Here is a 100,976-nt window from a genome sequence, read left to right on the forward strand (position 1 = left end):
AGTGGACTCCAATACCAGGTGTTCCCTTCTATAAATTTATATCTGTTTTGTTGTTGCTTTGTCTCTCATACCTTTTATGGGGTGAACTGTGTCCCTGAAAAAGATAGGTTGAAGTCGGAAGCCCCATATTTATGAATGTGGCCTTATTTGGAAATAGGGCCTTTACAGATACAAATAAGCCAAGATGAGGTCATCAGGGTGGACTCGAACTTATAAGATAAAGGAAATGCCATATGATGACTCAGGCACACGAGGAGAAGGCCATGTGGAGACGGTGGCAGACACTGGAGAGATGCAGCTACAAGGCCAGGAGTACCAGGCATGGCCGGCCACCCCCAGAAGCTGGGAGGGGCAAGGAGGGGTCCTCCCCTACAGGTTTCCCAGGGAGCATGGCCCTGCCAACACCTTCATTTTGCACTTCTAGCCCCCAGATGGTACATTTCTGTCGTTTTTCTTTTTGTTTTGTTTTGTTTTGTTTTGCGGTACGCGGGCCTCTCACTATCGCGGCCTCTCCCGTTGCGGAGCACAGGCTCCGGACGCGCAGGCTCAGCGGCCACGGCTCACGGGCCCAGCCGCTCCGCGGCACGTGGGATCCTCCCGGACCGGGGCACGAACCCGCGTCCCCTGCATCGGCAGGCAGACTCTCAACCACTGCACCACCGGGGAAGCCCTAATGGAAACATTTTAAACAACAGATAATATGTATATCTTCAGTGGCCTGAAGATATCAAAAAGACAGCCAAATTACAGCTTTAAAGGAAAGTTACTTACGGCATGCGGCGTGTGCTTTTTGTCGTGTCAGGCGCTCTCACATTGTGGGATGCGACAGAAGCATGGGACATGAGGGCCCAGGATGTTGAAGCCAGTGGAAGCAAAAGGGTGATTGTGGGGCAGGATTCTTACTGCTCCACAGGCTGCAGCCTGTGGGTGGGGGGATCCCTGGGCCCTGTCCTTGGCACCTCTTTAAAGGTTTTTCATGAGAATTAGTGTCTCCCACGAAAACGTCATTTGCTGGCTGAGGTAGGGTGAAGCTGGGCTATACTTACCCTAAGTAGCCTCTGCAATACCATCAGACTTTTCCCAATTTCATATCCACTGTTCAAAGCTTGGGGTTCTCCAAGGTAGGGTTTTTCAACCCCCGAACTCTTAACATTTGGGACTAGGTAACTCTTTGCTGTGGCATCCGGTTCAATAATGAGCCGTTGAACAGCAACCCTGGCCTCCACCCACCAGATGCCAAGAGTACCCCCTCCCCATCCAGCTGTGAAACCAAAAATGTTCCCAGGCACTGCCCAGTGTCTACTGAGGTGGGTAGTGCTGGGGACCAGGTCAGGCCACCCCAAAATAGGACTCAATGGCGTGTTAATTATTTTGAATTAAAGTTGCTTAAGAAATGGCCAATGTAAGAGGGACACTCTGAACTTCCTCTTCGACCCTATGAAGCAGGAAACACACCTCCCCTGTGAAAGGTGGCCTCCTTCCATCTGGAGATAGAAGGACCTCCTCATCCCCAGAGATGGGGAACTGGGGCTGAGAAGCCTGTATCAACAAACCTTGTGACTTTATTAATTGAACACGCCAAGCCCAAACTCTGCTTAGATTCTTCGTTAATGAGGCATCCGGTCTAAGTTTGCCTTTGTCGGTTCCTCACCAGTTTCTTGTTTCTTTGTCTAAGTAGTGTAAAAGCTGCCTGCTGTGGCCACTTCTTAAGTCTCATTTCTCTGAGAGCTCCGGGAACACGAATTAAAATGTGTTTCTTTTTCTCCTGTTCATCTGTCTTGTGTCAATTTTATTCCTGGTCCAACCACAGGACCTCAAAAGGGGGAGAGGGGGAAACTTCCCAGTTTCTCTCCCCCAGTTGAGGGACCTCTGCTCCAGAGAAGATGGAACCCAGGAATGGGGTGAAACAAGAAGACCAAGGACATTTCTTCAATTTCTCGCACGTTAACTGAAATTCAAGAAATGTTAAAAATTCAGACCTTGGGCAAGATGATGTGTGTATTCGTTTTCCAGGGCTGCTGTAGCACGGTGCTATAAACTGGGTGACTTCAGCACAGAAATGTATTCTCTTGAAGGTCTGGAATCCAGAAGTCCTAAATCAAGGCATCTGCAGGGTTGGTTCTTTCTGGAGGCCCTGAGGGAGAATCTGTTCCATGCCTCTCTCCCAGCTTCTGGTGGTTTCCTGGTGATCTCTGACGACCCTCGCCTTGTAGACGCATCACCCCAATCTCTGCCTCAGTCTTCATATGGCTGTCTCCTGTACACGTGTCTCTGTGTCCAAATGTCCCCTTTATAGGAGGACGCGAGTCCTATTGGATTAGCGTCCACCATAGTAACCTCATTTTACCCTGATTAAGTCTGCAAAGACCGTACTTTCAAATGCAGTCCCATTCTGAGGTACTAGTCCTTGAGACGTCAACGAATGAATTTGGGGGAGACAAAATTCAACCCATAAAAAGGGGTTACCCTTAAAGCATATTGGGAATTATGCCAAATGATGGAATTATATATATATATATATATATATATATATATCTCACAATATTCCATTTCTAGCTAGGCAGTGATTTCTTTCTGTGTGAGTTAGCCTCCAGTGAATATGAGGAATCTGGTATTTCCACCTCTGGCTGGGGAAGGAGCTCCAGGCCAGCTCTGTGATCTCATAGGACAGCTTTCAACACGTATCAACGTATGAGAGCTGGCAGTTCTGGCAACGTTTCTCTCGGGGCAGCCATGAGACTTTGCATACTCCAGCCTTCTCGTGCAAAGGGCGTTCGTGAGAAGAAGATCAGAGAGACAGAATGACGAGGCTCATTCAGAAACGAAGATTGGGACTTTCTAGAAATGGATTTTTTTGGAAAGAAATAATAATCTCCAACAGAATGACAATTCTAAGCTAAACTTTCTATAGACACGGCTCTTTGTTTAAAGAAAACATTCTATTCAAAGAGAGAAAGAAAATGAATCTAGAGTCTTCAACCAAGTTCAGTCCTACTCAGCGATTTAGAGGAGAACGTCCCGCCTCAGTCTGGCTAAGGAGACTGAACCACAAGCAGCGGGGTGGGATTGTCGGGGGGGTAAGAAGCATCTGCGTGGAGGGATGTCAGGAGAGGTCCAGACGGGCCCCTGGCCCTTTGCCGTTCCACCTTCACAGCCGTCCAAGGCAATCACATTTCCGAGATTCGAGGCAAAGCACACCTGTAAGCACGGCGCGTTGATTCAGGGGCCTCTCCAGGGCTATTAGTGAGAATGCGTTTGCGACCGTGCTTTGACCTTTGATCAGGCGCCAGCAGAAACAGACCAATGGGACACGTACGCATTGACCTGAGGAAGAAAGGGAAACATTTCCAGAACACGCAAGACTGTGTAGGCAGCCCAGGCAGACGGAGCATCTCAGGTGGGCAAGGGGTGCCAGAAGCTTCTCTTTTGGGGGAGCGCAGAATGACTGCAGGGGAAGGAACTGCAGGAGCCCCCGGACGAGCTCAGTTCGCTCTCTGCTCGGCAGTTTTGCCAAGAGCGTGCTTGCCAGGAAACCTTGAGCCTGTTAGCCGGTAAAGCATTCTTGGATGAGAGGGTGAAATGGAAAGTCCCACATTGCAAACCCCTGTTGTAATAAAACCTGGAATAAGACTATCACCACCCACCATCTCAGTCGTGGACTATTTCTCCCGGACTGAGGTGACCGCAGTGATCAGGGCTCATCATCTTGGTCGTGGACTGTTTTTCCTGAACACAGATGATCATCACCCATTATCTCTGTGACAGATTATTTTCCCTGGGATCGTAAGATCACCCCCTCATTATCTAGGTCACGGCTTTCGTCCCAATGATTAATGTTAAGATCTTCCCTGATTTTAGAGGTACAGCTGTAAGAAAATGACCTCGTAAGTACACAACATCATTTTTGTGTAGGGAAGTCGTCCACAAACCTTCAAGTATGTGGCTGTCATCATTTAGAATCAGACTGAGAATTCGTGAGTTTTCCTGAAGATGGCTCTGCGGGCAGAGGATACACGTATACTTGGCAATAAAGGATTGCAAGAAGGAAAATATCAGAACAGAAAGAGATAGAGATCTTCGCCTTAAGGAGACAGAGTGACTCATACAGCAGAACCAAACTTGAATGTAAGTATTAACATATCCAGAAAGAGACAGTGTGTCATCCAAGGAGAGTGGTGAAAGAAAACCAAGGAAAAATAAATCCACAGAGACCACGTTGATAGATCACGCGTTACCCTGCCTGCAGGAGACAACACTGCCCATCTGAGGTCAAGTCCACACTTCCAAGGAGGTGCACCCCTTTTAAAAATAGAGATGGGGCTTCCCTGGTGGCGCGGTGGCTGGGAATCCGCCTGCCAATGCAGGGGACACGGGTTCGAGCCCTGGTCCGGGAAGATCCCACGTGCTGCGGAGCAACTAAGCCCGTGCGCCACAGCTTCTGAGCCTGCGCTCTAGAGCCCACAAGCCACGACTACTGAGCCTACGTGCCACAACTGCTGAAGCCCGCGCGCCTAGAGCCCGTGCCCCGCAGCAAGAGAAACCACGGTGATGAGAAGCCCACGTCCCATGTCCATCTCCCAGTTGGAGAAAATGGGCAGATCAGGCTGATACCTGACGGTGACCATGAACACGTGTACTGATTGATTTCACAAATTAACTGTAATACATGTAGACAGAAGCCCTCTGCTTGTTGCCTGCACGTGTGAATGGCTTCAGCAGGAGACAATGGCATATGGACTCCAGCACACGCTCTAACCACATGACGTTTCTGGACGAGGTTTACCCACCCATAACTAATCACAGCACCGCTCCACATCTTTGTCCAGCACTGGCCAGAAGCCCTGTCTCAAACTCCTGAATCCACTGATCAAGCCAGTGTGGATCGGTGACCTAGTAGAGCCTGCCCGGTTCAGCAGCATTTGCGTGTGCTACAACTCAGCTCAAGCCATTGAGAAGGTGTGGACCACTTAAAAGTATACCTGCTCCAAGAGTCTTGTGATAATCCTTTGGTTGACTTCTTTTTTTTTTTTTTTACGTTGTTTTGGCCGTGTGCTGGGTCTTAGTTGCGGCACGTGGGATCGAGCTCCCCGACCAGGGGTGCGACCCAGGCCCTCTGCAGTGGAAGCACGGAGTCTTAGAACCCACTGGACCACCAGGGAAGTCCCCTTGGATCAACATTCTGTATAAAACGCACCGTGGTTAGGAACAGAGCCCAATTTTAACTCCATGAAAAATTATTCCCTAAGATGAGGATAGATAGATTAAAAAAGAAAGGAAAATCAGAACAATAACAGAATCCTTGGCAGGCATAGGAAATAATCATATTTATAGTTTCACATCTTCTCCCTGTCATTACTTTGGAATGGAGCAACGCACGCTGTCACATTTCAAGGAAATCAGTAAGTCAGGCTACAGGGTAACTGAGGCCAAGATAAAGTCAGAAGAGCAAAACAAAACAAAAACCAATTCCTAAACTACGCAACGCATTACCACGTTTCTCATTCTTTTTATTCTTTACTCATAGAGATCAGTACAGGCACAGGTCAAACCCACGACCGAGCCGTAATTCTGCCTTATTTATTTATTTATTGCCAGAAGGCTCCATGCTGGGGCTGAGAACTCAGTAAGCAACAAGCCTTTAAAATTCCTAGCACTTAACACATCAATCATTACTGATCATTTACAATGTAGCATTTTGCCCTTCTGTCTGTGTTTCGGAAGAGTCCCTTGACTTCCCAGACTGGATTTCATCCTTCTCTTAGCGGGATCCGCTTTGTTGGATACACAATTAGCAATCAAGGTCACTTCTTTTTCCTCTCTTTTTAAATTTAAGCCTGTTTCTATCAATACCTGGATGTTCTTTTTTTTAAATGTATTTTATTGAAGTATAGTTAATTTACTACATTGTGTTAAATTCTGCTGTACAACAAGGTGATTCAGTTATACATATGTATGCATTCTTTTTCATATTCTTTTCCATTCTGGTTTATTACAGATACTGAATATAGCGCCCTGTGCTCTACAGTAGGACCTTATTGTTTATCCATTTTATATATAGTAGTGAGTATCTGCTAATCCCAATCTCCCGTTCCATTCCTGCCCTGCCCCACCCCTTGGCAACCACAAGTCTGTTCTCTTTGCCTGTAAGTCGGTTTCTGTTTTGTAAGTTCATTTGTGTCCTATTTTAGATTCCACATAGAAGTGATATCATATGGTATTTGTTTTTCTCTGTCTGACTTACTTCACTCAATATGACCATCTCTAGGTCCATCCATGTTGCTGCAAATGGCATGATTTCGTTCTCTTTTATGGCTGAGAAATATTCCATTGTATATATGTACCACATCTTCTTTATCCATTCATCTGTCGATGTACACTTATCTACCTGGATATTCTTATTACATGATGTTTACATTTTTTACTAAAGAGTTGTATGTAGCAGGTAATCAAAAGCTGGGTGAAGACACACTATACTTCTTACTCCATCCTAAAATCTGGTGGCAAATGAGTCATTCAACATTTCTCTGCAGTGAATCATCCTTTCTGATCTTTGAGGGGGAAGTCACCTTGAATAACCCATAAAAGTCCAGTATCTCATTCCCCAAATTTTATTGGAAACAAAGCATAGAAAGGAGGGAACTCATTCTACATTACAAAAAAAAAAAAAAGAGTGATTTGGGGAAATTATCTTGCTCTTTGTCTTGTAGGACTCAGAGAATTTCATAAGGAACAGTTAAGATTATACAGGTGCACCTTTTTGTTATGGAGCTAAGGAAGCTGAACTCCAAAGAATCGAGTGATCCATCCCGCATCACACAACAAAGGATGTACACCAGAAAGTAGATAATTACGTTAAAGCTCAGTCTACCCTCCACCCTATCTCTCTGTAGCTGGAGTCTGACGCCATCGATCCGTAAGAAGACAGAGACTGCATAGGGCTTAATCAGTTACATCCTATTCTTTAATTCCTTCACGGATAACTTTCAAAGTCCCCCCCCATGTGAACTCATTGGTTTTAGTTACCCCTCCCTCCCCATCTTTCTTCTCCAATTTCCTTGGAGCAGAATAATGCAATCACCAGCAGGGAGGCAAGTGAGGGGATGCGGCCCCCCTGACTTTAATGGTGTCATTATGGTTAGGGCTCTACTACTACAATATATATGGTAGGCTATGTTCAGGGTCCAATCTTCCAGGTGAACTGGAGTCTACCATATATATAATAGTATATGCCCAAGCTCCTGTCCTGCAGGTGGAGTGGACTCTACCGTATATGTAATAGTATATGTCCAGCTCCTGTCCTACAAGTGACGTGGAGTCTACCATATACATAATTGTATATCCCTTCATTGTTTTCCTCTATGTTTCAGCAATCTTATTAAAAGGGGCATAGTCTTCACCTCTACATGTAAAATAAGGTGGCCTTTGGTAATTATTTAGTCAGGTTGATGGGTTAACATCCCCAAAGTGAAGATGCAGCCCATGGAGTGTTCCTTCTTACTGTTTCTGTATTTGATATCACCCTTGAGATTTTTAACAGTTAAATTATGAGAGCATTTCTTTCTAATAGAATAAGAACATTTTGCAATCTTTGTTGAATATGGCGTTTTCCCCAAATCTTAATTTTATTTTCTTAAGTCATTTATCTTCTTAATTTATTTACTTTAAATTTATTTATTTACTTCTGGCTGCGTTGGGTCTTCGTTTCTGCGCGAGGGCTTTCTCTAGTTGTGGCGAGCGGGGGCCACTCTTCATCGAGGTGCGCGGACCTCTCACTGTCGCGGAGCACAGGCTCCAGACACGCAGGCTCAGGAGTTGTGGCTCGCGGGCCTAGCTGCTCTGCGGCATATGGGATCTTCCCAGACCAGGGCTCGAACCCGTGTCCCCTGCTTTGGCAGGCAGATTCTTAACCACTGGATCACCAGGGAAGCCCCCTTCTTAGTTCATTTTTGAAGAACCAGTATTTCCCTCCCCACCTACCGTGATACAACATAAGTGAATGTTTAGAGCGCCAAGTGTTTTCAACTTTGAAGTTGGCACTGAAGTGTCTTTCATAAATTCCTTTGACCATATTTTTCCCCATTTATCCAAAACACACTTCGGAGAAAACCAAACATTACATCATTACGTGTTGGAGTTCCTTATTCAAACATGTTGAACAGTCACGGTTTGCCTGACCTCACGATGTCTGGGCTTTATCGGGTGCTGACAACAGGTAGATGGGTTTCAAACTCATCAGAACTGATTACATTAGTTGCAGCCCTTAAGCCTTCACGATGGTACAGAAAACATGAAGTCATAATTTGCGCCGTCTACTCAAGACCACTTCGCCCTACTTATTCCTTTTCAAGGGCCTCGATGTTTCGTGCTCGCAAATCCTATATATGGTGTTAAGAAAATCCACCAAAGGTGCAGAAAGAAAATATTAAAATATTAAAAATGACTTGTATCTGCACAGTAGTCTCTGGCTTTCTTCTCATTTAATTCCTTATGAGGAAGGTATAGTTACTATGGAAACGTGATTGACACTCAGGACCCCGGGAGGGCGTGGCCCACCCCTGGGGCTCTATTTTTATTCTTCCTCCTTATTCTGAAATATCTCTACTATTTTTTTGGTCTCAGGAAAGCATTTGACTGACAAGCCTAAAGATAAGCCAGTAAGTGATAAGTCTCTTTCTTCAAACCTAATTGTAATTTGAACTGACATTCTCTTTAATGACCAGTAAAGTTTTGAACATCAATCACACACACACGTACACACGTACACACACGCACCCCCCCCCCCCGCTAAATTCCACTGCAGCCCCTAATTCATCACTGTCAGTTTTTCATTTTATTCTCCCGTGAGCTCATTCACGTTTTCTTCTCCCCCATTTTCTGGGTCCGATCTCCGGCAGCATCGGCCGTATAATCTGCATACATTGGCCAGCTGTAAACACATGTACAAACTGGGTGCATTTCTCTTTAATTCTCTCACCTCTGCTCCTGTTTCTCCTCACTTTATTCCTTAAAATCCACCCCAGATCCTCCGGTTCCCTTTCCCATCAGGTCTGAACCCTGGTCTTGGTGGTCGTAAGAGGAGGAATAGTAGTACTGAAGCTGTGCTCATGGTGTCTGCTTATATAGCATATGGGCTAGTTTCAAACAACGTTGAATTCTCTTGGAACTCGTTGCCTCCTCCCCTGTAAAATGGGATAATGTTAGGCTTAAAGGGAGGCTGTATGTGAAACTGGGCAGTTGGTATAGTGATTACTGACTAATATTTCTTTATTTGGGGGGGATTTATCCATAGCTTTCTTGCCTCCTGATCGAGTGTTCTTTTTTTCCCCTCCTAAGATCTCTTACCAGTAAAGCTGTCTTGTGATTGTGGATCTGCAGAGTTGGGAGAGAAACACTGCAGGAAGAGGCAAATGAAGAGACAAGGGGCTCTTTTAGGTGGAAACACCTTTTTTTTCGTTCTGGTGCTGGTACCTGGCATACCAGTGACCAATAAAAGATTCCTGGATGTTAAAAAAAAAAAAAAAAATCCACCCCAGCCTCTCCCAAGTTCACACTGCAGGTCTTTGTTCTGAGAGTAACCTGACACTGCTGTTCACAAAAACACCCCGCCTTTGGAGCCTATAGAAGAAGAAAAACACACACCATCCTGACCCACGGTTTTCACCAAAAGCACTGAAATAATTCGAACGAGGTCAGCATTTTAAAATTCAATTAGTGCACTGCCTCTTGGTGAAAAACCAAAGAATCGTCTATTTTGAAGCAAACTGAGGCCATGCTTTCTCTTTTTCTGTTTTCTTTTCTAGTTGACGAGATGGTTTGCATTAACAATGATACTTGCTGAGAAAATTCCGGTCTTTGGGGAGGTTCCCCCAAATGACAGTGCAATCTTCGGGAAGGAGTAAGGAGTCAGTCCACAGGGCACGGCACCAGGATCATTTTTTTAGTTTCCTCTCCCGCATCTCAGAGACAACATGTCTGAAGGTGCCCAAGAGACACAACCACCGTGTCCCCCCCAGAGAGATTCGGACAACCCCCCGGGGACCCGCTCGCTAGCGAACTTGAAGACGGAGCCAGGACAATCATCACCGTCCCAGCTGAGTTTTCTCTAGCACAGAAGATGGAAGGGATGTCAGACAATGATTCAACACGTAACAGGAGGCTTTTCCTCAAAATCCCCTGAGCTCAAACACGGGGGTGCCCGTCATTCGCAACAAATGATTCCCAGATCGTGACCGCTGAGGCACTGAATAGACAAATGGACCAAGGCCTGACCATCTACGAAAACAGAGCTCTGACGCCCAACCAGCAGCCACCTGCCCCGAACACCCAGCAAGCTGTGTAGCAATGAGCCCCAAAGGGCCGGGGCTCGGCCAGTAACTGCCACTGCCCCTAATCTGTGCCCTGATGGCCAGCTTAGGAGCAACCAGCGCAAGCGTATAGGCACACCCCTCGCCAGTCACATAGGACGACGCCCCACTTCTAGTAGGCTGCTTGCCAACAGCTCCACCCTCCTTCAGGGCACACGGGATCCTGCAGCCACTAATCTTTCCCGCTCCTCTGCCTGCCTTCGAGTCTCCGCTGAACGCAGGTGATGGTGGCCAGCCCCCTTGCTGCAGCAAGCTCTCAGTAAACACACGTGGCTCGGGCTTCCCTGGTGGCGCCGTGGTCGAGAGTCTGCCCGCCGATGCAGGGGACGCGGGTTCGAGCCCAGGTCCGGGAGGATCCCACGTGCCGCGGAGCGGCTGGGCCCGTGAGCCACAACTACTGAGCCTGCGCGTCCGGAGCCCGTGTTCTGCAACAAGAGAGGCCGCGACGGTGAGAGGCCCGTGCACCGCGATGAAAAGTGGCCCCCGCTCGCCGCAACTGGAGAAAGCCCTCGCGCAGAAACGAAGACCCAACACAGCCAAAATAAATAAATGAATGAATAAACTCCTACCCCCAACATCTTCTTTTTTAAAAAAAAAAACAAACAGACAAATGTGGCTTGTTCTACTGTGGGTGGTGTTCATTTCTTCCATCACCATCATCTCTGCATCCCTCATTACCTGCCCTCTGAGGCCTGCCTTTAGCTCCCCACGATGTCCGTTCTCTCCTGGCTCTGAGCCGTGGCACCTGACACTCACCCCTTGCACCCTCCAGGTAGCCCTCATCCCCAGGGATCCCCCCCAGGGGCTGAGGCACCAGGAAGCCTCCTCTGATCCCTGTATCCCCACACCTGGGCCGTGTCCCGGTCACCTGTGCTAAGGTAATCTGTACCAGCGGCCATCAGCCCTGTTCATATGTCTGTCGGCCCACCCCCAGAGAGAAGCCCAGGAAGGTCAAGGAATCCACCCTGGTCCCCTCTGTACCAAGCGCACCATCTGGCGCATCTCGGCCACCCAAGAAAGCGTTTGTTGATGAACTAAGGTGCCCATCCTGAAGTCTCCTCTCTGGCCACCCAAACGATTGTGATGCCATCAACATGTCCACCGTGGAGTCTGCACAAACTTGGAGAGGCTACGTATTCTCCACAGCCCTTCTGTTTACCCGGCCAGGTAAAGAGGGCTGCTGTGCAGATGAGAGTTGAATCTTGTTTCCCCGCCGAAAAGCTCGCAGCCTGGCGTACGGGATGGGAGGGTGGGGGCCAGCTTGCCCATATGCCTCTAAGTCAGGGGGGCATATGCTCACTTAGCTGGAAGTGGAGCTGAGTGATTTGTTTTCTTACATCCGAAAGAGGAATTTCATAGCTATATATCATGTAGGGGTGTAAGATTTGCGGCCCCAAAATGCACCTCTTTGGCTGGATAAGGAGGATTAATGGTGGTTGACAACTGCTAAGAAACAGAAGGCTCACGAAGTCTTTCTTTTACCTGCAGCCCCAACTTAACTCCCTAGAAAATTTAGATAAACGTCTGTTCCCAGAACAGAGCATCGCCAGATGTTTCTGCAAAGAATACGGACCAGGCATGTAGCGGGATGGAAACTCAGCAGGGCCCAGAGATCAGAGTCCTCTCTGTGTCCCCCTGTCTTTGCAGGCCCAGCAAACACTTGTTTACACACACTTGCTTCTCCGTCTCCAGGGGAACGGCCTTCCTCCCCTCTGGGGTCCCAGATCACTACCCCAACAGGCTCTTTTGTCTTTCGCTCAGGATGGTATTTAAGGGGAAGGGTTCAGTCACTTTGGTGAGTGACTCAGTTTTCCCGGGTCTCTCCCATGTGTACATGTGATTAAACGTGTGATTTTCTCCTGGTCATCTGTCTCATGTTAATTTAATTTAGACCAGCCAGAAGAGCCTGGAAGGGTACAGGAAAGTTTCTTCCTCCCTGGCAGTTGCAAGCTGATGTATCACACATACAAAAGCACACATAATCATTTCATCATTTTTAGAAAGGTCTCACAATAGATTCCTGCCTGTTTTCGTGAGACTTATTCGAACACCAAGGCGCTCTTAGGGCATATTCATAAAATAGCAGCACACAGCATAGAAGAGAAAGAGGCTTTTTCCAAATATTACATCTCCATTTTCTCTCTTTTCTCCCTCCATTTTAGATAAACAGGTTAAAAATGCTTATGGCAAAAAGCAAAACATAGTTAAATACACGTGTATGTAGAAAGATTAAAAACAAGGGAAGGCCTCCTCTCCTCTTTCCCATCCCTAGAACCTCAGTTATCATTTAACATATAATTTTACACTTGTAAGGATTTAGTAAATTAATTGAAATCTTTTTTTTAGCATAAAGTGCATTCCATGACAGGTACTCTTTGCAACTTGCTTTTCACAGTATTTTCAATTTATCATGTAAACGCATGCCCGGTCCTTTTCACTGGCTGTATAATATTCTACTGAATATATTTATTGTCATTGATTTGTCACATCTCCCACTGATAAATATTTACATTGCTTCCCTTTATTACAATGCTATACACAACATCACAGTAAACATGATTGCACCTACAATTTAAAATATCTCCTTACATTGCATTCCTAGAGTGTGATTTGCTTTGTCCAAGAGTCTGTACAATTCACGAAGTTGCTTTTACTTTGTCTACCAGGTGATACCAATTTATACCACGGTGAGTTCCTGAAACGGCCTTCTTTTTCATGGGCATGGGTGAAACAAGGATGAGAAGAACATCTGCAGAATTCTCAGAAGACGTGGTTCTCAGCCTTGAGTGAGTCACTAAAATTGCTGTGAATCTCTGCTTTTCCAGCTTCCGCAGGTATGTTGTAAACATACAGATAAATCTCTACAAATTCATTGAACCATATATTTTACAACCTGGAGTCTTTGAGTCTCATCAAAGGTTGACCTTCCTAGGACTTTGGGTTTGATTTGGAGCTTGGTAACTCAAGGTTGCCCTTAAAGTTCTCTCAAAGCTGTAAAAACCTGTTCTAGGAACCAGAAATCCAGTATTTTACGAGCAGGTATCAGTTACTTCCTCAAACGTGAAAAAGAAAAGATCGTTGGCTGTGACTGTGCATTTCCACAGGAGATGCACATTTATGGCTTTCCACGGATTTCTGGCCAAAGGTAAACAGAGACCCGGAAGAACTGCCCCATATACATGACTTAACCGCCTCTTTCTTTACTAAAGGGCTTCTCCTGGTTCGGGAGGACGCCCACACCCTTTCTCTCCGGGTGTGCGTCTCTGCCCTGCTTCTGTCTTAACTAAGCACGCAAACCGTTTCTGTGTGTGCTCTTCCACGTGTTGTGCTATGTCCCTAATCATAAACTTTGTACCTGTCTTTACAGTTTTACCTCCGTGAGAAATGCATTTTTCACTGGGGGCAAGAGCCAGGGGGTGCGGTGTCTAGCATTCCTGGTTTTCATCCAGGCTTCCCAGGTTCAGCTCCTGGGCGGGGAATTCAGATCTCAATCTCACTCCACGCCACCGCTCCCTGCTGCCTCTCCGGGATCACTGCTGTGGTCTTTCTGGGGGAAAGGGGTCGCTCATGATGCTTGGGGTTTGGGGTCAGGGGCCTTTGTCTTCCATCCCTGACAGCTGGCCTCAGTCTAACAGAGATGCTTGGGAAGCCTTGAACTTCTGGATGCCATCCCTCCTGGGAAACCCTGGGCTCCTTGTATAAATGCATCCACACCCTCCACTGGGCTTCCATGGGGTGGAGGGAGATTTGGGTCAGCTCCACCATGTGCATGGCCCCAAATGGGAAGTATACTAGATTTACAAGGTTGTGTTACTTTCAGGTGTACAGCAAAATGATTCAGTTACATGTATACGTATATACACATCCTGTTTCAAATTCTTTTCCCTTACAGGTTATCACAAAATACTGAGTAGACTTCCCTGCGCTATGTGTACAGTAGGTATAGCACAGGGAACTCTACTCAGTATTTTATCATGGAAAAGAATCTGAAGAAGAATATATATGTTTATCTATTTTATTTAGAGTAATGTGTATCTGCTAATCCCAGACTCCCAAATGTATCCCTCCTACCTTCTTTTCCCTTTGGTAACCATAAGTTTGTTATTATGTCTGGGAGTCTGCTTCTGTTTTGTAAATAAGTTCATTTCTTTAGATTCCACATATTAGTGAAATCATATGATATTTATCTTTCTCGGTCTGACTCACTTCACTTAGTATGATCATCTCTAGGTCCATCGTCTTTTTCATGGCCGAGTAATATTCCATCGTGTACCTGTACCACACCTTCTTTATCCAGTCATCTGTCGACGGACACTTAGGTTGCTTCCATGTCTTGGTTATTGTAAATAGTGCTGTTATGAACCCTGGGGTGCATGTATTTTTTCGAATTAGACTTTTTGTCTTTTCCAGATATACGCCCAGGAGTGGGATTGCTGGATCATATGGTAGCTCTATTTTTAGTTTTTGGAGAAAGCTCTATACTGTTTCCCACAGTGGCTGCGGAAATTTACATTCCATACACTCTCTAATTTTAATTTTGATACTTGTATACATTCTGAGTCTACAAGGAGTCCTTTCTGAATGCCTTCCACCCTCTTCCCTCTCCTCAACGGTCCTCAGAGCTCTGGTTCTCAAGAGGGGTGGCATGAGGTCCCCCTGAGGAAGATCTGGAAATCTGGGGGAGCCTCTTGCTGTTTTCAGAATGATTTAGTACCTGACTGTCATCTGCGGGGAGTGTCCTTCAGACAAGGTACAGCAGGATGAGGAACCACCCACCGCTTACCGCACGACGGCTAGGTGTTGCATCAGATGCTTCTGTAGAAAACCCTTTCAGAACGATCGGAGAGTAGGACCCCACTCGGGTTTACACGTGAAGCAAATTCTCATACAAATAGAGGAGGATTTACTGAGAACATATGTGAGGTTCATGAGTAATAAAAGAGTCAAAGAGGAAAGGTCACGTTAAAAATTGTTGACAGGAGGGACAGAGGGTTGCCAATATTTAAAACTCTTGAAGTTACTTAAAGGCGATAAAATATTTTTGCCCCCCGTAATCATCCGGGCAACAGATGGACCGTTAGCCAGCTTTCAGAAACTTCTGCTGGGCATGTGAGCAGCCGATGGCCCGATTCAAATGGACTGGACACGACGGCCCAAAAATCTTAGGAAAAGACTACAAATGAAGGAGTGTGCTTATCACCGTTAGTGATGAAGTTAAGAGAGTTCTGATGGAGGAGAGATTCTTCTACACCACGGAACAAGAAAGCAATTTCATTTAGAGAAATTTCATTTAGAGAAAATGAAATTGTTTTCAGACATTTTGTTCGCTATTTGGCATGTGTGTATAAATCTTGATTCAGTTAAATAGTGTTAATGTTACGGGGATTATCATAGCGTTTATCATCATACTTACATTATTTATAAATAATCTTTCTGGATACTTCTGTCTTTACAAGAGTTAGATGCAGATAGGCTCAAAAAAAAAAGAAAAAACTTGACAGAAGTAAATTTCTCTCTTTTGGATGTTTAAAAACGTGTTGGATGTCAGTCTTCATGGATTATTTGACAACATCATGTTGATTGCACTCAAAGATCAATTAGATCCGACCACCGTACTGGGTAATGAATCCACCTGCAGTCAATACAAAACATTAGCCGTATTTACTTTAGGATGAGCTAACAGCCTTAACAATAACTTTGAAGGGCTTCCCTGGTGGTGCAGTGGTTGAGTCCGCCTGCCGATGCAGGGGACGCGGGTTCGTGCCCCGGTCCGGGAGGATCCCACGTGCCGCGGAGCGGCTGGGCCTGTGAGCCGTGGCCGCTGGGCCTGCGCGTCCGGAGCCTGTGCTCCGCAACGGGAGAGGCCACAGCAGTGAGAGGCCCGGGTACCGCAAAAAACAAACGAACAAACAAACAAAACCTTGGAAACCAAAGCACAATCGAATCCATCTAATCAGAAAGGTTCTGAGACAAGTTGAGACTTCTTTCCCCGCTTTGGAGAGGCGCTGCCCCGTTTGCATAGCTCAGCATTTGGCAGTGCGCCAGTGATGGAATCTGAGAGCCCAAGAGCAGACTTCTTTTGTTTTGGGGAAAAACCAGGGCGGACATCACGGATGCACGTTGACACGTTTATTTTCCGCAAACCCCCGGGCGCAAGAGTGTGGGGCTGCAAGGCGGGGGGAGGGGGCGGCTGGTTCCTGCTGATCTTGGCATCCCTGCTTTCACGATCAAGACACGGGAACCCACCTGGATTCTACACGTAGAACCATGACCACTTCCGGGGTGAAAACAGCCTCTGCTTTATTTTACATCTCTTCACCATCTGTGCTTTTTCTTGGCCGCCTGTGGCTATTTCTGTCTGATGTTCCTTTCGACTATCCTACACAAATATTTGTCATCTGTATTTATTTTCCTTGATTATATGTGTGTGTCCACCCTCCAGCTGTTTGTTTCATGTGTGCACCATCTTATATAAATGGCTTTTCCCCTTGCGATGTCTCTGAAACTCAGATATATTCAGTGGGAGCTAACCCAAGCACGTGGTTACTTTAACATAAGCTTGGTGAAATCGCACGCCCAAGCATTTACACGGAGGGACGTACAAATGATAACAGAGCTCATTCACCTTTAATTCTCCTTTATTGTATGTAGACATTGCATTTCCTTCTTTATTTGCATGCAATGACGTTATAGGGACTTCATCTGAAGGGCCGGAAGGGACTTGCAAGCTACTAATTACGAGAAGGGGCCCCAGAGAACTGAAGGGAAGGGCATGTGAAGAAAGAGGAAACTCTGGGATTCCCATACAAATTCACACGCTCAGGACAGACCCAATGAGTGTCCCCCAGAGCCGCTCAGAAATTTCTGAATCGCTCTCTTGTTTACTTTAGGCAGGATATGACAAGACCCATAACCTTTTTGTGTTTTATTTGACTGCCCAAAACTGTACGGTAGGGTAAAATCCACATACAATGTCCAAGAGAGAGGAAAGACTTCTTTCCAATTATGCTACCAAATGAAAATTTAAGACTTCTCCCGTGTGTGCACAGAACCAGGCAGAACGTTTTGCTTATTAAATTAGGCCCTGCCTCCTTTGATTTTTCTAATAGCTCTGTCTGCACAAGGCATTTGTGCAAAATTCTTTTGGTCTTCCCCACTTGTACGTAGGAAATGCAATCAAGCAGAAGAGCGGAGGTAATAAAACATGAATTGTATACTCAGGTAGCCTTGTTCTTATTTCCTAAATAAGACCCCTCACCTTAGGACATTTAACTTCTATGAAATCTCAGCTCCGAGGAGATTTTAAGGTGTCTCAGAACACACGATTGGCTAGGGATAGAGTGGGTGTAAGGTCACGGACCCTAAAAGTCAACAGCAGACTCTGGGGTCTCCTTAAGCAGCGATGGAGTGAATGACAAAGCAGTTGCAATTCGGGGCCCTCCCTCCCTCATATCCTGCCTGAACTTGGAATCTCTGAGCTACGCTGATGTTTAGACCCAATTCACGAGGATGTTGGAATAATTAAATGAGGTAATGTCAATAAAATGTCCGGCACATGGCGGCGGTTCAAGCATTGCCTTGATCAAAGAAAGAAACGTTTCCTTTCCAAGAAAAGAATTTGGTACATTACTTCAAAAATTGACTATCAGCCATGTAGTGCAGGATTCCAACTCTGTGACATTCTGGAAAAGGCAAAGCTATGCATACAGTAAAATTATCGGTGGTTGCCAGAGGTTAAGAAGGGAAGAGGGCTGGATAGGTGGACCACAGGGGACTTTTAGGGCAGTGAAAATACTCTGATACTGTAATGTCATTACACATCTGTCCAAACCCATAGAATGTACCACACCAAGAGTGAAGCTTAAGGTAAACTACGGCCTCTGGGTGATGGTGCCGTGTCCATGGAGGTTCATCACTCATAAAGAATGTAGCGTCTGGTGGGGATGTTGATAGTGGGGGAGATCGTGCGTGGGTGCTGGGGCGTAAGGGATGTAGGGGGAATCCCTGTATCTTCTACTCAATTTTTAAAAAATTTTTGGTCACACTGCACGCGGCATGTGGGATCTTACTTCCCCGACCAGGGCTCGAACCCGTGCCCCCCTGCATTGGAAGACGGAGTCTTAACCACTGGACCTCCAGGGAAGGGCCTTTTCTGCTCAATTTTTCTGTGGACATAAAACCTCTCTAAGAAGTAAAGTCTACTCGCAATAATAATAATACAGTTTATTATCTGTGAAAACTTTGACGTATATTGGAAAACGTGCTGTACCCGATGCCAAGCAAGGGGCAGGACTCACACCACTCATTTTGCACATTTGTCGATTCATTTGACAAACTCGACCTAGGTGCTTATTATGGGATACGAGCTCTGCGTGCAAGGCATACAAGACAGAAAGCCCGAAGGACCTACCCTATAACACAGGGAACTCTGCTCAGTGCTAAGTCACAACCTAAAGGGGAAAGGAATTTGAAACAGCATCTAGATGCATGTATCTGTATAACGGAATCACTTTGCTGTACCCCTGAAACTAACACAGCTTTGTAAATCAACTACACTCCAGTATAAAATAGAAGGTTAAGAAAGTCCTCCGTGTTTTCCTACGTCTATGTGTCGAACAAACTCTAAATACAATCACATATAGTTTTAAAAACGGCCTAACTGTTTGCCTGTATGCCGTTTTTTTCCCCTCACCGTAACTGGTTCGATGACGCAATTCTGCTTCACCAGAAGCGCTTTCTGTGTTCAACGGGCTTAGTATATCCAAATGTGTTCACTTCAACCTGATTGACTTGCGAATGAATTATGCTGCTAAATACTGTGTCCGTTACTTATGGGATCTCCTGTGCATTTCCCTGTGGGTCCCTGTGAGGCATACAGAACAGGGGCCCATGCAGAGCTGAGCCAGGGGGACCGCCTGGCCGAGGGCTGAGGTCGCGCAGGGCAGAGGTGCAGCCAGGACAGTTGCTGCGGTAGCTGAAACCCAATCCTATTGTCCTCGGGTCCACCGTAAGGCAGCTTCTGCACTTACTTTTCTGGTCCCATCGTAACTGCTGTTATTCCCGGTGTAAATATGCAGCTCACTGCGGAGAACGGCCAGGTGTGAGGGCTCTGGGTGTGAAAAGTCGGAGGCTACCCCTTGTGCCAGCAAGATGCAGCGGTATGTGGAAAGTTTAGGTTCAGTATACTTATTCTGTCCTTTATCTTGTTGGCCAGACGTTTTGTGTTATCTATTTCTATCTATCTATCCATCATCTAGTATCATTATTTGTCATTTGTCATCTACCTATTATCCGTGTTCTAGCTACCTATCATCCATCTATCTACCTACCTACCTGTCATCTCTCTGTCTCCTATTTATCTACTCACCCATCCATTCTATGTCTATCCCTATCTCTATCTATCGCCCTCTATCTATCTCTCATCTAACTATTTATCTGTAGAAATTCATCACATTTCCAAGTGACCACATGGACATAAACATGAAAAATCGAACAGCCACTGCGTTTCCAAGAGAATGTGCTGTGTAGGCTGCTTCTGCAAAGAGTTCACATTCTTTTCCCTTCAGGAAATGATCAGAGCCCTTCAGCAGGGAAACCAGCTAAGCTGTAATTCCATTTGGACTCAGTAAACAATTCCATGTAACTCTGCAAAAACAGCAAGTGAGTCTAGATTTCATGCACACTGTCACAAGATCTGGGATATGCATTAACTAGAGGCAATGATTAACTTAACATTCGTCTGATATAAATAAAATCTGCCATAGACCTTTTAACAAAATCTAGCTGTAGTTTCATCATCACATTTTAAAATGACTCTCACCTGCTTTTGGTAAAGGTCATGGACATCTTATGGTTTACGGTATATCCATCTGTTCAGAGTTTTTCCAACATTTTAGCAATTTCCGTTAATATTTCTACTCTACAGCTGATGATTAGAGAACTAAACAGTTTAGTCTCTGAGTTGATCCCGCTGCTTCAAAAGCACCAGTTGGGCTTATACTGTTTGAAATGGAAGAATTTTTTTTTTCATGGGAGTGGAATTTCCGCTTGCTTTTTGAAAATCTGCTCTGATCCATGATGTGAGAGATAATATACATCCTCTAGAACTGGAGGTGGGTGTATACCAAGCATTGGCAAAGCCAGAAAGACATGAAGACCAAGGATGTTTATTTAACTTTACCAATAACCTGTATTGATAGACACATTTCTTTATTCACAGAATCCCACACGGATGTGTAAACCATGGGTCCCTATGGGTTTCCTGTGCTCTGATATTGCGTAGATCAATCAGAGTAACGTAGGATACAAGAGGAGTTTCAAAGAACCATTGCAGAGTCACCTTGAACTGAGATGGCACTTTTATATTTCCAGCCATCCTTTTCCTGCCAATATCAAGCAGTTTACTCCAAATCTTAGAATTCTTTCCTTTACCAAAAAAAAAAAAAAAAAAAAAAAATGCGCTTCACTTTCCTTTATCTCTGAACCAGGAAGCTTTGTTTTTAATGAAAGGAAATCTTGAAAATTACTCTCTGTTCGTTTTCCTAGCCGCGTCTACCCAGCTATGTTTTCCATTGACGTAGATGTCTACGTGGAATTCTGCTTGCTCTCACTCTTGGAAATTATATTTCTTTTGCTGTTTCTGAAGCACGAAAGGTGTCTGGTGAGCCATCAGGAGATAGTGAGATTTTTAATGACTTTTAAGATTTCCCTTTACTGCATCCAAGACTCAAATCAAACATGGAACAGTCGATTGCTTGCTGTTTATTGTAAAGATTCATTAAGCAAATCTAGGGAAATTTTATGGTGCTAAAATACCAGGTGGTATGTCAGGAATAACATTATTTTTACTGCTGCCTCTTCAACCTTTAAAAACACACAGAAACCCACCTTAATCCACTGGCCGCCAGGCAAATGCCTAATATGGAAACTGTAGTGGTTTGAATGGTGACTCCTAAAAAAAATATGTCCAGGTTCTAAGCCCAGAACTTTTGAAAGCGACTTTATTTGGAAAAAAGATTTTTGCAGATGGAATAAAGTGAAGGATTTTGAAATGAGGTCATCTGGATGAGGGTGGCTCTAACTCCCATGACAGGGTCCTTCTAAGACACAGGAGAGGAGAGACCCAGACACAGAGGAGAAGCCCCAGGAAGACAGAGGCAGAGACGGGAGGGAGGCGGCCACGAGCCCAGGGACGCCTGGAGCCCCCAGAAGCTGGCAGAGGCGGGAAGGACCCTCCCCTGGAGCCTCTGGAGGGAGCGCGGCCCTGGAACACCTTGACCTCAGACGTCCGGTCTCCAGGACGGGGGAGGATGGATGCCTGTGGTTTTAAGCCCCCAGTTTTGGTCATTTTTGTTACAGCTGCCCCGGGAAACTCATACAAACACTTTCTTGGAACTCCTGCCTTTTAAGTTTTTAGCTACACCCGTCTCCTTGGTCCCTTGATGCAGAAACCTCTCCTGGAAAAGAGGAAGGCTGTGTGGCTGTTTTGAAGTGATGCTGTGTATGTCTGGGCTTCACTGGCACTTTCAGACGCTACAGCCTCTCAAAGGAGGTGTGTGGGGACTGCCGGCTGAGTCTTGCTTTCCTGACATAATAAAAATTGTCCCCCATATGCTCTCCTCTCTGCTACATCTACCACTCTTAGAATTGCACACAGAAAAGAATGGAGACGATGCATCTGTCTACCAACTTCCAACTGTCGGAGATGCTTCCTGTAGGAAAGTAACCAGGCAGGGTAGGGTGCCTTCCCTTTAACAGAAAGTAGGAAACGCAGATGCACATGGGAAAACAAGTATAATGTGTTTAGTGTGTGAGCTTTTCCCAGCGGATTGTGGTTTTTGGAAATTTATAGATCCATATAGTTGTCATCCTAATAATGAGAAGGTGTGCCTTCAATCGGGAGCAGGTCTGATTTTGAAATCATTGCAGTGACACTGGTGCTGTCAATATTTTTTGGATCCATCTCCTAAAGTAAAGGAAATAAAAGCAAAAGAAAACAAATGGGACCTAATCAAACATAAAAGCTAGGGGCTTCCCTGGTGGCGCCGTGGTTGAGACTCTGCCTGCCGATGCAGGGGACACGGGTTCGTGCCCCGGTCCGGGAAGATCCCACGTGCAGCGGAGCGGCTGGGCCCGTGAGCCGTGGCCGCTGCGCCTGCGCGTCCGGAGCCTGTGCTCTGCAACGGGAGAGGCCACAACGGTGAGAGGCCCGCGTACCGCAAAAAAAACAAAACAAAACGTAAATGCTTTTGCACAGCAAAGGAAACCATGGACAAAATGAAAAGACAACACGGAATGGGAGAAAATATTTGCAGGTGAGGTGACCAATAAGGATTTAACATCCAACATATATGAACAGCTCATACAACGTGACATCAAAAAGACCAACAGCCTGATTGAAAAACGCGCAAAAGAACTGAATAGACACTCTTCCAAAGAGGGCATGCAGATGGCCGACAGGCACACAAAAAGCTGCTCAACATCGCTAATCATCAGGGAAATGCAAATCAAAACTACAGTGAAGTATCACCTCACACCAGTTAGAATGAGCATCATCAGAAAATCTATAAACAACAAATGCTGGAGAGGGTGTGGAGAAAAGGGAACCCTCTTGCACTGTTGGTGGGAATGTAACTTGGTGCAGCCACTATGGAGAACAGTAAGGAGGTTCCTCAAAAAAACTAAAGATAGAGCTACCATATGATCCAGCAATCCCACTCCTGGGTGTATATCTGAAAAAACACTGGCACTCTCTCTTCTATTCTTGTGTCCCCTGGCTCCTGCAGGATAACACAAGCATTCTGGAAATTCTTCTTCAGCTTTGAGAAGGGCCCCCAAGTGGTGTCTCCTGGGCTCACGTACAAAGCAGACAAACGTACACCACGTGGATTCAGAATACGCCCCCCCCTCTTTGTTGTTTGCTCTGTGACGGAACCAACAAAGCCAAGTCCAAACCCGATGTCTGGCAGACGGTGTAATGAGATGGCTCTTTCCTCTCTCTTTAGACCTTCTTACCATTCCCCATAAAGACTAGAGGTATAGATCAAAACCTATAGTAACAATATGAGCCCATTCACCAAACGTCTTTACATCGTAGCTCTGGGGGTGTTCAAATGACTTTACGACATAGCTCTGGGGGTGTTCAAATGAGTAACGTGATAATATGTTATCAGTTGGAGGTATAACAATCAACATGCAACTCTTATAGACTCCTCAGGCTTGAGTAGACTTTTATTCATTTTTTGGTCAAGTGTGGATGCCTATCTTCAAGAAAATGTTGGAAACAGAAAAGGTAAAGAGATGGGGAATGTGACTGGGGAGAAAGAATGCTGAGGGGTGAATGTAGCTGGAGAGAGTGAAGTCAAGACATGACCCAGCAACTCCTCTCCTGGGTATATATCCCCCCAAAATGAAAACACGAATTTGAAAAGATACACGCACCCCAGTGTTCATAACAGCACTGTTTACGATGGCCAAGATATGGAAGCCACCTAAATGTCCATCAACAGATGAGTGGATAAGGAAGATGTGGTACATGTACACAGTGGAATATTACTCAGCCACGAAAAAGAATGAAATGTTGCCATTTGGAACAATGTGGATGGAACTGGAGGGCATTATGCTTCGTGACCTAAGTCAGACAAAGAAAGACAAATACTATATGATGTCACTTATGTGTGGAATCTAAAAAATACAACAAACTAGTGAGTATAACACAAAAGAAGCAGACTTACAGATACAGGGAACAAACTAGTGGTTACCAGTGCAGAAAGGGAAGGGAGGAGGGGAGAGATGGGGGAGGGGAGTAAGAGGTACAAACTATTATGTACAAAATAAATAAGCTACAGGGATATATTGTGCAGCACAGGGAATAGAGCCAATATTTTATAATAACTATAAATGGAGTAAAATCTATAAAAAGATTGAATCACTGTGCTGTACACCTGAAACTAATAAAATATTGTAAATCAACTGTACTTCAATGTTTTAAAAGGTACAAACTTCCAGTTCCTGGATAAATAAGTACTAAGGATGTAAGGTACAACATGGTAAATATAGTGAACAGTGCCGCATGTTATATATGAAAGTTTGTTAAGACAGTAAATTCTAAGAGTTCTCACCACAAGGAAAAAATATATTTTTTCCACTTAATTTTATGTCTATGAGATGACTGGTGTTCACTAAGCTTATTGTGATAATCATTTCATAATGTATGTAAATCATTACACTAAACGTATACAGTGCTGTATATAAATTATATCTCAATAGAGCTGGAAGGGGAAAAAAAAGCAATAAGCAGTGAGATCTGTAGAAACGTTCCCACCGACCACTTTCGTGAACTTGCCTCAAACCATAACATCAGTGAGAGACAGAGCCAGGAGTGGAGTTCACAATGCCCCAGAATCCAGTTAGCCATGCTTTACAGGAAGCCATGGCAGTTCTTGACTCAATTTTTGGCAAAGAAATATGGTCCAGATTATACTTACTAGCTGTCCAAGCCAGAAGTTTTGTCCATATCACTCTACGGAAATGCCCTGTGAAAGGACATCCCCCAGATCTGGAAGTTATTTCTCTGCAGTTTGGTGGGTGACCACAGGCTTCATCTGTTCAGGCTACTTCCCCCTGCAACGGCCCCATATAATTCCCCCAGATACCGAGGTGGGGTTTAGCTCCTTACTCAGCCTTGAGGTGGTTCCATTCTGGCCCTTTATTAATGGACCAAAAGCTCAAAGAAGAAGACCCTTCATGAGAGTACAGCTTCTTTCTCAAAGATGGTTCAGAACCAGGAAGAAAGGAAAATATTGAAGTAGATTCATCTGAGGGTGTGGCTCTAATCTACTCTCTCTGTCTTGTTGCTTTAACCTAAATATCTCCTGATTGCGACGCCTTTCTCATTGGCATCTCCACTCTTGTTTAGTCCAAAACCCACTTGACAGCCAGGAGGGTGTAACTACATATCCGTCCATCTTGCATCCTAAGAAACTCACTTCTCTCAGCATTCATTAGGTAGGAACTGTTCAAGTCCTTAGCACACTCTCCTAAGTGTTTGTTGAATGAATATATAAAACAGGTGAAAAATCGGCTTCAAAGCTGCCTTGAATTCATGAGCTAAAAGAATGACATCAAAACAGGTGTGGTCGTAAGTTGTGTAAATAAGAATTCTTTCATCATCTTGAGCACCGGAATCAAGCATAAGAAATGGTTCTCTGCATCTGGTTACTTTCTACTCCCCTGGAATCTCAATTCCATGCAATGAAGTTGGGTTTGGAGGTCGTTGTCTGTTTTGAATTGTATTTACTTGCCTCTTTCACGAGGGTTTTTTTCTGGTTGCACTAACAGGACCTCTTTATCCTGAATATCATGGAGAGTTCTTTGAAGTACCTGAAAAAGAAAAAAAGAAAAAGAATGTCATATTGCCAATCGGAAAAAAAAAAAAAAAAAAAGAGGTGTGGTCATGTTCTAAGAGTTGAAATGTAGAAGCAGCTTCTGATTTTTTTCTCCTAAAATGCCACCAGGAGCCACCACTTGACTACCCTCCTAGAAAAGTATTTTATCTAAATCACCGTAATGCTCAGTTCCATGTCACAATGCCATTTCATGATCTAGCTACAGACAGCTCTGCTAATGTAACAAAAATTGCTCTACAGAAACACTTTTATGAGATTTTGTCCATAGCTCAGTAACAGTAAGGAAGGAGTCCTTTGGGCCGCATAGCTGCGTACCATGGCTGTATTTGTTTATCCAAAATATAAAATATTCTTAATTAAATTGGCAACGATTTTCTGGGGGAAAAATAAAAGAGAGACGGTCAGTTCCCGATTTTACCTGGTCACGCATCCGTCCCTTGTAGGTAATAACTTTATCGGCACAGACGGCAAATGATGTTGAACTTACTCCGTTCTTTAAAGGAGCATCGGTTGGCATTCTTGGGGCCTCAGGGGAGAAATAAAGAGTGAACTTGTTGAATTCATGTCCTCAGAAGGCAAGAGCCAAAGACCAGCACAGAGTTGCTGGAAGCCACACCGCTTTGGCCATAAACCCTAGTTCCACGTCTCGCCCTCCACTCCCGGCTCTTCGCATTGCTGGCTCCGTCCCGTCTTTTGGTGCTCAGCCAAAATAAAGCTTTTACCTTAAACGTGAGAAGTCTAGGAACAGGTCTGTGCTTGTCCAGCCCCACCTAAAACTTCAGAGACGCTTTTGACAAGGACTGAAGCTTGTCCAAGAAGGCCACTTCAGATTCTAGGAGAGATTCAGAGAGCTGACACCCACCAGCAGGGCAGGCTTTGTGATGTGTGCGCTTAAGTGTCCTACACGGTCCCCCTCTTAGAAGGGCCTCCTTGCACTTGGCTTAATACTCTGCTATCACCGTCTCAACATGATTAAGCCTTCTTAAAGAAGGAGCCTGGCGTTTCCATTCTATGCTGGACCCTGCAAATTATACAGCCAGTCCTGACCGCAAATCAGGGCAGACAAAGATTGAACTTGCCCGAGGCATAATCATTCGGACTCGGAACCAGCCTGGGTTTAAAGATAATGAAACAATGCCCTCAAACGTGTGTGTTGCTTGTGTCTAGATTTTTGGAAACGTTCCTTCAACAGGGACCTAAGTTTTGCTCTCCGGGTGAAAGTTAGGAAGTTTGAATCACTGATTAAAATTCTGCCAAAAAGCAGGGATTTTCTTTGCGGCTTACAGAAAGGATACGGGCGCCGGAGACGCAGGGGCAGGGGGGTGTTTTGCATTTCCTGAGTGGAAGTTTGCCTGCCTGTTGTCTAAAGGCAAATGGACAATTGAGTAGGACATTTTGGGGGCAGCAACAAGAAGCCTTCTGAATCCGAAATCTGTATATCTTCCATTCTGCCACAACCTGCTGGCCACCCTGGAAAACGCGGCTGGAAGATGTCCATCGCACCAGCCAGAGGTGGCTGGACCGCTGCCCCCTCGGCCAAGAACCTTCACCTCAAGGAATCCAGGCAACCCAGGCGGACTGCACTTTTCGGAGATGCGGGCTCTTCTGTATCTCCCCCTGTTTTCTGGAACAGTGTTAAGGAAGCTCCTTCTGGCCAGAGGCTGGACTTTCCAAAGCCGTTTGCTCCGAGTTGATCACATAGGCCCAGGCCTGGGCGTCTTCACCATCTGGAAGTCCATCCTGGAGTCAGAATTTTCTCCTGAAACCCAGGAGCATCCAAAGTCACGTTTCAGGGCTTCCCTGGTGGCGCAGTGGTTGAGAGTCCGCCTGCCGATGCGGGGGACACGGGTTCGTGCCCCGGTCCGGGAGGATCCCACGTGCCGCGGAGCGGCTGGGCCCGTGAGCCGTGGCCGCTGAGCCTGCGCATCCAGAGCCTGTGCTCCGCAACGGGAGAGGCCACAACAGTGAGAGGCCCGCATAATGCAAAAAAAAAAAAAAAAAAAAAAAAAAAAACAAAGTCACGTTTCATCAAGGGGGCCTAATGGGTGCATTCACTCATCAGTAACACACCCACGAATGCCTTGAGTGAGAAGGCAAGCTCCACTCGTGTAGAGACCCCACAATAAACACAAATACTGGGTCTGTGACAGTTTGAATGGATAAAGAAATGGTTCGGGAGAATAAGGAATGGGGACCACGTTTGGACCAGGGGAGGCAAGGCACAAGAGTTAAAAAGAAGCGAGAACTCAGAATCAGACATGAGCGTGGGAACGTAAATGGTCAGGAACTCACAGAGATATTGGGGGCGATACTGGACTTCCCACTGGACGTGGGATGGGAGAGAAAGTTTTTCCTTCAAGTTTCAAATGTTAGAATGACTTCGTCTAACATTGAGAGTTTTCTTTCTCTCCTTATATATAATTTTACCAAAAACGTGTAATGTTCATCATCCTATGCCGTAACTATTGGAACATGCTCGTTTCACTTAGAAGTAAATACGGATTTACATTTAAAAAAGTCAAGTTTCATGAAAAAAAAAAAAAAAACATTTTGGATTTTCGAATGCCATTCCAGGAAGAGGCACTGTTTCCTTAGATAATTTGTATCCAAGACCAGAAGGGGTACTTATGGCAGCAAAGCATATTGGAATTACTTGTGTGCAAACCTCACCTCCCATTTTTGTTTCTTTTGTTTTGTTTTTTCATTCCTGGAGCAAGAGGGTCTCCAGACAGAAGAAAGGGTGCATCTTTGTTCTGTACCTGGCTCAGTGCCCGGATTCATCTAAGTGCTCGATTAAGGCTCTCCAGTGACGGGATGAATGAGTCAAATACATTGTAATCAATATATTATTACTCAGAAAAATCCGGATATTGAATCACGCACTTTGATTATGCCCTCTGTCTGTTTTTCTGTAACGTTTGCTTTCTGCTAATCCTATATCAGAACATTTACATCACACATCCTATCCCACCAAAGTTATTACCGGTTTGAGGGGCGTCTATAAATTATATTCTTTAAGATGCACAAGGCAGGTGGGGGTGAACTTCTTGATCCAATGGAAGGTGAAGAGTTGAAAAGTGTGTCTGTCCCTTGCAAATTCCTTTTTTAGGAATGAAGTTTAAACTGACTTGTCATGGTCAGCTGCGTGACCCCAGCAAGCCTCGGTAGTCCCAGAATCCATGTCAAGATCCATAAAAAAAACAACAACAACAACAAAAAACTTATGTTACCTTTATAGAAATGAAAGAAATGTATACATTTTAAAAAGTTGTTTCAGGATTTTGAGTCTGACAAGTTCGTGGCTATATGAGTGTGCCCCCTAGTGGTTAAATAATCTAATGATTAAAAACACCTATTGCCCAGTAAGTCTTTTGATTATTGGCTATTGGGGACGGGAGAAAATAATTTTTTTATATGTATATAAATACTTTTTCAAGAGAAGTTTTAGGCTCACAGCAATATTGAGAGGAAGATCCAGAAAATAAGGAGGAAGATACAGAAGAAATTTTTAAGTAACTATATTTGCAGCCAGAATTTTATAATTTATACCTTCATTTTGGGACAATGGTTAATTAGTGATCCATTTTAGAGTGTTTTGACGAATGGCAAAGGTTTGTATCATTTTGATATGTGATATACCTTCCATTTAAATTTTTAAAAATTTTTACTGGAGTGTAGTTGATTTACAATGTTGTGTTAGTTTCAGGTGTACAGCAAAATGAATCAGTTATACATATATCCACACTTTTTTTAGATTCTTTTCCCATAGAGGTCATTACAGAGTATTGAGTAGAGTTCCCTGTGCTATACGGTAGGTCCTTATTAGTTATCTATTTTATATATCGTAGTGTGTATATATGTCAGTCCCAATCTCCCAATTTATCCCTCCCCGTCCTTTCCCTCTTGGTAGCCTTGTTTGTTTTCTACATGTGAGTCTATTGCATTTTATGAATGCAGTTGAAGCAGAAATTTGCCCCACGTCACTTGGCTGACAAGAAGCACAGCTTCTATTGTATCCAGCCTGTCAAATGTTTTAGACCTTTTTTCCCCCACATCTCTATAGATACCACTCTGCAGAAAAGAGAACGTTTCCTATCTCAAGAAGGCTTGTTTTTCTTTTGTTGTATGATTTCATTTATTAAAGAATAAAAGTAGAATTTCCTTCCAGTATATTCTGTCCAACTATGAAATTCATTTACATTCTTTTAGAAAGACCACTTCCAACTTAAAAACAAACTGCTGGGCAGCTGACATACTCTGGTTCTCAGATTTTTTTAAAAAAACGAGGCAAGATTATATAGTGAGAGTAGGGAAAGCATGAGGAAGTGAAATCACTCATGACAATCTGTCATATTAGCAAGGGCTTCCCTGGTGGCGCAGTGGTTGCGAGTCCACCTGCCGATGCAGGGGACACGGGTTCGTGCCCCGGTCCGGGAGGATCCCACGTGCCGCGGAGCGGCTGGGCCCGTGAGCCGTGGCCGCTGCGCCTGCGCGTCCGGAGCCTGTGCTCCGCAACGGGAGGGGCCACAGCAGTGAGAGGCCTGCGTGCCGAAAAAAAAAAAAAAAAAAAAAAACCACAAACCTAAGAAAGGACTCCAGCCAGAAGTTCAAAGGAGGGAAGAGAGGACAGATGTATAACAAGGTGAATTTCAGCATCTTCCGGTGCCACCGCACGCATCTTATGGACATAAATACATCCCTGTAAGCCTCTGCGGAGAGTGAGTGCCATGGGCTGCATTTATAGGTGGAGGTTTCTTGGTACCCAGACATCCTTCCTGCAAGACGGAGGCAGTGATACATTCCTCTTAAAACGCTTCTATCCCCGCACCTGTTCTCAGGGAATTCCAGCCTTTCTTGAAGACTTATTACGTGTGTGATAACCAGGGGCGGACGGAAAGAAGAGGCGCCCGTAATGAGAATGGTCGAGAAAAAGCCAGCCAGGCAATCAACCAGCAAATAGACAATGTAAGCCCCAAACTCTGTGATTTCTGGAGATCCAAGGAAGGTGACTTCATGAAAGCAGGTCGTAGTGCAAGGGTGTCCCAACCCTTGGTTGCTCCAAGCCCTTTCCCTGAACTGCACCCTCAGCAGACAGACATTTGTACCTGGAGAGCACGCTTTGCTTTTGAAGCAATGCTGCTGTCCTGGCGCGACGCCTGTGCTGTTGTTGAAACTTGTAAAACCCAACTTCATGCCACCGTGACGTACAAAAGCAAATGCCGTGGAAGCCGGGGGGCGGGTTGGGTAGACAAACAGAGTTCAAATCAGTGCTTCTCCTGGACAAAAAAATTTATGCAAGTGATGGAGACACACACCTACTCGTCATCTTAGAGCCCCCAGATGACTCAAAACCAAAAAACACAACGATCTGTTTTTGGTGCAAAAGAAAAATACATCTCTTGGGAGGCACTAAATCCAGAGCCTACCCCTTGAAAGACAGAGAGAAGTTGGCTCCTGTGATTTCTCAGCTGCAAAGAGTAACCAGCAGCCCTCAGGTGTTCCCGTGTGTGTCAACCCGGCTCTGTTCTAAGCCCTTTATGTGTAATCCCCTCATGACCCCCCCAGTGGGCCTACATGTACCATTCCGCCAATGAGAAATTCAGGAAACAGAGAGGTTGTGCAACGTCCTTAAAGCCACACAGCTGGAAAGTGCCTTTGCCCGGCACCCGTTCCCAGCTCTGCTGTGATCACCCCGCCACACAGCCTGTGTGCAAAATGGCTTTACGGATGGGTGTCTTTACACAATTCAGCCCCCAGAAGTGGGCAGAAGGTTCCTCTTATTTGAAAAAGTCTTTGAGAATAAGACGTCGACTGAAATATATGTTCTGAGAACATATAGAAAAATGTTTACATTAGCAAATAGACAAGAAAAAAAAATTGGCATGCAGCCAAAAAGGAGTTGCCGCAGAGTCATGTTACCAGGTAATTAAACATCATTCGAATCTAGGGGTAATTACAGCTTAGTCAGAGCTATTGTCTGTCTTTTTATTGTGCAGGCGGATGCCAGAGGGGGCAGAAACGCATTTCAGGACTGTTCCAGAGAGATTTTCAAGGTAACTGCTTTCCTGCTTTGAGACGCGGCCAGCAAACGCCCCGTGTGGATTGACCAAAGGCCAGGCGGGTTTCAACCTTCTTGTGAACGAAAGACTCCCCGTTTGCAGCCAGAGGTGTCAGAGATCCCTCTGCAAGTGTTACAGTTTGTAAATGAGAACAGAAGGTCTTCTGTAGAAACCCGAAAAGCACGGACAGCAGACGCCAGGGACTTCCCGGCCCCGTCTCCGGACAACCTAACTTGGTGTCAGTACAACCCTTGTTGCTTTGAAGAGCGAATCAGCCGGCGCATGCGTGGACCGGCAGTGAATCAGCCGGCGCATGCGTGGACCGGAGAGAGGGCCTTGACTCAGCGCTGAGATGGCGTCTCCTGGCAAGAGGACCCGGAAGCCTGGTCCCGCGGAGAAGCAGCCGTTCGCTTACTTGCAGCTGGCCTGGCCCGGGGACAGCCCTTCAGGTAAGCGGCTTTTCTTGAGATGCTGGCGAGGCATCTCCAGCCCAGCCAGCCACCCTTGGCAGCCTCCCTAAGTACATGTGGCTGCAGGGCACGCTGCAGCCTCTGGCCGTATTTTACAGGCAACTTTCTGAAAAACGGAAAGCAAAGATATCCATGTCAGACTTTTTTAGCCTTGGGTGGTTTCTACAAGGGATGCAGAATTAAGTTCAGAAAGAGAGCGAATGTAACTACACGAGGTGCTAAGAGATTTTGGAGCGTGTGGGCTGGACGTTGAAGAGATGCTATGATTAGAAACTGAACCGGGTTTGGGAACAGGGCCCAAGTGTAGTGGAGAAATGAGACATGCTGCCTGGGGTCTGGAGGACAGCGGGGAACCAGGCGTTGTAATTCTTTCTCCCCTGGAACAGCATCAAAGGCTACGTTATGGGTAATACTTCAATTGCAGGGCTTTCTTTCTCTCTTTCTGTATCTTTTTTTTTTTTTTTTTTAATGGTCAAAGTACTTGACTTTTTTGGGGGGGTAAGTATTCCTTTTTTTTTTTTTTTTTTCAAATCTTTATCGGAGTATAATTGCTTTACATTGCCGTGTTAGTTTCTGCTGTATAACAGAGTGAATCAGCTGTACGTATACATACGTATGTCCCCATATCTCCTCCCTCTTGCATCTCCCTCCCACCCTCCCTACCCCACCCCTCCAGGTGGTCACAAAACCTGGAGTTGATCTCCTTGTGCTTATTGAGGTATAATTAGCAGATAACATGGTGAGAGTTTGCTCTGTACAAAGGGTCAGTTTGATACATTTCTGTGTTGCAATAAGAGTGCAACAATAGCTTAGCTAACACTGCTATCACCTCCAGTAGCTGCCATTGCTGTTTTGTGTTGAAAATAATTGAGATCTAGTCTCTTAGCAACATTGACAGTTAACATTACAGCAGTCTTGAGTGTAATCACCGTGGGGTGGGTTAGCTTTCCAGAATGTATCCACCTACATGGTACAAGTTTGCATCCTTCAACATTCTCCCACCCCCTGTGAACCACCACCCTACCCTCTGCTCTTTCTTTGTCTCTTGCTTATGGAAAGTTTTCTCTGCTAGCCAGGAGCCAGCATGAAGAAAGCATGCAGTGTTCTAAGGGATAAGATGCTGTGTTCATAGGAACAGAAGAATATGCTCCTTCCGTGTAGCTAAATATAGAGAGCCTATCGCTTGAGAGGTAAACCAAAGATTTGATAAAACTAAACCTCGTATGACATTTCCACCATGCTCAAGCGGCGTATATACACTCAACTCTAACCCACCAGTAGAACAAATATAACCAGTCACATTCCCCAGAAAAATCAGAAGAAGCCCATAATATGCTTTTTCTGGGGGAAAAAAAAAGATTAAAATACTTTATACTATATTATATTTTTTAATATTTTTATATATGATTATTGGGTATTATATATTTTATGTATACATGTATCTATACATACATATACATAAATGTATATTATTTCAGATATAAATACATATAAATAAAAATGTTCATCTAGACCTCCTGAGAGGTAAAGATTTGTAGCCAAAAATTGCAAAATGGAACACACGAAAGGGTAGGGCGAATGCCGATGGTATGACAAGAAAGCATTTCCAGCTTCCATCCTCTGCTGAATTTGAGCTATGCCATCGAAACTGTCTACATGTTAAAACAGGTCCAGTAGGCAAAGGCTCCAGTGTTCTGTCCTTCCAGCAGAGCGTGGAGTAGTTTCACCCACAACATACATATTGTATGAGTCCAACTCCATGACATTCTGGAAGAGGTCGAGTTATGGAGGCAGTAAAAGGATCAGTGGTTGCCAGGGGTTAAGATGGGAGGGAGGGACAAATAGGCAAAGCACAGAAGATTTTTAGGGCAGTGAAACTACTCTGTATGATACTCTAATGGAGCGGGGGAGGCACATGGCATCGTACCTTGTCCACCCATGGGATGGATAACACCAAGAACGAACCCTAAAGCTAACTCGGCTTTGGATGATACAGAAAGCAAACAGACCCAATCACCATGCAACAGGTCACCCACCTGTACAGCAGCTACCGGAAGCGAAAAAGAGGCACCAAGCCAGGTAGCTCACACCTCACTAAAATCCTTCTTCGAAAAGTATAAGGTAAATCAACAGCCTGTGCCTTGCATGGTACGGTCACGGTAGGTCTCACCAGGAGTGATGGGAACCGTCAGGCTTTATCCCAACTGGAAACTTCCCCGCTACAGAGACGGCGCACAGAGAGCCATCCAAAGAAACCCGTCTGTGGGTTTCTTGCTGCCCAAGCCCTGTCCCAGTTGCATGCAGTGGTCGTCTGGCTGACCACAGGTGCACTGCCCTGTCCTTGTGCTGAGGAGGATGCAGCTTGGGGAGGTGTGAGAAAGCACCTGAATTGCAAGGGAGCTTGGAAGGAACCACCTCTGTCTTGTGGGCAAGGGCTAGTGTCCAGAGAACATGAAGAACCAGGAAACATCAGGCTAGCTCAGAAGGAGAAGGGTGGAAGCACACTGGGGCATTTCTCCTTGGAGAAGGCCCTGCATACAGTGGTCCACGCCACTGCACACACAGCCAGCCAGCAGCTAGTCTGCACCTTCCCAGGGGACAGCTTAGATGGAGAGGGTGTAACTCCGAAAGGCTGGATGCCCCCAGCTCGGAAGCTCACCCACCACGCGAGCCAACTTCTCTTCAAATAACTCATGAGCAGGGCTTCTGGGTCGCTGCAAAAGCGACCAGAAGGGCCACTGACCCCTAGGAGCCCCAAGTTGGCTTCCCTCATGTCTTCACGGTTCCTCATGGCCCCAAAGAGGCTGCCAGGGACCAGCATTTTTACTACACATAAGGTTGCCCAGTCACCCATTGACAGTCTACCTTTATTGGGTTTCCAGGGAAACAGAGCTAGAAAGTTAGCCCAAGGTCTGATTCTCATGCCTCAAGGGACAGGATTGCCAGTTACCTGCAGAAAGCAGCTGTTGTCACCAGATGGCTTTGTAGACAAGCAAATATACGTGTTCTTCCGCTTTCCTATTATTGTTTTGTAGGGACAGCAGCATACCACGCACTCTCTCTTGTCTCTTTTTTTATTTTTATTTATTTATTTATTTATTTATTTTTTTTTTTTTTTGCGGTATGCGGGCCTCTCACTGTTGTGGCCTCTCCCGTTGCGGAGCACAGGCTCTGGACGCACAGGCTCAGCGGCCATGGCTCACGGGCTTAGTTGCTCCACGGCATGTGGGATCTTCCCGGACCAGGGCACGAACCCGTGTCTCCTGCATCGGCAGGCGGATTCTCAACCACTGCGCCACCAGGGAAGCCCTTGTCTCTTTTTTTAAAATTTCATTTAAAATATATTGGATAAACAGAGAATGTGGTCCATCCACACAATGGAATATTATTTAGCCACATGACAGGGAATTGTGACACAGGCTACAACATGGGTGATCCTTGAGGACATTCACTAAGTGAAATAAGCCAGACACAGAAGGACAAATACTGTGTGATTCCACTCATATGAGGTCCCTGGAGTCTTCAGATTCATAGAGACAGAGAGGAGGATGGCGGTGTCCGGGGGCTGGGGAGCAGGATGGAGAGCGAGTGTTTAACGTGGACAGAGTTTCCGTTTGGGAAGGTGAACAAGTGCTAAAGACGGACGGTGGGGAAGGCTGCGTAGTGATGTGAATGAGCTTCATGTCACTGACCCGTGCACTTAAAAATGGTTAAGATGGGAAATTTTCTTATGTGTGTTTACCACAATCAAAAAACATTTTTAGATATGAATTGCAGATCATTTCATATCAATGTTTTACCACTTAATTTTGCATTTTCCTTTATACTCCTGCCTTCTATGTCAGGGATCAGGAATCTCTGGTCTGTTTGGCAAACTCTGCGTGTTTTTGGAAGTCAAGTTTAATTGGAGGACAGCAAGGCCAGTCTTCTGTATTGTCCGTGGCCATTTCCATGCTATGACAGCAGAGTGAAGTAGCAACAAGACCATCTGGGCAGAAAAGCCCGAAATATTCATATTCACCATCGGCTCTTGATAAACACACGTTCTACATTCTTTTTTTTTTTTGGCCGTGCCTTGAGGCTTGCAGGATCTTAGTTCCCCGACCAGGGATTGAACCCCGGCCCCGGCAGTGAAAGTGTGGAGTCCAAACCACTGGACCACTAGGGAATTCCCTACATTTTTTTTTTTTTTTTTTTAAGTCACGTCAGGACTCAAACGCAAAGGCAGACACCCCCAACCAGCTGGTTTTTCCTCGTCAAGCTGGAGCAGAATTCCAACCAGGACGGAGCCACTCCAGCTCTGCCTACCTCCTATATTCTGCTCCCAGATACGCTGTTGGCACATTGGCTCCGTTTCACCCAAGGGCCTATCTCAAGGGCGTTCTTGGCTTCCTCAAGCTGAAACACGTTCCACTGGAGTGGAACATCCACTTTGTCCAGAGCTTGTGCAAGAAAGAGCCGTGAACCACGACCTTGGTGAGGCCCCAGCATTCCAGAACCTTCAGCGGAAACGTGGCTCTGCTTACTTGCTCCATGTATGGGATTCAAGATCCATCGGGACCAGACACGGTTTCTGGCAGCCACCCCTGGATCTAGAACACCTCGGGGACTTTCACCTACAGGGAGATACCTTGCTGTTCTGACAGAGCGCCTCGAAACCGACCACACTCTAACCTAAGCTAGAGATAACAAAATCCACGTTCTACGTTCTAAAGACAGTGTTCAGCATTTGTAAAGCTTTTTTAGTAGGGAAGAACATTCATTCCTTTATGAGTTTTTAGCAGTTAAGATGTTATTGATAGCATCAGAGAGAATCAAAGTTTCCCTTCTCGTTACAGACTTGCTATTTTACTTAACTGCGTTAGTTCATTTTCGGCTGCCTGTGTTAATATAAACCTCTTTGTTTCTTACAGGAAATACAAGGAAAGAGAGGACATGTTACATCTGGAACACTCTTGGTAAGATAGGATTATGGGCGATCGTTCATCTTCTCTGCGGGCCTCTGTGTTACTTCATGTCGCTTTCTCAGAATTCATTGACAGTGAACTGATCTTTCTCAATTAGTAATTGATCAATCCCCTCCCGACAGGGTTCACGATTAATATACATGTTCCATGCACCCTTTCCTGGGAGGTACTCCCCGGCCTCTACAGAAAGAATGCCGTCTCACTCTTCACAATCCAGCTGTTCGTCCAGCCTCGCTATGGGGCAGGCGTCTCGTTTTCCGGGAAGCCCACGACACAAATTCCATCGGGTTCAGATTTCCACCTTTATTTCATGATGCTGCCGGGGATTGGAACACCATTCTCCTGATGTTTGTTTGCTTTCCCAGGGTGGCATCCATAAAAGGATGAGTGGTTTTTAACTTTAAAAAAAAAAAAAAAAAAAGTAAGAAAGAGAGAGGAAAAAAAATCAAATGCCTAAGGGGTGTATCAAACTCTTCTGAAATGGGATGATAACATCAAAGTCCCCTAAAATAGTGAACCCAACTTCCCCCTCACAGAAGTAGTGTAAATTACATGGAAAGGAGCATGAAGCCTTGTTGGGTAGCTTGTTTTTCAGGAGCTGCCTGGCTCTGACCGTCGGTGTGCTTCTGGGTTTGAAGCCCTCAGCTTGCGGCAGTCTGTCTGGTGCCCGTCCAAATATCCTTCTCCTGATGGCAGACGATCTCGGCATCGGAGATGTCGGCTGCTATGGCAACAGCACCATAAGGCAAGGACCCGAGAATTGCTCATCTGACACCCCGCTGCAGGGGCCACTGATATCGCATGTGACCTTTGGTCTGGGCAATTCAAAGTATAACAGAATTGTACACACGTCATTTCTTTGAACGCCCTTAATCCCGCCTTCTTCCCGCACCTGCACTAACCCCAGCTCAAATGCATCCTGTGGATGCATAATCGCTTCGCTGTTAGGTATGATCTCCATCAGCACAGTCTCTGGTAGACAGTGGTTTTTAAATCCTTGCTCTTGGGCTTCCCTGGTGGCGCAGCGGTCGAGAGTCCGCCTGCCGACGCAGGGGACGCGGGTTCGTGCCCCGGTCGGGGAAGATCCCACGTGCCGCGGAGCGGCTGGGCCCGTGAGCCGTGGCCGCTGAGCCCGCGCGTCCGGAGCCTGTGCTCCGCGATGGGAGAGGCCACAACAGCAAGAGGCCCGCATACCGCAAAAAAAATTTAAAAAAAAAAATCCTTGCTCTTGCCTGTGAGCCAAAGAGCACTATCCAGTTTACCTCAGGCTCACACCTCGGTCCGTCGAGCCGCGTCCAGCCACTGAGGCACGATTTCAATGCTCCAGGATCAAAACCTCCGCTTCAGACGGGCCCTTGTGCTCCTCACGCCACGACGTGACGTGCCCACATCTGCCGTTGCTGACTCACCTGTCGTGAGATAAAGCCACCCCATCAGCCGGGTGCCTTCCTCCTCGTCCTTGAGTTGCCCACACGGGCGCCACCCTGGAGCTGCGTCTGAACCCCACCCTCACGTACCGCCGACGACGTGCCGGTAGCGTGGCGTCCAATCTTCCAGGCCGGATGAGCGCGTCCACACGGCGCTGCTTAAAAGGCCTAACCGACAGGGACCTACCGTGGAGCCCAGGGGACTCTGCTCCATACTCTGTAGCGACCTCGGTGGGAAAAGAAGCTGAAACAGCATAGGTGCGTGTGCGTGGAGAGCCGAGTCACGGCGCTGTAGCCCTGAAACTGACGCAACATGGCTCATCGACTTCAAGCTGATATAAAACAAAAAGTAACAAAAAGACTGTGAGTCCTAAGTGGGAAGTCACCCTGGACTCTCAGTTCTGGATCTTTCATCGTATCTGCCTCAGCCCCAGTGGTATATTGTGGAAACTTGGTAAATACGAGCGCAGTGGATATTTCTCTGATGTTCCAGAAGACATCTGAAGTTTTTCCACCACCTTTTTAAAAATTATTAATTGTTATTGGACGCCAGTTGCTTTACAAAGGTGTGTTAGTTTCTGCAGTATAACAAAGTGAGTCAGCTATAGGTGGACACACCGCCAACCTTTTTCAGATTTCCTTCCCATTTAGGTCACCACAGAGCACTGGGTAGAGTTCCCTGTGCTATACAGTAGGTTCTCATGGGTTACCTATTTTATACATAGTATCGATCACGTCTGTATGTCCATCCCAATCTCCCAATTCCTCCCACACCCCCCCTTCCCCCCGCTCAGTAACCATACGTTCGTTCTCAACGTCTGTGTCTCTGTTTCCGCTCTGCAAAGAAGTTCATCTGTGCCGTTTCTCTAGCTTGCACGTAGAAAAGAAAGCCTTCGGTGTTTGCTTTTCTCTGTCTGACTTCCTTCACTGCGTATGACAGTCTCTGGGTCCGTCCACGGCTCCGCGAAGCCGTTGCCTTTTGGTCCTTCCTAAGAACGCGTGCGTGTGTTCATGGGTGACTGGCGGGTTTTCTGTGGAGCGGGACGTCACTGTGCTTATGGAAACAGCGTCCGTGGGTGTGTGCTGAGGGGTAAAGCAGCTCACGTTTCCGTCTGTAGGACCCCGAACATTGACGGCCTCGCCGCGGCCGGCGTGACGCTCACCCAGCACCTCGCCGCTGCCTCTGTGTGCACCCCGAGCAGAGCTGCGTTCCTGACGGGCAGGTACCCTCTCCGATCAGGTCGGTCCGTCCTTCTGTCTGACCGCACGGGGCACACGAGCATGCTGCTCTTCACTGAGCCTGGCTGGATTCTCCAGTACAGCGGGGGGAGGATGCTTCAAGCCCCCCCATACTTTTGACCGTCAGGTTGGAGTCAGTAAGAGCTACAGATGATGAGGTGACACGGGTAGAACCTGGTGCATTTGACTGTCCCCTGTGATGTGGATGTAACCAAAGAAGGCAGGTGTTGGCAGGCTTTTTCTCTAAAGGGCAAGATACGAAATACTTCCATCTTTGTGGGCCACAGAGCCTGTGATACAACCACACAAGTCTACTGTTGTAGCTTGCAAGCATCTGTCGACCTTACATACACAAATGAGCATGGCTGTGTTCTGATAAAACTTTATTCATGAACACTGAAATTTAAATCTCATATAGTTTCATATGTTATGAAACATACTGCTTCTTATTTTTTCCCCAACCGTTAAACAAAACGTACAGAACCATTCTCCACCTTACAGGGGTTATGCAACGGGTGGTAGGCAGCATTTGCCCCAGGGAGGCATGGCTTTTCAACCCCTAGTATAACATACATAAAAATCTACCCCGAGGGATATTAAGGGACCTCACAGGCAATATCATGACTCTGGTTGTGCAAAAGTTTAAGTAACCAAATTCGTTTAATCTGAAGAAGAAGAGCTAGGGGTCTCTGAAGATTCTTTTCACATGTCTGCCCACCCCGTGGAAAAGGAATTTCTTTTGCTCTCTGTGGCCCCAAGAAAAAGATCTGAGAACTCGGAATGATTTTCAAGAGGGAAATATGTCGACAGAATATTTCTCCCATTCCACCACAGGGGCTCCCAAATCATCTTCTTTTGCATGAAAAGTCACGCAGATCTTTTGTTATAAAGTTCTGGGGGGTTTGTTTGGTTGGTTTTTGGTTTTGGTTTTAGTTTTGTTTTGGGGGGGCGGTTTTTGGTTTGTTTTCTTTTGTTTCTTTGTTTTTTGGCTTTTTTGTTTTCTTTTGTTTGTTTTTGGGGGGTTGGGGGGTTTTTGTTTTGGGGTTTTGTTTGTTTTTCAGAGGGGTTTTGAGGGTTTTTTTGGTTTTTTGTTTGCCTGTTTTGGCTTTGTTCTGTTTTTTTCTCCCAATCTTCTGTCTCCCTGGGGATTTGGGTAGAAAGTAGACTAAAAGTTTGAAAGTCTGTATGATGTCTTTCTGCCCTTTGACCCTGAGGTTGACTCCTGGAAGTAGGGACAGACTTCAGACCCTATATCAGTCAGAGTTCTCCAGAGAAATAGAATCGACAAGATCTGTCTATCTATCTATCTATCTATCATCTATCTATGTCTCATTTATCTATCCATCTATCATCTATCTATCCATCCATCTATCATCTATCTATCATCTCTCTATGTATCCATCTATCATCTAACTATCATCTATCTATCTATCTATCCATCTATCATCTATCTCTCCATCTATCAATCTATCAGCTATCTATTTAGGATCTACCATCTCTGTCTCTTACTCTGTAAAGAGATTTATTTTAAGAAACTGGCTAGGGTGGCTGTGTGGTTGGCAAGTCCAGAATCCTCAGGGCAGGACAGCAGGCTGGAGACGCAGGTGGGATCTGGTGTTGCAGTCTTGAAGCGGAATCCCTCCTGTGTCTGGAAACCTCAGCTTTTGCCCTGGCGACCGCCAACGGACTGGATGAGGCCACCCACCTGCACGGGGGTCCCCTCCTTTAGTTGAAGCCGATTGATTGCAGATGTTATAACCAAATCTGCAAAAGACTTTCACAGCAACACCTAGACCCATGGACTAGTGTTTGCATGACTGGGGACCATAGCCTGGTCAAGTTGACCCATCAGAGTGACCCACAGAGACCCTCCTATAAATAGTTCTCTGGGACCTACTCAGGGAAGAATAAATCCTGGACAACATAAGCTGAAACACCCCAACTTTCTTTGTCCTGACCAAGAACTATTTGGTTTTCACTAGCCTTCATTGAACCAGACGCATTCGTGAGGTTTTGGAAAATCTCAGAATTCTCCACATTCCCAAAGCATGGTCACTGAGAACTTCATTCGCTCTTTGAACCAAGTGGATCCTCTCTGATCGGACTGAGCTGCGGTCATCAAAAAGGTCTAGGAGGCAAAGAGCATCTTCTAAATCACTGGTTCTCAGCTGTACACTGCAGAGCTTTATAAAAATATTGAAGCTACATTTTTAAATGATTGGGTAGAGGTCCCGGATCTCTCAGGGTCAGGGTGCATTATATCCGCAGTTCCCTACCTCTTCAGCACATTAGAATCATTTGGGGGGACCTTGTAACCATTCCAGATTCCACCCCGGACCAACTAATATCACAATCTCTGGGGGGATACGATAACCAGGTGTCAGGATATTTTGGAAACCCCTCCCATGATGCCAATGTGCAGACCAGTTTGAGAAGCACTGGACTCTATCAAGAGTTTGGTGAAGGGCTTCCCTGGTGGCGCAGTGGTTGAGAGTCCGCCTGCCGATGCAGGGGACACGGGTTCGTGCCCCGGTCCGGGAGGATCCCACATGCCGCAGAGCGGCTGGGCCCGTGAGCCGTGGCCACTGAGCCTGAGCGTCCGGAGCCTGTGCTCCGCAACGGGAGAGGCCACAGCGGTGAGAGGCCCGCGTGCCGCAAAAAAAAAAAAAAAGAGTTTGGTGAAATCATAAAATCATTTTAAATTCTGTTTTCCTTTTCATTGAATTCTCTTTCAGCTTACAACCTTCACACAGCAGGACGGTAAGTCTTCTCACTAACATGTTCAATTAATGAATCATTTCCTTTGCTGACAAAAATAAAGCCCAGGAGGCCAACCCATGTTGGAAGTAGATTTCCAGCTGAATTTTGAATAATGGAGATATCCACCAAATGTTCTAAGTTAAAGTGATAATAATGATGATACAAATCGATGTCTGATTGTAACATTTCTTTGAAAACGATTGATCAAAGGTATGGTGTCCAGTAATGGTTATCGTGTTCTCCAGTGGACGGGCGTATCTGGAGGACTTCCACCAAATGAAACAACTTTTGCAAAAATATTGAAAGATAAAGGCTATGCCACTGGACTCATAGGTATGGACATTTTGTAAGTGTTAAGCACGTTACTCTTTTTTTAACATCTTTATTAGAGTATAACTGCCTTACAATGGTGTGTTAGTTTCTGCTTTATAACACAGTGAATCAGCTATGCATATACATATATCCTCATATCTCCTCCCTCTTGTGTCTCCCTCCGTATCCCACCCCTCTAGGTGGTCACAGAGCACTGAGCTGATCTCCCTGGAGTACATTACTTTTATAGGGAGGTTATAGTCAAGTAAGAAGTTTGGAAATGAAATAGTTGGGACACAGTGGGATTTCTCACTGGACAGAAAGCCCACGCATGCTGGAATCATGTTACTACCCACATTGCTTCGTGCAAAGTGGATGCTCAAGAAATATCAGCTTAATGACCTATTTGGCATTTCATACAATTTTCTGAGGCACCAGGATTTAAAAAATTAGAAGTTTTGGGGTGGAGGGAGACATAGGGAGGTTGGGATTGACATATACACACTGCTGTATTTAAAATAGACAACCAACAAGGACCTACTGTGGAGCACAGGGAGCTTTGCTCAATGTTACGTAACAACCTGAATGGGAGAAGAATTTGAAAAAGAAGAGATACATGTATATGTATAACGGAGTCACTGCTGTACACCTGAAACTAACACAACGTAGTTAATCCAGTGTCCTCCAATATGAAGTAAAAACTAAAAATACAACTGCAAACCATCTACAAGACAGCTTTGGTGGCACCACAGGTGTGACAGTAACAAGTTTTCTTTCCACAGAATGCAAAATCCAGTTCCAAGCTCCTCACTGCAACCCACAGGGACTTCTAAACTAGATGACAAACAACAAGAATCAGGCAACTCACAGATATTTTAAACGATGATCAGGCGTAGAAAGATTGTAACGATATGCCAGTTCTGACTTTTTACTCAATACAGTGAAGAGTTTTATAAGCAGTCATTTCCTGAGGTATCCATACTAAGTCATGATGAAAGCAAAAATAAATCCATCAATGATCTTTCAAAACATTAGGATTTTTTTTGCTAATTTTACCAAATTACCAAAAATTTTCATAATGCTGTCTTTCCCCATTTCCTGCGTAGAAATGTGACTACACAGCTTAGAACCTTCCTCTCTGCTTCCATAAAGAGCAGGCTTATCTTCCTATACGTCAACAAACCACTTACGTCATGTGTAGAATGACTTAAAATTAGGGACGGCGGTTTCTTGAAAGGGGCCCAAGGAGTCATGATCATTATCATGTTATGGTAATAAATGTTGCTAACAGCCTCCTTTGTTGATGAGAAAGAGCAAAGCTAACTCTTTAGCTCTTTGAGTATAGAATCCAATAGATTCGTGGATATTCCTCGGGAAATCACATGAGGTTTTCTGGGTGACGGACGCCATTGGGCTGCTGAGAAGGTACTCAGAGGGTATCAACACTCCAGCAGTGACAGCTAATCACCTGCCACGGATTGAACACGACACGTGGGGTCTGCAAAACCCGTCACCCACCACCGCCCTGACTATGATTATAATGAATTAGCAAAGGGACGGAGGATTCTGAAGTCTGGAAATCTTTTGTTCACGCTGGTCACATCAGATGGAATTTTCTAGAGCAGTTTGACCACTGTGTGCCTTGACTACTGCTCTCCTGTAGACAGTTGCAAAGTCAGGTTGGAGTCGACTGAATAAGCGTCACCAAAGATGGCAGGTCCTAAATGCTGGAACCTGCAAATATAACCTTACATAGGAAAAAAGGGTCTTTGCAGATGTGATTACGTGAAGGATCTTGAGATGAGGAGATGATCCTGGATTATCCAGGTTTCCTTATATACAAGGACAAGGGTCCTTTCAAGGGGGGAGACAGACACGTATCTGACTACCAAGAGGACACAGTGAGACCATTGAGGCGGAGACGGGAGGGAGGCGGTCACGAGCCCGGGGACGCCTGGAGCCCCCAGAAGCTGGGAGAGGCGGGAAGGACCCTCCCCTGGAGCCTCAGCACTTTCCAAGTAGACAGGAATGGGACCTTATTTGGAAAGAGGGTCTCTGCAGATGTGATGCAGTGAAGGATCTGAGATGAGGTCCTCCTGCAGGAGGGTGGCGCTACATCCAGTGACAGGGTCCTTCTAGGAGACAGAAGAGGAGAGACCCAGACACAGAGGAGAAGCCCCGGGAAGACAGAGGCAGAGGCGGGAGGGAGGCGGCCACGAGCCCAGGGACGCCTGGAGCCCCCCAGAAGCTAGAAGAGGCGGGAAGGAGCCTCCCCTGGAGCCTCTGCAGGGAGCACGGCCCTGCCCACATGCCTTGATTTTGGACTTGCTCTCCAGAACTGTGAGAGCATAAATTCCTGTTGTTTCAAGCCACGAAAGTTATGGTACTTTGTTCCAGCGGCGCAGGAAATGCTGCCACGCAAGGTCCTCCTTCCCTTGAAGTGACCTGACCAGGCTGCGGTACAAACAACAGCAAACACTACCCCCACCCCCTCTACATCCCCACATCACCCCACCACCCAGCAGAGAGCCTAGAACTTGGCAAGCACACCCTACCTGCTCCCCCAGGGCTGATCGGACCGTTGTCACGTGTGCATACTTCTTGCCTTTCAGGAAAATGGCATCTGGGTCTCAACTGTGAATCGTCCGACGATTACTGCCACCACCCGCTCAGCCACGGCTTTGACCATTTCTACGGAATGCCGTTTTCCATGATGGGAGACTGTGAGCCCTGGGAAATGTCTGAAAAGCGTGCCGGCTTGGAGCATAAACTCAACGTCTGCTCGCATGTCATGGCTTTGGCCGCCTTCACGCTCACCGTTGGGAAACTCACCCGCCTGGCAGCGGGCTCCTGGACTCCGGTCATCTGCTCGACCATCGTGGCCCTCTTGTTCTTCACGACCTCCCGTTTCATGGGTGCCCTGATTGTCCACGCGGACTGCTTTCTGATGCGAAACCACTCCATCACCGAGCAACCCATGTGCCTTCAAAGGACGACGGCCCTTATGCTCAAGGAGGTCTCATCCTTTGTCAAAAGGTGAGCGTCAAAGGCGGCTTCAGGATGAAAAGGAATTCGGAATCTGCTTCTTCTGTCACGGGTACTGGCGTGGTGAGACGGTCCCAGCTCAGAAAGACATTTCTTGGTAAAATGGGGCATAAATGATGTTCCCTGGAACTCCACTGGATCCATTGTCAGCTGAAATTTGCTGCTGTTCCTTCTTATTTTAGAGCCAGACCAGGGACTTCCCTGGGGGTCCAGTGGGTAGGGGTCTGAACTCCCACCGCAGGGGGCACGGGTTCTATCCCCGGTCCACAAGCCACGTGGCACGGCTAAAAAAAAAAAAAAAAAGAGCCAGTCCAATTCTTTGAGCACCCCTGGTTCCCGCAGGGGTGGTATCTAATGAACATATGAAACTGAATCACCTGTGGGTTTTGCAATAAATTCTAAGTATGTTTAAGGCTCTACCATCAGGACCAAGTGGTCCTGTGGCTAAGTACAGCCTGGATGTAAGTGTGAATGACAGTGACAAAGAGACTTACCAGGAGGGACACAACGGAAAGCTACACCAAACAGACGCCACTTCGTGCTCCCCAGAGGGGCTCCGGGAAAGTGGGTGACTCCATGGAACCTCAGCTTACCCGGGTGGTGATCATGTTCTGGGACATTCTTAGAGAGTTCTTGAAGGAATTGCCAAATATGGGTCAGGTCTGAAGCAAATACTTTGCTTTCAAATTAAAACCAGCTAACCTGATGTGTCCTTATTAAGTCTGAGAGCTTCACCTTTGCTTCTGTCCTTTAAGGGTATAGATGAGACCATAAGGATCAGGGGAAGATGAGGAATTGTCTAGGTTGGGGAGAATGAACTTGAGATTGATAACCCCATATACATCATCTTGAAAGTGTGTTTTGCCATGACTATTCCACATCCTAAACTTGGTTGCATAAGAGCAGCTGTAAAGAAGACGGAATGTGCAAATCACTTATTCTTTCAGCTAAGTTTGAAATAGAAAAAAATATACTGAAATAACAATAAGATAAAAGTCAGACCAGATGGCATCCTGGTATTCTATTTTACTTTCAGTCCTCCGAAGTCCATAGAGTTAGGAAATGATAATCAGGAAGAAAAAGGCGTATAAAATCGGTGTGGAGGGAATTCTCTGGCGGTCCAGTGGTTGGGACTCTGCCTTTCCACTGCAGGGGGCAGCACGGGTTCGATACCCGGTCGGGAAGCTGAGATCCCACGTGCTGTGGCACGGCCAAAAAATAAAAAATTAGTGTGGGCTTTTCAAAAGACTTTAGAAGGAAGAAAGCCATCACACTGAAGATTCTCTGACACAGGAGCATGGTGCCGTGGAACAGATCTACACATTTCCTTCTGGTGGGTAGAGCAGCAAAGTCATGTATCTGAGTAAGGACGTGACAATGGAGATCTGTATTTAGCATCTGTAGGAGCTCAATCTCAGGTTGACCAAAAAAACAACTCCCATCACATTGTATCTACTTTCAGAAACAAGCAAGGACCTTTCCTCCTCTTCGTGTCCTTTCTACATGTCCACACCCCTCTCATCACTACCGAGAACTTCCGAGGGAGGAGTCCCCATGGGCTGTACGGGGACAACACAGAAGAGATGGATTGGATGGTGGGTAGGTACCTTTTCCAGGTGAGAAAGTGATGGTTCCTCGTCCAGAAACTGCAGGAGGGAAGGATGTAAAGAATGAGAAGACCAGACTGGTGAAGGTTACCGATAGGAGGGGCTTCCTTTGAATGTCAGGGGTCCTCCTCACTTTTGTGTTTTATTTCTCTTTCTTGAATGGGTTGATTTTCTCTTTTCCCCCCAGGAGAATGTAAAATGCCTGTGGGTTGGGACTGCCTTGCCTCCTCCTCCCACGGCATCCCCTGGGTTTAGAACAGTGCCGGGTGAAAACAAGTGGACCTTTCCTGACTGAGTCAGGGCTTGAATGCCTGTGTGGGTGCAGATGCAGCCACTTTGCTGGTTCTCCGACAAGGGCTCGGTACCCCTGGGTTTCCATGGTGAGGAGCTGCAGAGTAACCATCCTCAGAGAGTTTCGAGAAAATGTACCTTAAAGAACCTTTCCACAGCGTCATCTTGGAGTAAAAAGTATGATTTCGGTGAACTGTTGGGGAAAATGAGACAAATTGGAAGACAGGTGTGCAATTACTCATGTCAAATCTCTTCCCCGGAGGGCCCGGCCCCGATCCCTTCGAGACAAATTCACTCATCTTTGGGTAGAAAAGATTAAGAATGACTGGGAAATATAGGCTGTTTTAGGTGACGTCAAACATTGAGTGTTTAAAATGGAATTTCCAACACCACAGTTTGGGAAAAAATATTTTAAACGAATAAATGTACAGATGTAGGTAATCGAATAAGTGTTGAATGATAAAGACTGAAATTTTACAGTACAGAGTTAAGAACCTATAAGTTCATCCAGATAAGGAACTCTTCGTGAGATACATTTAGAGAATCGTTTCTTTTTTAAAATTTTTTATTAGAATGTTGTTGATTTACAATGTCGTGTTAGTTTCTGCTGTACAGCACAGTGAATCAGTTATACATCTACATATATCCCCTCTTTTTTAGATTCTTTTCCCATGTAGGCCATTACAGAGTATTGAGTGGAGTTCCCTGTGCTGAACAGCAGGTCCTTATTACTTACCTACTTTATGCATAGTAGTGTGTATATGTCAATCCCAGTCTCCCCGTTTATCCCTCCCTCCTGCCTTCCCCTCGCCTTTGGTAACCATAAGTCTGTTTTCTACATCTGTGACTCTATTTCTGTTTTGTAAATAGGTTCATTGTATCGTTTTCTTTTTAGATTCCACATATATGATATTTGTCTTTCTTCTTACTCACTTCACTTAGTTTGATCATCTCTAGGTCCATCCATGTTGCTGCAAATGGCATTATTTCATTCTTTTTTATGGCTGAGGAGTATTCCATTGTATATATGTACCCCATCTTCTTTATCCATTTCTCTCTTGATGGACACTTAGGTTGCTTCCATGTCCTGGCTATCGTGAACAGTGCTGCTGTGAACATTGGGGTGCATGTGTCTTTTCGAATTATAGTTCTCTCCGGGTATATGCCCAGGAGTGGGATTGCTGGGTCATATGGTAGCTCTCTTTTTAGTTTTTTGAGGACCCTCCATACTGTTCTCCATAGTGGCTGCACCAGTTTACGTTCCCAACAACAGTGCAGGAGGGTTCCCTTTTCTCCACACCCCCTCCAGCATTTGTTGCTTGTAGATTCTTTTAATGACGGCCATTCTGACCGGTGTGAGGTGATACCTCATTGTAGTTTTGATTTGCATTTCTCTGATAATTAGCGATGTTGAGCATCTTTTCATGTGCCTGTTGGCCATGAAGAATCTTTTCAATGTCTCCCCTTTCTCTTTGTCCCAATTCAAAACTCAGCCAAGCAACTGAATGATACATTTTTTTAACAAAAATCATTTAGAATGTAGCTTGGTGGAGCTCAGATTATTAGGGCAGGGAAACTCTTCTATCTGACACTATAATGCTGGACACAAGACGTTGCACGTTTATCAAAACCCACAGAACGCACAACACAGAGAGTGGACCCTAATGTAAACTATGGACTTTAGTTACTAACAATGTACCAATATTGACTTATCAATTATAACATTGTTCAGCTAATCTATAAACCTAAAACTGTTGCTAAAGCCAAAAGCTATTAATGAAAGGAGAGGAAAATCAATAGGGATACAAATTTTAAAATCCTTTTCCAAAAGAAAGCAACTAAAGAGGAAGAAATGGCCAAAGTACAGATGGAACAAAGAGAAAAAAAATTAAAAGCAAAAAACAAACAAACAAAAAGAAGCAATAGGGTCGATTTAAAACTAACCATATAGGGCTTCCCTGGTGGCGCAGTGGTTGGGAGTCCGCCTGCCGATGCAGGGGACACGGGTTCGTGCCCCGGTCCGGGAAGATCCCACGTGCCACGGAGCGGCTGGGCCCGTGAGCCGTGGCCACTGAGCCTGCGCGTCCGGAGCCTGCGCTCCGCAATGGGAGAGGCCACAACAGTGAGAGGCCCGCGTACCACAAAAAAAAAAAAAAAAAAAAAAACAAAACCGTATAGAGACTTCCCTGGCGGTCCACTGGTTAGGACTCCGTGTTTCTACCTCAGGAGGCCCAGGTTCAATCCCTGGTCGGGGAACTAAGATCCCACAAGCCGCAGCATGGCCAAAAAAAAAAAAAAAAAAAAAGCAGACCTGGTCAGACTGTATAAAAAAGCAACACCCAAACACCAAAGAAATACACTCGTTTTTTTAAATCTGTAACTTTTAACCAACCGCCTTCACCCGTTTTTTCCCACCCCTCACCCTCCCCTGCAGTAGCCACCAATCTGTTTTCTCTTTCTGTAGGTGTGGCTTTTCGGATCCCACATATAAGTGAGATCACAGACTATTTGCCTTTCTCTGTCTGACATATTGCACTGAGCGTAATGCCCTCAGGGTCCATGCATGTTGCTGCAAATGGCAGGATTTCCTTCTTTCTCAGGGCTGCATAATAGTCCGTTGAATGTATACACCACATTCTCTTTATTCATTCGTCCATCGATGGACACTTGGGTTGCTTCCGTGTCTTGGCTATTGTAAATACTGCTGCTATGAACCTGGGGGTACAGATATTTTTTTATGTGACTCTAAGACCCTTAAAACTGCCACTGAATACTATTTTATCAGCGTCCTTCCTAGCCCGTCCTGCCCCCTATCCTTTTTTCTCTGTAATCTTCTTTTGCCTCATTTTTAAGGGTTCACGACGTTGTCCTATGCAGCGTGTACACTTGTAGCTTTCCTGAAACTTTTTGGAAACAGGATTGGGCACATACAAAGACATACATCAATGTTAGATCAAGGATGCTTAGAATAGCACAGTTATATTACTGCTGACTCCCACTATGCTTTAACACTACAGACTCATTTTAATGAAGTGTTCCAAAAATTTGGTTTAAGAGCTTCTTCTATTTTGACGGGTACAAACGCATCTATTCTTTGCAGGGCAGATCCTTGGTACTTTGGACACGGAAGGTCTGACCAACAGTACCCTCATTTATTTTACGTCGGATCACGGGGGATCCGTAGAGGCTCGGTTTGGAAACAATCAATATGGTGGCTGGAATGGGATATATAAAGGTAAGGGCGAGACGTTTCCAGATCCATGTGTACCGTCTTTATCTCTTCCCAGTAATTCCCAGCCCTTTCTCTGGAATGGGAGTTTACAAAGCAAAGTCAACAAAAACCAAAGGAACCCCAAGGGTTGCTGCGGTCAACAGAATAATGTCCCCAAAGATATCCATGTCCTGACCCCCGTGCGGTGGAAAACCAACACCCAGATTAATAAATAAAACAAAATCTGTGCTCTGCCGGGGAGGAGCTAAATGTCATCATGTAGTTAAAGAGGGAGGGAGAGAAAGAGAGATTTAAGACACATGGAAAGGTTAAATCACCCAGGTAAGCAACCACTTTGGATTTTCAATCACGTTCTTTCCTGTTCATGTTTAAACACAGGTGGCAAAGGCATGGGCGGCTGGGAAGGTGGGATCCGGGTCCCAGGGATACTGCGGTGGCCCGGGGTGCTGCCCGCCGGCCGCCTGATCCACGAGCCCACCAGCCTGATGGATGTCTTCCCCACCGTGGTCCAGCTGGGGGGTGGCCAGGTGCCCCATGACAGGTACGGAGCAGCCCAAGGAAGGCAGTTGCGTTTTGTGTAGAGCCAACATGTGTGTCAGACATCACTGTCACTTTTGTTGTGCATAAAACATCCGTGAGATCAGTATCTGGCAAAACGCTCATCATTCTCTGCTGGGGTCCAACGTCTGCTTCACTTTATGCACAAAATGTCCTTCCCTTCTCAGTCTTCAGTGGAGCCATTTGATTATAAGGACGATTGTCACTGAAATGCATCAATGAATTTACTAACAATTCATCACAAGAGATTCCTTTTGATGTAGTGTGGTAGGGACTTTTCATGATCCCAGTTTTTCTTATTTATTTATTTATTATTTTATTTATTTATTTTTGGCTGTGTTGGGTGTTTGTTGCTGCACGCGGGCTTTCTCTAGTGGTGGCGAGCGGGGGCTGCTCTCCGTTGAGGTGCGCTGGCTTCTCATTGCGGTGGCTTCTCTTGTTGCGGAGCACGGGCTCTAGGCGTGTGGGCTCAGTGGTTGTGGCTCGCGGGCTCAGCAGTTGTGGCTCGTGGGCTCAGCAGTTGTGGCTCGTGGGCTTAGTTGCTCTGCAGCATGTGGGATCTTCCTGGGCCAGGGCTCGAACCGATGTCCCCTGCACTGGCAGGTGGATTCTTAACCACTGCACCACCAAGGAAGCCCAATTCCAGTTTTTCTTCCTTTAAAAATTATAGAAAATTTGGGAGGAATAGAAAGAAAATAAAATTATTTTGTAAACTTGACAACGTAGAGATGAATACATAATTAAGTTATATCTATATACTACATATATTTAGATATATTTTATATTTTTTTATATATTTGTATGAAATATGTCAGTATATATATAGAGAGATATATGTACATATCTATATATATTTAGACACTTCATGCATGGACACACATTTTAATGGCTTTACAGTATTCTTTCAACTAACCTCTTACAGGTGGATATTAGCCCTGTGCTTTTTTGAAAAAAACTCTGGCTTTGTCATTTTACTGTCTGTCATAATTATCTTCTTAGTAAAAATCTCTGGACGTTGAATTCCTGGGTCAAAGTGTATGGCCATTTACTAAATCTCTTGGTACATTTTGTCAGATTGTTCCCTAGGAATTGCTACTGGCCGTATGTGAGAGTGTCTATTTTTAAAATAACAGAACTAAAAATCCATTTAATTTATACATGTAATTTATTATATATATAAACGACACATACAGTATGTGTGTATGCACATATACACATATGTGTGTTATCATTTCCATTGCTATCTCACCAGAGATGTTGAATATTACAGACCTTTAGTTTACATTCTCCTGTTTTCTCTTTTCTTACATTGAATATCATGTCTCTGGTTGATTTTTTTTTCTCCTAATTGGCTACTAATTTTTAACATTAATTTATAATATCTCATTTGTTTTAAAAATAAAAATTTGTCCATCATGTATATCACAAATGTATTTTGCTAGAAGATAAAATTCATCTATATATTTACATGTTTACATATGTAAACATGTGCGTATGTGTATATGAATACACGTGTTTGGAAATGAAATGATATATATTGTGTATATACATGGTGTATATATATATATGTGCTATATATATGGTGTATCTGCGGTATGCATGTATTTTATGTATATATGGTGGGTATATATATCATATATCTATGGTATATGTATATGGTGTGTATATATATAGTATATATTGTATATACAGTATATATAATATATAGTGTATCTACTGAATATATAATACATATAGTGTGTGTATATTATATATTGCATATAGTGTATATATGTATATTTGTATATAATGATATATATTGTGTATATAATGTATAGATTGTTAATATAATGATGAATATTGTATATATACACTATATATGCATATATATTTCTTTTATTCTATGTATTTATGAAATGATTCCAGGTCTTGTTGAAGAAAACCGCATATCCTATAACGACTCAAAGCTCAAAGCGATATAAAACCAAGCAGGTGTTTCCACTTTGTTCACCTGTTTGTGCCTCTTCAGAATAAGGCTGGGGGGACCGTTTCTTCAGCCGAGCAAGCTGGACCCTCCGAGGTCTTTTAGCCCGAGGCGCTGTGTGCTGGCGGGTGGTGCCCTGGGCTCGTTAAGGCTCGCGCCCACCTTCCAGCAGCCCCGCCCTCAGTTCCTGCGCTCCTGCCTGTAGGGTGATTGACGGCCGGGACCTGCTACCCTTGCTCCTCGGGACGGCCCAGCACTCCGACCACGAGTTCCTGATGCATTACTGCGAGAGCTTCCTGCACGCAGCCCGCTGGCACCAACGGGGCAGTGAGTAGCCTGAACGGGGGGGAGTCATGGCTTGGCCTCCGTTCTCCTTTTCTGCTCCGTTACGGCTTGCAGTTCCGCACGAGCGCCTTTCTTTCCTTCTTGGCGGTCTTTTTCTTCTGATCTGATGCCGGCAACATCCTTTAGCTGTCGGTCATCCGGCGGTGATAGGAAGGGAATTCTATGCTTTAGGCTACGGCTATGGCTTTCCTGTCCCCCAGCCCCGTGAGGGGAGGTGCAGCTTTTATCATGTCACACGCACGCACTTGTACACACACGGGTGTTGCAACCTGATTCTAACCTTTCCAGTCTGTCCTCTTAATCCGTATTTGCTTTCCATGTGTCTTAGCTTCTCGACACCATCTCATACCTGTTATATTAACGACAACTGTGTAAAACAAGCAGTAACATGTTTAGTGAATAATTTTTGCATCTCAAACTTTTCTGGGCTGTTTTGGCCCAACGGTCCTTTCAAAAGAATCGTAAAATCATTTGCAAGTATTTTTTTTAATCCCCCAGGAATATCAGTGGTCACTGTCTTCAATGTATAAATGATTTTGGGGGGGAAAGTGGTATCTTTACAATATCAAGTTTTCCCAAACTGAGTCATGTTATGTCTCTGCACTTCTTATTTAAAAACTATTTGTCTTACCAAGCACTTCATTCCCTTACCAAGTCATTTCACTGTGGTTTTTTTTTTTTTTTTGTGATATGTGGGCCTCTTACTGTTGTGGCCTCTCCCGTTGCGAAGCACAGGCTCCGGACGCGCAGGCTCAGCGGCCACGGCTCACGGGCCCAGCCGCTCCACAGCATGTGGGATCTTCCTGGACCAGGGCACGAACCCGTGTCCCCTGCATTGGCAGGCGGATTCTCAACCACTGCGCCACCAGGGAAGCCCTTCACTGTGTTTTAATGGCTTCCATATTTATAGCTGGATTCTCCATCATCGTCTGACTGGAGTTGCTTGAGGTTTTCTGTTTCTATGAATCTGTTTCTTTGAATCTTTTTAAATCCAGCTCTTGGATTTACTGAACCACTGTATTTTTAAATTTTCTAACTGCTTGAGTTCTGCCTCTACCTTGGTCTGTGATAACAGACTTTCAGCTATTTGAGTTTCTTCTCTCTTCTTCATTTCTGTTTCTCTCTCTATTATTCTGCCTTGCCCTGACATTTTCTTCCTTTTTTTGTGTGGATTTGCCTCAAGGACTTGGCTTTCTTCCAGGGTTTGAGAAGGCCTATAGACCTCTTGCAGTTCAACTCACTCTTTTTTCTTTATGCCTCAAAACCATTCTCTGGACATGTCCAGCTGTCTAAAACAAGAATAAAAGAATACCTTTTGGAATCCCCCTTGTTTGAGGAAGTTACCAATAGATTTTTTAAAAATCTCCCTCCTTTTCCTGTCCATCCTTTTTAGTAGTATCATCTGGGATCATTTTTATTGCTACATTTTTGGGTTTTTAAGAATTACATATCATAGATTTCCTCTTTTAAGATTAAAAAAAAAAAAAACTTTCATTCAGGGACTTCCCTGGAAGTCCAGTGGTTAAGACTCCGTGCCTCCACTGCAGAGGGGGATGGGTTCAATTCCTGGTTGGGGAACTCAGATCCTGCATACCAGGGGGCGTGGCAAAAAAATGAAAAACTTTCATTCAATTACCTAGCACAATCTACAACTATTTTTGCTTACGGATGATTTTTTATTGCTACATTTTTACCCTTTTTAAACTTACATACTATAGATTCCCCCTTCTACGATTTTTTAAAAAAACTTTCATTCAATTGCACAGTTCAGTCTACCAGCATTTATGCTTAGGGATGATTTCTATTGCTACGCTCTTGATTTTTTAAAGTCACATATTATAGATTTCCCTTTTTAAGGGTTTTTCTAAACTTTCCTTCAGTTCCATAGCCCAACCTTCAAGCTCTGCTGTAAGTGGCACCGATACCTGGGATCAACATTCTTCCTCTTTTCCTTTACCCCTTGGCTGCCCCATTACTGAACCTCTCTTCTCTCAGTTATTGGGCAAATATCTCAATTTTTTTTCAAGGTAGATAGGGAGTGTGTTCCTACTATCTTTTTTTTTTTTTTTAACTCTTTGTTTTTCGGCCGTGCCACGCACCATGTGGGATCTCAGTTCCCCAACCAGGGATCGAACCCGCGGCCCCTGAATTGGGAGTGTGGAGCCCTAACCACTGGACCGCCAGGGAAGTCCCCTGTTCCTACTTGCCATGTCTCCTCGACAGCCCCCTCACCGGCCTCCCACTCCCATTGTCCACTTAGCCCTCCATGAAAACCTCTCCAGGACCACCCACCGTACCGATTCCTCCCTGTGACGTGAGCCAGCCCCTCCCCTTCTCTGGAACAAGAGCTCTGACCCTAGGAGGCCCCAGTCACCAAGCTCCAGCAGAACCATGCCCTGTGATTCTAGAACCAGGAGTTACTGCCGCAGGGCCTTTGCACGACCCATCCCTGCCATTGAGAACATGCTTCAGAAGGCTGACCATCCTCCGTTCTTGACCTTCACGTCCCGCATCCACTATTACCCCACCCCGCACCTTGGACACACACAAACCTCCACGTCCACCTCCCATCACCTGGACCGCTTGTATTTTCTGCCAGGCATTCGGCACTCTTGGCAGTCTTCTCATTCCTGGTGCGTGTTTACCACTGTCTGGCCTGAGTCCCCTCCCTAAGACTCTGTCTGTCTTCTCTCTGTACCCATCTGCTGAACAATGAAAACAATCACGGACATTGACTGAGTGTCCGCCCGATGCCAATGAACTCATTTTACTCTGAAAACCCCAGCAGATGACGATTCCTGCCCCCAGTTCACAGGTGAGAAAACTGACACTTGTTAAGACAGCAGGTCGCAGGGCTTCCCTGGGGGTCCTTTGGTTAAGGCTCCGCACTCCCAATGCAGGGGGCCTGGAGTTCCATCCCTGGTCAGGGAACAAGACCCCACATGCCACAGCTAAGACCCAGTGCAGCCAAGTAAATAAATATCAAAAAAAAAACAGGTCGCCATACATGCTTAGAAGGGAACAGAAGCCAGGGATTTTAATCGTGTTCCCATAAAAACACCAAGCCACAGCGGTGCCAGCCCGGGAAGCAGGGCTTGGGCAGGGCAATCTGGTGGTGTTGGGACAAAGGGAACGGGTTGCCCGTCTGAGCGTGGGTCTTGGTTGCCCACACCTGCCGGCTGCACGGGGGTCCCTGGCTTCCTTCTCACTCCTGTCCAGGTCCCAGGAGCAGCCCCAGCCCTGCCCCGTCTCCCTCCCTGGGCCCTGGGCCTCCTGGTCCAGGATCCAAGGGAACCCTCCCGCCTGGCCCTGGAAGAGGCACGGCCCCCAGAGTCGCCCACTCACTGCCCTCTGGTTACGCGTGTGGCTTCCCCGGACTGGCTGCCCTGCGAGGAAGCCGGGGATGCCAGAGGGAGAGGGGGGCCTCCTTCCCCGTGCAGCAGGAAGCCGCAGGGCTCAGGCTGTGCCCTTCTGGGTCTGACCCACGGCCGGGGGGCAATGCTGGTGTGAGGACAGCCGCAGTCTCTCCTTCCATTTGGTCAAAATCGCTTCCTGAGGCTGAGCTAGGTCTGGTGCCAGCTGACCTCTAGGCAGTACGTCTTCTCAGACGTTGGAGGGTGTCTGTTACAGATGGGCACTGCTCTCTCCCTCCCTTCTTTTTCTTCCTTCCTTCCTTCCTTCCCTCCTTTTCTTGGTGGAACCTTCACAGTTAGAGAGAAGCTTGGGAAAAACATCATAGAGAATTCACTTAGGAAACCACCGACCAGACACGTAATTCGTTCTTTTTTGTAAACAGCTCTGTGGTGCTGTCATTCACCATCTTAGCTTGGGCTGCCATAACAAAATACCACAGGCCAGGGAGCTTAAAATAACGCACACTTATTTCTCACAGTTCTAGAGGCTGCAAGTATGAGATCAAAGAGCCAGCACGGTCTGGTTCTAGGGAGGACTCTCTTCTGGGTCAGATTCGGCCACCTTCTCCCTGTGTCCTCATGGTGGGGGGAGAGAGAGCTCCGGCCTCTTCCTCTTCTTATAAGGACACGAATCCCATCCTGGGGGTCCCACCTTCACAACCTCGTCTACCCCTAATCACCTCCCAAGGCTCTGTCTCTTAATCTCATCACGTTGGAGCTCAAGGCTTCCACAGTGAATTTGGGGTTGAAGGGGTGGAGGACACACAAACATTCAGTCCATAACATTCACATAACCATAAAATTCACCCTTTTCGAATGTAAAAATTGAGTGACATTTATAGCACAGTCACAATGGGTGCAAACCTCACCGTCATCTAGCTCTATAACATTTTCACCACCTCCAAAATGAAACTCCAAACCCATTAAATACTCACTCCCCCCCCTCCCCCAGCCCCTGGTAACCATGAACCCACTTTCTGTGTCTGTGGATTGGCCTGTCCTGGACGTTTCCTATAAACGGATCACACACCGTGTGTCCTTCAGTGTCTGGCTCCTGTCTCTGAGCAGCCTGTGTGCAAGGTCCAACTGCATTATAGCCTGTGTCAGGGCTTCTCTCCTTTTCACGGCTGAGTCATATTCCACTGTGTGCGTGGACCCCATGCTGTGTATCCATCCATCACTTGATGGACGCTTGGGCTGCTTTCCAGCCCCTGGCACTCGTGAGTCACCCAGCCCTCCAGCAATGTGTCCTGTTTCTCCATGCCAACCCTCCCCAATTCTTGTCCTTCCTCCAGGAGGGGCAGTGTGGAAAGTCCACTTCGTGACCCCGATTTTCCACCCAGAAGGAGCCAGCGCCTGCTACGGGAGAGGGGTCTGCCCGTGCTTTGGGGACAGAGTAGCCCATCATGACCCACCGTTGCTGTTTGACCTCTCGAGAGACCCTTCCGAGGCTCACGCCCTCACGCCGGACACCGAGCCCTCATTCCATCAGGTGATAGAAAGCGTCACAAAGGCCGTGGCGGACCATCGCCGGACGCTCAGCCCGGTTCCACTGCAGCTGGACTTGCCGGACAACATCTGGAAGCCGTGGCTCCAGCCCTGCTGTGGTCGGTTCCCTCTCTGCTGGTGTGATCGGGAAGCTGACCCATAATAGCCGCCCCCACCCCCCCGGGAAAACTAGGTCCCTGCTCCCTAGAGATCTTCGTTGGGGTCAGAATGAAATGGCCTGAAGTCAAGCTGTCTGCTTGTGTGTGGGGCTGAATCTCTTCACCAACTCTAAAGAGAAAGTGTCACCGAACTCAGGTTCAGGTTCTCACGGCTCAGGAATGCAATACTAAATCGGTACAAATGAACGTATGTACAAAACAGAAATAGAGTCACAGACATAGAAAACGATCTTATGGTTACCAGCTGGAAAAGGGGGTGGAGGGATAAATTGGGAGATTGGGATCGACATATATACACGACTGTATATAAAATAGATAACTAATAAAGACCTGCTGTATAGCACAGGGAACTCCACTCAATACTCTGTAATGCCCTACATGGGAAAAGAATCTAAAAAAGGGTGGATATATGTACATGTATAACTGACTCACTTTGCTGTACACCTGAAACTAACACAGCATTGCATATTAACTATACTCCAATTTAAACAATTAAATTATTTTAAAAATAGAATCCATACTGAGAGACAAGTGTTGGGTGAAAAAAAAGATAGCTTTATTGAGGAAGCCATCAATCCTGAGGAGGTGGACTCATGTCCCAAAGAACCAACTCCCACCCCCCCGAGTTTCGCTTGGAGATTACAGAGGGGAAAGAAGAAAAGTGTGACCTGCTGAGCAGAGGGATTGTGGGTATATGATCAGCTCGTGGGCATTCTTCTGATTGGCTGCTGGTGAGGTAATCGGGAGTCCACATCATCAACCATCTGATTCCAACCGATCTGGGGTCTGCATGCTTGTGGGCAGCACGCAGTTAACTTCTTCCACCTGCTGGGGGTTTCAGTGTCTGCAAAACAGCTCAAAGGATATGGCTCAGAACGTGATCTACAGCCCTTGAGGAGGAACTAAAGGTCCGTGACTCTGTTTAATGGCTAAGCTATTATTATTTTCTCTTGTTTAACTATTTTCCTTTGTTTCTGTATTTTCTCATTTCCCTGATTAAATTTTTTCTTTGGCTACCTTTTCTACAGACAAGAGGAAGGTGGAGGACATGGGGGCAGTGGCAGTGGTCTGTCCTGGAAAGGCCCCATAGGGTCCTGCTCGGTTACAGAAGAAGCAGCTACAGGAAGAAGCAGTGACAGAATCGCCAGGAAATAAAATGCTGCCGAGACCACACTACAGGCAGGTAAGGAGTGAAGTTCTTCCTGCCCCCTGGGGGAGGCTGCCCTGTCCCCAGAAAGAGCTCAGATCCCAACAGAAGATGTTTCGATGTCACACAGATTTCCAGATAATTGTCAGGTGGGCACCAAAGGTAATAACTGTCCCTGGTGAAGATGTGGCTGTGAGGCCAATGCATAGAATGTAGGTATGTCATTTTCAACATTGACAAAGTCGTACCGTGTTTCAAACTGGGACTAGTTTCAAGCAATGATCCTTGGTGAACAAATGTCCCAGGGACCTGGGGGAACCCAGGATTTGGGAGGTGTGCTGGGTATGCGATGTCCTACCCCCTCTATTTTGAGAGGTCACTGTGAGATCGGGCTCCCTTGCCTGCTGGCTTTGCACTGGACCAGCCCACTGCCATAACGAAGTTCCACAAACGGGGGTCTTAAACATCAGACATTTATCCTCGTCCTGGAGGCTGGAAGCTCAAGAGCCAGGTGTGGGCAGTGGTTCTTCCTGAGGCCTCTCTCCTTGGCGTGTTTAGCCAACACTGAGCCAGAGCTTTTGGCCAGCTGTGCCTGCATCTCTGGCCCACTGAGCCTCCTCTGGGCCGCTTAACAGGAGCTGCACTCTGTCACCTCCCTCCCAGGCCCGTCCACACCCTTGTCCCTGATACTTTGAAGCCACTAGGGTCTTTGCATTCCTTACAGTGAATTCAGACCCATAAGATCAAGGCCAGACCCCAGGACTGTTACCCGAAAACAGAGGTCACCTCTTGGTGGGTGTGCAGCCAAAAGACACAACCAAGCCAACACCAGGAGAAGGATTAATCATTTGCAGCAAGTAGGGAGAACCCAGGGGACCTTTCCCAAAGCAGTGTTTCCCGAACAGCAGAACTGGGGAAGCTTTAATCTCAGGGTACATGCATATTCATGGCGGGGGGGAGATCGCTTGGGTGGTACATGCATATTCGTGAAGGGGCTTGAGCAGAGGAGAATTCAGCATTGCACTGAGGACAAGGTCCACAGAGCCTAAGCTTTAGTTGAGTTGAAGTCACAGGGTCAGAAAAGGTCAGTATCATCCTCCTCCTTGAGGTCCCAGTGGATCTGGTGGTTGAGGCTTCAGACTTATCTTCACCACTGAAACAGAACTGGGAGACTTTACCACTGGTTTGGTATCTTTGCTATTGTTCTTTCTCTTGCCTGATAGCAGTTTGCTCTATGGTTCCCTTAAGATCATTAATGACCATTAGAGAAATGCAAATCAAAACTACAATGAGGTTACAACCTCAGGTCAGAATGGGCATCATCAAAAAATCTACGAACAATAAATGCTGGAGAGGGTGTGGAGAAAAGGGAACCTTCCTGCACTGTTGGTGGGAATGTTAAATTGGTGCAGCTACTATGGAGAACAGGATGGAGGTTCCTCGAGAAACTGAAAATAGAGCTACCGTGTAATCCAGCAATCCCACTCCTGGGCATATAGCCAGAGAAAACCATAATTCAAAAAGAGACATGTACCCCCCCCCCCCAATGTTCATAGCAGCACTATTTACAATGCCAAGACATGGAAGCAACCTAAATGTCTATCAACAGAAGAGTGGATAAAGAAGATGTGGTTCATATATACAATGTAATATTACTCAGCCATAAAAAAGAACGAAATTGTGCTATTTGCAGAGACATGGATGGACCTAGAGTCTGTCATACAGAGTGAAGTAAGTCCGAAAGAGAAAAACAAACGTGGAATCTAGAAAAAAGATACAGATGAACTTATTTACAAAGCAGAAAGAGAGACACAGAGGTAGAGAACAAACGTATGGATACCAAGGGGGAAAGGGGGGTGTGGGATGAATTGGGAGATTGGGATGGAAGTATATACACTATTGATACTATTGATACTGTGTATAAAATAGATGACTCATGAGAACCTGCTGTAGAGCACAGGGAACTCTACTCAGTGCTCTGTGGTGACCTAAATGGGAAGGAAATCCAAAACAGAGTGGCTATATGTGTACGTATAACTGATTCACTTTGCTGTACAGCAGAAACTAACCACAACACTGTAAAGCAGCTCTACTCCAATAAAAATTAATTTCAAAAAAATCATTCATTACCAAGACCTCTTCAAGGGCAAGTATGGTGGCCAAGCTTAGATCCCAACATGGCCCAGGCCAAAAATGGCTTCTCTTATGTCAACAAAGCCATGCCTGGTTCCTTCTCACCTGCTTCTGCAACTTCCCCCACAGAGGGGATAACAAAGCTTTGGCTGCTCCGGAACATCAGCCTATTAAAACACGCAGTGGAGGAGTCAGCAGACGGTGTTGACACAATTGGATTTTCAAAATACGCGAAAGGACAAGTTTAGCTCCCTGCACAGAAATGAGCTCAAAATCCACCAGAGACCCACGCAGAAGAGACAAATCGACAAAACTTCCCACAGAAAACCTAGGAGAAAATCTTTGTCCTCTTAGGTTAGGAAGGAATTTTCTAGATAAGATAACAAAAGCCTGATCTGTTGGGGGTGGGGTGGGGTGGGGGATGGGGATTAGAGTTTATCACATTTCAAAGCACTCATTAAAAAAAAAGAAAAGATGCACTGCAGACTGGGAGAAAATATCTGCAAATGAATGCAACTCAATAATAAGACAAATGAAAAAAAGAAAAAAAAAAAGAGTGGCTATAGGTATATGTATAACTGATTCACTTTGCTGTATTCCTGAAAGTAACACAACATTGTAAATCAACTCTACCCCAATACAAATTTTTTGAAAATAAGACAAATGATCTAATAAATGGGCAAAAGATGTCAACAGATATTTTACTAAAGACGACAGGATTGACCACTAAGCACATGAAAAGACGCTCAACGTCAGTACTTATTAGAGAAATGCATATCGGAACCACAGCGACCTACCACTTCCTGCCCATTTCGATGGTTAGAATTAAAAAAAAAAAAATGACAAGTATTGGTGAGAATATGGAGAAATCAGAACATTCATCCACTGGGTTTCCGCCCCCACCCCCCCGGGGTGGTTAAAAGTATGAGTTTGGAAGCAAGCAGTCTTGGGTGTAAATTCCTAATGAGACGTATACAGCTGGCAATTTTTTAATAAACTTTCTTACGTTGCGATAATTATAGATTCACGTGCACTTGTAGGAAATACCACCAGAGCTTCTATGTGCCCTTTACCTGTTTCCCCTCAACCATACAGCTCTAGTAATACAGTACGGTAACCAGAATACGGGCATGGATGCAATCTTGCTCCGACTTCCTCAGTTTTGCTTGTGAGGACACGGAGAAGACGGCCATCTACACACCCAAGAGAGACACCTCAGGATGAACCAACCCTACCCACACCTGGATCTCGGACTTCCATCCACCAGGAGGGGGGAAATAAATGTCTATTGTTTGAGGGACCTGGTCTGGGGTGCTTTGTTATGGCAGCTCAAGAAGACCCACCCAAGCGTTCTAAGAGTCCTCTATCAAGCTGTATCATTTTGCCTATGGATGTCCAGTGGTCTCAGTATCATTTGTTGAAAAGACCATCCTTTCTCTAAGGCATTGCCTTTGCACTTGGTCAAACCCTTGCTTTCATTTACAGGAAACGGTAGGTGCCCAAGATATTGGACGATGAAATAATCAGGGACATCGAATGCTTGGTGCACACCTGGTCCCCAATACTGGGTGCTTTCTATACTGGTCTTGGCCCACTACTGAAACCTGGAAGGTCTATAAACGCTTTTCTGGATGAGGACACAGTCTTGATGAAGAGCTAAGATCTAGACAGGCTGACAGAGTGTGCGTGAATTAGTTTCCTGGGGTGGTTGTAATAAATGACCACAAACCAGAGGCTTAAAACACTAGAAGTCCATCCTCCCCCGTCCTGGAAACCAGACGTCTGAGGTCAGGGTGTCCCGGGGCCGCGCTCCCTCCAGAGGCTCCAGGGGAGGGTCCCTCCTGCCTCTTCCAGCTTCTGGGGGCTCCAGGCATCCCTGGGCTTGTGGCTGCCTCCCTCCCGTCTCTGCCTCTGTCTTCATGGGGCTTCTCCTCTGTGTCTGTGTCTCTCTTCTTCTGTCTCTTAGAAGGACACCTACCAGAGCAGATTGCTTCGAAAAGGCAGCAGTACAAGGGTTTCTTCCCAACTTGTTTTCCTACTGTCTTTTCCCAAACTGCATTGGTTATATTTTTACATATCTCTTGTAGAGGTTCCTGGTTCCTTGAACAGTAAATAATCGAAAAATAGTTCTTGGATGACTTAGTAAAGGACTCATTCCAAGAACTTACAGGAAAAGGCAGGGGGTAAAAAGAGACCTTGAGAAACTGCTCTAAAAGGGCATGTCTTTCAACATCTCCTACAAAGCACTTGGCCAGAGAAATATTTTTGTGCCTTTTGTTGATACCAAGGAGTGGCCTTCCAGAAAAATTATTTCGCATAACAAGCAGCAACAAGCTGGCAGAGTTAACTAACCCCCACCAGGAAATCCGTGCATGTATCATGCAGACTGGGGGTGTCAAGCCCAAACATGGTGGGGGACCCACCAGAGACCAATGCATGTCATTTGTTTTTTCTTTCTTCCGCAGCTTTATTATCACTGACATGCAAACATGGTGTAAGTTGAAGGTTGCAACGTAATGATTTCATATATTTATTTATTTTTGAAACTCTGTGATCCATTTATTTATTTTTAGGCCACACTGCATGGCATGTGGGATCCTAGTTCCCTGACCAGGGATCCAACCTGCGCCCCCTGCATTGGAAGCTTGGGGTCTTCACCACCGGACCGCCAGGGAAATCATGACTTCATATGTTCTTATAGGTTCTTGTATGTTCTCATGTATTGATTTAGCACATGTCAGAGTGCCTGCCATTTTGAGTGAACTCAAGAAACCATGGGATGGGTGGATAGATGGATGAAAGGATGGATAGATGATGGATGGATGGGTGGATGGATGAAAGGATGGATGGATGGAGGGGTGGATGGATGGACGGAGGGATGGATGGATGGATGGGTGGATGGATGAAAGGATGGATGGGTGAAATTGAGAAGTCAATGCTAGGAGAGTGGGTAGCATGCCTGGAGAGAACTTACGAGATTTCCGAGGGTAAGAAGTAAACAGTTCTACTCATTTTACTGCTACCATCAATTCTGAGAAAACCCATTTGGTTAATTTATGGCAGCACGAAGGCGTCACATTCCCGTGTTATTCCAATGGCTCAGAACACACCCCCAACACACATCAAAAGGACACCTCATTGCTGTCTTAAAATTTTAATTGCAGTGTGCTAGCCTCTGTCCAAACGTGAGGACAGACCCCAGAATGCACAACAGAAATCCATTTTAAGCGTACACTTTAAGCCAATGAGCAATCGACCACAGGCAGTGGAGAATCCTCTTCTCCAGAGAAGCTGGACCGGACTCAGATGTTCATCTTCTGGAATCCTCCCCTCATGGCTGCCAGACCCAGGCTTCCGTTTCTTCTAGTCCAACACTGTAGCTCGGGGCACAGACGCTCTTTCCCCGGCACAAAGTGACGGGATAGCTCTAATGGCTGGTGATCACCCCATACAACCCGCCCGAGAACTACGCCCCTATGGCTATTTCCAAGCAGCCCCTGAAGCACCACCTGCGAGAAACCAACCAAGACTGCCGATCAATTCACCCGTGGATAAAAAGAAACAGCCCCTCCGTAGCCCACACCTCACACAAGTGAAGGTCACAGCGAACCCCGGAAGTCCTCCCAGATCTCAGATGGATTGGAACACAGCCCTCTCAAGCTTCTTCCAAACCTGGTCTAATGAACTCATGATTTTCCACTGCACACATGTGATAAACCATTCAAACATTTAAAAACTGCATTTCCTTCTCTTCACCATAGCGACTGACATCCAGCTTCACTTCTCCTATGGTGGCAACCGACAATGACCCTGGGAGAGGCTCCGGCGTACGGCATTCATTTCCAGATGCTGCTGGAGGCGAGGCTTCCTCATGGAATAAAGTGTCTAGTGTCATCAGACGCAGAACTGTCCCGAAAGAACTGAGCTGACATGGCCTGGAGAGCGTGGTAACTCCATACTGCGAAGTGAGGTAGCGTGACCTGGCGAAGGACAGCCCGGTGTCCTGGACCGCCCACGGGTTTGCCTCGGAACAAACAGCCTCAACCAAATCCAGTTACCGTGAGCACAAGGCCGCCAGACACCCCTTGGTGTAAACCCTTGGTTCTTCTACATCAGTAGGTCAACCAGTTTGGAGGCGGTCACCTCTCCCAAGCCAGCTGGAATCTTCCTTCCAAACATCTCTGACACATCTCCATGGGGCATCTGTCAATGCACTTGGAAGTCCTCTGGGGTCTTTTTGCCGAAGAGGAACCACAGCTGTGGTGTTTCTCAGCCGTGCTTGGAGAAGTCCACACTGGAGTCACACTCAAGACATCCGAACGTTTGCTCAGTCTTCACGGAAAGGACTTTTCATCCTGCAAAGTCCCAGGGCCCTCAGTAAAGGTTCCCAGGGCACTCACTACCTCTGCTCGTGTCGTGAGCGCTAGGACAGAAGCTCTGCGATGACATCTAACCCTACGGAGGGTGGACACGGCAGCCCCCATCCAGGACAGAACCCTGAGCTCCTTCGAGCAAGACCAGAGACCCAGGGTTGACCAGAAGGCTCTTCCTGTGCCCTTTTGCTGACAAGGTGTAAAGGAGATGCAACCTCCTGGGGGCCCCCCAGGAGGCACGGGTAGCTGGGGTCGCACAGGCCTTTGAGCCGGGTTTTGGATGGACCACGTGACTGACACGAGGAGCTCAAGCTGGTCGACCATAAAGAGAGCCACGTCGCTGAAGAGGACTCGAGATGCTCCTGGAACAGGACCACCCAACACAATGGCGCCATCACTGCAGGAAGCGGTCCAGCTTCTCCTGAATCCGGACAAACGCGTCCTTCCCCAGGTAATCGATGCACCCCTCCTCCCACTTCCTCCGTTCCCCCTCGGGACTCGGTGCCTTGACCTCTTCTGCGATGGAGATCTCGGAGACGGAGAGGGCCAGGTCCACCTAGGGAAGACAAGCCCACAGGAGATGGTGTCAGAAAAACCGTCGTCAGAGGGGGACAGCCGGCCCGGGCACCCACCTGGCTGAGCGACCGGTTCCACAGACAAACCTCACCACGTCTCAGGGAGGTGACGCTGACACTTCCCACTTTGCTTCTGAACAAACCACGCGCTGAATTTCACATAACCTTCTTACAAGAAGATGCTTTGCGGGCCTGACTTTTCTGAAATTTTAGACTTTATCACTGCACTTGTGTCCGCCTGTTCCTAAGACTTGTTTTCGTGTCTAGTCACTAAACCCTTTCACACACACTTACATGATCATCTCAATCTTTCCACCCGCCAAAAAAAGGTTCTGTATCTGCTGTAATTAAAATGGATCACCAGCAAGGACCTCCTGTAGAGCGCAGGGAACTCTGCTCAATATTCTGTCACAACCTAAATGGGAAAAGAATTTGAAAAAAGAACAGATACCTGTCTATGTACAACTGAATCACTTTGCTGTGCACCTGAAACTATCACAACATTGTTAACCGACTATACTCCAAAATAAAATAAAAAGTTAAGAAAGAAAAAAAGCGTTCTGTATCCCTGTGTGTAACCAAACTACGCAAAATGAAGAAAAGGTTCATATTGTGTAAGTAAAGCGTATGACATTTTGGACAGCCTGGCAAGACCATTTCAATACTAATTTATATCGTGGTTGGTTGGTTTGTTTGTTTGTTTGTTTGTTTTTGCCATGTAAGGGTTTCCATCTTCTTAAAGGATACGTATGAGGACAATTAGAAATATGCAAATGTGTACACACACACAGACACACAAACACACCTGACTTTTGGTTGGTACTCAAACAGATCAGCAAAAGGGGGGGGTGGGGGGAGGACAGGACTGGACATAGACAGTTATGCTACCGTTTCTATCCACTAGGCAAGCAGCACTTTCTCCACTGTTTATCTGCCACGATGCTTTCTGTCTACGAGTTTTTACATATAAGGTTCTGCTTTCTACACTCCTCCCCGCACATTTTATAGAAAGATCGCCAACGTGTTGGTCAAAGAAACTGCAAGAGTGAAAGCAAGATCTTTTCCAGGATAGCTCGGCACGTTTCCCCGCTAAGAGCGCTTGGACTGGGGCTCCGTGAGTTCCCCCCGGGAATGAAAACTTTCTGGAAAGAATGCGACAAAGGGGCCTAGTTCTCAGCAGAAAGCAGCGTGGCGGCCGCATCTTCCTTGGTAACAAGAGGAGATGAGCATCTGAGAAAGCAACATGCTCCCTCGATTCTATGAAGCACGGAAGGATCGCAAGTACCAGACGAGGGTCCCCCTGCGTACAGCGGAAACGTGTTCGGCAGGAGAACATCAAAGCGCCCCAGCTGCGTGGACGGACGGGAAACCGGGCCCCCGTTTCTCGGGGGCTCGCGATACCAGCCTCACCGGGATGCCCTCCCAGGTGGGTGCGCATCACCCCAGGAGGCAGGGCTGCTCTTGGCAGCCTCACTGGGAGCCGCTGGGCTGCAGCCCCGGTGGTGGGAGCAGAGGTTTTACCTTTACGAGCCGGGCACTAAGCCGGGCTTCCTCCAGACCGCCCTCCGGTCTAATCCGCCACCAGCTCTACAAGGTGGGCACCCTTGTCTCCATCTCGTGGGTGTTCAGAGGAGGACGTGGACTCGCCCACAGCCCCAAACCTACCGCGCGGCTGAGCTGTCAGAGGGAGGCCCGCCCCACATCACTCCCACCCATAGCGCGCTACCCACCGAAAACTCTACGTCCAACTCCGGGAGCCTCAGGATCATTACGCAAGGCTGAACTGGTGAAGGGACTCCCGTTCCACACGCGATACAACCCTGTGAATCAACTGTACTTCCACGTAAAGAAAAAAGCAGCGTTTCGGAAGAAACCCTCACCAACGGCGCCAGACATACGTTCACGACACTGAGGCTGGCATTTGCTAGGCTGACGGAGTAAGAGGGAGGAAAAGTGTTCCCGTTTTCTCCAAGGGTAAATTCTGGTCAGAGCATCCAGCAAACTACAGTATCTAGTATATCCTAGACCATATTCCAAATATATGCTCCTGTAAACGGAATATGTGTGTCCCCCCCCTCAAACGCATATACTAAATCCTAACCCCCAAAGTGATGGTGTTAGGAGGAGGGGTCTCTGGGAGGTGATGAGGTCATGAGGGTGGAGCCCCCATGATGGGATTAGTGCCCTTATAAAAGAGACTCCAGAGGAGAGATAAATTAGGAGTGTAGGATTAACAAATACATACTATTATATATAAAATAGATAAACAACAAGGACCTACTGTATAGCACAAGGAACTCTACTCACTATCTTATAATAACATATGATGGAAAAGAACCTTAAAAAGAGAGAAAAAAATATATAATCACTTTGCTGTACACCTGAAACTAACACGACATTGTAAATCAACTATACTTCAATTTAAAAATAAATTCAAAAAAAGAGAGACCCCAGAGAGCTCCCTCACCCCTTCCTCCATGCGAGGAACCAGCAACAAGACACCCTCTGTGAGCCAGGAAGCGGGCTCTCACCAGACACCAAGGTCCAGCCTCCAGAACTGCTAGAAATACATTTCTTATTATTCATAAGCCACCCGGACTATGGTGTTTCTGTTTACAGCAGCCTCAACAGACAAAAACACAATTCAAAAAATCAATACGAATTTTCATCCTATACCCAACACTCAGCTCTAGAGCTGTATTTGCTCTAAAAGGCCAAGAGGTGTTATTAGATCATGGTTAGAGAGAAACGAGCCTTCATTCAAAGCATCATCGCAGAGCCTGAAGATTAAGACCAGAGCATCTGTAAGAGGAAGAGTCAGGAAGAAAGCATCTTTCATTTCCTTCTTCAAGAAGAAATCAACGCATGCTCGATTTGGATTGAAAGGTTCCCCCCAACACACACCAAATTTCCCAGCTTTTATGCTCTTTTAAGACAATGTGCATGAACTTCCAAGCTCACTTTGCAGGAAAACACAGCACAGCCCCACAACTTCAATTAACTTTTGCAGAACAGCTTTTGAAGAGAGAACAGGCGTGGTTATCAGAGCAAGAGGACAGGAAAGAGGGTGCACCGAGCACTGCAGGCAAATGCCAGAGAGAAGACAAACGGGCCCGAGGCAGCAGGAGAAGCAGGCAGACTCTCCTCTCCACGAGCGAGGCTCGCAATGGGGGGAACACCAGTGCGTGTGCACAGCCGGCCCCTGAGTTAGCGCACAGCACCCATCAGGAGAGCTGGACAAGGCAAACAACGAGGACACCACCTCCAAAGCATCCTGGAGACTGGGGTCCCTGGCGACATCCACAGGGGGCTCCCGGCTTGGCTCCAAGGCTTCCTCAGATGGGCCACCTTCCGCGCTCTCCACGGGCTGCTAGAAACATAACCGTTCCATCGTTAGTCTGCAGGGGGCTTCCCAGGACCGCAGTCTTAAGCAACATGACAGAGAACTCTTTTTCCTGGGAAAATGAGACCAAACGAATGGGTTATGCTAAATAAATAAGCCACTTAGTGTGCTTTGCCACTCTGAACTTTTCCCCAGCTTTTTCTGGCACAAGATGAGACGCTGACATTTGTCATGCGATGTAAAGGTTAACCCTTCAAATTAGGAGACTGGGATTGACGCATACACACTGCTATATATAAACTAGACAACTAAGAAGGACCTACCGTACAGCACAGGGAACTCTACGCAATACTCTGCAATGGCCTATATGGGAAAAGAACCTAAAAAGGAGTGGATCTATGAAACTAACACAACATTGTAAATCGACTCTACTCTAGTAAAAATTTTAAAACAACAACAACAACAAAACTTTTCAGAGAGGGATACAATTAGTTTAGACCACATGTCTACGGAAGCATTTGACTAAGACGGTCTATCAGCAAGATTAAGAGTCTGTCTGGGTTTAATCTTCTGAGGATGCTTGGGAACAAAAGCCCAGATTCATGCGGGTAAATTTAGGGGACAAAGGAAACGCCAGGAAAGCCATAACCCTTGACTAGTGACGTGAAACACAGGTGCAAAGCTGTCCCGAAAACGTAACAAAAATTAAGGAAGACATATGGGCCATTTTGATGTTGTACCTTTTTCTTTTCTCAGTCTTCCTAAAGCAAGATATAAGAGAATGACCAAAGGACCAACACAAAACTCAGTGATGGAGGAGGGAAAAAAAAATCTGACTCGACAACTAGGTCTCCTATCCACCTGGAAAATAAAGAGACTCATCACAACACAATGGAAAAACCACGAAGAAAGGTCACGGGGTGGCGAAGAAGCCCATGGGGCGTCTCCTTTGGTGGTCGACGGACAGGCGCGCAGAGACACGGCCATGTTTAAGAAGCAGAAGCAGGGAATTCCCTGGAGGTCCAGTGGTTAGGACTCTGAACTTCCAAGGCAGGGGGCGCAGATTCGATCCCTAGTCAGGGAACTAGGATCCCATACGCTGTGTGGTACAGAAAAAAAAGAAAAAAAGAAAAAAAAAGAAGAAGAAGAAACAGAAGTGACTTATATACCGAGCTGGTGTGGGTCTCTGTGAAGTCTGCGAATTGGACGGAGGGTGGTGACACCGGGTCACAGATCACTCCAGCGGAAGTCCCCATTTCCGGCCAACCTATCATCTAAGAAAAAAAGAGCAAGCGCCAAGTTAGGACAACCCTTCGTGCAAATAACTGCAAACACCCAACTGATGCTTTTCTGCCTCCAAATACGGCCAATATGGCTCAGAGGAGCTCGCCAACGCCTGTGTCTGCTGCTTCGTCTTGGGCTCCTTGCATCTAAGCAGGACCACGTGATGAATTCTCACCCACGGCGTTGAGGAGATGTGACGTGAGTCCCCCCCAGACTGGGTGCTGAGGCGGGGGACACGTTTCCTACCCTCTGGCCCCACAGGTCAGGTGAAGAGCAATGTCCCTCCGCAGACAAAGTCTTCCAATTGCAGCTGGGATTCCACAGGAAAACAAAACCCTACTGACAAGCATTTGAGCGACTCTTTTCTTGGCTCTCCCAAGGCTGGTACGTAGCAAAGATCATCCCAGGTGCGCAGGACACAACTGAACGCACTACAGGCAATGGATGGCTTCCTCATGGGAGACTAATCCTTTCTTAAGGAGCCACCGTGGACAAGGGCTTCCTTAGATGGTGACGGAGCGGGCCAAGGGGAGGAATCCTGGACCCCCGGAAGGCTGCACGGGGCACAGCGCATCTTTACCACCTCGGCTGAGGGCGACGCACACCAGAAATACACTTGTATGTATGTGGAGGGCTATTTATTACAGTAGCCAGCCCACCCTGGTGAATTCAGGGTCGGGGGCCAAGGCCGCGCCCCCAGGCTGGAGCCCATTCAAGTCCCAAGGCTCCAGCAACGTAACTAATGAGTGTCGGACACAGAGAAGAGAACGCAGACACACCTGCCCATCCTCACGGCAAACGCACGGCAGCACCCATGTCGTGGGCTGGGCTGACCCCCGACCGCGGCGGTCCGACAGAGCTAAACAAGCCTCCATCCTGGGAAGGCAGATCCTCCAGCCACTGCCCCAGAGATTTTTGAGTGAGTTGACCTGACGTGGAGGCTGGCCTCTCATATTCCCAGCTCCCAAATCTCTGGTGCCAGCTTTCCCGTTTGGAGAAAGGGCAGGCCATCCCTGTATTAACTGAGGCAGCTATGTATGCGTCCAAAGGATATTCCCAGAGAGGGAAGCAGGAAGACCAAAGAGGGGGCCACCCTCATTCAGAGAGATGAATGTTCCACAAATAACAACTATAAGTTGACAATCCTGTAAAATTCTGCAAAGGAAAATGACAGAGAATCAAGGGCAGGTTTACCAAGGTCAGATCGACCTCGGCAGGAGGGGTAAGGACTCCTGAAGGAGTAACATCTGGAACAAAGTTTGAAAGATGAGCAGGAGATGTGGTGAGAACGAGACAATGGTGAGAAAAGCAGGACAGCACGCACGTGCAAATGTCCTGAGGCAGAGGTAAAGGAGGACATTAGGAAACTGAAGTAAGCTGGCAGTAACAAGTGCACAAAAGTACATTTTTGGTGAAATTCAGTAAAAAAATTTTTAATGTAGAAGATAATACTGTATTCATAAAGTTGCTCTTTTTTAATTTCGCTTTTTCTATCTCATCAACTTGAAAGTGCAAATTAAAATACGGGCTCATAAAAAAGCACAAAATCATGCCATTTGCAGCAACATGGATGGACCCAGAGATGATCATACTAAGTGAAGTAAGTCAGACAGAGAAAGACAAATATCGCATGATATCACTTATATGGGGAATCTACAATATGACACGAATGAACGTATCTACAAAACAGAAACAGGCTCACAGATACAGAGAACAGACTGGTGGCTGCCAAGGTTGGCGGGGAGGGATTGCTCAGGAGTTTGGGGTCAGCAGATGCAAACTAGTAGATACAGGATGGATAAACAACAAGGTCCTACTGCAGAGCCCAGGGAGCTATATTCAATCTCCTGTGATAAACCATCATGGAAAAGAATTTGAAAAAGAATGTGTATATGTGCATAATGGAATCACTTGGCTGTACAGCAGAAATGAACACAATGCTGGAAATCAACTATAATTCAATAAAATATTTAAAAAATAAATAAAAACAAAAAATATGGGCTCATTCTTCCTGATCTTGATTATGTACGTGAAAGCCAAAAATAAAATTAAGTTCTAATAATTACAGTAGAAAATAAAATGATAACTTTATCCAAAACATGAAAGGCCAGGATAATAACAGCTCCTTTTTATTAGGTGTTCAACACTGGTCCCTAAATTATACTCATAAACTTGTTACGTATTATTCCTTTTACTCTCACAGCAACTCTATGATGTAGAGAGTTTGATCCCTTCTCTTACTGAGGAAAAGCTCAACTTTCAGACAGAGATACTTGTTAAACATGCCAGACGAGCAAGTGAGAGAGGAGGGATTTGAATTCACACCTCTCTGACCACCAAGCCCTCTTCGAGCCCTATTCAATCCACATCATTAATGCATCCTAAGTCTCCCTGGTGTACAAAACACCAAAACAACCTTTAGGGAGAAAAAAATGACGAATGAGATAATTGCACTATCTACAAATAATAAATACCATAAAAATAAATAATTTCCTTATCCAAGCAGGGCTGGGTAGTGGAATTTTCTAGTTTGAATCCCAACACCCATTAAAAAAAAAAAAACTGGATACATTACTTACTGTCTCTGAAACTCAGGTTCTTTAAGCATACACAGCACAGACGTTTGATGTAACGGACAAACGAAGCAGTTAGCCTGGCAAATGGTTAAGTGCCAAAAGATCTGAGTAAAATCTCAGAAAGATTAGTTGAACCGGATTTTAGGGAAAATGTCAATTCTGTCAGCTTAATTTCTCTCAAGAAAGAACACAGAAATAAATTCCATGTGGGCCATCATGAAATCCTATCCTTCCTTGGAAGAGATTTAACTCAGGATGATTTATTTGATAAGAAAGGATGAACTAATAATACACCTTTTCCGTTTGTCTTCTGCAGATGTGTTAGACGCTTACAAATTTAAGCAGGAAAAGAAGTTATGTCAACTCATGCTAACGTTTCTGAACAAGACCCCTAGACATAGATACAAACTTCTGAACAAGATTCCCTAGACATAGATGCAAACTACTATATATAAAATAGGTAAACAACAAGGATTTACTGTAGAGCACAGGGAACTATATTCAATATCCTGTAATAAGCTATAATGGAAAAGAATATGAAAAAGAATATATATTTATATACGTATAACTGAGTCACTTTGCTGTACAGCAGAAATTTACACAATGTTGGAAATTGGCTACACTTCAATAAAAAAAAAAGAGGAAAAGAAAAACAATGAACGTTAACTAAAATATAAACTGAAACAGTAACAATAAATATTCCCGTCACTCTTCCTAGCCACAAATAGGGACGTCTTTCTTCACATGTGTGGACAGCCAGGAGAGAATTCAAAGAGAAGAATTTGATAATACGATGCTGCAATGCCAGCCTTTTAGCCAATGGTTGGTAGGCTTAGGAACACACCTACGTAAAATGTGACCTTTGCAAATGGCATTATTTTTCTCCTTAGATGACCAGTATTTCACTGATCTATACCCCTAACTAGCTGCTGGAAGCTTGGGTCACCTTGAAAAGAGAGACTCTCAGACTGGAAACAATTTAGAGGATTCTTAGGTCAAAGAAGACAGATGGAAAGTAGCTTGAGAATCAAATGACTCTTAGCCCAGAAGGATGAAAGCAGAAAGAGAATATCGTAAAGCCCGACGGTGCAGGGAATGGATCGCCAACGGATAGATACAGACTGCTCACATACACAACCCGAGCAGATAAATTTAGAACAGATAATGAAGACACGCTCCTTTGCGTCATGGGCTATCGTCTTGTGAAAGTTATGACTGCAAGAGGTGGTGAAAACGAAAAAATGTAAATATACAAATCTATTCAAGAACCGAAGAGGGATTTTTCCACTTTCACTTTCATCAATGGGTGAAGCTACTTGTTTCCCAGTAAACCTCCTGCCAAAACCACCTTAAAATTCTAGACCAAAAAAATATATATATATACACATACATACATATATACGTAATTATATATCTTTTATTTCCCCTCGAGGCAACTGAAAGGCTATAGCCCTGAGCAGCCCATAAATAATGAGGTATCCAAGAGGAACAATCTAAACACAAGCTTTCATTTAGGACTCCACTGAAAAGAGAACCAGAAAAAGACCAACGCTCACAAACACGAAAACCCAATTTCACTCCAACTCAACCTCTAATTAGCATGTGGGCAAACCATCTCTATGAAAAATTCCTGCTGAAAAAAGAAAAACAACACATAAGAAATGCTCTCTGGATGATACTATGATTCAGAGCCTCAGAGGATCCCTGCCATTTTTCCATACACAATGTCTTGCAGTCAATCAAAAATTAAATTAACCAGGGGTTTCCCTGGTGGCGCAGTGGTTGAGAGTCCGCCTGCCGATGCAGGGGACACGGGTTCGTGCCCCGGTCCGGGAAGATCCCACGTGCCGCGGAGCGGCTGGGCCCGTGAGCCATGGCCGCTGAGCCTGCGCGTCCGGAGCCTGTGCTCCGCAACAGGAGAGGCCACAACAGTGAGACACAAGTGTACCACCAAAAAAAAAAAAAAAAAAAGAAGAAGTGCTACAAACCCAAATAGGGTAAATTCAAATGATAATAGATAATAAATAAGTCATTATGATAAAAACCTAGGATAAAGATGTTAAAAGCAGCCAGACCAAAAAGACATATGACCTTCAAATGTATAAACATAAGACTGGAAGATGAATTCTTGGAGAAATAATGGAAGTCAGATGATTTTGAAAAGTCTTCCGAGTGTCATTGTAAGGTAATTGCCAAGTAAGAATTCCATACCCTTGGTGGGAATGTAAATTGGTGCAGCCACTATGGAGAAGAGGATGGAAATTCCTTAAGAAACTAAAAACAGAGTTACCATATGATCTAGCAATTCCACTCCTGGGTATGTACCCAGAGAAAACATGAAAACTCTAATTTGAAAAGACACATGCACCCCCAAGTTCATAGCAGCACTATTCACAAGACATGGAAGCAGCCTAACTGTCCATCAACAGATGAATGGATAAAGAAGACGTGTACCTATATAAGATGTGGTACATATATATATACAATGGAATATTACTCACCCATAAAAAAGAATGAAATAACGCCATTTGCAGCAACATGGATGCAACTAGAGATGGTCATACTGGGTGAAGTAAGTCAGACAGAGAAAGACAAATACCGTACGATATCACTTATATGCAGACTCTTAAAAAAACGGTACAAATGAGCTTATTTACAAAACAGAAACAGACTCACCAAAGGGGAAAAGGGGGGAATAAATTAAGATTTGGGGATTAGCAGACACACTTTACTATATATAAAATAGATAAACAAAGATCTACTGTTTAGCACAGGAAGCTATATTCATTAACTTATAATAACCTATAATGGAAATGAATCTGAAAAAGTATATATATATATATGTGACTGAATCTCTGTTGTACACCTGAAACCAACACTGTAAATCAACTATACTTCAATTTAAAAAATATACATATATACGATTTCCCAAGGGGGGGGAAAAAACCCAAAGGATTAGAGACTCCAAAAATAGATCCACCTAATAACGTGTGAGGATCTGACTGACGGCCAAGGAAACGGGACAAAGCAGTGGAGCTGTAATCGTTTTGACTGCAAACCATGCTGAGTTCAGGACAGATCCACACAGAACAGCGATGTATGTGGACCCCGAACTGATTCATCACATAACATCAATTCCAGATCAATTATATACTTTAACGTAAAAAGTAAAAAGAATTAAAAAAATCCGTAAGACGTCAGAGGTGATTAGCTTTATGACCCTGATTTAGAGACAGATTTCCTAAAAGGTAAACAAAACCCACTACTCATGTAGGAAACATTAACAAATTGGTCTAAACTAGGTACTTCTTTTCACCCAAGGATACCATTCAGAAATTAACCATAGCAAAAACAACCAATAACTTCAAAACAACAAGGAAAGGCATAGCTCATGTTCCCACTAACTGCATTTCCCAACCCAAGAGGCTGCAGGACAGGACACTTGGCTGACAAGATAACAAATTGCAAAAATATTTCTCTCACACACGCTTTTATACGGGAAATAAATGAGATGTCCAACTTTTGAAGACGGAGACCTTCTCCTCGGCACTGCCATGACTATACTCACTAAGGCTGCTATCTGGAATAAGCGTCCCAGATCCAGACACCCAGCTCTTCCGCAGTTACAGGAATTTATGAAAATAATCGTTTTGTTTTTTTGGACTGGTTCCAAATCCCCAAAATAAAGAACCCAGAGTGAATCATTCAATGGATGGCCGGTAGGTGGCAGCAATGCTGCAGAGTTAATTGTAAAGATGGCCTGGGAGTGTAAAATAATGACACATACACGCACACACTGCAAAAAAAGCACCCCTCCCTCATAGAAGGGCAATGACCTTCTCATTTTTAGAGACAGATGCTCATCATAAGATAGTCACTCAATAGAGACTTTCTTAAATGCTAATCTCTTCCAGAAACACACCCTGAAATAATGTGTTTCACCACTCATCTGGGCAGCCCTTTGTCCGGTCGACTTGACCCCTAAAATTAACCATCACAGTTGGAAAGAGTTTTCTGAGAGATACTCCACAGACTCTAAGTGTGAAACACCTAATGGGAATGCGGACTCTTCTCAAAAATCCCGGCACAAAGGACCCACTGTACAGCACAGGGCATTGAATTCAGTATCTTGTAATAACCGATAATGCAATACAACCCGAAAAAAATAACTGACGCACTTTGCTGGACACCTGAGACTGACACAATACTGTAAATAAACTCTACTTCTATTTTAAAAAGTCCCATCACAGGCACGGCTCCTCCTGGCAGGACAGGAAGCTGTTTTTCCACGTAATGTAAGAGCTCCATAGACAGACTGCACATTCCTGGAAGCAGCAGATGCTCTTTATTTAACTCACAGAAGCCACTTCCTGGGGCCAGAGCCAGGCAATGGGGACCTCAGGGTACAGGAGAAGGAATAAAAATACTAGGAAAAGCTCACTTTTGACCACTTGCACAGTCCAAACCTAGAGCTTTGTCAATTGGTTTGGATGGTTATGAAATCGCAACTGAAAAATTATTACTGCATGGAAGTTGCCTGGACATAATTGGTTCCACATTATAGTAAAGTGTAGGGTGCCTTCCACACAAATGTTTGCTAAAATTTATCCATCAACTGTTTATAATCATCCAGAAACAGCTCTCCCAAAGCTATTGGAAATACCCATAAAAGGACAACTTGCCTTCCATCCAGTGCCCAAATCCATCCCCAGCAATGAACTCATGTTAATCGTGAGAAATGAAGGGACTTAAAATGGCTTTGAATGTGAGGATTTTAAATGGGAACTCTTTAATCACCAGACACTCATCTCACCTATTTCCCAGAAATCGGGGATGGATAAACAGCAGCCTGATTTAGCCTTACTGGTTTGCAAATAAAGTGCGCTTTTACGTTTCGTCTCTGCGGGAAGAATTTCTGCGGATCCAGCCTCACTAGAAGTGACCAAATGGGTCCACATGAATGTATCCAAGTCCTCTTCAAGCTGGGGGTTTAACTGCAACCTCTCAGGACGCAAAGGTGCGTTGCTGGCAGGTGGCTTGGAGGAGGATGGAAGCACTGCCCTTTGAACCTGGAAATCTGCGGACACCACTCATATCTGGAGGAGACTGAACGTCTGTTCTTCACGTTATTAGTTTTCTGTGGCTGCCGTGACACAGGACCGCAAACCAGATGGCTTAAAACGATGCCATCATCAAAAAATGTACAACGAATAAATACCAGCAAGCATGTGGAGAAAAGGGAACCCTCCTACACTGTTGGTAGGAATGTCAACTGCTAGAGCCACTGTGGAGAACACGATGGAGGTTCCTCAAAAAACTAACAGCAGAGCTACCATATGACCCAGCAAGCCCACTCCTGGGCATAAACCCGGAGAGGACCATAATTAGAAAAGACACATGCACCCCTATGTTCACTGCAGCACTGTTTGCAGTAGCCAGAAAATGGAAGCAACCTAAATATCCATTCAACAGAGGAATGGATAAAGAAGACGTGATACATCTATACAATGGAATATTACACAGGCATAAAAAAAGAACGAAATAGTGCCATTTGCAGAGACACGGATGGACCTAGAGACTGTCATACAGACTGAAGTATAAGTCAGAAAAAGAAAACCAAATGTCGCTTCTATGTGGAATCTAGAAAAATGATACAGATGAACTGATTTGCAAAGCAGAAACAGAGACACAGATGTAGAGAACACACTTATGGTTACCGGGGGGTGGGGGGAGGGAAGGCGGGGGGGGGGATGGATTGGGAGATTGGGATGGACATACATACACTACTATATATAAAATAGATCACTAGTAAGAACCTGCTGTAGAGCACAGGGAACTCTACTCAACACTCTGTGGTGACCTAAATGGGAAGGGAGTCCAAAAAAGAGGCGACGTATGTATACGTAGAGTTGATTCACTTAGCTGTACAGCAGAAACTCACACTACACTGTAAAGCAACTATCCTCTTAAAAAAAAATCAGTTTTAAAAAATGGACACAAGAATCGAGCTCTTGTGCTTTTTAACAGGAACGGTATACTGTACAGCGCTTAGGACTGCACCTGGCAAAGAATCAACCTTCAAGAAGTGTAAAAAACAAAACAAAACAAAAAGCAATGCAGGGCTTCCCTGGTGGCGCAGTGGTTGAGAGTCCGCCTGCCGATGCAGGGGACACGGGTTCGTGCCCCGGTCCGGGAAGATCCCACGTGCCGCGGAGCGGCTGGGCCCGTGAGCCATGGCCGCTGAGCCTGCGCGTCCGGAGCCTGTGCTCCGCAAGGGAGAGGCCACAACAGTGAGGCCCGCCACACAAAAATAAAAAAAATAAAAAAAATAAAATTAAATTAAATTTAAAAAGCAATGCAGACTGCCGACGTAAACGGTTCTGGAGCTCCGAAGTCCACGCGGGGTCTCACTGGGCAGCTGTCCCCGGCGAGGCTGAGTTCCTTCCGGAGGTTCTAGCCAATGACGCATTTCTTTGCCTTTTCCAGCTCTCAGAGGCACCCGTGTCCCTTGGCTCCTGTGCGTCTTCAAAGCCGGAAGCTCAGAATCTTCACATCGCTCCCCGTCTCACCTCTGCTTCTATCCCATCTCATCAAGCTTCCTTTCGCCCCCCTCTTAGGAGAACCCTTGTGATGACACTGTGTGTTTCCCACCCCCCCCGGATAATCCAGGACCGCGTCCCCACGTCAAGGTCCTTAACTCAATCCCGCCTGCAAAGACCCCGTTTACATAGACGGCAGCATTTCCAGGTACCAGGGATCAGGACGTGGCTGTCATTGGCTTTACCGTGATGTGCAATTTCGCCCTTTTCTCTAAAGAAACTCAGGCGAGCCGAATACCATAGGGCAAACTGAAGACTGGTTCCTCCCGTCCCCCCAGCCCCTCCCCGGCCGCCCGGGGAGGGTCCTCTCTGCCTCATCTCGCGGGGGAACCGGCGTCGGTGTCCCCGTCACACCGATGCGAAGAGCACGTACTTACATCTCCCACGGGGCGTGCGTCAGGCGAAGCGGGGGTCTCCTTCACCACCACCGTGGTCCTCTCAGGCCAAGGCCGGCGGGGCCCCTCTGCCCAGTTGGTACAGGGCTCCCCGGAGCGGGGCACTGCATTTGCACATGACCCCTCAGCAGTGGGCGCTGAACTTGAACAAGGCACCCCAGCGCCCACGAGGTGAGCCTGCAGAAAAGATGTTCGCGCTTAGCAAGGCCCTGCTGACACATCTGCCAAGCTCCTCCTGCCCATTCCTCTCCCCGGTGTGGCCAGGGGTCCCCAGTGCCAACATCCACGTTCGCGCCACCGCTCCAGGTGAGAAGGGCCCCAAGGCACAGGGTCCCTAGACTGCTCTCCACGTTTCACTCCTTAGAACCACCTGACTTTGTCTTATTTTCCTTCATATCCAGCCCAGTACCTAGCATATACTGCTTTGCAGAAAAGAACAGCAACTTCCTATCAAGAATCTGAGTAAACTCCTACTCACTCGTGTCCCGTGGTCAGAGAAAGCTTTAGTTCTCTTGAAAAGCAGCACCCAGCTGCACCAAACAGAAACCATAGTAAAAACGCTGAAATATGAATTGGTTTCAAGATCCCAACGCAAGCATCTGCGGACACTGGACTCTGTTGTGCCAATACATGCACTCGTGAGAAACTGACCAGGAAATAAAACTTCCTGGGACCTTATTTTAAAAGGTCTTTGGCAAGGCAGGTGCCTCCCTGTTAAGTCCACCGCAGAGGGACTTCCCTGGTGGTCCAGTGGGTAAAATTCTGCGCTCACAATGAAGGGGGCCCGGGTTCGATCCCTGGTCAGGGAACTAGATCCTGCACGCATGCCGCAACTAAGAGTCCGCATGCCACAATTAAGAAGTCCGAGTGCCACAACTAAAGATCCCACAGGCCGCACTGAGACCAGCCACAGCCAAAAAAAAAAAAATTCACTGCAGAAACTCTACTATGGAGAGCACGTAGGGTTACAGTTATCAAAAATCAAATGGGGCTTCCCTGGTGGTGCAGTGGTTAAGAATCCGCCTGCCAGTGCAGGGGACACGGGTTCGAGCCCTGGTCTGGGAAGATCCCACATGCCATAGAGCAAGTAAGCCCATGTGCCACAACTACTGAGCCTGCGCTCTGGAGCCCGCGAGCCACAACTACTGAAGCCCACGCACCTAGAGCCCGTGCTCCACAGCCAGAGAAGCCACCGCCATGAGCAGCCCGCGCACCGCAACCAAGAGTAGCCCCCGCTCGCCGCAACTAGAGAAAGCTTGCACACAGCAGTGAAGACCCAACGCAGCCAAAAGTAAAAATAAAATAAATTAAAAAGAAACCACCTCCAATTGCTACTTCAGTCGAGGATGGAAAGTGGAAAATGCCCCCTCCAGACATTTGTAATCAATCATCTTTAGCCACTTAATCTGTGAGTGGCTCTTTCCCTGATGAAGGCGGCTAATTTAAATAATTATTTATGCATCAGCCCTGCAAATCACAGCAGCAATTCTGCTCATGAAACATTCACGGTTTTACACTAAAACAAAAAACTGTTGTCTGCCTCTTTCAGCATCCTCCTGCATGAAATACAGGATGTGGATACAGACGGAAAACTAGCACAAGACCTAAAGTTTGGCTGGTCATTAACTTCCAACTATGGTCTTTCTTTCTTGCGATGAAATGACGTATCTTTCCTTGCCTGATCCCTTCCTGATGTGTATCAACATTATTTAATATCTTCTAATTCCATCCTTTTTTTTTTTTTTTTTGCAGTACGCGGGCCTCTCACTGTTGTGGCCCCTCCCCTTGCGGAGCACAGGCTCCGGACGCGCAGGCGCAGCGGCCACGGTTCACGGGCCCAGCCGCTCCGCCGGCACGTGGGATCCTCCCAGACCGGGTCACGAACCCGCGTCCCCTGCATCGGCAGGCGGACTCGCAACCACTGCGCCACCAGGGAAGCCCACACAGGTAACTTTTTTTTTTTTTTTTTTTTTTTGCGGTACGCGGGCCTCTCACCGTTGTGGCCCCTCCCCTTGCGGAGCACAGGCTCCAGACGCGCAGGCTCAGCGGCCATGGCTCACGGGCCCAGCCGCTCCGCGGCACGTGGGATCCTCCCAGACCGGGGCACGAACCCGCGTCCCCCTCATCGGCAGGCGGACTCTCAACCACTGCGCCACCAGGGAAGCCCTAATTCCATCCTTTTTTAATGAACATGTTTATAAACATTGAACTTTTTAAAAACCTTATTTCTTTCATTAATGTAGGCCTTGACAGAATTTTTAAAATATGTAACTTGGTTAGGAATTCCCTGGTGGTCCAGAGGTTAGGACTCTGCACTTTCATTGCTGAGGGGGTGGGTTCAATCCCTGGTCAGGGAACTAAGATCCTGTAAGCCAAAAAAAAAAAAAAAAGAATTTGGAATAAATAGTGACATTTTAAAAATAAATAAATAAATAAAAATATAACTTGATAATTGCTTAAGATATCCTAAATCTGTCTTTCCTAAAACATAAAAAATGAGAAGAGGGACTTCCCTGGTGGCACAGTGGTTGAGAATCCGCCTGCCAACGCAGGGGACACGGGTTCGAGCCCTGGTCCGGGAAGAGTCCCCATGCCGCGGAGCAGCTAAGCCCGTGTGCCACAACTACGGAGCCTGTGCTCTAGAGCCCGCGAGCCACAACTACCGAGCCCATGCACCGCAACTACTGCAGTCCACACACCTACAGCCCGTGCTCCGCAACAAGAGAAGCCACCGCAATGAGAAGCCCGCACACCGCAGCAAAGAGTAGCCCCCGCTCGCCGCAACTAGAGAAAGCCCGCGCGCGGCAACGAAGACCCAACGCAGCCAAAAATTAATTAATTTTTAAAAAGAATAAAACCACTTATAAAAAAAATAAGAGACTCCAGAAAAAGAGGGAGGAGCGTGTATTTGAAGAAAACCCACAGGTGTGGATCACGGAGACTTTATCCCTGGTCTGAACTCTTGGATATCAAGGGAATTGTGTGCTTACTGTGTGTCCTGGAGATGTCTGTTCGTCCTCATGCAGGATATTTTCATAAAGAGGTAGAATGCTGCGGTGGTAAACCCCCCACCAGAGGTTAAGGAAGGACATCTGATGCTGGTCGACAGACCCAGAGCCCTCCTCCAAAACGGAGCCCGTCTGGGGATTGTACTTGTAGTTCCAAGGCTTCGTGGACCCCAAAAAGTGGACCACCTTCACACTCGAGCCGAATCTGAGGAGGAAACACAAAGCATCCTGCCTTCCTCTTGGAAGTGACCACACACAGAGAGCCTGTGACAACCACAGGACTCCTCACAGACAGCGGGACGTAAAGATGCATCTCAACGAGTTACGGACGATCCTGTCATTAACAAGCACCTTGACTTGCAGTAAAAATAACTGCTTCATCCACCCACGTGTGCAGCCTTTCATTTTCTACAGACAAGAAACATAATCATAACCCACTTGAGATGTTCCCCAAAATGGGAAGAGGAAATCGGGAGTCTTTTAGAAAGATAGGCAGTACCATAGCCCAAATCATCTTATCCTGAAAACGATAAAAAAAACTTTAAAAAGTTGACGTTATAGTAGATGACGCAAGCTGCAGACCAGAAAACTGGCTTCCTGTACAAGATGGTGAATTTTCCCCTCGACCTTTTTTTTTCTTTCACTATCACCACTCCCACCAACCTCGAAACTTTTTCAACATTTTTTCCTTAATTGCTTTCGTATGAAATTTTAATATCATATTTGCCCTGTGTATCTATGTTCTGTAGGTACAGCTATGCTTTTTACATTAAAAAGGATATGATGGCTTTAAGCTCCACAAATCAGTGTCTGCCTCCTTGGGGGCAGTGTGGCCCCTATTAAAAAAGCACGCTCAAAATCTTCTCAGATTTTCCATTTTCACTTATAACAATGTCCCCTAGAGCAGTGGATCTCACACGTCTTGGTTCTAGGACCTCTTGACATTCTTACAAATCACAGAGGAACAAAAGATGTTTGTTCACGTGGTTCCATCTGTCCATATTCACCGCAACAGAAGTTAAAACTGAGAAATTGGGAAACCCATGTATCAACTCATTAAAAAACCATGGGCCCATTATATGTTAAGATAACTTTTATATCTTTTCATAAAGTGTAACTATAACTATATATTACTATATATCTTTTAAATGTGTAAAAAGTGACATCTTTCATACTTCTTCATAAAAATGTAATTATAACTATTTTTTAAATGTGTAAAAAGTGACCTTTCATATCTCTTCATAAAATATAACTATATATAACTATATATTTTTAAAACACGTAAAATGTCACATCTTTCGTATCTTTTCATAAAATATAACTCTCTATATAACTATATTTTTAAAAATTTGTAAAAAGAGTGACACTGACTGTTTTACGAGGAGACGGTTGGTTTCTCATATCTGCACCTGCATTCAGTGCAATGCTTTTTATCACATCATGTCATGGTGTGTCTGTAAAATCCCACTGTCCAATTGTGAGAAAACAGGAGTGAATAGATGAAAATGACATCTTAGAATTAATTTTTTTAAAGTCACTTTGATTTCAAAGACTCTTGAAAGAGGGGCGGGGAACCCCTGGGGGTTCCCTGGGCAACACTTTGGGAACCACTCTCATTAAGCCTAGCTGCCTTGATTACCTATCATGTAAAGCAATAAATAAGCAAGCAGAAGGATGATCTGGTTTGTTTTTTTTTTTCCCTTCAAAATGCCAAAAGGTGATATTAGATTCTGAGAGAGGATGGTTGCCCAGGTATAGAAGAATTAGGCTTGGCATGAAACTTACTGTTTGAAAGCAGGGCTGTAGGTGTACGCCGTGTTGCTACTCAAGTTATAAATGAACGGCAAGTGTTTCTGGATGTCTGCTGTGGACCAGCTACTGAAGAAACTGTTCAACAAGCCTTGGTCTGCCCCTAGAGAGTTAACAAACAGCCAAAGTTAATAAAGAATGGTACAGTGCACCAAGAGAATGCAAGACATGTTTGAAGACATAATGGAAAAACACTGGTATCCCAGCGCACAAATTACATTTCCTCTCTCAACCCACTAAAACATGGTCGTTGTCTCAAAAGTGACTGATAACCCACACCATTCCTTTAAAAAGTGCATAGTCTCGGGACTTCCCTGGTGGTCCAGTGGTAAAGAATCCACCTTCCAATACAGGGGATGCGGGTATGATCCCTGTCTGGGAACCAAGATCCCACATGCCACGCGGCAACTAAGCCCACGCACTACAACTACTGAGCTCGCACACCTCAACGAGAGAGCCCGTGTGCTGCAAACTACAGAGCTCATGTGCTCTGGACCCTGTACACCACAATTAGAGAGCGGAAAAACAAATCCAAACGCCACAACTAGAGAGAAGCCCGCGTGTCACCAAGAAGAGCCCACACCTCAACGAAAGTTCCTGCATGCCTCAACTAAGACCCAAAGCAGCCAAAAAAAGAAAATAAAATGAAATAAAAATTAAAAGGGCATACTCTCTCCAGAATTCGCCACCAATGGTGCAAACAATTAATAATAAAATCGCACATTGTCTCCAAAATTCTCCACTCCTCCCCAGGGAGCTCCATCTGGTACCGACAATCGCTTTTCCCACCATTTTTGCAACTTTGTTGCCTCATCCAGGAATTTTTCTTTTTTTTTTCCTATCAATGTTTATTATTATGTTTTTATTGAGGTATAGCTGCTGTACAATAGTCTGTAAGTTATAGGTGTATAATATAGTGATTCACAAGTTTTTAGACATTATACTCCATTTATAGTCATTATAAAATCTTGGCTCTGCTCCCAGTGTTGTACAATATATTCCTGTAGCTTATTTTATACCTAATAGTTTATACCTCTTAATCCCCTATCCCTATTTTGCACCCCCATCACCACTGACAACCACTCGTTTGTTCTCTGTATTTGTGAGTCTGCTTCTTTTTTGTTATACTCACTAGTTTGTTGTATTTTTTAGATCCACATATAAGTGATACCATGCAGCATACAGCATTTGTCTTTCTCTGCCTGACTTATTTCATTTAGCATCACGCCCTCCAAGTCCATCCATGTTGCTGCAAATGGCAATGTTTCATTCTTTTTCATGGCTGAGTAATATTCCATTGTGTATATACCACATCTTTTTTATCCACTCATCGGTGGACATTGATGTTGCTTCAGTAGCTTGACTACTGTAAATAGTGTTGCTATGAACACTAGGGTGCACGTGTCTTTACAAATTAGCGTTTCTGGGTATTTTGGGTTATATGTCCAGAAGTGGAATTGCTAGATCATATGGCAGTTCTAGTTTTAGTTTTCTGAGGAACCTCCATCCTGTTTTCCACAGTGCTTGCACCAATCTACATTCCAATTTTTCAATAGTCTACCATTTTCTTTCCTGTTACAAAAATTCTAGTATTTTTCCCATCTACTAACGTAACAGGCAAGTGTCTGGTTTCGGTTAATCCTCCCCCTTTATTCTGTATCGGGGTTGGGCAACGAAGGCTTGCACCCATTTTTGTAAATAAAGTTTTACTGGAACACATCCACGTTCATTTAAGTCCTGTCAATGGCTGATTTCACTCTACAACTACAGGGATAAATATCTGTCACAGAGATGGTATGCCCCACGATGCTGAAAACGTTAATTACCTGGTCCTTTTTTATTTTATTTTGGCTGCGCCGCGAGGTTTGCGGGGTCGTAGCTCCCCAACCAGGGATGGAACCCGTGGCCCCTGAAGTGGAAGTCCGGAGCCCTAACCACTGGACCACCAGGGATGTCCCCTATCGGGCCCTTTAAAGAAAGGTTGTCTACCCATCCTATGTGATCAGGACTGGAGAGTTCTTCCTTCTACTCATTGAAGACATTTTCAACGGTTCTCTCCACTGTGTATTTACTTACTTACGTCTTCATCTCTTCCTGGACTTGTTCTTCAATCCCCATCTTTCACTTGCGGCTCACAGATAGGGGGCGGTGGGACAGAGGGATAGGGTCAGGCCCCGTTCTCTTCCACAAATGTCCAGCTTCCCTTCACCTACCGTCAAAGCTGCCGTGGTCGGTGGCGTGCTGCAGCAAGAGGCCATGCGTCTCCAGGGAAGGTTGGAAGACAAATACCCCACTATTGAAGCAATCCGGCCATCCGGGATCCGGGGCCGCAGAAAACTCTCTCCTATTGAACAGCTCATCGATATTGGACAGCACCTGGCGCAACAGAGCATGGGGGCACCCGTACGATCTCACAGGGAAGAACCAACCTGACTCCGTATTGGACCTGCTTCTTTGACTTTAACCTTTGTATTCTATTGCTTTTGCTACAAGTTAATCACCAAAGGGATATTGCCCATAAGCTTAAACAATACATAATGGCCCATCTCTGGGAACCCTGCCTCCGGTGCAATGAGTGTTAAGCTAAAATACCTCTGTTTCGCTCACAGGAAAACCTCCTCAGGCCCACCCGTGAATGGCTGCAAGAAGGAAGAAATTCTGACCGGAAGCAGGACTGCAGCCCCTCCCTTTTGGTATAAAAGAAGCTTGACTTCTAACTCAGGGAAGATGGGTCTTTGGGACACGAGTCCACCATCTTCCCGGTCTGCTGGCTTTCCGAATAAAGTCATTATTCCTTGCTCCAACATCTCGTCTCTCGATCTACTGGCCTGTCCCGTGCGGTGAGCAGAGTACAAGCTTGGACTCGGTAACAGCGACACTTCTCTCAACCTCTGGGGCACAAGTGAGAAATGCAACGGGAACTTCACAATGGGCCAGACAACGTTCAGTGATGGGAAACTTGTACCCAATTTTTTGACGGACCCTCTTCTTTTAGACTTACATTCAAAAGAGAAGGGTGTGTGTGTAAGATTGCTCCCTGGTTTATTTCAAGGGTTTGAAGTAACACCGTCACTGAAACGCAATTATCCTCTCGAGGTTCTTAAGATCCTCCATGGAACGCTCTTAATTGTATATATTCTCTTTCATCTAGCAAATGTGACCTACAAGACTGGAAATCCGTAAACATAGAAATTTGCAAGTCAATATCATATAATCCACTGTCTTCGAGAGCTTGACCACCAACAGCAGTTCTCTCCAACACCTACTGGCTTTCTGAATTGTGCTGTGTGGGAAAGAAATTACTCTGATTATGCACTTATTATTTCCCTCTGCACCCCTGTTTTGCTACAGAGCTGCTTTTGCACAACCAAGACAACCTCGAATGTTATCTCTGATGCTCCAACCTCATCTTACATTTCAACTTTCCAATGGCTGTTTATGAAAGTACCCATCCTGGGCTCCTACACCAAAGGTAACTACCCCAAATGACCATTGAAGATGCCACAGCTTAAGAAGCCAGGTGTACCAGTCCCTTCACGACTCTATAAATCACGGTACAATCACGGAAGAATATTTCTCTAATATTTTCCTTTGCGTAGATGAAATAACGTGATTACAAACCCCTCCTAGGGAAGGAACGTGCCTTCAAGTATCCCAGGGCACTCAGCAGGGTCTACTGCAGTAGGTGTGTTCTATCTGATGTTGATCGACTAAATGACATTGGTGACAGTGATGGACGTTACCTAGTGGGCATCCACCGGCACGAGCTAGTAGCAGCTTGCTTAAGGAGGGAGGGGCATGGTCTTTGTCGGGAGTTCCTCAACAAGTGGAGGGTCTGGTCCTTACCCTCCCTTGTACTCACCAGGGTATCTGCATCCAGGAAGACGCACTTGCTATAATGGGTGAGTGTCCAACAGTGAAGCTTGGTGAGGGTGACTCCGAGCTCAGGTCTCTTCAGAAAGGCCAGGTGGATGTAGTCTACGCTGTCTATCAGGTTCACCTCGATGACCTCATCAAACACCCTCGAGAGGGTCACCCTGTAAAGACATGCCAAATCCTAGGAGAACCGCCCACCATCTGACATGAGACCTGCTGTCCCTTGCTGCTGCAGTCTTCATATCAGGCTTTATTTTCCCCAGGTGGGTCTCGTGGCTTTGCCCACGTTTCATTCACGCTTACAACTTAGGCAGACGTGAAAAGCAAGACGTATTAAACCATCTTAACACAGACCGAGTCGGGTCATCTCTTAGGAAGGTACTTTCTCTTTCCAAAGTGCATGGGCAGTGAGAAGGGAAGCGTGAGCAGGTAGAAACCAACAGAAGATCTCCATCAGTTTTTACTTTACATGTTCAAAACCTGCATTGCTCGTTGCATACAAGTTTGAGACTCAAATGTTGAAAGAATGTACATTTCATCAAAATGAAATGTGCCTCTGTTCCATTAAAAATTTTTTTTGCTTAAATTCTACTGCATCATTGCCTGGAATAACTTTGCGATGACAGAAAATTTTAAAAGTGCTAGAAAAAGGACGGGGGCGTGTCAAAAGGATACAGGAAGTCAATCAGGAGGAACTCCCAGTAGCCAAAGCTCACGCAATTTGGGCAAGAAAACAGAAACAAACCTGAAGTATAAAGTGAATATTCACGGGTCCATACTGATATCACAACTGAATACAGAAGTAAATGGGGTAAAAGGGGTAGCTCTTCCTCACAGAGGAATTTCAAGTAATAAATGTAGAAGGAGTGAGGGAAAGAGAAAAATCACCATTAGATGAACGTCACAGTCATAACTGTTGCAGACAAAATTCAGTGAACCCTAAAAGCAATGAGTAAAGGTTTTGAGGAGAAACAGCATGTTTTCATAGTCTAAAAGTACCTCTCCCAGGACAGTCATCAATTACAAAGACAAAAATAATGATTTTACTGTAGAGAGACCCCAAAGGAGACCAAGGTTAATGTCACCAGTAGCAAGACACCAAGCACTCCATAATATCACACACTGAAAAAGCTACTTTCTTCTTGGTAATTCTTTCCTACTTTTCATTGCTTGGTTTAGATTTTTTTCTACCCCTTGTGTTTTTTGTTTATACCCTTTCTAGTCCCCTGGTGGCTGCCACCCTTAAACCCTCAATGCATCTATTTAACCTTACTATTTTCCATCAAATGTAACAATAGTTATCATCTATAACTTCACCCCAGACAAGATAGGAACATTAGCGTATGTTCACCCGTCTCCCTCCTCTTTTTTATCCCTCAACCACCTCCCATGGGGACTGTTAATTCCAGATTATTTTCATAATTATTCACCAGTGCATTCCCAATTAACTCTCAATATTACTCATTTATTTGTTTTGCACTGCTTCTTATATTCTATTTCTTCTTTCTTGGATTCACATTTCATTGTGCTTGAGTATATCCTCAAGTAATTTTTTCTCAAAGGTCCTTGAGGGGTAAAACTGTTGAGCTTCTGCATATTTGAAACATCTTGATTTTGCTTTCCAATTGCATTTAGCTGAATACAGAAATTTCATTTCAAAATTAGTTACTCTAAGAGCTGCAAGGCAACAGCTGTCTCAACCAGGCTGAGACCTGAAATGCATTTAGTACTTTTTCTTCATTCTTCGTGCTCTGAAATGGTACCTTCTGTATCAGCACTTGGGTTTCCTTCATTCATGCTGCTCAACGCTCAGGGAACACCCACAATCTAAAATCCTTCCTCAGAGCTCAAATATTTCCTTGAATCCCTTCTCTCCAGTTCTGTCCTTTCTGAAACTCCCAGTCTTAGACATGTTGGAGCTTCTGGGTCTATCTTTTCTATTCTTTTTTTTTTTTTTGTGGTATGCGGGCCTCTCACTGCTGTGGCCTCTCCCGTTGCGGAGCACAGGCTCCGGACGCGCAGGCTCAGCGGCCATGGCTCACGGACTTAGTTGCTCCGCGGCATGTGGGATCTTCCCGGACCGGGGCACGAACCCGTGTCCCCTGCATCGGCAGGCGGACTCTCAACCACTGCGCCACCAGGGAAGCCCTATCTTTTCTATTCTTTAGTAGCTTTTCCACTTCTACTCTACATTTGTGCCTTCACATTGCACAGTATTCAAAGTAACTCTCTCTCCAAGAAAATACCACGTCATCACCAATTTCCTCCTGCTTTTTACCCAGTTATTTATGGAATTTATGGCATCCTCATGATTGTATAAAGAGGGAGGTAGAGGGCCAAGAAATGTCATTCTACGTTTCTACAAATAGCACCTATGTCCTTACAGGCTTTTGTTCGTCTCTGCTTGCTTCTTTAACTTAAATCCCTGGAGGGAGAATTAAGTTTCAAGAATGCAATTTGTGTGAACCTACAAGCACATGCTACTGGGTCCCTTTCCCTGCAGCAAGACTAGCCCAACCATGGATGTACCACACAGCCTGGAGGAAAGGTAGTCTCCTGAACACCAGCCCCTGGTCATTTGGAGTCACAGGTCACTGTTTACGTCCTACTGTCCTGACTGCATCATAGAGCATGGTTCCTCAACCCTACCGATGACCGCAAAACACATAACTGGTTCTATAACAGTGCAACGAGGTCTGCCTCAGCGAACCTTTCCCAGTCTTTCTGTGACACTGTCTCTGACTATTTTAAAGTTCATCTTGAGTAGACTCAAAGACTGAAAAAAAATGTTGACAGCTTTGGACAGCTGGGGAGATAGGAATCTAGCCGAGAATCATGTCTGTTTTCCGGCTTTATCAGTCCTATGTAACTGTTCCACGCACACCATGATTCAGGAGATGAAGATGGGACCACACAGAGGTCCCCCCACGGATGCGTGGCTACCCCCAGGGCCACCGTTCCCAACGCTGGCTCCACTGCAGCCCTTGGTCTGACTCCGAAGACCCAGTGGCCCGGGCACAGGGAAACGTCTGCTGCACACAAATGTATTTTCTTCCCTTTTCTTTCTCTTTGGGGCCCGAAGGAATCAGCTTAGACAAGAAGAAATACACCTTGAGCATCCATTCATTTGAAACACTTTGGGGAGAATGGGTGACAGCCAATTTGGCTAAAGACTAATGACATCACTTAACGTCAATGACTAAGGTCTGTGCACGCCCTCCCCCCCCCCAAAACCCCGACGTTTAAAAAGACATTTGCCAGCCTGACGGGTCATAAATATCACTGAGCTGTTTGATGTGACATGACTTTAATGTGTGTGAAGGCAGACTACGTATCACTCGGTCATGCCGTCTACCCTGGTTGCATCCATCCATATGCATCTCTGCTTATCATTTGGAAGAGTTCTTTCATTATTCTACGGACAACACCCCCTCCTCGTTATAAATTTTGCAAATGGGCTCCCTAATTGGCTTGTTTTACCTTTTACGTTTACACAAATACATCTGACATACAGCAGTTCTGGTACCCTTTGTTTTGTGTAATTAAAAATGGCAGACACATGAAGTAATCATCTATGTCAGTGTCTGGAGACGTTTTTTGTTAACACAAAGGCAAGGAGGGTTGGCGGGGGGCGTCTTACTGACATCTGGGGGGGTGGAGACCAGGGACGCTGCTCCGCACCCCGCAGGGCACAGGACACCCCTCCTCCGAGGGTCATCCAGCCCCAAATGTCAGTCACGCCAAGACTGAGAAGCTATATGTCTCGACTTCTAAGATTTTCCTATGCTTTACATTTTACCTTTATCTTTAAAATCTATCTGGAAATCCTGTGGGTATGTGTTCAACTTTTACATAAAAGGATCACATCATTGCCTTTCTCTGATACAGTGATGCGATGAATTACAATGATAGATTTTTATACAATGAACTATCCTTTCTTCCTCACAGCAAGCATCATTTGTTGCTTTTTTTGTCTTTTGTATTTTATTGAAGTACAGTTGGTTTACAGTGCTGTGTTAGTTTCTGCTGAATAGCAGTGACACAGTTATACATACGTATACATTCTTTTTCATATTCTTTTCCATCATGGTTCATCACAGGATACTGAATATAGTTCCCTGTTCTATACAGTAGGCTCCTGCTGTTTATCCAGCATCATTTATGTCTTTATTCCAGGGATAGAGTTGCCTTGTTGATAATCTGTATTGGGGGGCTATTCTCATCTATATGGAAACACAAGCAAAGCTGTAAATCAAGCTTCCGTATCAAGATCAGCACAGTGTCTTCAAATAAATGAACACATTCATTTTATTCCCCCTAGGCTCTCAGATAGTTCTGTCTCCATGGAAATTAATTTATTGTACCCAGTTTTACAGAACATCCCTTACAATCGCCCAGGCCCAGGTCCTTCCCCCAGATAAGCCTTTGATAACATTCTCCATTTCTCCCACTGTTACTGGTCAGCAGGAGGGCTTCACTTCTTCTGGTGTCAGTGTGGATCATCTGAATTTCCCTAGAAGGATCAAGTTATTTCCTACTTTCAGTTTTATCAGTAAAGTGTCCTGTGTAGTAAGTTTAAAATTTAAGTTGCATCCAGCCACTGTGGAAAACAGTGTGGAGCTTTCTCACAAAACTAAAAATAGAGCTACCTTATGATCCAGCAATCCCACTCCTGGGCATATATCCGGAAAAAACTCTAATTCAAAAAGAAACATGCACCCTAATGTTCACAGCAGCACTGTTCACAGCAGTCAAGACATGGAAGTTACCTAAAAGGCCGTCGACAGAGGAATGGATAAAGAAGATGTGGTACATGTATACAGTGGAATATTACTCAGCCGTAACAAAGGATGAAAGGATGCCGTTTGCAGCAACATGGATGGACCTAGAGACGGTCATACTAAGTGAAGTACGTCAGAGAAAGACACATATCATACGATAGCACTTATACGTGGAATCTAAAATATGATACAAACGAACTTATTTACAAAACAGAAACAGACTCACAGACATGGAAAACAAACTTATGGTTACCGAAGGAGAAAGGGGGGAGGGATACATTGGGAATTGGGGATTAAGAGAGACACACGACTATATATAAATAGATAACCAACCAAGACCTACTGTAGAGCACAGGGAACTCTATTCAATATCCTGTAATAACCTATAAGGGAAAAGAATCTGAAAAAGAATAGATATGTATGTACATATAACTGAATCACTTTCCTGTACACCTGAAAATAATACAACATTGTAATTCAACTACATCTCAATAAAAACGTAAACAAAATATCTTTAACTTAGCTTAGGACAGGTGCTTCCCAAAGTTGCCCACCCTCCCCCCCACCAAATAACTGGCATTTGAATTTCCGCAGTTGAGACAAGAAACGGTACCCACACGGAGTGCTGTCTACAAGAATTCTGAAGTTGGCCATACCCCTGGCAGAGCATCCTCCTTTAATAGTAACGACTGGAGGGCACCGTGCTAGTGTCCGAGGCCCCCCCAGGACAGCCGGTGGTCCGGGCTCGTGAGCCACGGCTGGGACCCGCTCCAGCGCGGGGGACCTGCTTCTTCGGGAGGAAGGAGCAGGTGTGTGTCTGGGTCTTACCTGAGCAGGCCGGACACCTGAGGGGTGACCAGCACGACCAGCCTCCTGGTTGCCCTTTGGTCCCGCAGTGACTGCCCCAGCACCAGGGCCCCCTGGCAGTAGACGTCATTGGTAGCCAGCGTGACAAACGCCTGGTCAGACACTGTGGACGCGGACAGAAACAACGGGGTTACGTTTCCGACAGGTCTCACGGGACGGCGGGGCTGCCGGTCACCCCCAACTCTCTCAAGCTTCACGACTCTGAATAACTGTTCGCTGTTCTAACATACACGTCGAGGACGTTTCGCACGCATCCTTTTGTTTCAAAATAAAGCAAAAAAAATTCTGCAAAACAAAAAAAAGAAAAGAAACCACACACACACACACAGGAAAAGAGGAAACCCTAAACATGAGACAAAGCCAAGTAGAGCACGATCAAAATTCCCTGGTTCAGATGAACACATACAAACTACTGTATATAAAATAAACATGAGGTCCTACTTGTACTGCACAGAGAACCATATTCATTATCGTGTAATAACCTATAAGGGAAACGAGTCGAAATAATATAGACATATACGTATAACTGAATCACTTCGCTGTACACCTGAAACCAACCCAACATTGTAAATCGTCTATACTTCAATTAAAAAAAAATCGTCCTGGTGCTGCAACGGGGCAAATGGGCATAGCTCAGACCCCTTACTCGATTCTGCATTCAAGTCTCAAAAACTCACCCAAAATATTTGGGTCTTGGGCAAACACAAAGCAAAAGGTGGAAACAAAGCTTGGATTATCTGAGTCACCATCAGGACTCCCGCCCAGCTCAAGAGAACTGGGCTCTCAGAAGGAACTGCCAAAGCCATTAATTAAATTCTACACAACCCACTTGTTGGAAAGGCTTCAACTCAAGGACACATCAGGCCGAGGAGATGGGAGAAGGGAAAATATACTGTCTCATTAACCAAAAGGCTCTCGGTTTCCTAATGTCTCCGCAGCAGAGGAAGAAACTCAGACGGCCAATCCGATCTCTGGCAGTTTTGAAGCTAAGTGTGAACTCGTGGTATTGACTTTTACGGGGACTTGGACACAATGTGAGTCTGGGGCCCCCAGGAGCTGGTTGCCAGGATGAAAACAATGGGGTCAAGAAATCCAGGCCTTGGCTCCCCTGCTGTCGACAGAAATTAAAATTCACAGCCCACGGCTGGAACACACAGAGCTCAGTTCTCAAAGACCAGACGGTCTTCCCGGCAGGCCAAACAGAACACCAGGACCCGAGCTTCTGGCGCCGGTTTTCCTGGAGCTGGCATCTCAACCTTGACATTCCGTTGGGGTCAACGCCCAAGTGTACCTGTTCCAAAGAGCTCCTGTCTCTACACAGTGTTGGGTTTCTTCCTGGATTAAGAAGGAATGAGAATTCCTGGCATTTCCACTGTGGGCTGAGTATGAAAGACAGCAAACCTCAGAACTCAAGTCTGCAGCCCAAAAGATATCTAGCTGTCCACCCATCCACCCATTTTCCTATCTGTCTATCATTATCTAACATCTATCTATCCAACTGTTTATCATTCACCTATTACCTATCTATCTATTTATCTATATCTATCACCTGCCTCTATCTATAGACAGAGCCACATCGTCTGGGAGGTCTCTGGGGACACAGATGGCTGAGGCATGGGGCAGGTGGGCTACAGTGGGACCAGGCAGCAGTGACGGGCAACTGTCCAGAGCTTCCGATTCTCGGGGAGGAGACAGACAGGGCTGGGTCTGCAGAGAGGGTTTTACGGAACTACTGGACTCTCCCTTTGCTAGCGGGGGGAGGGATTTATGGCTTCTATTAATAGTATGACAAGACAGCCCCACTGGAGAGAAGACCCCCTTTCTCCAGCGACCCCAAGACTCAACCGCGTTCAAGGTCAAAGACACATGACTCCGAAGGCCGGCCCCCAAGGGCCGGCGCATATGATGGTGCAAAATCATGCCTGAATAAAACCTCCATCTTAAGTGCAGAGGCAGACCAGTGGATGGATGTTAATGTCACAGAGGCTGAAAACTTCACAGACAAGTCTGCAGATTACAACACCACGTTACTTTTAAGAAACTCCCAGCTGTCAGGTTTGGGCGTGGCATCAAAAAATAAAAATAAAAACACGCCACAATTAATCCAAGCCTCCTGCACTGAAAGGCTGAGTTTCCGCCAGGCAGGGAGCTGGGGAGGGGACTTTTGGCGTGCGTGCAGGGTGGGAAAACAGAAATAGAACGGGTGGCTGTCCTCCAGCCCCAGGTTGGGGGAAAAAAAAAAAAGAAGTGTCGCAAAATCGAGTTCATCCTGAAGACGGCAGTGGCTGACAGTTTTATAACAGGTCTGGGAGAAATGTCTACTTCTCTTCCTCGCTTTCCTCTACCCCACCCACCTTACAACCAACCCCCGGACCCTCCCCCGAAATAACACCCCGGTTTCCTTCTCTATCCCTCTTTTACTCAAAGGCGTTTTTTGTTCCCTGCCAAGTGCTGAATACCCAGATGGGCTCTTTCTAGCACATTCCGTGGCCGATGTGTCCGAACGTCCCTCCTGAATGCTACCATTATATTGACCCCAGCGGGTTGGCAGAAAATGCGTTTTTCACTCTGCAGAGCTCCAAACCGCCGCCTGGAACAGACAGACTTTTCTGCTACTCTGCGAAGAATCTGACGGCACACCGCAGCACACGGCAGGAAATCGGCCTTTTCTGCCCCAACAATTCTCCTCTCTAAGGCACAGAGGAGGAACAGTAGCATGGAAACCGCTGGCTGAATTACCAAATCGCTCCTCTGAATAAAAAGTAACCAGATTTTTTTTTTTTTTTTAAATGCGCTCATGCAGGTTCAGGCCTGGACTGGTGCGAGCACGGGATGTCTTCATGATAAAAACAGGACGGGGATCTTTCCCATGGGTGGAGGTTATGTTGTTTCATCATCACATTTCTTGGACGCTTTTTTTTTTTTTTTTGGCCATGTCGCAGCATGTGGGATCTTAGTTCTCCCACCAGGTATGGAACCCGTGCCCCCTGCATTGGAAGCACGGAGTCCCAACCACTGGACCGCCAGGGAACTCCTCCATCATCACGTTTCTAAGCTTTGGAAGTCTACTGTCCAAATCGGATGCCCCCCCCCCCCCCGACCCAAGAGAAGGTAGACAGGACCGAATTGCAGCCCTGGGGGGCCAGGGCTCGCCCAAGTCCCAGCATCTGGCCACGGTCGGCCTGCTGAGGGATTAACCCTGGATCCTTATCGGAATAACCAGTTCCGCCTCCAGCCTGACCTCGAGGGGCGAGGCTGGGGGAGGGCAACCACAGGCCTCGTGTTCCCAGAGCCATAGGGACATGAACTCCCACGGGTCTCCGCGTCCGTGAGACGCCCACGCGTTCCCACGCAGGCCCACAAACCAGCCCATTTAACCTCCAAGGGCTACATTTTTACAGAAGGAAGATTACCAAATCTCAGCGCCCCCCGACCATAGTAAACCTCACCCGCCTCCCAGCTGCTGAGACCCCCACCTCCACCTGCCCCAGGGACACCAAGCTCTCCGGCCCCGGAGGACACTGGGCACGCGCGCCGCGGGAGCTGAGGGGTTGGGGTCGACCTTGCGCGCGCAAAGCGGGGGCTGCCCCCAGCCCGGGCCAATCCGAGCCGCGCCGGCAGAGCCGGAAGGCTGAGCACGCGGGCTCTTCCCGACTCACCCGGCATGGTCTGAGGCCCAGCGCGCCGTGGGCACCGGGCGGCCAAGTGCGCCTGGGCGCGGGGGCGGCCTCGAGCCGGGCCTGGCGGAGGCGTCGTCTCCAGGCGACCCGCGCGGAGCTCCAGGCCTGTGGAGACAGGTAGGCATTCCAGACAGAGCCCCGGGGCTGCAGCACCGCCCTACAGCCCCTCCCCCGGGTCAGCCCCTCCCCGCCGGTCTCCCCACGTCCCCTCCGCGCTCGGGGCCGCCTCTGCCCTCCCTCCCGTCGTCTCCCGGCCCCTGCCCGCCCGGGTGTCCCCAGCGGCCTCGCCGCGCCGCGGGCGGCCTGTCTCCCAGGCCGGCCCGGCGCCCCTCGCCCCGCAGGATACGCTTCGCCCCGCGACCACCACTGCGCCCCCACCCGTGCCCTTCCTCAGCGCTCGGGCAGCCCGCGCGCTCCGCTCCGCCTCCAGGCCTCCCGAGCGCCCGGGCCGCTTCCGCGCCCCTCCCCAGGCCCGGCACCTCCTCTGCGCCCCCAAAGCTTCCGCCCGGCGCCGGTGCCTCCCCCGCCCCCCGGCCTTCCGCACCCCTGCGCCCCGCCCCGCTCCTCCCCCGCGCTCGGGCCGCTTCAGCCCCAAGTCCCCGGCGCGCCCAGGCCGCCTCCGCGCCGCCCGACCCCTGCGCCCCGGCCCCTGCTGCGCTCCGGCAGCCTCTGCCCGGGCCGGCGCCCCTGCCCTGCGCCCACCACGCGTCCCCGGCGCCCCAGCGCCTCGGCCCGGCCGGCTGGGCGGCGCTCCGGAAGCCCGGCCCCGACCCCGCTCTGCCGCCCCGGACGCCGGTCCACGCGACCGCCGCAGCCCCGCGCCAGGCCGGCGCCGCCTCGTGCCCGGCCCCTGGCCCCCCGGAAGGAGAGCCAGGAGGGGGCAGTGGCCGCCGGGCACCCTCGCCCCGCCCCGGGCCCTCGACCGCTCCCCGCCCAATCCTGGAGTCTGAGGGCGTCTCCGCTCGGACATGTCACCTTTAACCGGCCAGCCCCAAAGTAAACGTTTGCAGTGGCCTCCCGGGCCGGGCTCAAGGCCGGTGCGCTGCCCGGGCAGAGGCCACCCTGGAAACGTGATCTTACTGAACGAACGCTCAGTGAGGGAAGGAGAGGGGCATGCAAGCGTGCACGGGGCATGGCACGGTGCGTGGACGCAGGAGAGAGTAACCGAAAATAGATGCGCGCGTGATGGGCACCTCGGCTGCTGAGTACGTGCGTCAGGGAGTGAGAGAATTATGAGGGAATGAATGGAGTAAATGAACGAGGGCATACATTTATGAATGAATGCATGCAGGAGCGAGTGAATTAGTGAATGCGTGAATGCCTGCAGGAGTGGACGAGTGGAATGAATGAATGCACGTGTGAGGGCGCGCAGGGGTGGGTGAGGAGTGTGAATTCATGCACGTG

General features: G+C 46.3%; 2 protein-coding genes and 1 non-coding gene across 29 annotated transcripts; 2 read left to right on the forward strand and 1 right to left on the reverse strand.

Moving 5' to 3' along the window:
- Positions 1-9,020: 9,020 nt before the first annotated feature.
- Positions 9,021-9,147, forward strand: LOC131749071 (small nucleolar RNA SNORA61). Its single transcript, XR_009333184.1, has one exon. It is a non-coding gene; the product is annotated as a small nucleolar RNA SNORA61 (small nucleolar RNA).
- Positions 9,148-31,835: 22,688 nt separating this feature from the next.
- On the forward strand, positions 31,836-59,640 carry ARSL (arylsulfatase L). Of its 6 annotated transcripts, XM_067023295.1 has the most exons (12): positions 32,169-32,279; positions 37,214-37,258; positions 37,851-38,012; positions 39,813-39,934; positions 42,669-42,693; positions 42,904-43,026; positions 45,618-46,041; positions 47,513-47,649; positions 51,049-51,183; positions 51,559-51,721; positions 53,907-54,028; positions 58,755-59,640. In XM_067023295.1, exons 6-12 carry the CDS (start codon positions 42,906-42,908, stop codon positions 59,108-59,110), a joined length of 1,458 nt encoding a protein of 485 aa, XP_066879396.1. In that variant the 5' UTR covers positions 32,169-32,279; positions 37,214-37,258; positions 37,851-38,012; positions 39,813-39,934; positions 42,669-42,693; positions 42,904-42,905; the 3' UTR covers positions 59,111-59,640. The 6 variants fall into 6 exon arrangements, with proteins under 6 accessions (XP_066879391.1, XP_066879393.1, XP_066879392.1 ...); XM_067023290.1 differs by lacking the exon at positions 42,669-42,693 and having other exon boundaries at positions 31,836-32,279; XM_067023292.1 differs by lacking the exons at positions 42,669-42,693; positions 58,755-59,640 and adding an exon at positions 56,646-56,856 and having other exon boundaries at positions 31,836-32,279.
- GYG2 (glycogenin 2) lies at positions 53,728-100,773 on the reverse strand. 22 transcript variants are annotated; one of them, XR_010838591.1, is made up of 12 exons: positions 100,548-100,713; positions 99,552-99,677; positions 97,446-97,599; positions 95,854-95,995; positions 90,231-90,405; positions 88,582-88,744; positions 86,345-86,471; positions 84,542-84,764; positions 81,534-81,728; positions 70,617-70,724; positions 56,599-56,748; positions 53,728-54,413 (listed from the first exon to the last, which is right to left on the reverse strand). XR_010838591.1 is itself a non-coding variant. In XM_067023297.1 (11 exons), the coding sequence occupies exons 1-11, from the start codon at positions 100,704-100,706 to the stop codon at positions 67,174-67,176; spliced, it is 1,731 nt and encodes a 576-aa protein (XP_066879398.1). In that variant the 5' UTR covers positions 100,707-100,713; the 3' UTR covers positions 65,545-67,173. The 22 variants fall into 22 exon arrangements, 21 of the variants coding, with proteins under 21 accessions (XP_066879398.1, XP_066879397.1, XP_066879401.1 ...); XM_067023297.1 differs by lacking the exons at positions 53,728-54,413; positions 56,599-56,748 and adding an exon at positions 65,545-67,335 and having other exon boundaries at positions 70,617-70,721; XM_067023296.1 differs by lacking the exons at positions 53,728-54,413; positions 56,599-56,748 and adding an exon at positions 65,545-67,335.
- Between the last annotated feature and the right edge of the window lie 203 nt (positions 100,774-100,976).

This window comes from Kogia breviceps, chromosome X (assembly GCF_026419965.1).
Source record: "Kogia breviceps isolate mKogBre1 chromosome X, mKogBre1 haplotype 1, whole genome shotgun sequence".
Lineage (NCBI taxonomy): Eukaryota > Metazoa > Chordata > Mammalia > Artiodactyla > Physeteridae > Kogia > Kogia breviceps.

What these genes read in the sequence shown, in the direction of transcription:
- ARSL (XM_067023290.1), top strand. Translation starts at nt 37,236, where the DNA reads ATGTTACATCTGGAACACTCTTG. An exon ending in GTCTCATCCTTTGTCAAAAG is followed by an intron (nt 46,042 to 47,512) that starts GTGAGCGTCAAA and finishes ATCTACTTTCAG; the next exon opens with AAACAAGCAAGGACCTTTCC. An exon ending in CTGGAATGGGATATATAAAG is followed by an intron (nt 51,184 to 51,558) that starts GTAAGGGCGAGA and finishes GTTTAAACACAG; the next exon opens with GTGGCAAAGGCATGGGCGGC.
- GYG2 (XM_067023296.1), bottom strand. Translation starts at nt 100,706, where the DNA reads ATGCCCCGTGCACGCTTGCATGCCCCTCTCCTTCCCTCACTGAGCGTT. An exon ending in ACGCACGCCCCGTGGGAGAT is followed by an intron (nt 70,725 to 81,533) that starts GTAAGTACGTGC and finishes TTATGTTTCTAG; the next exon opens with CAGCCCGTGGAGAGCGCGGA. An exon ending in GTCTCCAGGATGCTTTGGAG is followed by an intron (nt 67,336 to 70,616) that starts GTGGTGTCCTCG and finishes TGTCTTCCCTAG; the next exon opens with GTGGACCTGGCCCTCTCCGT.